Source organism: Amblyomma mixtum, chromosome 1 (genome assembly GCF_055824585.1).
Source record: "Amblyomma mixtum isolate Tamu chromosome 1, ASM5582458v1, whole genome shotgun sequence".
NCBI classification, from domain to species: domain Eukaryota; kingdom Metazoa; phylum Arthropoda; class Arachnida; order Ixodida; family Ixodidae; genus Amblyomma; species Amblyomma mixtum.
In genome coordinates, this window is record NC_143012.1 from 182,397,799 (window position 1) to 182,541,977 (window position 144,179).

General features: G+C 46.9%; 2 pseudogenes; one reads left to right on the forward strand and one right to left on the reverse strand.

Annotated features, from left to right (window-relative positions):
• The first annotated feature begins 24,750 nt into the window (after positions 1-24,750).
• On the forward strand, positions 24,751-74,349 carry LOC149370167 (uncharacterized; annotated as a pseudogene).
• On the reverse strand, positions 28,213-44,603 carry LOC149370168 (uncharacterized; annotated as a pseudogene).
• Positions 74,350-144,179: the final 69,830 nt, after the last annotated feature.

Sequence of the window (144,179 nt, forward strand, 5' to 3'; positions counted from 1 at the left end):
AACACAAAGAATACAGCAAAAAGCCAACTCAGCAAACAGCAAAAAAGTAAGAACGCAACACATAGAATACAACAGCAACAAGTAGAACTCGGCAAACGGCAAAAAAAAAGTAAGAACAGCAAAAAGTAGAACTCGGTAAACAGCAAAAAGCCAACTCGGCAACGGCAAAAAATAGAATTAGGCAAATTAAACATACTTAAACATGTATAACCCTTCGGTTGTTAGGGGTGGATTGGAACAAGACAGCGAACAGCGGGCAAATGCGGCCATTGCAGCCGCTGTGGGTGGTTCCGAGCTGTTGCAGTCACTGTTCCACGCAACTCTGCTTACGATGAAGTCTTTGCAACTAGGTGGTGCAACAACTCCATAAGCAAAGCACCGCGCATCACGCTTGTCACCTCGACGCACAAAGCATATTCTCTGCAAATCGGGACATTTGCGCTGGATGGTTTCGAGAATAGACGTGCGTGATGCGCGAGAACAGTATCTGGGTGCAAAAGTTATTAAGTTACGCAGCAGTGGAAAATTGCCAACGAATCTGACAAGCGTTGCGTCCACCACTTCTGCTGTTTCTCCAAGGTACATGTTTCGTACGTTTCGAAAGGCTCCACTTGTCAGATACGTGGTGAGTTCTCTGTCATCCGCTGGTATGCTGTGTAGAAACACAGTTTCCACTTCGGTATACGCCCCATCGTCAGTCGCAGGCTGCCTCATGAAGGCCATGACACCGCATCGGGTGCACTTTGTCGGTGCGTATAGATGAAACCGGTTGTCTACGTTGGCAACGATAACTTTACACACTGGTGTCATCAATGTCGTTGACGCCCGCCGGCAGTGACACGACGCCAGAACTGTTGTCGCGTATTCGACATGAGGGAGGTCCAACGATGGTGGTTGTCGAGCTAATGCCACGGGCGTTGGCGGCTCGTTGGAAGCCCTGTGCTCAATGTGTACACACTTGGATGTTATTTCTTTTGCACATCGCATTATTTCTGGAGACATGGAATGTTTACATTCTCCGAGCCATAGTTCTTCAAATGCGTCACTGCCGCTCTTGCTTGCAATTAGTTCGGAAAACACGCCCACCTTGACAGTTCTAAGCCCGAACTGGGGCAGAAGCAAATGCTTGCACGATGATGGTAGAGTTGCCAAGAAATTAGCAACGTGTCGTGTAAACGGCACCGACAACGTCAACTGTCGTGGACCATTTGAAAACAGCATGACCCTGTGGGCACTGTTCAGTCGCCATGCTTTAGCGTGCACCTGCGTGCTTTCGGAGGGCGCAAAACCAAAACAATCGTCAAGCGCATCGACGAACTCCATCGACATTTCGTCAACGTGTATGCTCAAATGCAGAATACCTGAGCAGCAGTGAAAATTTCGGTCAGCGGCCGACGTGCTAAATGCTGCACTTGATCTGAACTTGAGTACGACGGTGCCTTCCGGGCGCTCCTTATTCCAGCTTGCAAACAACCGTGCTGTAATCTCGGACCACTCAGGAATGTTGACTTCCAGCACGCTTAGCGTTATGGAGGTGCCGCTAAGTCGTCCGCACTCCACCATCGCAAAAACATCCCCTTCGTCGTCTCCGTCACCCACCACAATTGTGGGCGTTTCAGGGTCTGTGCGGTTCGCAACGTCATTAGTCAACACTGCAGTCGACCCAATGAACTGTATCGCCCACCACCCGCACCTCCACGCTTTTAGCACGGGCATTGCACCTGGCAGAAAAACTGGCGTTGGTGCCGCCGCTGTCGCCGCTGCTGCTGCTGTTGACGCAGACGTTGTCGGTCTTTGAGGAACTTGTTGTTGTCGTATTCCTCCCGCCGCCGTTGATGCTGCCGCTTCAATCCGTCGCACGGCATCTTCGATGGCATTTTGTACCGTTTGCCACGCATCAGAACAGTTGGTTGCTTCGATACGGTCCGTGATTGATTGGGCCCAATCAAGATCAAATTTCTTCAATAGAAATCAGAGCGTCTCCTGTACTATTTTCGGTGGTTCGGCGTATCTGGAATAATACGGCAACAGAGTGGGAGGTGGTGGCGTGCACGTAGAGCGGTCTTCCTCGTTGTCGGTGGCACCGGACGACGACATGGATATCTCGTTTGACATCGTCGCCGCGGCGGACTGGTGGTATCTTATATTTGCAGACGCAGCACATAATCATGAAGATTATCGTAGCCTTGCGTCGCGTTAAAATGTGCGTAACCATGAAGGTGAGTCGTAAACTGTTGAGCATGTTCAGTGACTGTTACTTCTTGGGAGCATGCGCATTTGCACTAGATGATGATGAGACCAAGGAAATCGCGCATCCAAGTAAAGAAGATAAGCGTCGTGCACACCTACAGCAACAGCCGTGGCGAGAAATAAAGATGATATACATACAGACACATCGTTCTTCGATTCATTCAAACACCACCACACTTTATTATGTACACTTTCGCTGCAAAAGCATAACGTCCAGTCTTTCCAACAAATCGCCCATGCTATCCACACCGATCTTGTCTCTGATTTTGCACCATCTCGTCTTCTTATCCTCTTTGGGGTCGTCGTTCAACACGGCCTGTATCACTGCGGCACCATTTATCACGTTCCGAGCAAGCACTTTGGCCAGACCGTCCACTCGTCGTGCGTCCATGTTTCCATCGTAGTGGTGTTCCACGAAAGCGTGCAATCCCGTCGTGCACGCTCGTTCGCCCACCGTGATGGGCCTCTCTTTGGTGAGCATCTTAAGGTAAGCCAGCGTTTCGAAAGTCACAGGCGTCACCGACTGAATCGGGGCGTTCAGGTCGATGCCGTCCGACAGCACGCACGCGGTGTCCGTCACGATGCGAAGCACGTCTCTTCGGGTCCACTCGTTGGTCGGACGTCTGTGCATAGAGGCTGCCCAGCCCATGCGATCGCTCACCAAGTCTCTGTACGAAGAGTAGCACCGTCGCGTCGCGACGTCTGTCACATAGGTTACGGTGACTGCCTCCAGCACGTGAGAGCTGTGGTGCGTGGACATGTAGGCGTACACCACCGCTCTAGTCCCGTCGCTTCGCTTGCCGCCGCCTATTCTCTCAGTCGCAAACACTTTGCCGATCGCGACCATCTCGCTCGGCGTGAATCTTCCCCCCAGGAGACTTCTCGTGGACGTCCACCACGCGGGCGTTGTCGTCGCTGCAGACGCTGCGGCCGTACCGTTGGTGGTGGACGGAGGACGCACGTCCACGCTATACCGTATCCGCCGATCGAATAGCATGCGACCCGGATCGTTCATGTCCAGAATGACGGTTGCGTGCGATTGATGGGGAGGACAAGTCATGGGCAAACAAATGGAACGCTCGAACGAAACCTTGAATTCCTCGTTGCATTCCATACCTTTCCCTTCCCAGAGCACGAAATCTATTCTCTGTTTGTTAGTGGGTGCCTTACTGCTGCTGCTTCGCTGATGTATGACCGATGCGTGTACTACAACCAGCGTGAAAAAGTCCAGAAACGTGTGGCCGACGTCCACCACCAATTCTCGATGAGAACAACACGTGCAGTTCGTATTACATCGGAGCAAGTCTCTGTGCGCGTTGGGAATGATGTAGGTAACGAACGTGTGCAAGTACGGCGCGGAAGTCTTGTAGAAATAGTACACGTTTCCACTGTTGGCGTAGTCCACCAGCACGATGGGACTGCACGAAGCCACGTGGTTGAACCACACGATGCGAGCCCGTCTGGAGTACGTAGTAACAATGTTCTTGTCGAACCGCTTGCGGTAGATGCTGTGGGGCGACACGCTGTTCAGCACCATGTTTACGTACTCTATGTCACAGTCGGGAATGGTGTAAAGGAAGTGCACGCATTTGAGTCGCTTCACCATGCCTGCGAAGGCGTCGTACCCGTAGCGCAGCAAATGGGCGACCACCTTGAATTCCCTCTTGGTCATCGAAACGGAATCCAAAGAAGCGACGTTGGGCCATACTCTGTCGAACAGATGCGTGCGCAACGCGCTCACCAATCGTTTGCGATTGCAGTGAAATGAGCGAGTACATATGCATACGGTAACGTAAGACTCTGCGGCAGTCGTTGTTACTGAAGAAGATGATGAATCTCGATGATTACAGTCTAGCGTTCGCTTGTCGGCTGTAGCCACGACGCACGAGTGCTGGTCCAACATCGTAACCACCGTGGCCGCGGCGGTATGCGTGGTTACCTCGTTCCCGTTCGCCGCCAGCAATCGCAGTTCAGGCGGCGGTCGCTGTTTGTCGTCGTCGTCGTCGCCACCACCCAATAGGACGTACGATAAAGTGACTGCTTCTAAGGCGTTGCATATTCTGCTCCACACGCTTTCTTGACGTTCTACCAATCTCTGCTGCTGCTGCTGCTGCTGCAATAACAATTGGTCTTTGCTACCTACATCATCATCGCCAATGATGTCTATTTCTTCGTCGTCCTCATCCTCATCTTCTTCTTTCGTCGTCGTAACGTTACTACTGCTGTTCTCGCCGTCGTCGTCCGATAAAAGAATGTCTAGAATGTCTCGTCTTCTCTTTCGTTTCCTACCACCACATTCGGTGATGAGATATTGTGATGGTTGTAGTAGTACTGGTGGTTGCTACTGCTGCTGCTGCTGCTGCTGCTGCTGACGGTGCTGAGTAGGAAACACGAACCATTCGTTAACGAGTACGTCCTGTAGTAGTTTGGAGTCGACCAATCTATCCGTGATCAGGACTCTGTCTTTGCCATTTACGATCACCTCGTACACCACTTTGCTCGTGCTGTCGAAATTGATGTCGGTAGCGGTCGTGGCTCCGGCGGCAGGCGGCACGTATTGATAGTTGTTGCGGTGCCCGTAAGCGCTGTTGGCGTAAGTGTAGTCAACGTATACGCCGACAATTTTCTCGTCGACGCCGCCCCACCACCACTTGGGAGTCATCATTCGAAGCATTCTTTTCAGTTGCAACTGTGTGTGGACGTTGTACGTAATGTACTTGTTGTCTCTGACGTGAACCGAACAGAATTCGTTACTGTACTCTCCGGTAATCAGGGTAGAGTCGCTGCCAATCACGCTGCCGCACGTCCGAAAGACGTGGTCGATCACGCGTTCCAAGTGAGCGTGTGAATACACGTACCAATTCTTAGCCTCGATCGGCAGCAGGTCGTCGTTGCCTCCACCGCACACGTAGGGATTGCGCGTAGAACGCTCGGGACGTACGATGATGGCATTTATCACTTCTGCTATGCGGTTTCCCATGTACTTGTTCAGCACGCGGTAATGGAAAGAGATGGCGGAGTCATTGTTCACTTTGGACTTGGGCGTTGCGACGACGTCGGTAGCAGCGGTGCCAGTTGACGACGACGTGGCAGACGATGCGGCGCAAGAAGTCACGAACTGTACGTGGTCCGAAATGTTCTTGCGAGATAGACGAGGGTACGCCACGCAAAGTCTGTCCACTATGTCTTTGGGGCAGGTGATGTAGTTGAAAGAAGTCTTATTCCTCCACGCGGTGAGCATGTAGACGACCGTAGACAGCAGATATCGACCGACTCAATTTACGGTTCCTTTAGAACCGACCACGCCGCAGTCGTCCGTGCTGAAGTACTCTGGACACGACGCGGCGGTCTGGTCCAACCACGGGTCGGCCATGACCACGACTGAACGCTGACTGCGTCGGTCTCGCAACGATACCCCCCACCTCTCGAGCAATCCGATAATGTAATCTAGATACATCTATTCTCCTCCTCCAAAACCGGTCCTCCCATATCAATGCGCAGCGCATCATCATCACCATATATACAGCGCTGTTGCGATCGATCATATACATGACGACACCGCCGTTGCCACCTTGCGATCACTACGCGGCTGGTAATGACGAACCCATGCCGCTCGTTCGCACCAAGTACTTCACGGCTAAACTCTCGTGCGGCACGGTTCTGAACGGCATGTACACGGATTGCAAACGCTGCCACCGCTCCGACGTGCGCAGAGCGATCGTGGATCTCATAGGCGACTCGTTTCGACAAAATTTCACGGGCGACCCGCAAAGCGCGCACAACGAAAACTGCATATTGGAAGAAGAAAGTCTCAAAATATCATCCATTCCACCTTCGAATAAGACGACCAACTACTGCGCGTGTCAGGAGTGCGTCAGTGAGCGTTTGAGACGCGGAAAAATAACGGTGTGTGCGTGTCCCGTGTGTCCAGCGGGTACGCTGGGGTGTTTGGCAAAGCGGTATGCCAAAGGTCAGAAAACGTGCTGCGAATCTCGCGCGCAGCACGGTCGCGTTACGAAAACCGAGAGACGACGCCGACGACGCGGAAGAGTCGTTGGAAAGTAGTAAGCGACTAACGACAAGCGCGTCGGAAGAGTCGCCGACAACGTTGCAAAATAAGCTAAATGCGCATCTTGCACAGTACGCCACGCACGACGATGCGGTGCGAAACGAATCCAACGTGCGTCCTTACGAGCATAAGAACGAACACATCGTCAAAGATTTACTCGCGTCTCCCTACTATTCCAGGTTGAGACGTAAGGAGAGTACATGGGACATGGTGCGGATTGCGAACCGCAAGCTCATGAACGGCACTTTGATAAAGTCGTCTCTGCGATACGATCCTATTTCCTACAAGTTACTCGTACGAGACGCCAATCCTTACGTCTGCTACGTTGCACCCGAGACTTTGGCGAAATAAAGGGAGCTACGTTACTCGTGTTTGTCACTATACATACGTTCTTCTAGTTCGGTCCATATTCACCTTACTTATATTATCCGAGACTCAAACTTTCTCCAAGTTTGGTCAACATTCACCTTACTTGAAACTTTCGCGATGTTCGTTGAATATTCACCTCACTTGAAACTTTCGCGGTGTTCGTCGAATATTATCCGAGACTCAAACTTTCTCCAAGTTTGGTCAACATTCACCTCACTTGAAACATTCGCGGTGTTCGTTCAACATTCACCTCACTTGAAACTTTCACCGAGCTTCGTCAATATTCACCTCACTTGAAACATTCGCGGTGTTCGTTCAACATTCACCTCACTTGAAACTTTCACCGAGCTCCGTCAATATGCACCTTACTTGAAACTTTCGCGGTGTTCGTCGAATATTATCCGAGACTCAAACTTTCACCGAGCTCGGTCAACATTCACCTCACTTGAAACTTTCGCGGTGTTCGTCGAATATTCACCTCACTTGAAACTTTCGCGGTGTTCGTCGAATATTATCCGAGACTCAAACTTTCACCGAGCTCGGTCAACATTCACCTCACTTGAAACTTTCACCGAGCTCCGTCAATATTCACCTCACTTGAAACATTCGCGGTGTTCGTTCAACATTCACCTCACTTGAAACTTTCACCGAGTTCGTTCAATATTCACCTTACTTGAAACTTTCGCGGTGTTCGTTCAATATTATCCGCAAGTTTGGTCAACATTCACCTTACTTGAAACTTTCGCGATGTTTGTTGACTCGTACGAGACGCCAATTCTTACGTCTGCTACGTTGCACCCGAGACTTTGGCGAAATAAAGGGAGCTACATTACTTGTGTTTGTCACTATACATACGTTCTCTTAGGTCGGTTCATACTGAAACATTGGAACTTGAAACTTTTTCCATTCACCTTACTTGAAACTTTCGCGGTGTTCGTCGAATATTATCCGAGACTCAAACTTTCTCCAAGTTTGGTCAACATTCACCTTACTTGTAACTTTCGCGGTGTTCGTTGAATATTCACCTCACCTGTAACTTTCACCGAGCTCCGTCAATATTCACCTCACTTGAAACTTTCGCGGTGTTCGTTCAATATTCACCTTACTTGAAACTTTCGCGGTGTTCGTTGAATATTATCCGAGACTCAAACTTTCTCCAAGTTTGGTCAACATTCACCTTACTTGTAACTTTCGCGGTGTTCGTTGAATATTCACCTCACCTGTAACTTTCACCGAGCTCCGTCAATATTCACCTCACTTGAAACTTTCGCGGTGTTCGTTCAATATTCACCTTACTTGAAATTTTCGCGGTGTTCGTTCAACATTCATCACTTTACAAACCACTACTTACGCTGATTGTCGTCCATCGTCGTCCCGTGCAGTGTCGTATGAAGAAACAAACCACAACAAACAAGGAAAATACTGCTCTAAACAATCTTTATTTCATCTCATCATCTGAACTGTCCTCTAGCGTCGAATCGCATCTTAGAAATTCTTCAAACTCTGCCATGGTCAAACTTCTTAAGTCTAACGTTTTTTCCAATTTATGATCATTTTTCGAACTATTGCGAGATTTCAGTGGTGCTCTCGGTGACTTTTGACGAGTTTGCGTGTCGTATTCGGTAACATACTTCAAATTTGGCTTCCTAGGGCAACTAGATGTTCTTATGACACAGTGCTGTTGTTGTTGTATCCTAGAACGCCTAGTAGATTTAGCAGCCTCTTTTCGCACGACCGATGCGCGGCAGAGATGATGAGACCCACTAGTTTCTCGAACCATCCGATTCTGCGAATCTATCTCACACACTGCAAAGTCTTCGTTTGAGAACTCCCGCAATACTAGAGCAGTTAAATCTCGCAGATTCATGTTAACTATTTCCAAAATGGTACTATCGTCGACAAAATCGTCCAGATGAAGTTCTTCTTCTTCGTCACTTTTGGGTAGGCTATCCTCCTAAAAGGAGAAGAGAAAAAAAAACGACACGAAATGTAGTGAAATATACTTTTTGCCAACTTTTTATTCATTGCATTATTCATTCATTCATTATCATTAATTACAATGACATCATGTATGGCTGCACCAGTTAGTAAAGTAGCACAATCATCTTCAACACTAGGAGAATCGTGAAGAATAGTGTCAATTACACTGAACTGGACGCGCTGCTCGTTGCGAAGTTCCTGGCTCCGCCGGCGTCGTCGTTCTTCTTCTTCTTGAGAAGACTCGTCGTCCTCGTGTAACGTTACGGTGTAAATGCTGCTGCTGCTGCTGCTGCTGCTGCTGCGGTTCACAATGCCGTCGCTTTCCGTAACATTGGTGGTGCTGCTGTTGCCTCGTTGCTCCACTAGTACAAGCTGCATTTGATCTTCTGCAATGGTGGTGGTGTCGGCGTCTACCTTCACCAGCTGCATTTGATCCTCTGGAATTTGCGTGGCGTCGTCGTCTTCCATGAGGGGCAGTAGTCGTCGCTCGTCCGTCGTCTCCAATGCGTCTGCCGGATATTCATCCGGCACCTCGACTTTTTCAGACAACTCCTCACCAAAATCACTCAATTCATCATCATCATCATCATCCGGTTCGTCACTGCTATCGAGAACTACTGTGGGGGTGGTGGAATAACGTGCGCGCTTGGAATTTTCTCTAACTGCCGACGTTGATTTTCGCTTCAACAACAACTGGTTTTCACCAACAGCAGCGCCGCCGGTCATCGACGATACTACGACGCTGTTTGGAAACGATACTCGCACCAAAGAAACGTCGTCGCTAGTGCACCTCTCCACTCGCGCCGAAATGTCTTCGGATCCCAGAATCGTTTCTCTGGCGCAAATCCAGTCCTCGCGATTTCTTTGCAAGAATTCTCGGTTCATGGGCGAAATGTCCCTGATGTTCTGCGAAGAATGGCTGTAGACCAGACAGGCGTGACTTTTAAACGCGACCATTAAATCTCCAAAGAGGAATTCCATCTCGTCAGACGACGACGTAACTGCATGCATGCTCAGGTCAACTATGGGCATCGCCAGAGCAGCGGCTCGACCGTTCCCTTCCAAATGCACGCTCAGCAAACGATTGAGCGAGTTAGATTTGATGCGGGGACTGGTTTGCACAAAAAACTTCACGGCTAGCGGATCGGTCAGAAACGAGTCGTTAGATGCCATGTCTTGGGAAGTAATGGGGATATACTTCAACAAGTTCACTGTCTCTCTGATCACGGGATGCGTGGGCTCACCGTTCAGCAGCATGCAAGCGTGGTCTTCTTCCACCAGCTTACGACGCACAGTCTCCATCCAGGCATCGGTCATGTCGCCCACCTTGCACGTAACAGAATCGATGGTGACTTTGCTGAAAGAATGCGTGAACGCGCGGTCCAGGAACGTGTGCATGTAACACTCTACACCAGTCTTCCTAAAGTGACTGCATGCAACAGACAAACTGTCCAGGCGACTGCGGCACAACTTTCCGACGCGACGCAAGAAATAGTAAGAGCCGTAGTCGTTCACGCACGGCTCGGGAACTGTGTACTTTACCGCAATAGAAATCGCAGCGCCAATGTACCGCTCCAGACAGCCGAGGTCGTCGTCGCTCCTGAGGATGCGATGCACGTTCACCAAACGCAGCTCCAAGTCGCTGCAACCCATCATCATAGCGACGTCTCTTCTTCTCCAATCACTCGCTCGATTGCGGGCAGTCCTTCCAAACTGTTTGTGTAGACAAACACCCTAGTCTTTACGTATTTTTCGCCAGTGATGGGATACGTTCCCACCTCAGAGACGAGATACTCCACCTGATTCTGCACGAGTTCGTCCTTTGCCAGAGCGATGACTTCCACGGAGAAGATTCTTTTCACGTCGCCGCCGCCGCCGCCGCAGCAGCAGGCACCGTCGTCAGACGCCACAGTGCTCAGTGGTGGTCGTCGTCCGAGCACATTGGTGTAGTCGTAACGCAGTGGCACGCAGGGACTAACGTCGGCGTACAAACTGCCCAACTTTGAAGCCAGAACGATCGCGAGTTCACCATCACTCGTGCAGTCACTGGCAATGTTCATGTTCAGGCGGTCGGTCCGCGTCACGCATTTGGGATTCTTGGTGAGACATGCCATGGATTTCAGCACTCCCTTCACGCACCGGCGACGAATGCAAGTCAGGGCGGCTACAAACTGAGCCACGCACGACACGTACAGTTCCTTAGCGCGACCCAGCTTGTCGTAAGAAGTCAGTCCCGAGAGCATTTCAGCATTCAGGTCTCTCAATAACATCAAAGTTTCGTCAGCGGGCGAGTGCTGGTGGCGAAAGTTCACGTGATTTGCCATAAAATCACTCACCTCACCAAACAGTTTCTCGAAGCTACAGTTGAACATACACATGGGCACGTCCACCGCCTCAAAGTAGTCGACCGTCAAACTGTGGCACATGTCCACTACAGCGTCCATGGTAACTGTAGAGTTGACGATTACCAGGGACTTGAGGCGCCGAAACTGCAGGTTGGCTTCAAACTTCAGCATGGTCACGTCTCGCACCTCGATGGACTTGACGTTCGCGCACCGACAGGCAGCCTTGAGCACAGTCATGAGATCCGTCGCGTCTGTCTCGTGGTTCACCTTTGTTGACCACTTGAATCTCTTCTGAGACGACACGCCTGCGCCCGTCAACGCATTCACAGTGACGTGAGCGCGGTTGGTCTGTTGGATTAGTTGGGAATCCTTCATGAACTTTCTCACCCGTAGCAATTCCTCGTGAATCCTGGGGCTATTAATGAATTTGGGATCGCCAATCAAGCGTTGAGCCACGTCATGCAAGTCCCCGAAAGGCGAACACTTTGGTTCCGTGGCATCGCACTCATCGTCGTCGTCGTCGTCCTCCTCCTCCAAGAGAGCCGTGGCGCGCCGAACTTGGATTTCTGCCTTGCAAAAAATGTCGTCCAGCTCGTACAGCTCACGCAGCGGCTCCACTAGCATATTTGTGCGCAGTACGTGCTTGCTCACCGCGTCGTGAAATGCATCATCATCCGATGCAGTGGTGCCGCGCTCTGTAATTTCTTTAAGGAGACGTCCGGATCTGTTCGAGTCAAACAGTGCCCTCTTGACGGTGTCACTGTACAGGCGATGGCCAAACGGACCATTCTCTTTGTATACTGTTCGCCTCTTGCTGCAAGTGGTTTGCTTTTCTTGCTATTTTCAGTTCTTCTTGAGATAGCAGAGCTGCTCTTTTTGATTCAGTATCATATGCGTTCATGAGCCTCTCCAATGCAGAACCTCTGTTGCGCTTTTCTTTGAGGTGACTCTGTCTCCCATTCACTGCTGCCACAGGCCCGTCTGAAGTGCTGCTCCGTGCCACTGATGGGCTCCCACTTTCATGCATCTCGTCGGTGCCGGGAGCAGTTCTCTCCGCCACCTCTTCTCCTGCGGACGCCACCACTTCTGCACCGGCTTCCACTTCAGTTACCAGTTCCAGCTAAACGAGCAACATTGGCATAAGCAAGCACAGTACACTTCCTTGTGCTGTTGTGTCACATTGCTTTTTACTGCAACTTCTTTCATGGCCTTATTCCATGAATAAAGTAAATGGCACTTGCAGAAACTTGTACCTTCACGAGTACATCATTCATTGCTGACTCTTTTGCACTCTTGCTATCTGTAGTTGTTCAATTAAAGAATATTTTGCAGACAGTTTTTTCTATTGACTCTAATGCCATACAGGGTATGGTGCCATACAGCAAGAGAGCCATGCCCGAAAGACAAGCATGCAATAATACCGATCTGTTTTTCATCATGCATGTGTATTTATGGCTGCCAAGGTAGCATTCTATGCTATATGACTCAAGCTTGTGCTTGCAGCTTCGGTATCATTATTATGGGAAACAGTACTCTTCAAGTTTTAATCCAAAGAAGAAAATCTACTGCATCTTTGCGAGATTAAAATGGTTTGTTTGATTTAAAAATCACATCACAATCTTCACTTCACCGAAGGTATTGTAACTGACACACCTGGAAACTTTCCTCCAAAAGGCTTCCGTCATTGCATGGGAGTGACCCCAGAAATCTGTGAAGCCGATAGAAGTAAGGCCACTGGATGGCCCCGGAACGAGTTGCTCACCTCACGCGCTTTCTGTAAATAAAGAGGAGAATAAACAGCAGTTGCCTCATAAATGTGGTAGCAACATTTCAAATTCAAGGTATGGATTGGTAATGTATGGAACTAAGTGGCTCTTTTGATGCACCATAAAAATGGACGTTTCGTACTTTTTACAGCGAGCAATGCAGAAACAACGGTGGAGCATTACTTTATTAAAATTGATATTCACTGAGTAAGATCAAGTTTTCAGACACTAATGTCGGCGCAAAAATTTTCTAACAGACTCTTTCTCTTGAAATCCGCATTTTATTGTGTTCAAACCAGGTGAAAAAAAATGTAGTTATTCAACAATCCTTGAACCAAGTCACGAGTGAAAGCGCGGTTATCCTTGGCTTTAGAAGTAACCACACTGATTGTTTACGAAAAGCTTGCTAGTCTGGCTTCTCGTTGTTCGGGGGTCTCGGCAGCCTGTCTGGCGCGAGCTGCCGAGGGCCCCGAGCGGAAAGACACATACTGCGCGTTTCTTGCACATTTTCTTACCACTTTTCTTTCATTAAATTAAGGAGCGGCGCAAATTAAAGTCGGCGCACCTGCCGAGCGAGCTAATGCCGCACGTGGTACGGCGCTGGGCACCGTGAAATGCGCTTCTGCTGACCTAGTGTTGCTTTGGCTACAAAACGCTTTAAGCAGCAAAGGTTTGCATTGATGAATTATTAACATGCAGTCACTTACCTGTACTGTTGGTTCAAATTCTCCAGCTTCTGCCGCACCTGTTTGACTGTCACGAGGTAGCTCATGCTGGCAATGAGCTCGTTAAAACGCCCCGTCATCTCGGAATATACTGACGCGTTATGCTTCTACGCGCGAAGCTGTGGGAGATAATCTTCCCAGAGATCAGTTAACAGATTCGTCATAGCTTCAGTCCACGTGAAGGGCCTGGCCACGACGGGGCCGCGCTGCGCCACTGCCGTGCTTGGTCCGGTCGCTTCCATGCTGCTAATGCGCTGTTCACACTTTCGCTGGCTAGTCTTAAACCACGTGATCACGTGATCACAAGACAACAGTTTTTAATAACGAAGTAAACCTCCGCGTTGTTTTGTTTTATTTTTATACGTGTGTTTAATGCGTCTCCAGTTTTATTCGGAGGATTTTTAGAACTGTTTGATTTGTCAATTTAAATGAAATGGCACATTCAAAAATCTCTAAGCACAAAGCAGCTGAACTCATTTTTAAGAAATTCTAAACCACGACACAAATTCAAAGGCAAAAATGATTACAATATCAGAAAAAATTGTGTTGTGTTGTGTTGGGTTTATTGGCGCATAAGCAGCTAAGGCTATCATGCGCCAAGAACAAGGTATGGAAAAAATATGCTTGAGCAGAGTTTGAAAACAAAGTGGATAAAAACGGTGGTGTAAAGGGCCTAAAAGTTATTTTTACTAACTAGCTGAAGAAAGACAAGAATTTTAAAAAAATGTCTGATAGCAGAAACTTTTGAAGGTGGGGTTACCTCCGCAGACATCCTTGGCTCGGCAAGGATTTCGAGGCTCCCAACAACTCAGATAAAGACCTCAGCCTCCTTCTCGTGATTGAGAAAGTGGCTGAGGTGTATAAATGTATGTAGCGAAGCACAGGGTGAGTAGATTAGAGTTGATGAAGAATACTGGCTTCCCTTAAAAAGCTAAAAACACAGGGTATACTGACAAGTGCATCTTTGCCTAATATGAATGATGGATGAAAAGGAATGTGTTCTTTGTAAAAGGTAGTAAAATGTTTTTTTCTTAGTGATTCGAGTTCTGTACATGACAATAATATGTGGTTTATTGTTAGATCATCTCCGCACTTTTCACAAACAGGTTTGTCTTCTTTTGTAAGTAGGAAGTTGTGTGTGAGATGTGTGTGTCCAATACGGAGGCGGCATAAAATAACTTCGATGAAACGTTTTTGGTGGGAGCATGACTTCCATTCTTCTATAAATGGTTTTACTAAGTGGGTGTGTTGTGTTGGGTTTATTGGCGCATAAGCAGCTAAGGCTATCATGCGCCAAGAACAAGGTATGGAAAAAATATGCTTGAGCAGAGTTTGAAAACAAAGTGGATAAAAACGGTGGTGTAAAGGGCCTAAAAGTTATTTTTACTAACTAGCTGAAGAAAGACAAGAATTTTAAAAAATGTCTGATAGCAGAAACTTTTGAAGGTTGGGTTACCTCCGCAGACATCCTTGGCTCGGCAAGGATTTCGAGGCTCCCAACAACTCAGATAAAGACCTCAGCCTCCTTCTCGTGATTGAGAAAGTGGCTGAGGTGTATAAATGTATGTAGCGAAGCACAGGGTGAGTAGATTAGAGTTGATGAAGAATACTGGCTTCCCTTAAAAAGCTAAAAACACAGGGTATACTGACAAGTGCTTCTTTGCCTAATATCAATGCTGGATGAAAAGGAATGTGTTCTTGGTAAAAGGTAGTAAAATGTTTTTTTCTTAGTGATTCGAGTTCTGTACATGAGAATAATATGTGGTTTACTGTTAGTTCATCTCCGCACTTTTCACAAACAGGTTTGTCTTTCTTTGTTAGCAGGAAGTTGTGTGTGAGATGTGTGTGTCCAATACGGAGACGGCATAAAATAACTTCGATGAAACGTTTTTGGTGGGAGCATGACTTCCATTCTTCTATAAATGGTTTTACTAACTGGAGCTTATTATTTCGTTCAATATTCCATTGCGACTGCCATTTATTTCTTAGCTTGCACTGTACCAACTTCATACAGTCATTGTAGGGGATATTCACTTTCTTTATTTCTTTGTTGCGAGCTTTCGCAGCACATTCATCCGCCTTCTCATTGCCAGTGATTCCAATGTGGCTGGGAACCCAGCAAAATTTTATGTCTTGTCCCTGTATTGTGGCGCTCGTTATGTTGTGTATGATATTACCAATTAGTGGTGTCACTGCATTTCTATGGTGAAGTGAGGTTAGTATGCTCAGAGAATCAGTGTAAATGATACTGTTCTGAATGTTCTCATTTATTATTTTTTCTACAGCCACCGAGACTGCGTAACCCTCGGCGGTGAAAATAGATGTACACTCAGGTAGCCGTACTATTTTTTCCCAATTATTCTGAACTACAGCACTTCCCACGTAGTGCGCCGATTTTGATCCATCGGTATAAAATGCTTCGTATTCTCTGTATTTTTCCTTGAGTGCTAAATATTCTTGTAATATCTGTTCATGTGGTGTATGTTTTTTCCGAAATTGTGTTAATGTGAAGTCGCACACAGATGGTAGGCAGTACCAAGGCGGGAGTGGATCAGGTTTGCGGGCAATATTAGGTAATATGTTCATTATGTCTAGTTCTTGGCATTTCTCTTCAAAGCGGAGAAGAAGTGGTCTGATTGCTAGAGGTTTGTTGGTAAATAGTGTTCGGGATGGGCACTTTGTAACGAGTGGGTAACAGATGTGTTTAGGCTGGGAACGGATCTTTAAGATGTATGAGCATGTGAGCATTGTTCGTCTGTCTGCAAGTGGTGGTTCATTGGTTTCCACGTAAAGGCTTTTTATGGGTGATGTCCTGTAAGCACCAGTTGAAAGACGCAAACCCATATTGTGCACAGGGTCCAGTCGCTTCAAGTACGACGGCCTTGCTGATCCATACACTATGTAGCCATAATCTAAAACGGAACGTACTACAGAGCGATAAATCTGTAGAAGGCATACCCGATCAGAACCCCAGTGTTTGCGTGAAAGGACTTTAAGTATGTTCAGTGATAGCAACGCTTTCTTCTTTAGTGCGTTTATGTGAGGCAGGAAAGTAAGCTTTTTATCGAAGGTGATGCCTAGAAATTTGTGTTCTTTTTTTAAAGGCAGTTTGGTTTGGTTTAGGTGTAATGTGGGATCTGTGTGCAAGCCTCGTTTGAGTGAAAAAAGTAAGGCTACTGTTTTCTGTGGTGAGAACTGGAAACCATTCTTGTCTGCCCATGTTGCCAGTTTGTTGATTGTAAGTTGTACTTGTCTTTCACATGTAGATATATTGGAAGATGTGCACGCTATCTGAAGATCGTCGACATAGACTGAATATGTTATGGACCTTGGTGTAATATTGTTAAGAGAATTCATTTTTACAATAAAAAGAGTTGTGCTTAAAATACACCCTTGAGGCACTCCATTTTCTTGAATAAAATCCCTTGAAAGGGTTGAGCCTAGACGGACATTAAATGAACGGTTAGCTAAAAAGTCTTTAATGGAGTTCAGCATTCTGCCACGGATGCCAAGTTCAGCTAAGTCCTGGAGGATCCCGAACCTCCAGGTAGTATCATATGCTTTTTCTAAATCAAAAAAGACGCTAAGACAGTGTTGCTTGTGTATAAAAGCTTCTCTGACAGTATTTTCAAGGCGGACTAGGTGGTCTGTAGTGCAGCATCCCTTTTTAAATCCACACTGATGGATATCAAGAAGTTCACCAGATTGAAGAACAAAGGTTAGTCTTATATTTAGGACACTTTCGAAGGATTTGGCACGGCAACTAGTCAGGGCTATGGGTCTATAACTGCTAGGAGAAGTTGGGGGTTTACTAGGCTTAAGAAGCGGTACAATAATAGCTTTCTTCCAGACTTCCGGTATTTTCCCAGACATGAATATTGTGTTAAAGAATCTTAAAAGTGCGTCCACGGCTGGCTCGGAAAGATGCGCAAGCATTTCATAGTGTATTTCGTCGGGTCCTGGAGCAGTTTTTTTGCCGGCAGATAGTACTTTATTGATTTCTTGGAGGGTAATTAGACAATTGTATTTTTCATTTGTGCCTCCACTTGTTGGGAGCCTCTGTTTTTCAGCTGTGTTTTTGTATTTTAAAAAAGACTGTGTATAGTGAGATGAACTTGAAACTGCAGCGAAATGTTCCCCTAGTATGTCTGCCTGTTCCTCTATGCTTGTTTGTGTGCCGGGTGTTGTTAAAAAAGGAATTGTGAAGGGTGAAAAGTTTCCATTTAATTTGCGAACCTGCTCCCACATTTTTTTAGATGTCATCTGACTGTTAATGGATGAAACATAACTCTGCCATGATGCTTTCTCGGCACTCCGACGGACGTACCGAGCTTTGGCTCTTGCCTTCTTAAAATTAACGAGATTTTCATGTGTCGGATACCGGCGAAATTTACCCCAAGCTCTGTTTTGTAGTTTTTTTGCTTCCTTGCACTCTTTTGTCCACCATATTTTATGATTTTGTTGCACCACTCCTGACGACTGTGGAATAGCTGTGAGTGCGGCAGTTATGATACAATTAGTGAACTTTTCATTTATCTGGTCGATCGAGAGATTATCTAAAAGTATATTTTCTAAATTTGCCTTTGCTCTAAAAAGTGACCAGTCGGCGAGGTGAAGCTTCCAGCGCCGTGGCCTTGTGGGGATTATTTCCGGTGGGGATGTTAAAGTGATTAGTATAGGGAGGTGATCGCTGCCATATGGGTTGTCAATGACATCCCATTTAAAATCATTAAAAACAGAAGGTGAGCTAAAAGACAAATCTAAAAAGGTCATTTTCCCCGAGGCAGGGGAGCAGTAGGTGGCTTTTCCTGCATTTAAAAGACATACATTGTTTGTGAGGATAAAATCTTCGATTATTTGACCCCTAGAGTCACAGTGCTCGCTTCCCCAAAAGGGGGAGTGAGCGTTAAAGTCCCCAATTACTAGATACGGTTCTGGAAGTTCATTGATAAGTTCTTGTAAATCGTGGACTGTTAATGTAGAATGTGGAGGAATATATACAGAACAGAGAGAAATTGTTTTATGGCTGACGACACTGACCGCAACGGCTTCAAGTTTTGTTCTGAGTTTTATTTCTCGAGCAGGAATGCCGCTTTGTACGATAATCGCGACGCCTCCGGAGAGTCTATTTGCCTGCTCACGATCTCGTCTAAAAGTTTTATAATGCTTCAGGATGTTCATATGTTGCGGACCTAGATTGGTTTCCTGGAGACATAAGGCTACGGGTGACATTGACCCTAAAATGTTTTTTATGTCATCGTAATTTCTCAATGTTCCTCTACAGTTCCACTGAACTAGAAAAGCCATGTTTATGTTTTGGGGTAGGAGCAACGAGAGGTTTACTTATGTTCTGGGGCCGTTATGGTAGCCCTGCCTTTTTTTCGCTCAAGAGAGCTGTTCCGCCGCTGTAGAGCAGGCGGGCTGGGAGTTTGGTCCATCACCTCGGAAGAGGTGCTGGACGACCGCGAAGAAGCCGCGGGTGTGTGGGTGTCAGGCCTCCGCCGACGGGGGGAAGTCCTGCGGGATGCTGACTTGTGGGCCGGCACTCCCTGGCTTGTAGTTGGCAGAGCAGCTTTCGCTGTCTCAGCCTGGGGCGTGGATGGCACTGCCACAGGCGCGGTGGAAGTGGCCGCGGCAGGTGCCGGAGCGCTGTGTGGTGCTACGCCCCCGCGCACCACATCAGCGAAGTTTGGTTTTGCTGTGAAGGAGAATGAATTGGTAAGCGCAAAACGCCTCCTCGCTTCTTTGAATGAAATGTTTTCTTTGGTCTTAATGGTGATGATTTCTTTCTCCTTTTTCCAGGACGGACACGCCCTGGAGTATGCAGCGTGATCTCCTTCACAATTCGCGCAGCGTAGGGCTGCGTCGCATTCCTCAGAAGGGTGGTCCTTCGAAGCGCATTTCGCGCAGGTTTTGCGGCCGTGGCAACTCTGTGAGCCGTGGCCAAACTTCTGACAGTTAAAACAGCGGCGGGGATTGGGTATGTAGTGTCTGACGGTGATTTTCAGGTATCCAACATCGATTGTTTCGGGCAAACTGCTGGTGTTAAACGTGAGGACCATGTGTTTGGTGCCTATTTCTTTGTTGTCTTTGGGAATTTGATTCTGTGCACGTCAATTACATTTTGATCAGAAAGTCCTTCAAGCATTTCGGTTTCTGTTAGATGGATGAAGTCAGCTTATGAGATAACGCCTTTAACTGTGTTAAGAGATCGGTGGGGAGTCACGGAGACAGAGATGTCCCCTATGGAAGCAATGTTTGAGAGTTTCGAGCATTGGATGCTCTCACGGAGTTCGAGGAGTAGGTCGCCGCTGGACATTTTGGATACCTTGTAGCCAGGCCCTAAGGTATCTGTTAAACATTTGGTTACAAGAAATGGGGATATTATTCGAGCTTGCTTTTGGTCACTGTTGCTATGTATCACATGAAACTTTGAGAATGTAGGTTTCTTTTTCGAAAAAAAGTCTGATGCTTCGTTCCGCACTCTTTTGAGAGAGCGATCTAGTTTTGAAAGGGGGGGAGCCATAAAAAAAATTTGGTTTTTCGGTCATGGTGGCAGCCACCCACCATGGAGTCCAACAAGGGGACGCGACAGGAACTTGAAGGCAAGTCCTGCCCACGCCAGCTCTACACCTTAACTATAACCTAATATGACTCAACTCAGGGTAGTTGGTCACACACGGTTAACCCTCGCCGCCAGGAAAAAGAGGGAAAAAACGAAGAAAAGAGGAAGAGACAGGAGAGTCGTAAGAAAGGAAATAGGAAAGTGAAAGATAAAGGGGAGGATAGGAAAAGGCGACTGCCGATTTCCCCCGGTCGGGTCAGGCCGGAGGTGCCGTCTACAGGAAGCTGGGGCCAAAGTGGTGTGTTGCCTCCGCCGAGGGGCCTTAAGGGTCCAAACGCTCGGCATCGGCTCAACCACCAGGATCCCCTTTTCCCCGGACACGGCGATGCCACGCACGGCTAAGCGCGGATGCTCGGGTCCGTGGTGACGCATTGTTCACGATCATCCCCCTGCGGGGATGTCCCTGCGGATGCTCGGGTTAATCCCGTGGTGTCGCCACTCACCAACGTCTGCATGCTGCAGACGCCTCCCTGCGGGGAAGAAACTATGAAAGAGCGCGCATTTTGCTTGAATATTTTTATTGCGTTATATTTTTTGTTTTTATGTGGGAACATTTTAAGCCACCTTGAAGTAACAGAAGCCACATTATACGGCCCCGCAAAATACGCGAGTGTCTGAAGTCGGCTTGGCGAAATCCATCTTGAAGCTACACGTTTTCCCTTCAAAGCTATCAAGCTTTTTCTGCGGCTTTGTAAGAATACCTTGAGGCTTCCGTTTTTCCCATCCACTTGTTTCTCATAGATATTGCCTTATGTACTGCCTGTGATCATGTGACTCATTCTCCAAAAAATTCCAATACCCTTTTCACATGTTTTAGCCCCGTCCCCTCTCTCTTTCAAGTCCAACATCTCCCCACCACTTCGCCCGGCCGCGCTCTATTCCAGGTAGCGGGCTAACTGTAAAATGGCATGACTCTAAATGGCCATGACTCTGTGAAGTGTACAGGGGCATGACTCTTGACTATCATACGACTGTTTTTGTGCGGTTTTCAAGTCGAAGTTTCGAATCCAATTACGGCATGCATGCGAAGCTACTGAGATAAACTGTTAGATTAAAAAAAAAAACAAAGGTGCCCTTAGTTTCCTGCACTCCGCGTATTTTTTTAACCCCATTAAAAAAAACTGATCGAAAATGTTGTTTTGACGTCCATGTGGAAGAGACGCTACAACCTGTGCATATTCAGTTGAATAAAAAATTAGCTCGCAATTTAGAGATACGAGTCACGATAATAAAACAAAATATTACATTAATCTGTTTTCAATATTTCAATAATTTGCTTATGTCGCACTGAATATATTCACTGGGGGGTGCGGCGCCGCGCATTCAACTAAAAATGAACCTTTTGGTACAAGGCAAGTTTAGTAAATTAAATTCCACTTTGTGCAAATAATGTGGTGTTGGCTCTTAAGCGTAAATTAAAAATCATCCTGTAAGGTATGTTGCTAGTGTATTCACGCAGACTGTGTCTGAAAAATTCAGTGTTATTTAATCATTTTGGTTTTTGTTCTCTGGTGGCCCTAATTAAACTTATGACATCATGCATCTCTTTGCAGGCTCGGCGCTTCGTGAGGCCATCGTGCAAGAGCTGGATGAGGAATTTGTTCGAATGCAGTGCAACAGTCTTCTTGCAAGAGGAGTGCAACGATTACTTCGGATATGACTGATCAGTTCACTGGAGGACAGCTCCGTTGAGCCCTTTATGGATGTCTTAGCCGTTCCACAGCAGCTTGCCGAGCTGCGTTGTCCAACCTGAATTATCGGCACGCGCCAAACTTGAAAATAAATTATTTAGCCACAGCCTCTGCCATGATGCACTGGGCCCCCTTTCATTACTCCCCAGGGTGGCTGGTGGTAGCGCAAGCTATTCTGTGTGCGCTAGAAGCATGATTCTTATATCTTAAAGTAATAAAAGGGTCTTTTTTCTGGAATTCTTAGGCACCCTCATTTATGAATATTTGCTAGGTAGAATGGTACATCCACAGTGCCGGTCATTAGGTTAATTGCATGTGCCAATTTTCGAAAGCAGGATATCAATGCTCGAAAGCTGAATACCATTATTAGAAAGCTGGATACCATTATTAGAAAGCTCGATACCATTATTCAAAAGTTGGGTTCCAGTATGAGACCTTTACTGGCCCGTGCTGCAGAACGAACGCCGGGCCTGCGTTGACCAATTCATCGGCCGAACGTTGGCCCTAAACTGGCATGAAAGTAGGGCCAATGTGTCAAAATGGTAGCGCTCGACCCAAATGCCAGCGTAGGACCGATGTGCGTGCCAAATATTGCCAACAACTGCCCGACGTTCCGCCAATGGTGTTGTGCTGCCTGGGACAGCATAGCTTCCTTCGACGCCCTCGTGGAACGCTCACCGCATTTTCTGCAAAACTCCGTTTATCGTAAGCTCACTCACACCGCAAGGTACCTAAACTTTCAGGCATCCGTCCCAACGGGCACAAGCGCTCAGTCGATGTGTCTGTTCAACCCCGCTTTTAGGATATGCTCAAGTCCTAAGCGCAGAGCAGCAGATGTGAAACAGGTCAGCGAATACCTGTTACGGAACGGTTATCAGCCCAAATACTACGATCACAGGAACGACGCGCCTCTGCTCCGACAATCCGAACTGTGGCATGCGCAAAGAAGCGGGTGCCGATTCCGTATGCCTACATGAGTGAGTGAGAACCTTGCTCACATCTGTTCAGATTATTACGTTCAAGTGGCCCACGTTCCTTCACGCAAACTTCGGCAACGACTCTTGCGAGTCAAGGACCCTCCTTACCTTGATATATATCCAGGTGTGATCTACAAGATCTCCTGTCGTGATTGTGACGCCTCTTATAGCGGAGAAACAGGGAAATTCAAGACAAGGCTCAAGCAGCCCCAAAATGATGTCGCCAGAGGGAAAACTATCTCAAACGCTTTAGCGCAACACCATCAGGAAACTGGCCATACCATCGACTGGGACGCAGCACGTGTGATTGCAAAGGAAAAATCATTACCAAAATGCGTTCTGATAGAATCATTGTACATTCAATCAACGCCACACACGATTAACCGGACCCGTGGCAATCTCCCAGAGATATACCTAGCATCCTTCGAACAATCGCCCATATATAGCGGCCTTTCCCGTCCTTCGCTTCATTGTGATCAAGGCACGTGTACGGGCGCCGAAACGTCAATTCCTTTTGTTTCCTGTGCATCAATGGCGAGTGTATGTTTCCTTTGAGAAATCAGTTTGTCTCAGACGCATGGACTTTTTGCCGGTGGCACTGCCACTGACCAACCATTGTCCGTAGATGAAAAGAGTTGTTCAACCTAGAGGGCTTTTTGTTGACCTTGAGCATGGATTCCTGGCAGCGTCACCTGACGGGATAGCTGGCGAGGACCGAATTGTGGAGGTGAAATGCCCGTTAACTGCAAAGGAAGATGAGCCCCTGGAAGCAGCGGGAAAGTTTTCAGAGAAAAAGAAAAGAGAAGGTGGTCCAGTGCTTAGACGATCGCACAGCTATTTTTACCAAGTGCAGGGCCAGCTTCATGTCGCCAGAAGGAATATCTGACTTCGTAGTGTATACAAGAAAAGGAATACACGCGCAAGAGGTACGCCGAGATAACAATTTCTGGGCGACGAAAATGGAGCCATTCCTGGTAAGTTTTTATAGAGACTGCCTTCTTCCAGAAATTGTAGACTCCCGCGTTGCTCGCTACATGGAAGTGCGCCGCCCAGACTGGAACATTATTGCTGTTGAGGCCAAGGAAAAGGCAAAAAAGAAAGCACTGCCAGAGTAACCAGCAGTCAGCCCAGAAGCTATACTTCGTCTCAAGAGATGTTTGCAGCCCTACGGAAGGCAGAGTCCTCTCGTCCAATCAGGATGAAGGAACACAAAATATAGTCCCTTGAATATTTGAGCAGTGTAGGACTATTAATCAAACAACAAGCACAGCAATTGGATACATAGTTTGGACTGGTAGATTTAGATTGTATAGAGTGCTTCAATCACTGGTGAAATTAACATAGCCAGTACTGACACAGCTCTGCGGAGGCTTGCTGCGAGGTAGTGATGCGTCGCCATTTTCCAACATGGCGCCGGTCGAGTCGGTTGTGTCGTTAGTGTGCCCTACACCGACAGTGCGCTGTTTTTCCAAGCAGGCCATCGCAGTTGGCTTCTTGAAGTGCTTCGCGTCGAGAACGGGGGCAGTTCAAGTACGAATGCGCTCATCAAGAGGACGGCAAAGCTCACTCAGGTGAGCGAGCGAACGCTTTACCAGTGGACAACGCAGACGTTGAAGGCGGGTCGAATGTTGTCCCCGAAGAAGCCGGCAGCGTTAGAGTGATGGGCAACGCGCCATATTATTCTGTGAAGCAGGGTAATGTGCGGCGGATGACTTGCCTCAAAAAAGGACATACAGACTTGGCTGCCCGGAAAACGTGTCGCGTGGAGTAGCGACATGGTGAAGGCCGAGCTCATAAAGCTTGTCAGCAGGGTAGCGGATCGGGCTAGTTGGTGCAGATCTGACATTTTTCAAGCGCTAAGACAACAAGGACGAAGGTTGTCAGCAACGTTAACTCGGGTGGGGACCGATTCGGTCATTCCAGCGACTATAGGGGGCGCGACGGCAGTTCAACATGGCGGACGAGGCGGTGATGAAGCGGTGTCGAAAGCAAGCGCGTCTCGCGCAGCATAGCCCGTCAGGCCCTCTCGTTTCGATGCAGACCATACTTTCTCTCGCTAAAGAGACGCAAAGGTGCGTAATCAAAGGTGAATCGACATTCAACGCCGGCCACATCGTATGCTGCGGCATCAAGAGCATTACAGACACCGAGGTCAATGTCGAATAGCTCTGCCTTCAGACAAGTGCGATGAAGGGCCCACCGCACTGTGTAAACGTCGCAGTATGTAAAGATACAGGCTCCGTAAAAGTGGGTATGTTGCACGAAACCGTATATTTGTAATTTTTGTAAACATTCAGCTCACGCGACCGCATGCCTGCAACAAATTCTTTCGTAAATTTTCACGCGCTCCTGTTCAAAGTAAACCATGCGCAAAAATGAAGCGGCTGTAACTTGCAGCTGTTTGAAAAACTCGCCGCCGCGATGGCTTAGTGGTGATAATGATCGGTTCCTGACCCGAAAGACGCGGGTGCATTTCCGGCCGCGGCGGTCGAACTCCGATGGAGGCGAAATGCCCGTGTACAGTACGATGTCAGAGTATGATAAAGAACCCCAAGTGGTCGAAATTAACGGCGTCACTCATAGCCGAAGTCGCTTTGGGACGATGCTTCAGGTTGATGTACCTGAAGTAGTGTTAAGTAAAACTTCAGCAGTGAATATTAGACAGTTTTAGCTGTGCGTCCGCTACGGCTTAGCGTACGCAAGCAGCTTGCGGGGGCGGTAATGCGCATGTGCAGAACGCAAGCGCTAGTTTGCGTCTTGCGTACGTACGCAAGCCAGCGGACTTTGCGTTGCGGTGCTTGCGTGGGTAACGCTGACAACATGGCGGCGCCCTGCCCGCCCGCTTCGAACCGAATACTGTGTCCCCGCTGGATTTTTCGACGCAGTAGCACGCTCTAAACGGTTGTATTCGCTTTCATTTTGCGCATTCTCACCTCTAAATCATGGTATAGGCGACAAGTAGTTATTGTTTTTCAGATAAATGGGCGATTTTCTGGGGGTTAAGCCTAACTAGGTGCGGTGTACACTGTCGTCATAGCAACGACACTGGGCGAAGTAATTCTCCAAATTTGTGCCAGTATGATCACTTATTTCAATTGAATTACTATTTAAAAACAGCGTATTTTAATGCATCAGTTACTGTCATTATTAATTCAGAAGAAGATTTTCGGTATAGAGCTGCTAGTAGCTGCGGAGCTTTGATTTGCTCTCGAGCAGTTTCAACGGTTGTGGCGCGACTAAAGGCACCATGTCGAGCAGGAATCGCGTGCGTTTTGCCGTTCATTTGGATCTTGAACTTCTCTCCTATGACCGGAGCGAAAACCCTTTCCAAGACCAAATGCAGTGGACGATTATTGCTTCGAAAATGCAAGGTATTGCAGGCAGATCGTTCACTGTTCGTGCTGTTCGTGAGAGAACGGAGCTTCTGCTGGGCCACTACGCGGCCAACGACAGAGCAAGTCTCAACAAGTGAGTTTGCTACCAGCGTTACACAGAGTATCATGAATATAGTTTACATGTCTTTGTGATCGATTTTCAGGTCGGGAACAGAGGAGCAGTATCAGGCGCGCGAGGTTTTGCTGCAGGAGGTTCTCGATCTTGCGAGGGAGCACGGGGTAAAACTCCGGACTCGCCGTAAGGCATGTCCTGCCCCTGCCGCAACACCTCGCAAGGCGAACTGCACCCCAGCAGTGATGCACAATGCTCCTGCGCAAGCCCGAGACGCATTTGCCGCGGCACACTTCGGCGGAAGCACCGGAGACTGAGTATACGCGATCACATCCAGTGTTCATTGACTATGGTTTTGCCTTTTAAACGAGTCTTTCATTTGATTCAGCAGCTTTTATGCCATAAACTTGTGTTCCCCTTGTCACAACGCTTCGCAGAAAACGCCGATGCACCCACCGCACATCAAGCGTGATTCTCAAAGAACCAGACCACGCGCAATTTCCTTCAGCCATAAACAGAATGCAAACTTACTTGACCGGAATTAATTAATGTACATTACAGTCATATGTAAACGCCTTAATAATAATATGTTCAAGTCGCGTATGCAACTGCCGATTTCTTAAGTTAGTTTTTCGTAGAGAACGGGCCCCTCAGCATACTTCTCCATGTCCTCTCATATCATCTGGGGAGGGCGAGTTTTGCTGCCCAAATCAGATTCTATCTTTGTCTGCCGAGATTTTCTATGATGCAGGTATGAGAATGCTAAATTTCAATCCTAAGAGAACGCTGACAATATGAATGAATGCATACAATAGGTATGCATGGTACATCTAAATTTTTTTCTGTTGTGCGTTTTTCTTGCTTTTCAGGCTTCTTTTTGTTTGGAAGTTTTTGCAAAGCACTTCGAAGGTTATGATATGACTGTTCACTTGCTCAGCAACCATGAATGTAATTTCTCACTCACAATGAAAAACTAAATTTCAGCCTACTTAAAGAGGTGAACAGTCCCAGCCCACCTAAGTAGGCGGGCTGAGACTAGCAGCGATAAGTGGAATAAGGTATATAACACTCTTATTGGATAGCAGCTGCAGCTGTACCTCATCTTTATCGTGTAATATGTTTTTTGCAGGTGACGATGGAAGCGAAAGCGCGTCCCAGGTGTTTAGCCAGATTCTGAATTGCGACCCGAATGACAGCGATACCGAGGACGTCGCAATTCAGAATCTGGATGATCAGGCTGGGACACTGCAGCTGTCTGGCTGCTCTACCAGCCCTGCCCAACTCAATACAGGCTGCCAGCCAGGGTAGGCTGATGCAACAGTTCCTGCACCCCGGCCAGCTCTACGGGGCGAGATAGCCAGTGATACATGCTGTCGAGTAACACAGATGACCATCTCTGAATGTGCGTTCAGTTTATTTGGCTCGTTTTATTTACATCCGGTAAAAGTGCTTATTGCAACTGCAGCAGTTTCGCAACATATCTGCCACATTGCATTTTTAATAGACTGCTTTTCTCCACAGGAAAAAAACGGCAGGAGCAATTCGCTGACTACGAATTTTTAGAGAAGAAATTAAGGCACGAGCAAATCATCAAAGAAAAGAAATTTCTTCTCGAATCCAGGCGGCTAGCTCTAGAAGAGCAAAAACTTCCTTGGGAGAAGGAAAGAACCCTTGCTGAGCTCAGCCTGAAGCAGCAAGAGATCAATCGTCTCAGTGAAGAGCGTGCCGAGGCAATGAGGATGGATGCCAGGAACAAAGAGCTCAAGAAGAGAGAAAGGCCGAAGAGCGTCGCACAGCTGCAGCTTAGCAGCAAGCAATGTATAGTGTTATTGAAAAAGTGCTGAGCAAAATAAATAAAATAGAATGAGTGTATTTAAAAGAAACTGAGATAAAACATTTATTTGCATAAAAGCAAAACCAAAATGAGCATTCTTTATGTGCAGAGGTTCAGTGGCATATAATCCTCTTTTAGTAGGTGCGATGATGATTGAGATAGTTGCGCAGAGAAGGGGGGCTCACTGTAAAATAATGAGAAACCTGGCTGCCATATAAGCATGTATGACAGTTGGACAAGATTGTTGCTGCCTTGTACATCTCAGCAACTTGTTGCCGAAGGAGTTTCTGTTTTTTTTTTAAGTCTAAAAATGCAAACTCAGCGACAGCTTTACCAAATCCCCACTCAACAGCTTGCCGTACACGGCTCATTCCACTGTTGAATGCTAGCTGCTGAGGGGTCAAAAAGTTGCCGCCGTATGGGTTCATCAGAAGCGGTTGCAACGGGTCGACTGGGTCGCCATAGATGACATAGCTGTGGCCCCCTACCAGCCTCTCCAATTTGCTGTAGATTTTGCTGTCCCGAAGGATTCCTGCACAAATCATTGCAACAGTAAAATATGATGAATCACAGTACATAAAAGAAGTGCACTGAACCAGAGAAAGGGGCAAATCCATTCAGTAATTTCTTTTATATTCCATATACTATGGTTCAGGAGAGCTGTTGCTCGTCACCATAATAAATTCCTCACTATGGGTATCACGTCACGAAAATTGCGCTGGGTTTAATGGCATATGATTAGCTACGGCTCTCATGAATAATACACAGTGTTATAATTGTCTGATCGAGGTAGTAAAGGGCTAAATGTTTTCGAATTTATAATATCTCCTTCGAGGAACTCAAGGACATATTTATTTATTATTACCCTCAGGGTATAAACATTACAGAGGGGAGTGGGTTTTAATCAATAAACAAACAAAAGATATGCACAGCAACAAAAACATACAAGTAATACTGTGACAGTTAAGTTTGGTTAAAAATGATCTAAACAAAGTCCCATAACACTTAATATAACACAATGAAATTCGCGATACCGTTTGAGTGTACACAGTGGTGAAATTAAATAATATATGAACACACAGGAAAGAGGTAGGTTTTATACAATGTTAAGAAGAACTCGCATGGTCTATATTGCGCACGGCAGACTGAAACAACCAAAATTTTTCAATTGTTGCAACGGAAGAGGGAAGGCGGTTCCAGTCTTTAGATGTGCGGGGTATGAATGAATCGGAGAAACATTTAGTGTTGCATGAATTTATGCCAACCTTGTGAGCGTGGTGAATGCGTGATGATACATATGAAGGCGGAATGAGCAATTTATCGTGTAAGTCATCATGGTAAAATATCGTATGAAAGAGGCATAACCGTGCATGCTTTCGACGAAATGTGAGGGGTAGCAGATTGAGATTAGATTTCATTGAGGATACACTAGCGGTGCGGTGATAATTAGAGAGGATGAAACGAGCTGCATTATTTTGAATCATTTCTAGCTGGTTAATGAGATCAGTAGTGCCCGGGTCCCAAACTGAAGATGCGTATTCAAGTTGCGAACGAACTAACGTTTTGTAAAAGAGAAGCTTGGTACTAGAAGGGGCCGAGCGAAAGTTCCGTTTTAAGTAGCCTAGCATGCGGTTAGCTTTGTTGACAATGAATTCGACATGACTGTTCCAGCTAAGGTTAGAAGCGATATGAATGCCAAGGTACTTGTATGACGCTACTGATTCGAGAGCTACATTGTTAAGGTGATACGTAGGTGAGTTGCTAGATGACCTTGATACGCGCAGGAATTTGCACTTGTTAACATTTAGCGTCATTTGCCATGCTTTGCACCAAGAGGAGATGTTGTCAATGTCAGTTTGAATTGCGCGTACGTCATCGTCGGTTATTATTTCACGGAAAAGGACGCAGTCATCTGCAAATAAGTGAATTGATGATGTAACAGAATCAGGCAGGTCATTAATGAATATTAAGAAGAGTAAGGGCCTAAGCACGGTACCTTGAGGAACGCCAGAAAGAACGGGGTGTAAATGTGAGTTAGTTCCATTAGTTGCTACAAACTGCTTACGGTCTGTTAAAAAGCACTCTAGCCATTTTAGTACGTCAGTATCGAGCCCTATCATGCGCAGTTTTAGTAGCAAAAGCCGGTGACAAACTTTATCAAAAGCCTTGGCGAGGGTGGTTTACCTTGTTGAAGCGGAGGGCTGGCCATGCCCTTGAAGAACCAATCATGTTAAGAGCACAGCATGATTGGAAGCTACGAAATGTGGGCTGGGCCTTTAGGGCTTTAAAACCGGGCCCCGGAGCCGGAAGCGAGGTTCTGGGCTAAGGTGAGATGCTATGCATCTTCGGCTACGCCGAGTAGGGGCCTCCCCTAGTATTAGCCAGTTCCGCCTTTTTGTTGTTGTTTGTCTTTTTGCCGTTGTATCTAACTTGTACATCCTGTAAATATCTGTATATAAATCTTCAGTTATTGCCTTTTTCATCCCTGCATCTCGAATCACCGAGAGACCGTCTCAGACGGGGCACCCCTGGTGCAGAAATCAAGCTTCAGTCTTCGAGTTGAAACCAACCGTCTCTGGCGGGGCACCTCTGGTACAAAGAAGAAGAAGAACCTGTGAAACTTTACTGGCGCAGTCGGCAGGATCCTGCGGCCATCGGAAGACGGCGCAGGAAGAAGATTGAAGGCAGGGAGTAGGCGACGATCAGGCAACAGCAGCGTTCGAGAAAGGACCTGCGGAGAGACGGCGGCAAGGACGCAAGGACCACGGCAGTAGGCCAGCGACGCGAGACTACGTCCGGTGAAAGAAAGCAGAGCGTGGAGAACTCGACGGTCACCGGCGGGTCGCAGCAAGTGACAACAACGTGCACAGGACCAGCGGCGTGCGACAGCTCATCGCAGCGTCCGGGGAAAGTGGCGGTGGACTCCGACGCCAAGGAGCTGGCAATGCGGATCGACGCATCGAAACCGTGAGTTTCCTTGGTCGCATTGTTCACGTCCCTGTGTTCGAGCCGCTAGGACAGCTGAGGGGTACGGAAGGCGGTATGGAAAGCTATCCAAGCCGGCCCTCACTTGATGTGAAGTACCGAGTAGAATTGGCGAAGGCGCGCATGGCGTACTTTCAGGCTGAACTTGCGAAAGTGAATGGAGGAAAGGCACCGCTGTGCGAGGAGAAACCTCAGGATGTTAAGTGCGTCTTGGAGGAATTAGAAGCAAAGCGCCCTCAGCTAGCGCTGGAGCTCGCTGAGCTCAAGGAGTCTAGGAAAGCTAGTGAACTAGCCAGTGAGAACTGCTCTGAGTCCCGAGAGGTGAGGCCGCCTGTGCTGGAAGACAAAGGATTATGCTTGTCATGCACAGGTCAGGGAAGCAGCAGTGAGGACGCTGAAAGCAATCAGCCGGTATGCGGGAACGCATCTTTCTTGGGAAACGCCGCAAAAGGTTCAGGAATTGAAAACAGGATTCCTGAAGGACGCGGAAATATCACAGCTTTTCCGCCACCGCGGGCGGCTAGCAAAGAACAGGAGCAGCCCAATTCTCATGATCAAGGGCCAGTCGAGACCAAGGTGTCCGATAACAAACAGGACAGCGGTGGAATTCCTGCAGGCTCTATGACTAAGATTGTGACCTCGGACACAGAGCTAGTAACCGGTGAAAATCTGGCGTTGCTGCAAACACACACTGTGTCGGCCATAGGGCAGGAAGTGCCTCGTAGTGCCAGTGATGGTAGGAGCGTTCCATCCGAGCCAGAGAACGGAGGTGGGCCTGTTGCACCTACCGGGCGGAGCTCCGTGCAGTTGTTGAACGCACTCGGTGTGTGTCCGGCCAGGTCATTTGAGGACCCGGAAATGAGTGGCGACTTGCCGCAAGACAAGCTCGGGTCAAGTGACTGCGAGGGAGCTCATGGAGCCTCGGAGTTAGACGATGCCACGAAGCCGGAAAAATGCCTATCAAGCAGGGAACGGCAACGTCAAGGTTTGCCCGTGCAGGAACGGGACAAATGGCTCCAAGCGAGGCAGAGCAGCTGGAGGCAGGTGCGTGGCCCTCACGTTGAAAGTAAGCGCGTGGAGCAGTACGTTCCGTACTGCAGTACGCCAAATCCCGTGTGGAAGAAGCGGCCGCACTGATATGATTACACTGGACAGGGGCTATGCTCCTTACGCAGTACGCGTCTCGTATTGGTGCGCCGAAGAGAGCGTGCCCTCAAGGGCGTCGCGTGATCAGGGATTTGGAACCATCGAGTACCACAACGTTTTCGATCCTGGAGGGCAGTGGCGACTTGCCGCAAGGCAAGCTCGGGTCAAGTGACTGCGAGGGAGCTCATGGAGCCTCTGAGTTAGACGATGCCACGAAGGCGGCAAATGCCTATCAAGCAGGGAACGACAACGTCAAGGTTTGCCCGTGCAGGAACGGGACAAATGGCTCCAAGCGAGGCAGAGTAGCTGGGGGCCGGTGCGTAGCCTTCACGTTGAAAGTCAGCGCGTGGAGCAGTACGTTCCGTACTGCAGTACGCCAAATCACATGTGGCAGAAGCGGCCGCACTGATATGATTACACTGGACAGGGGCTATGCTCCTTACGCAGCACGCGGTTCGTACCGGCGCGCCAGAGAGCGGGCCCTCAGGTGCGTCGTGTTGTCAGGGGTTTGGACCCATCAAGGATCGGGACGTTTTTGATCCTGGAGGGCACCAGCTTTTGAGCTCTCGCCCCGCTGTGGCACCGGCCTAATGAGCGAAGTAGCCATTGGGCGTTGATGGTATCGATTGAGACGCGTGGTGGCTCGGAACGCACACAGGGACGCTCGATGCGACCAAGGACGCTCACGTGGCCGCTAACGGACCCCATGTCAGTGCTACTGAACGCTCCAGTTGCAAGTGTCTGTGTGTGTGTGCGTGCGCTCGTTCGCGAGCAGGACGAGGGTGTGTTCTTGGAGTTGGCGAACTGGGTGCAACGCACCAACTTGGACGCTGTGTTACGGCGCACGGCAGGCATGCCACTGTGTGTATTTTAGTGTGCAATTTGCCTATGTTTTCTTGGTGCCTTAAGCATTTTCCTTAATGTTGTTTTGTTGCCCATGTGCATTATTTTGCTTTTGGTTTTGTTTGTGCCAGTGCTAGTGTATCCGCGGCATGTCACCCACAGGGTGGTTTTGTGACCCATACCGATCCCTTTGTTGTAATTCTAAAAGTGGCATTTGAGCCCTTTGTAGAATCTTGGGAAGGGCGTGTAAGGGATCGTTAGTGTACGCGGGGCCATCGGAACGCGGCTGGGAGCGCTCAAAGCGAAGCGTCTCCTTCCTTGGAACGCGGCCGCTCGCGAACGCGCCGGGTACTACGGGTGTCCCCCGCCCCGCGGTACCGTTTCGCGCACGTGCTGGCGCGAAAGTGTATTTGTCTTTGTTTTTCACTTTTATTGTGCAATGGAAAGGGCGTTTTGGCCTACGGAAGCTGGAGGGCTGGCCATGCTCTCGGAAAACCAATCATGTGAGGAGTGTAACATGATTGGTTGCTACGAAATGTGGGCCGGGCCTTTAGGTCTTTAAAACCGGACCCCGGAGCCGGAAGCGGGGTTCTGCGCTAAGGTGAGATGCTATGCATCTTCGGCAACGCCGAGTAGGGGCCTCCCCTAGTGTTAGCCAGTTCCACCTTTTTGTTGTTTGTCCTTTTGCCGTTTAATTTGTCTTGAGTGTCTAAACTTCTATACGCTGTAAATATCTGTATATAAAATTTCAGTTATTCCCCTTTTTTATCCCTGCATGTCAACACATTTTGAGACCGTCTCTGACGGGGCACCCCTGGTGCGAAGAAATAAGCTTCAGTCTTGCGAGTTAAACCACCCGTCTCTGGCGGGGCGATAAAGGAAGATAAAGAACCTGTGATCTTTACTGTCATCGTCGGTTATTATTTCACGGAAAAGGACGCAGTCATCTGCAAATAAGTGAATTGATGATGTAACAGAATCAGGCAGGTCATTAATGAATATTAAGAAGAGTAAGGGTTTAAGCACGGTACCTTGAGGAACGCCAGAAAGAACGGGGTGTAAATGTGAGTTAGTTCCATTAGTTGCTACAAACTGCTTACGGTCTGTTAAAAAGCACTCTAGCCATTTTAGTACGTCAGTATCGAGCCCTATCATGCGCAGTTTTAGTAGCAAAAGCCGGTGACAAACTTTATCAAAAGCCTTGGCGAAATCTAAAAATATGCAATCTGCTGTGGAACGTTGATCAAGGATTGCATGCAATTTATGAGTAAAGAGAACAAGTTGCGTTTCACATGAATATGACTTATGCGCATAAATTTGTATGAGCAAGGCACCCAGAACTAAATATGTAGCAGCATTGTCCTATGAAATACATATGCAGCTTTGCATTCTTTCTGGTTAATGAGGGATATCTAATTGCGTATTCTCATAAAAGCAAGCAAGGGTAAAAAGGAATGTGTGCTAATGAAAACTGCTATGCCTAGTGCCATGACGTGAACCAGAAAGAATGCAAAGCTGCATATGTATTTCATAGGACAATGCTGCTACATATTTAGTTCTGGGTGCCTTGCTCATACAAATTTATGCGCATTAATGAAACTAATGATGACGAAACATGTGCTGGATAATTGGCTGTTTAGCGGATCCTATGAAGATTTGATAAACTTATGCCCATCACACGGGCACTTTGACAGCCTTCAAATCAACAGAATAATGACTTAACGACGAAAGGAGTGCTGCTAGAAGGGCAGCCCGAATGGCCAGAGTGAATGATATGTCATGTCAACAAAAAAAGTTAGGAATTCTATCATAGAGGCTTCAAATGGCCTTTAAAACAAGTGCAGAACTCTGTCAAGGCTTCAAACTGTTTGAGCAGCGGCAGCGCGCATTCTGAGATGTGAGAAGCCACATACAGTGGAATAAAATCACAACAATATAATTCCTGAAAAACTACTTGGCTTTAAGATGCAGAACTTATTTCGCAGAAAGAAGGTACGCCAGCCACTAAATGGTGCAGCAAGAGTAATGTTGCCAGTCAAATACATCAAGCACGTGCTTGGTCAGAATTGCCACATGACTATTAGAGTTAGTCCAAAAACACGAAACATAGTTTAGGAACAATTCATATTACTGCAGTAAAGACGCATTTCGTTTTAACCTGCTCGGGCTAGACTTGTAAACCTGTTGTTTTAGACTTGTAACTTGTTTGCATGCCTCTGTAGCCGCTTGATGGTGGTGCCGCAGTAGCTTGATGCGAGATAATGGAACCTCTGATGGCCATAGAGTATGCCATGTACTTGCACTGCAGCTTATGAGTTCAATTACAATTATGAACATAAGGTCCTCAACTGAAAAACAATTTTAATGTGCCCAAGTGACGCAGGTATAAATTAGCTACTGGAGTGAAAGTCTTTGGTGATACAGAACAGCTATCAGTGGCTCTAGGTCTCTCTGCTAGCCATATTTGCCACGTCAGATGTGTGCATAGTTGCCCCAACTTTAGTTATGGAGGACAAGTGTTCAAACCAAGGCAAATGGCCAATACCTCATCTTCTCACTTTAATAAGTCTTTTTCGGTCCCTAACAACTAGCGTCTCTGAAACATCATGATATACTCTTCACCCATTTGTTAATCTCTGTGGAACCATTAGACACTGTTCCTCAATATGATGCCAGACATGAGGCCTTTCATGCATGCACAATCACTGCATTTCACTAGCTTGCTGTTTTATTGTGGATGAGAACATATCTGATGCAGGAATAAGTACTGTGCAACTGGAAGATCGGTCTACAAATGCAAGAAAATGTTGTTATGTTGTTATGTTGAATTTATTGGCGCATAAGCAGCTAAGGCTATCATGCGCCAAGAACAAGGTATGGAAAAATTGGCTTGGTCAGAGTTTGAAAACAAAGTGGATAAAAACGGTGGTGTAAAGGGCCTAAAAGTTATTTTTACTAACTAGCTGATGAAAGACAAGAATTTTAAAAATGTCTGAGAGCAGAAACTTTTAAAGGTTGGGTCGCCTCTGCAGACATCCTTGGCTCGGCAAGGATTTCGAGGCTCCCAACAGCTCAGATAAAGACCTCAGCCTCCCTCTCATGATTGAGAAAGTGGCTGAGGTGTATAACTGTATGTAGTGAAGCACAGGGTGAGTAAATTAGAGTTTGTGAAGAATACTGGCTTCCCTTAAAAAGCTAAAAACACAGGGTATACTGACAAGTGCATCTTCGCCTAAAATCAATGCTGGATGAAAAGGAATGTGTTCTTTGTAAAAGGTAGTAAAATGTTTTTTCCTTAGTGATTCAAGTTCTGTACATGAGAATAATATGTGGTTTATTGTTAGATCATCTCCGCACTTTTCACAAAGAGGTTGGTCTTCTTTTGTAAGTAGGAAGTTGTGTGTGAGATGTGTGTGTCCAATACGGAGGCGGCATAAAATAACTTCGATGAAACGTTCTTGGTGGGAGCATGATTTCCATTCTTCTATAAATGGTTTTACTAAGTGGAGCTTATTATTACCTTCAATATTCCATTCAGACTGCCATTTATCTCTGAGCTTAAACTGTACTAACTTCATGCCATCTTTGTAGGGAATGTTCGCTTTCTTTATTTCTTTGTTGCGAGCTTTTCCAGCACATTCATCTGCTTTCTCATTGCCAGCGATTCCAATGTGGCTGGGAACCCAGCAAAATTTTATGTCTTGTCCCTGTATTGTGGCGCTCGTTATGTTATGTATGATATCCCCGATTAGTGGCATCACTGCATTGCTATGGTGAAGTGAGGTTAGTATGCTCAGAGAATCAGTGTAAATGATACTGTTCTGAATGTTCTCATTTATTATTTTTTCTACAGCCAGTAAGACTGCGTAACACTCGGCGGTGAAAATGGATGCACACTCAGGTAGCCGCACTATTTTTTTCCAATTATTCTGAACTACAGCACTTCCCACGTAGTGCGCCGATTTTGATCCATCGGTATAAAATGCTTCGTATTCTCTGTATTTTTCCTTGAGTGCTAAATATTCTTGTAATATCTGTTCATGTGGTGTATGTTTTTTCCGAAATTGTGTTAATGTGAAGTCGCACACAGATGGTAGGCAGTACCAAGGCGGGAGTGGATCAGGTTTGCGGGCAATATTAGGTAATATGTTCATTATGTCTAGTTCTTGGCATTTCTCTTCAAAGCGGAGAAGAAGTGGTCTGATTGCTAGAGGTTTGTTGGTAAATATTGTTCGAGATGGACACTTTGTAACGAGTGGGTAACAGATGTGTTTAGGCTGGGAACGGATCTTTAAAATGTATGAGAATGTGAGCGTTGTTCTTCTGTCTGCAAGTGGTGGTTCATTGGTTTCTACGTACAGGCTTTTTATTGGTGATGTCCTGTAAGCACCAGTTGAAAGACGCAAACCCATATTGTGCACAGGGTCCAGTCGCTTCAAGTACGACGGCCTTGCTGATCCATACACTATGCAGCCATAATCTAAAACGGAACGTACTACAGAGCGATAAATCTGTAGAAGGCATACCCGATCAGAACCCCAGTGTTTGCGTGAAAGGACTTTAAGTATGTTCAGTGATAGCGACGCTTTCTTCTTTAGTGCGTTTATGTGAGGCAGGAAAGTAAGCTTTTTATCGAAGGTGATGCCTAGAAATTTGTGTTCCTTTTTTAAAGGCAGTGTGGTTTGGTTTAGGTGTAATGTGGGATCTGTGTGCAAGCCTCGTTTGAGTGAAAAAAGTAAGGCTACTGTTTTCTGTGGTGAGAACTGGAAACCATTCTTGTCTGCCCATGTTGCCAGTTTGTTGATTGTAAGTTGTACTTGTCTTTCACATGTAGATATATTGGAAGATGTGCACGCTATCTGAAGATCGTCGACATAGACTGAATATGTTATGGACCTTGGTATAATTTTGTTAAGAGAATTCATTTTTACAATAAAAAGAGTTGTGCTTAAAATACACCCTTGAGGCAGTCCATTTTCCTGAATAAAATCCCTTGAAAGGGTTGAGCCTAGACGAACATTAAATGAACGGTTAGTCAAAAAGTCTTTAATTGAGTTCAGCATTCTGCCACGGATGCCAAGCTCAGCTAAGTCCTGGAGGATCCCGAACCTCCAGGTAGTATCATATGCTTTTTCTAAATCAAAAAAGACGCTAAGACAGTGTTGCTTGTGTATAAAAGCTTCTCTGACAGTATTTTCAAGGCGGACTAGGTGGTCTGTAGTGCAGCATCCCTTTTTAAATCCACACTGATGGATATCAAGAAGTTCACCAGATTGAAGAACAAAGGTTAGTCTGATATTTAGGACACTTTCGAAGGATTTGGCAAGGCAACTAGTCAGGGCTATGGGTCTATAACTGCTAGGAGAAGTTGGGGGTTTACTAGGCTTAAGAAGCGGTACAATAATAGCTTTCTTCCAGGCTTCCGGTATTTTCCCAGACATGAATATTGTGTTAAAGAATCTTAAAAGTGCGTCCACGGCTGGCTCGGAAAGATTCGCAAGCATTTCATAGTGTATTTCGTCGGGTCCTGGAGCAGTTTTTTTGCCGGCAGATAGTACTTTATTGATTTCTTGGAGGGTAATTAGACAATTGTATTTTTCATTTGTGCCTCCACTTGTGCCTCTGTTTTTCAGCTGTGTTTTTGTATTTTAAAAAAGACTGTGTATAGTGAGATGAACTTGAAACTGCAGCGAAATGTTCCCCTAGTATGTCTGCCTGTTCCTCTATGCTTGTTTGTGTGCCGGGTGTTGTTAAAAAAGGAATTGTGAAGGGTGAAAAGTTTCCATTTAATTTGCGAACCTGCTCCCACATTTTTTTAGATGTCATCTGACTGTTAATGGATGAAACATAACTCTGCCATGATGCTTTCTCGGCACCCCGACGGACGTACCGAGCTTTGGCTCTTGCCTTCTTAAAATTAACGAGATTTTCATGTGTAGGATACCGGCGAAATTTACCCCAAGCTCTGTTTTGTAGTTTTTTTGCATCCTTGCACTCTTTTGTCCACCATATTTTATGATTTCGTTGCACCACTCCTGACGACTGTGGAATAGCTGTGAGTGCGGCAGTTATGATACAATTAGTGAACTTTTCATTTATCTGGTCGATGGAGAGATTATCTAAAAGGATATTTTCTAAATTTGCCTTTGCTCTAAAAAGTGACCAGTCGGCGAGGTGAAGCTTCCAGCGCCGTGGCCTTGTCGGGATTATTTCCGGTGGGGATGTTAAAGTGATTAGTATAGGGAGGTGGTCACTGCCATATGGGTTGTCAATGACATCCCATTTAAAATCATTAAAAACAGAAGGTGAGCTAAAAGACAAATCTAAAAAGGTCATTTTCCCCGAGGCAGGGGAGCAGTAGGTGGCTTTTCCTGTATTTAAAAGACATACATTGTTTGTGAGGATAAAATCTTCGATTATTTGACCCCTAGAGTCACAGTGCTCGCTTCCCCAAAAAGGGGAGTGAGCGTTAAAGTCCCCAACTACTAGATACGGTTCTGGAAGTTCATTGATAAGTTCTTGTAAATCGTGGACTGTTAATGTAGAATGTGGAGGAATATATACAGAACAGAGAGAAATTGTTTTATGGCTGACGACACTGACCGCAACGGCTTCAAGGTTTGTTTTGAGTTTTATTTCTCGAGCAGGAACGCCGCTTTGTACGATAATCGCGACGCCTCCAGAGAGTCTATTTGCCTGCTCACGATCGCGTCTAAAAGTTTTATAATGCTTCAGGATGTTCATATGTGGTGGACCTAGATTGGTTTCCTGGAGACATAAGGCTACGGGTGACATTGACCCTAAAATGTTTTTTATGTCGTCGTAATTTCTCAATATTCCTCTACAGTTCCACTGAACTAGAAAAGCCATGTTTATATTTTGGGGTAGGAGCAACGAGAGGATTACTTATGTTCTGGGGCCGTTATGGTAGCCCTGCCTTTTTTCCGCTCAAGAGAGCTGTTCCGCCGCTGTAGAGCAGGCGGGCTGGGAGTTTGGTCCATCACCTCGGAAGAGGTGCTGGACGACCGCGAAGAAGCCGCGGGTGTGTGGTTGTCAGGCCTCCCCCGACGGGGGGAAGTCCTGCGGGATGCTGACCTGTGGGCCGGCACTCCCTGGCTTGTAGTTGGCAGAGCAGCTTTCGCTGTCTCGGCCTGGGGCGTGGATGGCACTGCCACAGGCGCGGTGGAAGTGGCCGCGGCAGGTGCCGGAGCGCTGTGTGGTGCTACGCCCCCGCGCACCACATCAGCGAAGTTTGGTTTTGCTGAGAAGGAGAATGTATTTGTAACTGCAAAACGCCTTCTGGCTTCTTTAAATGAAATGTTTTCTTTTGTCTTTATGGTAATGATTTCTTTCTCTTTTTTCCAGGACGGACACGCCCTGGAGTACGCAGCATGGTCTCCTTCGCAATTTGCGCAGCGTAGTGCTGCGTCACATTCCTCAGACTGGTGGTCCTTTGATGCGCATTTCGCGCAGGTTTTGCGGCCGCGGCAGCTCTGCGAGCCATGGCCAAACTTCTGGCAATTGAAACAGCGACGGGGATTGGGTATGTAATGCCTTACGGTGATTTTCAGGTATCCAACATCGATCGTTTCGGGCAAACTGCTGGTGTTAAACGTGAGGACCATGTGTTTGGTGTCTATTTCTTTGTTGTCTTTGCGGATTTTGATTCTGTGCACTTCAATTACATTTTGATCGGAAAGTCCTTCAAGCATTTCGGTTTCTGTTAGATGGATGAAGTCAGCCTCTGAGATTACGCCTTTGACTGTGTTGAGGGATCGGTGGGGAGTTACGGAGACAGAGATGTCCCCTATGGAATCGATGTTTGAGAGTTTTGAGCATTGGATGCTCTCACGGAGTTCGAGGAGTAGGTCGCCACTGGACATTTTGGATACCTTGTAGCCAGGCCCTAAGGTATCTGTTAGACATTTGGTAACAAGAAATGGGGATATGATTCGGGCTTGCTTTTGTTCACAGTTACTGTGTATAACATGAAACTTAGTGAATGTCGGTTTCTTTTTCGAAAAAAAGTCTGCTGCTTCGTTCCGCACTCTTTTCAGAGAGCGATCAGGTTTTGAAAGGGGGGGAGCCATAAAAAATTGATGTTTTTCGGTCATGGTGCCAGCCACCCACCATGGAGTCCAACAAGGGGACGCGACAGGAACTTGAAAGTAAGTCCTGCCCACGCCAGCTGTACACCTTAACTATAACCTAATATGACTCAACTCAGGGTAGTTGGTCACACACGGTTAACCCTCGCCGCCAGGAAAAAGAGGAAAAAACAAAGAAGGGAGGAGGATACAGGAAAGTTGTAAGAAAGGAGATAGGAAAGTGAAAGATGAGAGGAGAACAGGAAAAGGCGACTGCCGATTTCCCCCAGTCGGGTCAGGCCGGAGGTGCCGTCTACAGGAAGCTGGGGCCAAAGTGGTGTGTTGCCTCCGCCGAGGGGCCTTAAGGGTCCATACGCTCGGCATCGGCTCAACCACCAGGATCCCCTTTTCCCCGGACACGGCGATGCCACGCACGGCTAAGCGCGGATGCTCGGGTCCGTGGTGATGCATTGTTCACCATCATCCCCCTGCGGGGATGTCCCTGCGGATGCTCGGGTTAACCCCGTGGTGTCGCCACTCACAAATGCAAGAAAATGACTTAATTTTCAGCATGACAGATTTGAGGACAAAGTAGGCTGTAAAGTGCTAATACCTGAAAGGAGCATGTATGGGTGTGTCAGAGATAACAGTGAAGAAAGTGCAAATCTAGCATTTCTAGTTTGTGAAAAAAACATGGAAACAGCAGGTGCAGTGCTTGTGTGTCATTTGTTTATGACAAAAATAAAGTCTCGAATTACTGGCTACATAACAGGTTTTCTCGGTTATCTCCAATGTATTTTTGCTCTCGGTTACCTTCTCATGAACTCTGGGGGCTAAAATGTTAACGAATAAAATGTTACGTCAAGTTATCAATGCATATGAAAAGCTACATTGATGACAAATTAAGATGTACACTGGTGCCTTTCTTTCATATGTTATGCATGCAGCTACATATTCGAAGATACTACAACTAACTGCTGTGATGCACGTCACCAAGCAAAAAAGCCCCCCCATTAACCACTAATGTTGATCCTAAAGCTGACCAAGGTAACCTGCTCCTTTGATGTTGTTGACAAAGGAACCAACCTGCATCATGCCGTCTCCCAGGGTACGTCCCGTCCAACTGGCACACAATGCCATTGGGGCACATCAGTGATTGATATTTCACGCAATGTACCCTCTTATGGCCAGAAAAATATGCTCGCTGATTACTCTTTGGTCGGCATATAGACCGAGCTGTTCCATAAATGAAGGCCCAGCAGTTCGGCAAGGGAGCTCCTCTGCTTTTCACAGCCTGGAAGAGGAAGACCGTGTAAGGAAGCAGTGCAACAGCGCTGTTCAGTGAAGGGAAAACTATATCTGCAGTCAAGTCATAATTATGTGGATTCCACTACTACTTCTAAAACCATGGCATCCATTTATTAAATTACTAGATGTGAAGTCAATTTCACCACACAGTTATAGCAGGCGGTGTTAGTAATTCTCACAAAGTGTGTGGAAATATCAAACACAAGTAGAAGAGAGAAAACAGAATGAGGCATCTATTTACCAACATAGACAAAGTACGAAACCACCGATAAATGGGCCAGAGGTCGAGCTTCTGTTCACTTTGGGTAACCTTGGCATTCTTCAGTACACTATGGGCCTTCTTCCACAACTCTACCATCCACTGCTATAAGCTGTAGCTAGCTATACTCCCTTGGCAGGCCCATCTATGGGCACACGTGCACAGCATGCTCATACCGCATGTATGCATTAGTGTTGGTTGAATGTTTAGGGGTATCCCCCAAGGTGATAGGAACCCCTCAAGGTGATAGCTCAGTAGGCAGAGTGACTGCTCTGGTGAAGCGGTGGTCCAGGGTTCGAATCCTGGTCCAGGACGCATTTTCTTTGTCTACGAAGCTCCTGTGGAAGCTGTACAGCTTTTCTTTGTAGCCATATGGCTGCGCTTGGGTGTATGCTAATGAGTAATCAATCCCCTATTGTGTATGCATTACCGTTGTTTGATGCATGTTTTTTAAGAAGACTGACTACCCGGCTAATTGCTGCATCTATTTGAAACAGAACACAGGTACAGAACACGAGAGATAAAGAGTGCTTTGTCGCTGTCTACCTGTTCTGTATAGCTTTCCTGACGTCTATTTCAAAATGTATGATTTCCTCACATTCAGTTTTCTCTCTGCTAGCATTACCAATGAAAGCACTCATGTATGTTTTGTTTACGTTGTCCTTAAGATGTTGAATAGAAGAAAGCTCTTTAGCTAACTTGTTTGCTTTGCACGAGAATAATTTGCAATCGGTTGCATGGGTTAGAGGGGTGTGCATCAAAACTTCCTGTGCTCATGCAGGCAGTCATTTCAGTAGTATCTTGTCTGACCCACAAAAGAGTCCGCATGCATTAGATTATCGTTGCATAACTTTCAGCATGAAGTGTAGATTAAAAGTTGTTTAAAATGATTGACCTACTCTAATATCACGCCAACTTCTGTCCCAGCCGAAAGCAAAACCAGTTTGAACTTAATTAGTACTGGGCAAATGCTGCGTTTGTGCTTGAATGATTTTTTTCTCTGGTTAGACCTTGAATGAAGCTTTATGGTATCTCTGGGTTATGGTATCCCCGGAAATGACCATGGATTAGTGCTTGCCACAGAGGTAACAAGAATAATTTCATGTGCTGTCTGTTAACCTGCTCGGCTAATTTCACTGCCTCCTTTAAGCACTTTCCCTATTAAAATGAAAAAATCAACGCAGCAAGAAAATTAAGCCACAATTGAGTTCAGCGTGTAACGCGCAGACTGCTTCAAACGCTTTTTTTTATTTCGTAAAGGTTCGCGAAAAATGCACGTTCACTTCACGCGTAGTGCAGCACAAACAAAGAACATAAACAACGGCGACTTACGTCTGCGAATTCCTGGAGGCAGGTAGTCGTCAGCCACAGGTGGTTGTTGCAGTCGGTGAGCAAATGCCCAAAAGTCTTTGCAACATGATTTATTACTTGTGATGCCACGCTGGACATCACTGATGGATAAAGGCCGAATATGCGCTGCAGGTCGCACCACCTTTTCGGATATGCCAGCCGTCGCGGCCTGGCACGGTCAATCGCTGTGCACTCAGAATCCTTTCTGGCATGCACAATGCCCTCACTAACTCATCTATGTCACCCTTTTCAAATCGAAACTGCTGCTTGAACAGCGTGCTATCGATGCTGTCGATATTTAGGAGCCCGTACCGCGAACGATACTTGCACAGCTCGTGCTCCCTCCGGCGCCTCATGTCGTACTCGATGTCCGCAAATGAGTGATCACCTCTCAGAAGCCACCGGTCTTTCCTAGTCAACATGAGGTCATCAATTTCGTCCCACGTCAACATCGACGCGACATGATGGTTATACAGGATGCTAGAAGGCATACTGATTGCCAATTCAGTCGGACTAGGATGACTCTGCCAAACTTGCTCACTGCGTAGCGGCGGGCGACGGAACGGGCGGAACTTCCAGCTCGGCTCGGCTACGGCCACGCCCTGGCTCGGCTCCGATCGACTGACCTAAACAAAATCATTTTCATTTATTTCTACTACACGCTAGCGCATTTTTTGAACTTGTACGGTAGATCCACACGGTCGCTGTTACCCGCTGTTAGCGTACGGCCAACTAAAACTATACGTCGGAGCGGAGAGCGTAACGCACGCAGCGGCGTAGCGCTTTGCGTACGCAGACACTTGAGGACGCACAGCTAAAACTGTCTATTAGCCAGTGGTGCAGAATTTCCATCCATAAATTTACACTGTCACTACATCTGATGTCTCCACTGTATTTCGTTTTTAGGGAACATGCACTTGCAAGGCAGGGCTCTCCAGACCTTGATTTATGTTGCCACCTTGATTTACGTGAACCGGTGAGTATATTGTTTTGGTCTAGGTTTGGTTTGGTTTTGTGGGGTTTAACGTCCCAAAGCGACTAAGGCTATGAGAGACGCCGTAGAAATTCTAGCCGCCGCGGCCGGGATCGAACCCGCGTCTTTTGGGTCAGCAGCCGAGCACCATAGCCACTGAGCCACCGCGGCGGCAGTTTTTTTTTTTTTTGGTTTACCATTTGGGTCTACCATTTGAAGGGCTCCGGAAATTTCGACCACCTGGGGTTCTTTAACGTGCACTGACATCGCACAGTACACGGGCCTCTAGAATTTCTCCTCCAAAGAAATTCTAGCCGCCGCGGCCGGGACCGAACCCGCGTCTTTTGGGTCAGCAGCCGAGCACCGTAGCCACTGAGCCACCGCGGCGGCAGTTTTTTTTTTTCTTGGTCTACCATTTGGGAGTTCCATGCCTCCCACACATTGCCTACATTGTGTACCGAGCGACCACAAGTAAAAAAATAGCAAAACAAGCTCAGTGACTAGATTACCTTTTCAAAAAGGTAATTTCCTACCTGAGAGCTTTCTTAAAGCTTATCAGTCGCAAGTACATCTTAAGTGCTTCAGCTGTTTTAATTTGGTTGCCTGTTAGTAACAAGGGCTTGTCCTCATAAAAAACAGTACCAAGAGTCTGAAAAAACCGAGTTTTGGTTATACTTTTATTTTCCATGTTGAGGGCAATAAAAGACAGCCTGGACCTTCTTTCTTGCACCGATCTTCAGCAGCAGTGGCGCCGTGTTGCATCATGCAACTTATTGGAGCCACGACCAGTCAATGCATTTTGTCATGTTCAGCGACCAACAAAGAAAACATTCTCTGAAGACGTGCAAAAGGAGATCGTAAAGAAATTGATAGGAGCTGTACCAGAATCTCCACTTGCGAAGCACAAGACACGTATCAGAAAACAACAGACTCTACAAGCACAAAACATTACAGATGTTCCTTGTACACTTGACAGTTTATTTTCAGATGACCTTTCAAACTCTCCTCTGTGAGGCTATGCATTGTTTCAGTTTTTCGAAAACATGAGCAGTGGAATGAGAATTAGAATTAAGAGGTTCTCTCTTGACATGCTAACCCCAAAAGAAAGAATTTTACAAGAATGAGGTGTGCCTGACAGCAGACAGGGCAAAAAATAAGTGAATGGACAGTGAATCAGCAGTGCACATTCTGGCATAGTGAAAGAAAAAAAAGAATAACTTGTAGCATCTGTAGAGAACTGTACACTTTTAAAGGAACAGCGAGTGGCACATGGGCAACAAAAGTTTAAAGAATCTTTCAAAACCGCACTTTTGCCGGCAACCAAGCAACAGCATACGGCAAAGAAAATGAACCGCTTGCTATCCGCGAATATGAATGCACGCAAAATTCTAAGGTTAGCAGGCTGGGCCTCATAGTTGTTTCTGAGGTACCGTGGTTAGGCTACAGTCCGGATGGGGTTGCAATTCAGGATGAAAAAAAAATCCCCGTTGAAGTTAAGTGTCCAGTGTTAGGCAAAAAGCACAGCATTGCTGAGCTGGTAAAGGAAAAAAAACTGATATACATTGTCAAAGATGGAGAAAACTTTACTTTGAAATGTAAGCAGTCTTATCACTCCCAGGTTTAGCTGGGTCTTTCGGTTTTAAACCGTGACATGTGCCACTTTGTCGTACATTCAAAGGTAGAAAGCTCAGTAATCCGTGTGGCAAAAGATGTTCGGCATATGCGGTAACTGCTAGGCAAGTTGCAGTACGTGTATTTTAGGAAAATACTTCCGAAACTTGCTGACATGACCAAAAGGTAAAATTGTGGACAGAACTAGCCGAGGCCATGCCGCTTGTAAAATGACACATATTTATTAAACAGACGGCAAGTGGCATTTTCTCAACTATGGCAGTCTTCTTGTGAATTATGTGATATTTTGTGTACATAAATACTAGCAAAAAATCCAATAGCAGGTTTTGATTATCAGTTCACTACAATTCTGAAAGGCTGAAATGAACCCAGAGCCCTCCAATGTGGCACACCATGGCTTCACAATGTGTTTTAGCACTGAATAAAGTGGCCTCTTACAACCAAAAATTATCTTCGGCCGATATTGGTGAACACAGGTTTGTCATGCCACATGCTACAGTAAAGAGTTATTCTACATGCGGTAGCATTTCCCATAAGATTGTGCCATTCAACATTCTGAATATTTTGACTCTCTGAATGGCCCTTTCGACATGCACTCTAGCCCTTGCAATGTCAGCTGTCTTCAGAGCTTCAGTTTCAGAGAAATGGCTCTCCTTTCCAAGGAATAGGGGCCTAATATTGCCCACACCACAAGATGCACACAGATCGTTAATGAAAAAAAAAACCTATAAACCATGATGTCATCAGTGAAAGACTGAAACTTGCTCAGAACGCCAGAGTGTATTGTAATGGCTTTGTCAGATGCTCGTCCACCAAATGCCTTACTAATAAAAGTGATTGTGCCTCCTAGACTGACACATACAAGAAATTTTACAGTATAAGTCGATTTATACTGGGAGTAGGTCAACAATTGACACGTCACACAACTTGGCCGTTCAACTGCAATTTCTGTACAGTGACCCCTTTTTACTCTGCTGTACCTCTCAAAGTGCACAGGCATATTTTTTAACACCTCATGCCAACACCTTATTTAACAGGCATATTTTTTAACAAGTTTTGTACCACCTGAAAAATGATGAAGGTCGCAGCATAGAAAGCGATACCTCAGAATTCTTTGTTACGTTCTTAGAATTAGGAGCACAGGATTGCAAAGGCTGAGGTGACGATTGAGTTACGCCGTAGACTCACATTCTCGTGCACCACTCTTCCGCAAAGCGTGAAAGAAGGCTAAAGCATCTACACCAGGAAAGTCTAACTACTGGAATGCAGCCGCTGACGCCCTCAAGATATCGAAACGGTTTGAAGTGAGGCAGAACACCAGAATAAGGCCTGCATATAAAAAGCGGGACCTAGAGTATTGGTTTGAGTATTGGAAGAGGCCACGCTGTGCAGAAGAAAAAGTAAGAGAAGGAAGCCCCCTAAAGAATGTAGACGATATGGATGCAGGACAATTGCGCACGGAGCTTCGAGCTATGGGAATATCAACGAAAATCAAATCAATGGAAAAATTTCGCCACCTGTTAATTAAAGAAAGAGAAAAGCAATGACTGCAGCCGCAGGAGGAGATAACAGTTATGTTGTGAGAGAAGTGCCTTTTAGTTTTACTGTTTTCTCATCTGCATATGGTGCTGTGTTGTACCTATAGTTTAGAAAGTGGTTTGGTTTGGTTTATTGGGTTTTAACGTCCCGAAGCTACTAAGGCTATGAGGGACGCCGTAGTGAAGGGCTCCGGAAATTTCGACCACCTGGGGTTCTTTAACGTGCACTGACATCGCACAGTACACGGGCCTCTTGCATTTCGCCTTCATCGAAATTCAGTCGCCGCGGCCGGGATCGAACCCGCATCTTTCGGGACAGCAGCCGAGCACCGTAACCACTGAGCCACCGCGGCGGGGAGTTTCGAAAGTGCACCACTGCTTGAAGATGAAGAGCGTGTTCCTAATCCCCCATTTAACCTGCCCCTAATGAAGTGTTTGGTGTGTACTAAAAGTAGTGTAATTGTATTATGTGAGTGTGTCCTTGCCATATCCACCCTTAACAATTTTTTGGGGGGAATATAAATGTGTTGTGTGTGTTTTGCATGTATTGCGGTCGTCACCTTTAAAATGATCTTGTGGCTTGTCTTTGCGTAAGCAAATTCTTTTATAATAATCAAACCACGGGAAACCCATTTATAACGAAATCAGTGCAGCTAGAAAAAAAATATTGTGGAAAGCTTCGAAGAGGAACATGCATATCAGCCTTTAAGTTCTGCGGCGCGGAAGGAAAAAATATTCTGCCAAAGTTAACAAATCTGTTCATGCGTGTAGGGCGTAGATCTCACACTAGCATCGAGTGCACAATGCGCACAAACAGGCTCGAGAAAAGTGACGACACGTGGCTGCCTCGTTACAATGCGATCGTGACTGCCTTCTGCCCAGCATCAACGAATCCTCACCACCGGGCAATGTTCTAAGTAGTTTCGTGGAACCTTTCAACGCCGATGCCTTCCTCGTCACTGAAGCGTGTGGTGCCGCTGAATTTGGACAATGCCCACTGCCAGTCACCCAACATTGGACCGTCGACGAACATCATCTCGTGCTACAAAAGGGGCGGCACAGCAGTCTTCCTCTGAGGCGTGATTCCGGCGCTACCATGACACCGCCGCTGACGTTATGGCTCTTCATGCAGGTTGGTGGAATGCCTCCTTACGGCACCGATGTTTTGTACGTTTTGCCGGTTCCGCCCCAAGTGATTTTTGCACAAGTGTGTTCACGGTCTTCTTTTATCGAGAATGCAAAGTACTGTCGAAGGCGACGCTATTTGTTAAAGCGTAGAGCTGTGTTTTTCATGCTGCTGCTGTTATTGTGCGGAGACGAACTGAATCCAGGGCCTGATAACGACTCTGCTCTTCAACAGCTTCTAGTTGGCCAGGCTGATATTAAGCAGAAATTGTTATCTATTGAGGAATACCAGGCTGAGAACAAGGCTGCCATGCAGGCTCTTAACACGGGGTTTACAAAACTAGAGAAGCAGATAGGCCATCTTGATGAAATGAAGAGCACTGTTGCGAAATGCCAGGAGAATAATCAATTGCAACATGCCGAGCTGCAGAGCCTGAGGGCCAAACTAGATCAGCTAGAGAACAGGAGTCGGCGTTGCAACTTGCTTTTCTTTGGAATTAAAGATACAGATCAGCAAGAATCAAATGCAACAAGTGAAAATCATGTGAAAGAAGTCTGCAGGGAACATATGGGAATTGAATATTTAAAATTTGGAAAAGCCCACCGAATTGGAAAATTTAGCCCAAGTAAAAAGCGACCCATCATTGTAAAGTTTGCGACACATAAGGAAAAGTTAGCAGTCTTTGCAAAAGCAAAAACACTCAAGGGTACTTCTGTCAGTATATCTGATGATTACCGCGATAATGTACGAAAGAAACGAAAAATTCTCTGGGAATACGCGAAAGCACATTGTGATGAATCAGATCGTCCGGTCATCAGATATGATACTTTATGCCTGAAGGATGGAAAGTATGTATACGATGAAAATCAAGAGTGTGTGAAGCGGGTCACGTGACCTAAAGCTGATAACTGTCGCTTGTCTTTTTTGGTAGTTAATTGCCGAAGCATTAAAAGTAAAAAAGATGAATTACTGGGTCTCGTTGAACTGATGAAGCCGTCCGTCGTTCTTGGATGTGAGTCATGGCTACATGGTGATATTGCTGATAGTGAAGTGTTTCCAAGTAATTACTGCAGCTATAGGAAAGATCGCGGCACGCATGGTGGGGGTGTTTTCATCCTGGTAGACGAAACAGTTAATTCCCAGAAACTTGATATTGACGTTGGAACCAGTGAGGCTGTTTGGGTCAAAATACGTTTAGGAAATGGTAAATCTATCGCTGTGTGTTCATTTTACCGACCACCGGGAAGTGCATCCGACACCTTAAGCGACTTTTCAAAAGCTGCCGAATCAGTTAAGCATGACTACATGGCCATCAGAGGTGACTTAATCTACCTGAAATTGATTGGTCCCATTTGGCCACGGTATCAAGTAACGGTAATAAGGAGACTAAAGCAATGCTTAATATTTGCGCCTCTTTCGCTTTGACGCAAATCGTGACTCAACCAACTCGTGGGAACAACGTTCTAGATCTTTTCTTGACCAACATTCCTGAGGCTGTGCACCCTCCTGGAATCTTGCCCGGGATCAGTGATCACAGTTCAGTCCTGTGCGAAATGAAGCTGGATTACGTCAGAGTTTTTGACGGCGGGCGGCGTCGCATATATAGCTATGGTAAAGCACGTGTCAGTGATATCTGCGCTGCTCTCGAATCCTACTTTCATGTGTTTGAAACAATGTCTGAAGCGATGTCAGTTCTCGAGTTGTGGAAAATTTTCAAAGAAAAAATTTTAGAGTTACGTGAAATGTACGTTCCTAGTTGGATCTTGACGTCACGACGAAGAAAAAGCAAGCCTTGGTTTAACAAAACTGTGTGCACGTTCATATACAAAAGACAGGCTGCTTCCAGGGCGTATAGAAGGAATCCTTATATACAGAACAATGAAAAATTAAAATATACAACAAACGCAGCGAAGGTAGCCGTCCTAAAGAATTTTGGCAGTTCATGAAAAGAAACGGCAAGGATCAAGTATGGTTTTCGTAAGGGCCTTTCTTGTGTTGACTGAACTAATTCATGATCTGACAAGTGCACTTGATGAAGGGTTGTCTGTAGATTGCGTCTTCTTGGATTTCAAGAAGGCATTTGATGTTGTTCCTCATTCTTTTTTGCTTGAAAAATTGTCTTCGTATAACATTGATGAGAGAATGAGAGAACATTGATGAGAGAACATTGATGAGAGAACATTGATCAGAGAACATTGATGAGAGAACAAAAAGCGCGTTCGTGATGTTCGCGATGTCAGATTTTGGCGTGAGCATATATCTCTATCTTTCGATCACGCTTATCGTTGGCAACGGACCACGTCCTGATAAAATGGACCGAGGAAGAGAAATGGCACGTATACCCTATACGTGCCATGGCAAATACGGCCGTCGGGTTGCGTCTGCTGACGGAGCCCGGTGCCATCAGTCCTGTGCGGGGCGCTATTGAAATATTTTAATGGACAGAAGGAGAACCAGCTGCTCCCACAGAGGTCCTCGATAGAGGTAAGTGATGACGAATTTCCTCATGTCAGCGGCTTTTGAATCGCCGAAGAGTGCCTCAGCTGACGGTGCAGCCAAGTGCTGGGCTTGAAATGCGGTTGTAACTTTTAGGCAGTTGTGTGGTAGTGCCTCCATCATATACAGATTATAACTGCAGCAGTCATCTCAAGTTGCAAATGAATATCGATATGGGTTCACAGTGAACAAAAGGCATGATAATAGCATCTCTTGCACAGATCAGTTCTGCACTCCAAAGAAAGCTAACATGGCCAACCTCACGTTTTGTTCAGAAGATACTTGTATGAAACCGCGCGTGGCATGCGTCTCTGGACCTCAATGCTTCTTCAGCAGGAGAAATGCTTCACAATGCTTCCTACAAATCTCAACGCGTCAATGCACTGTTTGTTTGCATTATTAGTGACGCTTGGATGTTATTCCAACTGTTCTGCAGCTATCCTCCATTGCATGGTCACAGACTGTGGACCGTCGAGCCAGGGCACCTCATTGCTCAACTGCAGCAGTCACCAGCCACAAGAGGACAACAGCTTGGAAGATCAGAACCAAAATGAGCTCACCTGCGAGGACCATGACGTGGGTAACATCACTTCAGACTGCATGGAGGAGCCGGTAAGTAGATTTCATTCAGTGTGTACAAACATTTGCCTCTGTGTATCACTCTGCAATAGCAATACAAAAGAGATAAAGCTGTTGGGCTGAGGAATCGTGAAAAGCCTAACAGAACTATTAATAAGTAATCTTTTATTCATTGAAACTCTGCCACCAGGATAACATGCTGTGTTTCGCTAGCTGTATTCTTAATCACGCCCATATTTTCATACACTGCTCCGAAACCAAGAGCCCAAGTATGTCAATAACTTTCAGCAGGAGCTGGCCTTTCCAACGACTGACCACAAGGTGGACAAAGGCTGCCAGGCGGAGGTCGTCCACCTGGACGGCGAGTGCCAAAAAGGAAGCGGCAGACCACCGAGCCCACTCAGAGCGAAGTGCTGCTCTCCTTGGATGCCAAGCAGATGGTTCAGGAGACGACACAGAACAAACAAACGTGCAAGAAAAGGCACATTTTGGACCTTAATCACCTCGCATTGGAATTATTATAGACAGCCCACCTCCTGAAGAATGTTCCATAGAGGAGGCACGCACAGCATTTGTCCCGGTTCACGCAGGACATTGCGGAAAACCAGGACGGACCGGAATGAAAGGCAACAGTTCTGTAGTTAAACTGCCTGTACCGAGTTTCGGCTTGAGTCTCAGAATACTTGACAGGGTCATGCCCAGGAATTTTAAATAATTGGTTTTACAAGATGCCCTCTTATGACAGTATATCACTCATAATAAGCTCATCTGTGCAATGGTTTTTGCATGGGTATATGATTTAAAGTGTTTGTTATTCTACTTTCTTTGAGCACTGTATATATCAGTGCGTTGTATTCTTTCTTCAGGAAGCCTCATTCAGCTGTTTGTGTCCAGGGCCGCAGAGGTTTATGGTGCTGCTTCATGACCTTCAATGTTCACCGACTGCTCCATCTTGCCACAAGTGTGGAGAATTTGGGACCACTATGGGCCAACTCAGCATTCCCATTTGATTCGGGAAATAGTAAATTGACAAAATTGGTGAAAGCTGCAAAGGGGGCCCCCTATGCAGATCCTAGAGAGGGTGCTTGTGAAGCAAGAGCTTGAGCATGCACTTCATGCAGTGTCTTTGCCGGGAAACATGATGGCTTTTTGTGCTAGATTACTAGGCCATGGAGATACCGAAAAAACTGTTCGTGTTGGAGATGTTCGTGTCTTTGATGCTGTAGCCAAGCTACAGCTCACAACAGAGGAGGAACAAGCTGTGAATAATTTTTAAGCTGGGAGGAAAAAAGACAACAATGAATTGTTAAGGATAAGCTTCCAGGGTATAATTATCCACAACCTGCAATACAAAAAAGCCACAAAAAGTGACAGTTCACCAATACTGACCTATGATGGCGGCTTTTTCCTTGTCAAAAACATTTTGCAGGCAATTTAGCCCAATTCTGACGGTACCGGCAGAGTGATTCTGCTCTGCCAGAAACTAGTTCTTGATGAAGGTATTGATAGCCTTCCGGGCCATATTGGAATATGTTTTAGATAACCAGCGGCTACTTTTGTTGTTGTTGAGTCATCTGATACTTCAGTGCATTGCCTCTTCGTTGATTTTGCAGATGAAAAGAAGTGTGATGTGTGCACCTTGGGCAACATAGTAGAGCGTGACTAAGTACCGCATTCAAAGATTTGATGCTTGTGTTCATGTGGTCATCTTCCTCCAAATTACATCCTATACAGGATAGTCTCCTCATAGTGCCATTCGAATTAGGGTTGCAATTAGCCATATCTTATCCCAAAAAACTCCAGATTCCATCCCTTCCTCTAACTCCCGGCCACCATCGGCTTGATTTTGCACCGTCGCGCTAGCAGACTGGCTCGCGCGGGCGCCGCAACCACCTTCACGTCTTACCAGCAGCTGATTTCGTTCACTCATGCCACGGCTGAGAGCACCACAATCGTGGCGCGCGAATGCGCTAGTCACGTGAATTTTATCTATTTCGCGCGCGTTCTTTGGAGCGCGGGAAAAATATACACATGAGGCTTTCTTTATCGCAAATGAATTGAAAGGGTATTTCTGAAGGTGCTCTAAACTTTGCTATTCACATCGGCTGTCTAAAGTGAATATTTACGCATTTAGAAAAATTATCTTTATTGCTAATTAATTAATTGCAAAACAAAAAAATTGCCCATGGCGCGCAAGCCGGTTGGTAGCTGTATGTATGTGGTTTCTCTGGCCTATCTCAAATATCTTATTTTTTAACCCTTGGCTAAAGTTAGCGTGGACACCCTGTATATTGCCATGCAATAGGATGCCTCCGGCGACCCAATCCCGTAGTTGTCTCGGTGGGCCTGATGAGAGGCCTGTCTTGGTGCTGACACCAACACGTAAGTGCTTGGCCGCTTCACTTGTTGTGTTCATGATGTCAGAGAACTGCTCCTCAGCATCCGGTGGCCGCGAAAAATATTCTGCAACTCAGTGACCTGGTCGTGTAAAGAATGGAAGCCGATGTGTACACTTTGCAGAACGTTCGTAACTGGGCCCAGTCGTGCACTGTACTTCGCTACAATGTGCAAGCAAACGAGGAAAGATGAGCTTGTTGCGCATTAGAGGATGTGAGCTCGTTGCCTAGTTGGAGCGCTCGAGCTTGATTCCATTAGAGTTTTTATACCCCTGTCATACGCCCAGTTCAATGGCAATTGACTCGAGGACCTTCGAGATTTTCGATCGCTATCGAACTCGAGGGCTGCTATGCTTCTCCTACACGGCACACTTCAATAGCCGTTGAAATGGTTCTCGTGTTTTACGACAGGGATGCGTGGCGCCACAGTGGCTACTTTCGATTTCGCGCTAATAAGAAAAATGTTTTTACAAACCCAGGTATACATTGGACCTCTTTTTGGAGTCACAGAAAGCTTGTAGCTAATATTAAAGGCTAGTTACGTTTTAGTGTAAGATATTTTCTTTAGTACAATTATTTGTTGAAGTTTTGCAATGCTCTGGAAACACTGACACCGGTGCCGTTTCCGTGGTCTGCTTGCTTCCTACCGCTTCGTGCATAGGACGCGTTTTTTCGTGTTCTCGCTTACGGCGGTTCCAATCTCTGGAATCCTGCGTGCTGGTGCCTTTTCACCGACATGAGTGACGAAGCTGGACACACTCGGGATGCAAAGACGAAGGTTATGGTGCTTCTGGCTGCCATCGCTCAGCTTGACGCTGGCGGCGAGGCGCCGAAAGCCGAGGCTGATCGGATCCCTTACAAAAATGAATTTTGAGCTACAGTTGAGGTCTTGTTGAGCTCAAGTTGAATCAACAGAAAGCCAACATGGACTCGGAGTATGTTGAGTTCACTCAACTGTAGCTCAAAAGAATTTCCATGCACTCTTCCCAATAAAATTTCTGTTGGGGATTTTGTGTTGATTTTCAATTGTGGTGTTATGGAGCACACAAATAGATAGTAACAGTGACAGTAGTCTGGGAGGCTTTTTCAAACTTGAAACACACATATATATTTTGAATAACTGCACATGTGGCATGAGGGCAACTGTTTTAAACTTTTGGAAATGCCTTCTTAACTGTTGGACTTGGAGAGGCATCTCAGGTACTTTCCTCTACCTTCAAAGATGGCCAATATATTTGTGGTTACTGTTGCGCTAATTCCTTTGCTCTACTGTTTATTGGCAGCAGTGAAGTACTTGTACACAATAGCTTGCGGCAGCAACGATAGCTTTTTCACACTCCTCACCAGAGAAGGGCGCCTCATAATGAGAGTTCCTGCTGCTACTTCTGGCATTTTATTTGCTTGTCCTTGCACCGCTTGCTTAATTAGCTCAAATAGATTATTTTTCTTTAGTTCTCTTCATAGCTCTCTGTCCAGAGAATCCAGTACAGAAATGAAAGTTACTTGTAAAAGAAAGGGTAATTTGTGACAGCAAGGTGCTAACTGGGACTGGTTAGTTCTAAACACTGATTGATTTAGCATGCTTCCAGTGGGAAAATATTTGCCCTTTGTAGTTTCCTGGTGGTAGTGTTAAATACTTCTGTAAATTGTTACTGAAAAAGTATAAATTTTTTACGATAATGTCATTAAAATATTGCCGTTATATTGCCATCACCATCAAAGCAATATCTTGGCTATGACATGGCTGTCTACAAAAATCAATTCATGGAAACAGCATGACAGTCGTAAAGCACAGCTATTGGTACACAACTGACGTCTTGCCAATCGAGATTTTGGAACGTTTTGCTTCATTGTGTTTGTATTCCTGATATTTAGGGCCAGAAATGTATCACACAAACACAACAGGCACCCATTAAAAATGTGAACATTATGAAAATATTCACTTCTAGGTGCATTTTATTTTCTGCAACTCGGTGATTTCATTCAGACAGAATTTTCGTACAATGTTCGCACTCACCGACACTGATATGAAAACAGGACAATTGGCAAAAAGATCCCTGAGGCTAATGAATACTTAAAACAGCAGCAGCTGTACAACAGATGTGTAGGAAGACAAATGGCACTCTGAATAATTAAACTAAGTTATCTGAAATAGAGGGTCAAACATTACTGAGGTTCAATAATCAGCGCAGCCAACTGAACTCTCATCCATCCAACTGGTGCTCCAGTGCAAATGGTTCAGACCAACAAACCAAGCGTACAAAACTATTACAAAACTATACATACAAAACTATACAAGCATGTCAAGGATATTAATATTTACAGTTGCTGCAATGACACAAATGCTGCACTAAATTAAACTCTCTCAGCATTCGGCTTCATAGGTTTGGTGCAAAAAACGGTGACATATGCAACACAGTCTCAATAATCAGATGGTAATGAAAGATAACGGTTTTTGTGGAGTCATACAGTAAGCAGGGAAATGACCTCCAACTTACACAGACTCGAGGACCAGGTTTTCATGCAGTACACACAAGCTAACAGACTCGCCATTGGCTAGACAAATGCACTTTTTCAGGCAGGATGCACTTACAATAACGTTTTGACTGGCCCACCGTGCCTCCACAAAGTCTAAAAACTTGTCAAGAACATGTGCGCTGGATAGCCTTTTTTGTTACGCTCAAAACATTAATGTGCACATTCACTTCACTACTGCTCTCCAAGAACACAACTCGCACAATGCGCCCAAAAACACCATTTGCACACACATAAGTTTTTTCTCCTCGATTTGTTCAGCCATGCAGTGCAAAATTTAAATGATCAAATCATCATTTTTTGGAACTCTATCCCTTCGTCTTTCTGCACGCCTTTGCCCAAAAGCAACACTGATCCATTTTGTACAAAATGATTTCGAAGAGCATATTCTTTCAGCAAGCATTTCAATGCTGATCCAAGAGTGCTCTGCATATTGTGAACAGAATTTGTTGCCCATAGCTTTGTCAGTGCCTGCAGGGCACAAAATTTTTGTGCAATCTGGAAATGTGCATACCGTGTACCTTGAACAAATTTAACTAGGGTGCCATTCATCGCTTCAAAAAGAAAAAGCGAGTATCCCCATAATGGGCCCCAGTTCTTCACACTGTCAACTAGATGGAGGAGAAGATGAATATTATCTGTCATGTATTGAACACCATACAAATGTTCATATTCGATGACAAATTCAGTCATTTCCTTCTGCACAGTGACAAGATGTTCAATACAAACAGATGGGCCAAGGAGATAATGCATTATCGCAACAAACCGCATCCAATGTTTGTAGTGCCGTTCCGGAATTTTATCTTTAAGTATTAATGGATAGTAAAAGAGCATCCAATTTCTCCATTCGGATGCCTTCCATACTTTCCTGTCATGCAAGGACCGAGGCAACCTTGAAAGTTCCCATGTTGCAGTGAGCCCCATTAGTTGCCTGTCCACATCACCAAGGCACTGGCGCAATAGAAAGCCCCGGCAGCGCTCCGACCTAAGCCACATGTACAGTGTTGCACGAACAAAGCCGGAGCAGACTGCATGCATGTAGTCAATGACGAAGCCCGAGGCAAATGTGAAGAATGCCAACAAACTAAGTACGCTGGTCCCTTTGATGCCGCAACTTGGGCGTTCTTTTGCTTTCGCCTTTCGTGCATGTTTTTGAAATGAATCCTGTGTCCTCAACTTTAATGCCGAAGAAGGTGAAGGGTAGACCCGACAGAATCTATTCCCTTTAGGCACGACCTTGCCTGGTTCCTCACACCAGGCACAGCCATGGAGTCCATTAAACTGAGTCATTTTCATTAGCTCACACCTGGCAACACTGTCTACAGCACACGGGCCAGGGAACACCTTTGTTGTATGCATTTTTCTCTCATTATCTTTCCATGTTATTCCTCTGGATGACAAGTCATTCATAATTTTGACAAATGACAGCATAAAACAGTTAACAGCAGGCTTCCTAGCGCTGAGCCACAACCCTGACAAAATCAATCTTTGAATGCGTTGCTTGAAGGGAAGTTCATTAACCATTACCAGGAGTGGCCACATACAAACCTTAGAGCTTTCACAAAGAGGTACACCATCTGTATTGAAAGTCAGTGCAATGTCTTCTTTTTTTAAGGGCAACCTGTGGTACTCCATGCTCTCGGTTATATCAGTTGCATCATATGATAATGATGCGCGGCTTCTTGGAACCGCTCCAGACTCTAGCAGCTCACGTAGCTGGGCTTTCAAGTCCAGAATAAGAAAATAGAATGAAGACTTTCTCAGGCTATCAATCGAGTGTTCATAGCTGCATTTTTTACATGAGACATTTGTGCCATCAGTAAGCTCTCCAATATATTCAGTACACTCACTGCAGTAGAAATGTTTGGCATACTGTTTTTCTACTGCACAGAACTGCTGAAAAAATGTATACTTTGAGGCTGGGTATGACACTCCACTCGGCAGATGTGCACCAATAAGTTGAACAAGGCTTTCGGTGACTTCCTTTGAACATCCATGGCGCAAACTGTGTGCCATAACCATTAAGAGAGTTTCTGCTCGTGTAAGCTTGGCTCCTGGTAAGAGGGCATCATCCTTGAAAGAGAAAGACAGCATGCAATTATTAGGATGTAATAACATGACAGTCACATCACAAGCTTTAAATGCATAGTGTGAAATCTCAAACAGCACAAAAAGAATGAGAGGCGGCCTTGTCAATCTGACTGCAGATCTTCATACATTTCAACAAATACTGAGCTGGAAGAAAAACAGTTCAAATATCTTTTGGTAAAAACAAGCTTAGGGAATGTCATATGTTTGTCTATACAATCATGGTTTGCTGGCTAACACTCATTGCAGATGATCCTTTACCATTGATGAGGTCTGTTCAGTAGGTACTGAAGCTCTTAAGAGTTTGGCAACTTAGATTAATGATGTTCCACTTCCCATGAAAGTATACCTCTAGCTAGCTCATACACCTAACCCAATGTTCCTTCCACCTTTGAAAACATCATGCTCATCTTTTCTGTCCTAAGATCTGGATACAACTTTTTTTTAACTGTGAGTCACGTGTAGGTATATATCAGAGAAGTGACAGTCGTTAAAAGCATTCAAAGCATAGGCAAGACGTTTTTGTCATACAGTGGTGCTAAGAAGAGTGGGAAATTAGCTGCTTATTCACTTCAGATAGCGTAAGAAAAGACAATCTTGTGCAACGGCGCAACCTGAAGCCACGACCTCCGTGTCACGTGCAGTGCTCAGCCAACTGAGCTACCGTAGCTGCAGCATCCAAAACTTGATTGTGTTGTCTAGTGCAGTCCCTGATAGAAATGATGGATGTGGTGCGTCCTGTACGAGCACTACATAGAACATGATCAAATGGGGAGTGCGGCAGCTGTGTGACAGGCCTTTAGTGCTAACTAAGGCATCAAGACAGCCAGAACCTAGACCTTCGCTACGCTATTGAGTAGACAGAGGTTGGATAATGAGGAGCTCATACAAAATATAAACCTCAAAAACCAAGGAAAGCACAGGCTCTCTATGTTATGCTACATGAACACATTCGAAAGTACACACTGAGATAGGGACAGAAACAGCTCTACATCATTGCACGAAACATGTGGTCGTGGGTTCAGATCCCACTGGCGCCATGTGGTTGCCTTTTTTTTCCATCTTCTGTAAAATTATCTTGTATATACAATAATACAACTGAGTGCCTACTCTTATCAACACAGCTAAAAAAAAATAATTCCCCTGTGCTTACCTCAATTGTTTTCGGTAATAGGTTGCTTTTTAAAGCATGCAATGTTGTTAACAGTCAATGTTGTTAACAGCCATGCAAAGTACCAGTTCGTATTTTTATAGCTTAAAACGCTCAGGCGTTTAAAGTTCCATGAAGGGCCAAGCACCATAAAAATGGTACAACCCAGATGCTTCCAACGAGGTAGAATTAGCATCAGCAAAAACGAAATTTAAAAAGTGGCACGTGAAGGCGAGTCCAGATTTGCGCCTTCTGCGCTGTGCAAGACGACTTCGCGTTGCTGCTGGTTTTGAGATAAGTGCCAGCGGCTAGTGACAGCTCGCTTACTCGGGCGCACGGAGCATACGTTATATTTTTCAAATTTCGCGGGATTTAATTTATGGAAAAAGGGCTACGCTACCCCGTCGGAAGCACCCGAGTCGGACCATTAAATCACGGCACTTCAAAACTTTCTAATCCACATCTAAAATTTCTAGTCATATGTAGTTCGTTGAATAATGTCTTTTAATTATTAATGTAGGCGGAATGTAAACATACTAGCTGTTTCTAGCCGCTGACAACATTAACTTGATTTCAGTTCGGGAGAACGCACTGGCTTTCTCGTATCCCGTACTCTAGTAACGGACACAAGGGGATGGGACAACTGAGGATTGCAATGCTTTACAAAAAAACCCTGGCCGAAGTGTGATGAATGGGCAGGCACATTGTCATAACCGAGCTAAACGGCATAAGTGCACTCGCCGAAGTGCGCACTCAGGTCGGAGTGCGTTCACAGAACGCTTCGAGGGCCGAGTGCGTAGCCTCACCAACAGCCAAAGAACTCACAAGTTTATTTTACTTGCTATAACATTGTTTTTAAACGAATTTTTCGTTTCAGCTACAACCGAACCAGCACAAGAAAGAACCAGCACAGTACAACCAGCACAACTCCATTGCGCGCTGCCATCTTGTTTGTTTTTAAAATTCTGGAAAGTCTTGGTGGCTGGTGTTGTCTTTTCTCTATTTCTATTTTTCTACATAGTTGAAAACTGTTTAAGCACGTTTATTTCGCTGCCACGCAAAAAACAAATCAATTAAAAAAATTCCTTTTCTTATCCATCGCCCTCTTCAAAATTTCCGCTCATTATTTGTCGCAAATTTTTTTAAATACGAGTGCACTTTGCTTTTCCTGTTCAACATCGCGTAGATTAAAAACACCAAATGTGTCACTCCAGATTCCGAAGCACGCTCCCCTTAGTGCACTTGCGCGCTTGACTGGATTACGCTTGCAGAGAGAATTTTCGCGGGTGCATCGGATTCGCTAGGTAAGGCACGAGGCTACTGCAATGCTGCATATGCAGAGAAAGCACATACTCGACACAAGTATCATGCACTGTCTGTACTGTTATGGGCGATTGTTATCCAGTACGAAAGCAGCTGCCATAAACTTAATTTAAAAAGAAAAAAAAATCTTACCAGTTCGTTTGTCTGGTTGTCACGAGAGGGCTGGTCGCCTTGAGAACAGTAGGAAGCAGAATCAGAATCAGATTCGAAGTCAACACTTTCATCTGACGAGTTTCGGTTTGGTTTTATGGGGTTTAACGTCCCAAAGCGACTCAGGCCTTGAGAGACGCCGTAGTGGAGGGCTCCGGAAATTTCGACCACCTGGGGTTCTTTAACGTGCACTGACATCGCACAGCACACGGGCCTCTAGAATTTCTCCTCCAAAGAAATTCTAGCCGCCGCGGCCGGTATCGAACCCGCGTCTTTTGGGTCAGCAGCCGAGCACCATAACCGCTGAGCCACCGCGGCGGCATTCATCTGACGAGTCCTCAGTCACATTCTGCTGTTGCTCACATAGATGCGGGGGGCTGTGCTCGTCGCCAAGGAGTTCGTCGCGATCCTCGTTTCCAGCATCGGCGTGACGAGTAGACGGAATTACATTCTCCACATCTCGCTCCCTGGTGCTTTCACAGGAGCTATCACCGCTCGAATCAGTGTCGGCTGGGGATCCCGGAGGCTCAGGAAGTGAACCTTGCAGTCTAAACCGGTGTTTGGAACGCCGGGGAACTTCGACTGACGAGTCCCATAGATACTGGTTTGGTTTTTGGTTTTTCGGGGTTTAACGTCCCAAAGCGACTAAGGCTATGAGAGACGCCGTAGAAATTTCGACCGCCTGGGGTTCTTTAACGTGCACTGACATCGCACAGTACACGGGCCTCTAGAATTTCTCCTCCAAAGAAATTCTAGCCGCCGCGGCCGGGATCGAACCCGCGTCTTTTGGGTCAGCAGCCGAGCACCATAGCCACTGAGCCACCGCGGCGGCAGTCCCATAGATACTGGCCGAATTTTGTTTTACGCGGCATCCTGACCATTCATGCGATCATTCGGTCTCGTCGACCTTAAGCAGGCTGCCACTTAATGCACACGTAATGCAGACGGCACACAGGTCACTTCATGCACGCGGGAGATAACTCGGTAAATCTGCACTGCAGGAATGCAAGGACTGCGTGGGCTACATGTAGAATCGACAAACGTATTCACCGTGGCGAGTCGCGGAGGTCGCGGTTTAAATAGATTTACTTCGTGCCCTTCCCCGCTTCGTAGTGGTTCAGGAACCGTGACATCATATCACCCTCCACCAGCTCTCTTCCCACGTGCAGAGTGGCAGGACAAGGGGACGTAATTGTTACAGCTTGCGGAGCTCTGTACATTTCCGCTCTTTAAAGTACTTCCTAGAACTCCAGCTCAGGGAGGACGGGAGAAATACAGCTGACTATTTTCGAAAATCACTCTATTCGAGCTTCTCTGCAAGGTACGTTTTCCAACGGAAGCTCGTTCCTGCGAGACACTCGCAATGTTCGCGGAAACGAAAGCAGGCATAAGGTACACGCGTTCAAGATCGCATAGTTAAGGGGAGACTCGCTAATCGCATTGATGTGCGCAAAACTTCTTGGAAACTACGTGCGGCAAATACGAGCCAGGTGTTGTGCGGGCCGGTCCATACACATGCAGTGCATTGTACCCTCTACTCGCGCTCTAGCTCTCCATTTCCAACTCTTCCCACGTGCAGAGTGGCAGGACAGGGGGACGTAATTGTTAGAGCTTGCGGACCTCTGTACATTTACGCTCTTTAAAGTACTTCCTAAAACTCCAGCTCAGGGAGGACGGGAGAAATACAGCTGACTATTTTCGAAAATCTCTATTCGAGAAGGTTCGTTTTCCAACGAAAGCTCGTTCTCAGACCACACTCATTCCTGACTAACGCCCGCTGACTTCCGAGATTGCATGCACCTGCACGGAGCGTGGCCGCGGGCAATTGAGATTGAACAACCGTATATACTCTTGTAAGGGCCGCATGTTTACAAGGGACTCAGCCCCAACTTCGCGCCCGGTAATCCTAAAAAAAAAGTCAGCCAAAAAGTCAGCTACCAACTAGGTATTCATCTTTACACTGAATAATTGTATTCTCTAGCAGCTCCCTTGATTTTCGGGCCTCTTTTTTGATCCGCTGTGAATCCCTTTGCGTGAAGTAAGCCATCGTCGGTGTGCCTCAGGCAACCATTTTTCGAACAAGAAATGGCATGAAAACATGACCGCTCAAGTGATGCTGCCTGGGTGTTTTCACCATTTAAAAAGCAGTAGGCACATCCTTTGCAGCACACTCCCAAAATATATAAAGACCTTTTGTGTCATCTCATGCAAACATTCTTGTATAGCCAATGTAAATGCACAGCCAAGGTCAGAAATTCACATTTAGCTTGTCGATGCGTGCTGCCGACAGCGAGACTTATTAAGAATAAGAGCTCGCGTAGCCTATATAAACTCCCTGTTACCGACTGCGTGCGAGGATTCAACAGCGTATGGTCAGCTGAGGCTGGTTATCCCAAACTCAGTGCTTCCGGGACTATTCGTCCGGCGTTAATCAGTCATCCGCGAAACCCGGAGCTAAAAAAAAGATATTTCGAGAGTAATCCTGCTGAAGTAGCACTGCAGGCGTGCTTCAGGCAATTAAATTGCCTCCATATAGAGCCAATGTTCCCTGAAAAAAAAAAAAATGCTAGAAGCTTTTCTTTGTGTTTTTGCTGAATGAAGAACAACAATCCATTTAAACCTGGCGATAATCATCGTGCCTGCTTTGCAGTTTCTGTTCAACATAAGCAAGCTTCACGTTTTAGCCAGCATCAGGTTGAAAAATGAAGCATATGGTTGGTCCCCACCCAGGTTCTGAAAATTCAATTTTCGGGTTGAGGAAATTCTTGGCAAGTACGAAATTGAATGTTGTGCAGGAAAAGTGAAAATTTCACATCAGGGAAAAAAACTGATATTTAAAAATATGCTATACCCTGCCCCGTGCTCCGCATCGAAGCTAGAGCGAAGGCACGTGCTTTGGACCGAGGCACAGAATCATAAAATGACTAACCTTGTTACCAGTTCACCATCAGGCTATGAGGTACTTCGCATTCAATTGAACATATAATTGATTTCTGCAAGGCAGCGATGCGCTCGGAAAAGCAGCCGTATGCGAAGGCCACCTCACACAGACTGCCGCGGATTGCACGCGTGGAGCTCCGCTCCAAAGCGTCTGCCAAGCCGTCAAAAACGCCGTATCTTAAGAGGACCTTAACAAATTATGATCACGTATCGTTTGCCAGTAAATGACTGTATTGATCGAGAACTCGTTAGCAACCTGTTTTACTCCGGGCGTTTGGTTTTGTTGGCTTATGGGGTTTAACGTCCCAAAGCGACTCAGGCTATGAGAGACGCCGTTGAGAAGGGCTCCAGAAAATTCGACCACCTGGGGTTCCTTAACGTGCATTGACATCGCACAGCACACGGACACACGTCTCCATCCAAATTCAACCGCTACGACCGGGATCGAACCCGCGCCTTTCGGGTCAGCAGTCGAGCGCTATAACAACTAGGTACCGTGGCGGACTCCAGGCGTTTAACTTGCTCCGATCGTCGGGAGCATGCCGTATCATATGCCTTCAATGCAACGGCCGGCTTTCACATACTGCTTCTGTCACCTCTGGTGTTCCGCAGGGATCGGTACTGGGGCCTCTACTGTTTTTAATTTATGTCATTGATATCGTGGAAAATGTTACCTGTCAGGTGCGGCTGTATGCAGATGACTGTGTCCTATATCATTGAATTAAAGCCTAATGTGACACAAATAATCTGCAGCAGACTTTGGACCGCATTCAGCGGTGGTGCGAGAAATGGGACATGGTTCTGAATGCTGAAATGTTACTATATTTCTTTTACTGCGCAGGCGTACTCCTGTTTTGTTTTACTATGTTTTAAACAACCAGCTTTTATCTGAAATAACAGATTTTAAATATCTCGGGGTTTATTTTCCGGCTGACCTGACATAGAGAAAGCAAACTGAATATATATCGGCAAAGGCATCAAGAATGCTAAATTTTTATGCTCCTCGGAAGGTTAAACAACTTTTATACTTCACTAACATATGACGAATTATGGATCATGCCTGCGCAGTCTGGGACCCTCGCGTCGGAACCTACTGTGATATGCTGGAACGCGTTCAGAATCGTGCGGCGCGGTTTGTCACCAACAAATATTGTTTTAATTATCGAAGTAACAGTATCAAGCAGGAGCTGAACTGAGACTGAACGCCGTTTACGAATCAAGTCAGAATTCTTTTACCGCATTTATTTCAATAATACTGCTATCAACCCCGAAACTTATTTGCTGCCGCCTCATTTTGAATCCAGAAGGGGCGACCACGATTAGAAAATACGTGAGATAAAATGCCGTACTAGTGTGTTCAAGCTGTCCTCCTTTGCGCACGCCATGAATGGAATAAGCTGCCTCATTGTATTGTGAATTCCAGTCCGAATGCCAGTCCGAGGAAAAGTTCCGAGCACTGTTGTCGGAATTTTGATGTGCACGCATGCTCAGCTACTGTTTTTCTGCTTTTCCGCTCCTTGTCCTTTCCCAAGCATTTGAGTGATGTGAATGCGCTGTTGGCGCTCTTTTTCATCACTTGCCATCGATTCTTTCCCATCCTGTAGAAAAGGTTGGCACCTGTAGCACGATTGATTGTCTATGTATGTATTTCCCCCTGCAATTATGCCTTCATGGCGCTGCAGAAATGTAAATAAATAAATGAATTATGAATTTGAAGAATTCGACAGGGCTGCGCTAATTTGTCAGCAAAATGCGTGCCGCCATAAATTTAACGAAAAAAAAATGGCGGTCGTGCGTAAGAGCTCCACCTCGTCAGAGTCACGAAAAAAAAAGGCGGCCCCTACACGAGTACATACGGTATGCATTATACGCTTGTGGCATTCGTAGTATTTAATCATTGTAATAACGCTTCCGTGAGCTCTCTCAGCAGTCCAGAGTCTTTCCAAGAAGAACACGACAGTACCAGAGTACTGTGCGGAACCGACTTGTATTGGGAAAAGGCATGGAGGGGAAGTGTTCCTTCGTCCTTAGCGAGAAGTGAGAAGACATATGGGAGGGCAAGAAAGGGCAGGCCGGCAAGCCCGGCAACCATATCCATATACTAGTCATATGCAGTTATTGCATCGCTGATGTGTGCATCGTACTATTGTGGCCTCATAATTGTCCCGTGGAATATTGCCATGTGCCGACTGCTACTTAAGTGCGACCCCCGATTTTGCGAGCAGCATTCGTCGCTCGGCTCTTGCCTTGTACTGAACAGCAGCAGTCTCGTCCTCGTTCGACCTCGTGTTAGAAATGACGCATGTTCTGGTCAAGTGGTGTGCGGAGTCGAAATGTGATATTTATCCCAAACGCTGTATAGCAGATCCGGCCATTGGGCTGAGACTTAACTGAACGCTGAACGCTCATTGTAAAATGCTTCCCTCTGTTAAGCCGCTCGCTTATTCGCGCTCGAATTGGGCACCGAGATAGCATACGAAAGTCTTGCTTTTTTTAATACCAAGTTTAGACGATGTGCTTTCCATATTTCATCAGAATTAATTATAAATCCGCGCCGTCTACAGCACGGCGGCTCTTTACCCTCCTCGCAGCGCGCCCGTCGTCCTCCGCTCTAAGAGCGTGTTCGTCCTATTTTCCCGTTTTCGATTGTTTACTGGATGTTTCTGTTGGACTGATCTGTGCACCTTCTTTCAATTATTTGTAACGGCGACTTGGGTTTTCTTACAATGTTTGCACTTCTTACTTTGCACCAGAGGGAAATGAATTTGTGCGCAGTTGAACTACTGCTTGCCACAGTCCTAGAAGGAATGCATCCAAGTCTACAGAGAGAATTGTGATGCTGCATCTAGTTTGTTTCATTCCCGCTACATTTGCTCAAAGCATAAATTAATTTCTTGCATTTTCCCTCGAATGCCAAATACAGCACTTATCCGGCAATTCCTGAACGTGGTAAAGTTTTCGCGGTATCAGTGTAAGTTCGACGCGGGAAAACCCAAGTCGCCGCTACGAATAATTTAAATAAGGTGCACAGATCAGTCCAACAGAAACATCCAGTAAACAATCGAAAACGGGAAAATGCGACGCACACACTCTTAGAGCGGAGAACGAGGGGTGGCGCTGCGATGAGGGTTATATGCAACACCAACGAGGAAAGAGCACGGCGACCCCCTTAACAAGCAGCTTTCGCATAGTGCGCGTTTAGCGTTGCGACACTCTGTATGATAAAAGCATGACAGTGACCACAACAAAGCGCTGCGGAACGATTTCGCATTATTTGTTCCGCAGAACACTGCTGGAGCGCTCTAGGCTAGCATGTTCAGTTCTGTAGTACACGTAGGTTTTGTTATGGTGACCTTTCCGTGTGTCATGTAACATTGCAGTGCCTTGCATTGTTTTTGAGAGGCAAACCAAACTATCTGGAAAAAAAAGGGCTCGAATTGTATCTGCTGCTGGATTTGACCCTGGCAGCAGCTCGTCTTCTGGGACAAGAGCTTTGAACGTGCGTATAGGTGTCACCTCAGTACACGTGGTCATTGGCGTTCGTACAAACAGTCCACTTTCATTCATTCTGGTTTTGTTGACAGCAGCTAATGCGCATTATTATTAAACCTTGGATATTCATTTTTATTTCTCGCTAATGGCCTCCTTTGTCTGTGGGATCAAAATAATGTGTACGTTATACTGCCAGTCCGTGATACCACTGGTGACCTCCATGTACACCTGGCATCATCATCAGTTTGTGGAGTGATACTGACAAAGATGTTCTGTTTTTTTCTTCCTTTTTCTTAGCCAGGGCACATTGCTTCAGGTTTAGTGCTGCACTCGCCAGAATTGTGCACAGATGCAGTAGGGGTCTCTTAATATTGCATCCCATGAACTTTTTCACTGCAGATGTACTTGTGTTTAGTGTGCAGTGTTGCACAATTTCTGTTGCATGATTACTGAATGCTAGCTTTCCACGTCATCAAAAAGTACTATCTCTTTTCTGTGAATTTTTACTGTGTGGCTTACTTTTTATGCTTGCAAGGGCATTTGGTGCAGTACCCAGTCTCGACCAAATGCCCAGAAAACTTAGTTTGACTTCAGTGAAGAAACTACTTAAAGGGTGCCCAATTCACTTGGTATGGCTGTTCAGTACACATAGTTAGCATACACTGCTGCAATGGTGCTGGTACCCTAAAGCCTGCTTCAGCCTGCTTCAAAGCCTGAACTGTACTTGTTGATTGGCCAAGAATGCAGGTGGGGATGCCTCTCAAGTTATACAGATATTCATTTGGCTATTGTGACACTGCTTGTTTTAAGGAGCACCATGATCCAAAAAGCCTATTTTTCCAAGATTGCAGTGGCCATCCTTACAGGTTCTTTGCTGTTTGTGTCAACAATGTGCAGTGTGCTGTTGTTAGACAACTGCATTAAACAAACAAGTACTCGCCTCTCGGGCAGAACCATAGAGGTTAGCAGAATGGGTTGAACTTGATTTGAGGAGTTGAAGCACCAAATTTTAGTTGTGTGCTCTTTCTTTTGTATGATGTGCAGTTCATCAGAAAAATTGTGGGAATAAGTGGTAAATAATTGGTAATTGTTTTTTCTTTCGCACTGTTTTGGTTTGAACTGCCAAATGACGGCTGTGACGTTTCAGACTATTTGAGTTTGTGTGAGCATGCAATCTGCAGTGTGCCCACTGCTTTGTATATTTTAATTCACACCACCATTTATGCAGGCCTGCTGAAGAGTTGGAGTCTCAAAGAAATGAAAAGCAGCAATTGTATCTCAGTTCATGACTCGCATGACCTGAACTTGTCTGACGTCATTGCGGTCATTTGTCGATTGAAACTGAAATGGCATGGGAAAAATACTCAATTATAAATTATTTAGCTTCCATAGGGGAATGTAACATCTTGAATTATAATTTTCTTCAGCACTATTCTTCAGCATGCAAATATTTGGTACCTACTCTTTTAAGAGACTGTAAGAGAGCAGGTCAGGTTACAAAGGCGAGTTAATGACGTCCTAGTCTGAGTTAAGAGAGAATGGGCATGGGCAGGGCATGCGATGCTGAGGCAAGATAGCTGGGTAATGGATTGTATTCCAAGAGAAGGCAAGCATAGCAGTGGGGCGTTGTGGGGCTGGGTGGGCTGTTGAGGCTAGGAAGTTTACGGGATGAAAGGAGTATAGACACCTAATTTTGGTGGCATGTTTTCTTCTCTGCAATGATGCAGAATACAATACTACGCGTGAATAACCATATGGTATTCATGTATGACTGCTAAATAACCTATCATCATATTTTTCTGTTGTGCTGTTTCGATTTCAACTGAGGGACGATGGCTGTGACGTCCAAGAGTGGTTTTATCTCAGCTGAAACATTGAAAAACTGCGATGTAATCGCTGCTTCCTGGTTTACAACCCTTTCACGAGAGCTACAACTCTCAGCTTATCAGATCATTGCGAGAAGGTTAGGCAGAAAAGCAATTCAGAGATGAGGCCCGCCTGTATGAAGGGAGCCACAGAGATCCTTTTCATTCTTTTTACCTCTTCAGGCTGGTTGAAATTGCTTTGAAAATTATTGTAGTGCTAACTTGTTAGTGTTAGTTCCTCTTAGCTTTCTGGCTTATGGAGGTGTAACATCTCAAGGCAACTCAGGCTGTGAGGGATGCCGTGGTAAAGTGCTCCGGAATTTTCGACCATTTGGGGTTCTTTAGCATGCACTGACATCTGATTGTTGGAACATTGTTCGCTAGATGTTGATTTCTCCATTCAGCTATGGCGTTAGCAAATTCGATACATGGCTGGATCACTGCCTCCCACAGCTTTGACCTCAGCATGCCGTTTCTGAGTCTTAGACCTTTGATTTTCACTGCGTAGGGATTCTGCTTAACCTACTGTAATCTTCATATCAACATAGACAATCGGGCTACATGGCGAACCTTTCCTTGTTGGGTTGTGTTGGGTTTATTGGCGCATAAGCAGCTAAGTCTATCATGCGCCAAGAACAAGGTATGGAAAAAATATGCTTGAGCAGAGTTTGAAAACAAAGTGGATAAAAACGGTGGTGTAAAGGGCCTAAAGTTATTTTTACTAACTAGCTGATGAAAGACAAGAATTTTAAAAATGTCTGATAGCAGAAACTTTTAAAGGTTGGGTTACCTCCGCAGACATCCTTGGCTCAGCAAGGATTTCGAGGCTTCCAACAACTCAGAAAAAGACCTCAGCCTCCTTCTCATGATTGAGAAAATGGCTGAGGTGTATAATTGCATGTAGCGAAGCACAGGGTGAGTAGATTAGAGTTGATGAAGAATACTGGCTTCCCTTAAAAAGCTAAAAACACAGGGTATACTGACAAGTGCATCTTCGCCTAAAATCAATGCTGAATGAAAAGGAATGTGTTGTTTGTAAAAGGTAGTAAAATGTTTTTTTCTTAGTGATTCAAGTTCTGTACATGAGAATAATATGTGGTTTACTGTTAGTTCATCTCCGCACTTTCCACAAACAGGTTTGTCTTCTTTTGTAAGAAGGAAGTTGTGTGTGAGATGTGTGTGTCCAATGCGGAGACGGCATAAAATGACTTCGATGAAACGTTCTTGGTGGGAGCATGACTTCCATTCTTCTATAACTGTTTTTACTAAGTGGAGCTTATTACCTTCAATATTCCACTCAGACTGCCATTTATCTCTCAGCTTATACTGCACTAACTTCATGCCATCTTTGTAGGGAATGTTAACTTTCTTTATTTGTTTGTTCCGAGCTTTCGCAGCACATTCATGTGCTTTCTCATTGCCAGTGATTCCAATGTGGCTGGGACCCCAGCAAAATTTTATGTCTTGTCCCTGTATTGTGGCGCTTGTTATGTTGTGTATGATATTACCAATTAGTGGTGTCACTGCATTGCTATGGTGAAGTGAGGTTGGTGTGCTCAGAGAATCAGTGTAAATGATGCTGTTCTGAATGTTCTCATTTATTATTTACCTGTTATGAATTGCACGGCACAGCTGTTGTATGCGGTTTAAACCTGCACGTTTTATGTGCAGCATGCGGGAACAGTGGTACTGTGTGCAGTGGCTCTGTTTGGGCGCACTGATCCCCTGTAACGTTATGTTTCCAGGTGTTTTCTTTCCTTTGCTACTACTATGCTTGCAAAAACTAATCGTCGTGCACATAGCCATACCAAATGAGGCATGTCGCAAACTGCAGGTGTAGGTGGTTCTCTAATGTGACCAAAGCGCATGTCAGGGTTCCTCTCATTCACATCAGTACAAGCAACGTGTGCACAGCTAACAAGCTGCTCTGTGAGTCATTAAGTGCCTTGTCTCTTTACAATATACAGCAGGAGCAGCTTGGTTTGCTCGTGTGATAGCTATGACTACTGGTGAGCACGCATCATATGTTTATGAAATGTCAGAGTTGAAGGGGTTTATTGCATGCTATATTAAAGGCATAATAAAATAATCACAACTGTCCTGCGAGCATTTAGCTGAACTGTAGACTGCCTCGATGAATCATGTTGCAAATCTAATTGGTGAAACATTGTTTTAACAGAAATGCGGCTCTTCAAGGAGGTCAGAGATGGAGTTCCAAGTCCATTTGTATACTTTGACAATTTTTTATTTGAAAGGAACCTCGTTACAATGAAGAGTGATCTTGAAGGAGTATAGACACCTAACCATTGAGTGTATGTTTTCTGCTTTGTAATGATGCATGAGGCATTATTATACATGGATTACCATATGGTTTTCTCCGACGACCACTAAATTTATAATCATTTCTTTCTTGTGCTGTTTTCGTCCCAACAGCCAAAGAATGGCTGACATCAAAGTGTGCTTGTAGGTCACGTCATGTAATTGTTGCTTCGTCGTTTGCATTCACAACAGTGCTTAAGGCAGCCTGCCTCAATAGCTGGAATGACAACGAATGTAGAAGCAGCGATTATACTGAAAATTTTTTTGATGCCTCACGTGGGCTGTGGGCACACTTTATCGTCATAGTCATCGATCTGTTGATGAAACTGAAACATGACAAAAATTTTTGATTATAAAATATGTAGCATTTGCAGCAAATACCACGTGGTGATTCATGGTTAGTAGTGTCTTCTGCATCATTGCAAAGAAGAAATCATGCCACCGAAATCGGGCGTCTGTTCTCTTTTAAGAAGAGTTGTGTGTCATGTGCACAGCCACGATAACTATTGGCTAGGGCGTTTCACAGCCAGGCGACCAGGGTTCGATCCAGGCGGCAGCTGCAGCATTTCAGTGGAGAAGAAATGAGAGGCACTCGAGCTGCTGCTTGATGCAGTTGTGCTTTTCTAATCGTTCCCTTTCGTTTATTTCAGCAAGAGCCATGCTGCAATCACATAAAGGAAGTGGAGGAACTGCGGGGCGAAAATTCCGCTTTAAAGCTTCAGATTGACAGCTTGAAAAGGGAACTAGAAGAGGCAGAGAAGGCAGCTGGTGAGCTTTTCTTACTTGAACAGTTGTACTTTCAGCAAGCTTCTTTCATTTGCTGCTGCTTTTTTTTTGGAGGTTACCACAATACTTGCTCAAAAAAAGGAGAGAACCAGCTTAGGCTATTACATAATATATTGCTTACTTTTTAGCTGTCAAAAATTGTCTTGCGGCTCAAAGACTTAAATTTCTGTATAAAATTCTATTTTCTGACTTGCTTAAAGGGATACAGACCAAATATTTTTTGCACTGTATTTCCGCTTCGAAAAGATGTACAAAGCATAAGTAAACATAGGCCAACACATTTGGCATAACTGTGCCCCAGTAAATAATAGTTGAACTTATTTTTCTCTGTAGTTTCCTTCAGCAGTTGAATGGTTCTGATGTTACAAGTAGGTTTGTCAAAGAAAACATACACTCGCCAATGATGCGCAGACAATAAAAGGAATTGACGTTTCGGCGCCCATACGGGTGCCTTGATCACAAAGAAGCGAAGGACGGGCAGGTGAGCTATATATGGGCGATTTTTCGAAGGGTGCGCAGGTATATCTCTGGGAGATTGCCACGGGTCCGGTTAATCGTGTTTGGCGTGATCGAATGTACAATGATGCTATGAGAAGGCGCTTTGGTAATGATTTTTCCTATGCAATTACACATGCTGCGTCCCAGTCGATGGTATGGCCAGTTTCCTGATGATGTTGCGCTAAAGCGTTTGAGTTAGATTTTACTTTAGAGACGTCATTTTGGTGCTGTTTGAGCCTTGTCTTGAATTTTCCTGTTTCTCCGATATAGGAAGCGTCACAATCACGACAAGGGATCTTGTAGACCACACCTGGATAGATATCGAGGTCAAGAGGGTCTCTGACTCGCAAGAGTCGTTGCCGAAGTTTGCGCGAAGGAACGTGGGCTACATGAACATCATAATCTGAAAACATGCGAGCAAGGTTCTCACTCGCGCCATGGGCATACGGAATCGGCACCCGCTTCTTTGAACATGCCACAGTTCGGATACTCGGAGCAGAGGCGCATCATTCCTGTGATCGTAGTATTTGGGCTGGATAATCGTTCCGTACCAGGTATTGCCTGACCTGCTTCACTTCTGCTGCTCTGCACTTAGGACTTGGGCATATCTTGAATGTGCGGCTGAACAGAGACGCAGCGACTGAGCTCTTGTTGTGTTGAGGTGCGACTGAGTGCACCTCAACACGTTCCAGCAAAGCATTCAGTTCACCTAGAGGAGGAGGTGGATGGCCACATCGCTTTCCTCGACGTCCTCATGGAACGCTCACCGCATTCTCTGCAAACCACCGTCTATCGTAAGCCCACTCACACCGGAAGGTACCTAAACTTTCAGTCATCTCATCCCATCGGGCACAAGCACTCAGTCGCTGCATCTCTGTTCAGCCGCGCTTTTAGGATATGCTCAAGTCCTAAGCTCAGAGCAGCAAAAGTGAAACAGGTCGAGCACGACCTGATACGGAACGGTTATCCAGCCTAAACGGTTATCCAGCACGGTTATCCAGCCTAAACGGTTATCCAGCAAAGAAGCGGGTGTCGATTCCGTATGCCCACGGCGTGTGTGAGAACCTTGCTCGCAACTTTTCAGATTATGACGTTCATGGCAACGCCTCTTGTGAGTCAAGGACCATCTTGACCTTGATATCTTTCCAGTGTGGTCTACAAGATCCTCTGTCGTAATTGTGACGCTTCCTGTATCGGAGAAACAGGAAAATTCAAGACAAGGCTCAAGCAGCACCAAAATGACGTGGGTAAAGGAAAATCTAACTCAAACGCTTTAGCGCAACATCATCAGGAAACTGGCCATACCATCGACTGGGACACAGAACGTGTAATTGCATAAGAAAAATAATTACGAAAGCGCCTTCTCATAGCATCATTGTACATTCAATTCACGCCAAACACGATTAACCGGACCCATGGCAATCTCCCCGAGATAAACCTGCGCACCCTTCAAAAAATATAGCTCACCTGCCCGTCCTTCGCTTCTTTGTGATCAAGGCACCCGTATGGGCTCCGAAACGTCAATTCCTTTTATTTTCTGTGCATCATTGGCGAGTGCAGGTTTTCTTTGACAAATCAGTATGAGTTTTCCTCGCCAGACGGTATTCCGTCGAACCGTAGACTTCGTTACAAGTAGATATCACATTACATGAGCTATACAAGCGCTGCAGTATAATATCTGTTTGATTACTTGCTGTCATTTTGTCTTGTGGAGCTGGCAAGGGTAAGTGACAAGGCAGCATTTATGTTGCAAATCTGCAGTTCTTGTGTACCTCATGTGATCTTATACCTGCTTTGATGTTGCTGCCACCGTTTGGTTACTGTAGCTGCATGGAAGCAAAAATTCAGTTATAAATTGTTTTCTGAGCATAGAGGAATTGAACATTGCGACCAATGTTACTACGTCTTGTAGTCATTTCAAAGGAAAAAAAATGCACTGAAAAATTTGCCCTCTTTTAGAATCGTTGCGTAAGCCGTGGCTCACGTATATGCAGGATGGCCCTTGGGTTTATAGGAATGAGTGGTTGCAGTGAAACAGCAGCAGATGGGAGCATTCAGTACTCTATGGTTTTATTTTGTTTAGTAGTGCAGAACCTAATTTTTGGTTGCGTGTTGTATTCTTTGTAATGACTCGTTAGGCATTACACTATACACGAATCACCTCATGCTGTTTGCCACCAACCACTAAGTAATTTATAATATAATTTTTTTTCTTGCCTGATTTGGTTTTGGTTTCAATAGTCAAGCAATGGCTATGACATCAAAGTCTAGGTCACTTGAGTTATGAAAAACTGTGATTCACTATAATGCTGAAGTTGGCCTCTATCATGAATAGGAGTTCACATCAATTAAGAAGCAGCGATTATTAGTTTTTCATCCCTCACGTGACCTAGACCTAACTTCGTCATCATAGCCAATGCTTGGACGTTGAAATTTTCATTGTTCAGATTTCAAAGTGTGCATGCTTTGTTGCATATGAATTTGATTGTTTTCTACTATCATGTTCCTGATCAGGATTGATGGTATGTTTATAAATAAACAAAACGAGAAAAGAGGATAGGGTACAGTACTATTTAGTATAAAGCTAGGTAAGAGTACATAACAGTTGCTACATTTTCTGCATAAATTGGGCAATTTAGCTTTTGTAGCAATGCAGCAATGATTCACAACAGCAATCCGGTTAATGTCCCATTACTATAGTGTGGTTCTCTGCATATCCCCATTTGAACTTATGACAGCAGTGACACTGCACCTGCATTTTTTCTTGGACATAACGCTTGGGCCAAGAGCCGTCTGGATGACGCTGAAAGAAATGATCAGCCTGTCTTAGTTCATGTTTCAGGTGCTGCGAACAGACTGATTCGATTTTCACTGTAAGCTATATGCAGTATATTTCAAGTCAGTGATAATTAAATTAGTGTTCAGTTCGTGACCAGCTGAGAAATTTGGCATCTCTACTTGTACCATAAAATGCCAACCGCAGTGAGAATTCACTTCGGGTATGTGTCGGATACGTGTTCTGGGTATGTGTCATAGTAGCGACAAAGTTCGAAGCATGCAAGGTGACTATTATGTTTGTTGCAAGTGTTTAAAAAGCTGTGTGGCAGATGACTTGGGCACTTGGTGGCATGTCACAAAGTTAGGCAGCTTACTGGATATGACCTAGGTCAGTCATGCCTAATTGGTGTGGACAGATTTTGGACATTGGGGAGAGAATGGCTAGAGGCTGAAATGCGGCTTGACAGGGTCCTAACTTTGGTTCAGTGGTAAGTAAACAGCTGGAAACTGCAAGCGCAATTACTGGGCCGAAATGCTGTGTAGCAGTCACCGGCACAAATGCGCATGCTGGAGAGAAAAATATGTGTGCGTTTCCGAAGTAGGGCAAACAAGCATTATGTGACATGGCGATCTGGATTTTTTCGCGTGGTGTTCTGATAGTGTCCTCGTATGATTTGGCCTGAATTTCTTGTGGCTGTTCTGGCCTTAAAATGTTTCTGGCAAAGCTGCTGTCGAAGTGCTATTTCTGTCAGAAAGACGAAAACAAACGCCGCAAAACAAAAGGCAGTCCCTGTTTGTGGGTGTTGCTCTACAGTGCTGTAGATGCATGCAGTCTGCAATTTTGTCGCTCAATGCTTCAACACGTACCCCCTCGCGTACCCCCTGTGGTTTCTGTTGGCAACTGTGCGTGGCCGCAACACCACAACTCTCTTTTCAGTCCTTACTAGATGTACTCCTTTACAATGTGAAAAACTTAGTGGCAGTTGACTTCTGACGGCTTTTGACCCCTTTCGCTCTGTTTATAGTCCTTAATAGCATCAACTTTTGGTGGGTGGGGTTCCTTTCATTTATTGTATTATTGATGCCAAAGTTAGGAATTTATTTGTACTTTCCATAGTCCGAGGCTGACAGTGAACCTAAATGTTCATTATTTTTCTTTTCTCTGTGCTTATAGCACCAGCCAAGATGGTGAAACGGCTGCAGAAAATGATCGAAAAAAAAAGCGATGACAGTGTCATACCATCTGCTAAGGTATGCACATATTTGAGTTTGCTGCATGCATATGTGCTTTCTTAAATCTTTTCTGCTACTGAGTTGCATTGAGGCCTTCAGATATGGACTGTGTGTTCGAGCATGAAGGGCTGCCGTAAGGATAATTTAGTTAAGCAGGGAATAAAATTGGACTCTGTCAGCTTTTGTTTGCTCATAGAATTTACATGAGATGTAGCAGAGCAGATTAAGAACTCGTGCATGTGGACAACTTTTAAACTGCCACATTTTGCGCCATGGGTCTTATCTCATGGTCGCTGAAAAAACCCACATCAAAAGAAAGTAACAAGACTGAACACAAAGAACGGCCAAAGCATTACTTTCGGACATCGAACGCATCTGTTTTTCAAGGTTTATGGAATGTGTTAAATCTCTTCAATTTGTTTTTCTGAGAATAGTTGTTTGCTTTTGGGAAGAAACCATGCAATCTTCTATATTCAAGCTGAAAGGCATGCAGAAGACCATTCTTGCACATCTGTGCTGGGCCTGTTGTTCAAAGCCATTGTTTCACTGAATGTTGCATATGTGTGGGAGATGTATGATAGAGTGAGCAGGAGGATTTGAGAGCACAGAAGCACATTGCAGTCTTCTGAATCTGATGTATGTTTGTAAACATTACTTCTGTGGCTGTAAGCAATAAGAAGAGAATAGAAAAGGCGTAATACATTCTATGGCCGCTACGTTAAGCACCACATTCAGTTAAGTTCAGTTCTATTCCTTATAAGCCCCCTTTTCAGGGGGTGTTACATTAGTGAGCCACATGATCAGATGTCACTAGATCAGCCTCGTCCGCAGATGACGCAGGCCAAAAACAAGCTCGCAGGTTTCTCCTCTCAAATTCTGGTGGCAGTCTACTGAAGATGCACATCCGTCTCTGAGCACATTCTCTCCCTTCAGTAATATCTGTTATTGCTATTTTCATGATTTTTTTACTCGGGTATGGGGCTTAGTTGTGTGAGCAGGTCTGTTTTGATAGCCAGGTGCCATCGCCTGCTCATGGCCTTTGTGCTGGTGGAGTTTTGGGTGCGCTGCCTACCTTGCTTCTGGGAGGGAAGTGCGAAGAGAGCAAGAAGGCTAAAATTTTCTAGAATATCTTTAATGTGCTCCGTTGTCATCTCTTGCTGTCCGGCATGTGCATGCAAGTTGCTGTCACCTGCACGCTAGACACAGCGGGTGACGGGGTGATCTGTTGTGTGCATTGGACTTTAGCAACAGTAAGCACTAGAAGCATGCGATGTGCTTGTATTTTAGCTTCAGGCAGGGCAGCATACAACACAGCCTTGGTATCTGAGTTACTTCCACGCTATGGACACACAACGGGGTTTATAAGAGGTGCAGAGATGGAATCTGCGTAACATACACAAGGGTATGCACTGCAGCGGTAGAATTTCTTTGGAGGAGAAATTCTAGGGGCCCATGTACTGTGCGATGTCAGTGCACGTTAAAGAACCCCAGGTGGTCGAAATTTCCGGAGCCCTCCACTACGGCGTCTCTCATAGTCTTAGTCGCTTTGGGGCGTTAAAGCCCATAAACCAAACCAACCATCAATCTACTGTGTGTGTGTTCATCCCAGTCTACTGTGTGTATGCGCGCACGTGTGTGTGTGTGTGCGCGCACACATACGTTTGTACATTCATATGTCATTTGCTTTTTGTGTTGGGGCAGGATTGCTGCTTTTTTGGATTCAGCATGTTATTTATTTTTTTGTTGCTATGCTGTGCCTGACTTAGCTAACACCTAGGGGGCACAGGTGTTAGTAGTCCCATTTTGATTTTGAGTCCTGCATTGTTAAGAAGGTCGTCTCAGTGCCTGCTTGAAAATAATGTCTAGTAGTTGCCTTTCTCAGTTATGGAAAATCATTACTTTCCACTAATTCTTGATTTCTTGTTTGCAGGTTGACATTGGGGGGGGGGGGGAGGTCATTGTTGAAGAGGCTGTTATTGGGCGGCTCGAAAGGACATGCAACAGCGGCCTGCGTCTAACGGCGGTGCTAGGTAAGTGTGCTTGCTTTCATCTGCATGTGCTGCTTTGACTTGTTTTGCTTTCACCTTATCACCGCAACTAAATTGATCTAGAGCGTGTAAATGAGCAAATGAGCATAGTGTGCGAATGGAGTGCAGCTGCTTCACCACTACCACATTAAACTGTTTTGATACAGTCTTTTCACAGTCAGGATAGAGAGCTGCACTGTACTTCAGTTTCAAAAGGGGGGGGGGGGCAGATGAGGGGGGGGGGGAAGAAAAGAGCAGTGTGAAGAAAATCTAAATTGGTTTAAATAACACTGAATATGAAATGAGAGGACATCCACCCGTCTTCCAGCATCTAAAGCAATCTGTGGTGTCTCTTATTTCTAATTAATGTTTTTGACAGAGTGTCAAATTAGTGGTGGCAAAGTATCTTTTAGAGTGATATGTATTTTGTGCGCATCGCAATCATTTGTCAGCTGCCTAAAATGGAGAGCCCTATATTTCTGATATGTATTTGTGAAAATAAAATTTATTTACCATAGGGTAAGTTTTCAGTGCAGGCTGCATTTTATTGTCACTCTTGGTAAATTAATCTCTCATTTTATGATGCATTTGTTGCACATGTAAAAGTTTGTTATTGCGGACACTGAATGCTTTATTTTCTGTCTTCATTTTTTTTCCAACAGGCTACGTCAGCACGAGCTTCCCGGCTGTTGGTCTGAATTATGTGAAAAACAGCCTGTCATCGATGCTCGCACGTGAAATAGATTAAAAATAGACTATTCAATTTTCCACTGCGCATCTTCTGGTCATGATTCACAAGCAGCGACGGCGTTAATGGCTCCTGTCTGCCATTTGTGTACATGCACATTGCAACTCTCTTAATCACTACTTCCTTGATTTGTGCCTATGTTATGTCATGCATGCTCATTAGCATACAGTCGTAATCTACCACATGATGTGCAAGACCAACTGATATAGGTAAGCCCTGCTTTAACCAAACCATACGAACGTTCCTGCATGGCCTAGGGATAGGGGTAGCCTGTCTGACTCGGGATCCAATTGGTGCCGGTCATGTAGTCTCGGGACGTCGCACAATCCACCGACCTGGCCATGTCACCTGTTAACTACCACCTACCAGAGGCATGCTCGTGATTTTTCACTCGCAGTTAACGCCGACGCTGGATTTTCTGGAGAACTGGGCCGTTAGCGCTGTCACATAAAAAACTACTCGAGGACAGCATAGCAAGTGTTTGGGTTTTTCGCATTGCTTTGTAAGCTTTCAATTTTGTGGTGCAGAAGTTTCATTGCAGAATGGCATTGTGCATCAACCGGTTTTCAGCATTTCAGCAAGGTAACTCAGCATCAGTGTTGAGCTCTGTCAGCACAGACACGGTGGTGACTTCTACAGGGAACCTTCATGTGCCCAACATAAATTCAACATGGCATGTTGAATTCTCCCCAGTAATTCCAACACGAATTCAACATGGAAACATATTGAATTGGCATTGAGAATGCTCAACTCTGGCACGGTGGCCACTTTTCCATTGAGTTTCAACTCGGCCGCAATGATTCAACAACACGAGGCCATCCTGGTCCCAACACAAATTCAACATGGCATGTTGAGTCTGCTCAACTCTGGCACGGTGGCCACTTTTCCATTGAGTTTCAACTCGGCCGCAATGATTCAACAACACGAGGCCATCCTGGTCCCAACACAAATTCAACATGGCATGTTGAGTCTGCTCATGAGAACTTGAACACTGTCTCAAGAAGCATTTTTGTAAGGGATTGAAGAAGAGCTGGTATATGTCAGTTCACTGAACGCGTCCATATTCGCATGCGGCAGGGCCGTGAACCGCAAAAGGTGGTGTTTTTACCGGAACACAAAGTGGTTTCAGGAGATGCTGCAGCAGCTCGACGAAAGGTACTTCAAGTGCGCGTTTCGTATGTAACCTGCTACAAACTGTGCGACCGCTGCTCGAGCGGCCATACACCAACATAAGAGAAGCTACCCCTGTCGACAAGCGAGTCGCCATCGGATTGCACCGGCTGTGCTCTTCAAGCGAAGAAAGCAGCATCGCAGAGTTGTTGGTCGTCTGACGGTCGACAGTGAACCAGGCCTACCGCGAGCTATGCGAGGCCGTTGTCGAGCTGATGAAAGGTGACTGGGTGAAGATGCCGACGCAGGACACGGTGTCTGAACCCAACAGGGAGTTCAACGCAGCGTGCCAATTTCCGCAAGTGGACGGAGCGTTGGACGGCTGCCACTTTCCCGTGACACCTCCCAAGGAAAACGCAGCGGACTAAAGAAATTACAAAGAATGGTAGGCAACAGTGCGAACACAGGGACCAGTCGGTTCATCATATCGGAGACTTATGCGCTAGTAAAAAGCACAAAGGGACCAAATAAAAAACAAAACAGACACAAGCGCAAAACACACACTGCACTTGTGTTTGTGTCGTTTGTCATTTGACCCCTTGTGTAGTGGGCGTCTCCAATAGTATGGTAAGCCCTGGACGTAGTTGTGAAATAGTAACCTTCTGTTAAGGTTCATTACAGCAGCCTACCAGCGTGAGTGTCAATTTAACTTTGCGAGCGAAACACGCGTTTTCACCGCTAGTGTCAGGCAGTCTGTTGTCCCCTTATAGCATGCAGGTGATTCTCCGGAGAGCAAGCAGAGGCATATTGTATGCATTGTAATGTTGTGCTTAAATCACTATCGTCATGTACTAGCTGCTTGCATTTTGTCAGTCATGCCAGCCGCATATTTTATTTGTAGGTACAGCATCATCCGGCTTCCCCTGGAGGACCATCGCCATAGGTTCGTGTATATAAGAGTGGGATCGCCAGGCCGCTGCCATCATTCGTATGTTTGCAGTGGCTCCAAGCTGGGAAAAGCCGTGAATGGCCCTCTGTTTCGTCCGACACGTGCCATCATGGGTGGCACAACAGTGCCTCTAGTCATTTTGTGTGATCAGCCATTCCCACTCTCCGCCAACCTGATGAAGCCAGTCAGGCATTGCGCAAACCTGACCGATGATGCCAGGCTTTTCAACAACCGCCTGTCCAAGGCCACGAGAGTAGTTCAAAATGCCTTCGGTAGGCTGGAGGCCCGGTTCCGCTTTATCTCGAAGCGCATGGAATGTTTGATAGGAAATTCCCCCCTGGCTGTTTGTGCGTGCTCCATATTGAACAATGCGTCCGGGGAGTCCGGAGATGCTGTCCTGCAGCAGTGCCTGACAGTGCTGGAAAACAACAATGATGGAAAGAATTTTTCTACGCTAACTCAAGAGGCAGTGCCCTACTCTTTGAAGCTAGGTCATGGTGTCTTAGAAAGCGCAGCTGCAAAAAAAACGAAGATTACACATGTGCTGGATGTGGTAGATCTGTAGAAACAATTGAGCACCTCATACTCAAATATGATGGTATCCGTCCGGATGTCGACGCAGGCACAGTCACTCTTCCTGAGGTCCTAGGGTTTTAATGGTCATGTTAGTAAATCTGCGATGGAAGTTAGCAAAATGCGATTGGAAGATTGGTGGCTGAAAAGCAGAGAGGTGACAAAATGCTAGAAGAGTAGGAAACCGTAGTGAAAGAAATTGGCGAATTTTAATGATAATTTACAACTAAGTTGAACAAAAATAAAGAAAAAAAAGGCTGAGCATGGTGGCAGTTAAACATCCGGTTTCAAAGGGGCACTCCTTTCCATCCCCCAATCAATCAATCAATCAATTAATCCATGAACGAATCCATCCATTCATCAATCAATCCGTCACTCAATCCAACAATACATCAATCCGTCAATCAATCAATAAATCCATACACTAATCCATCCATCAAATCCTAGCAGTATCATACGTAAGTGCAGCGCCAGCGATTGTTTCATCTTGGCACGTGACAGCTAAGTGCAGGGAAAGACAAGAGTCTAGGATTTATTGATCATGTATTTTTAGTGCTGCCATCTTTTTAGCTGAACAGTGCAAAAGGAAGTGCACCTATCTACGCGACAAGTTTCTCAAAGCTACGTAAGTAAAGCCTTAATGGCACCTACCATTTCTGGGTAATCTATTCAGTGACAGTTCACAAAAAAATGACGCATACACACAATGCAATTATGTCCCTACCTATACAGCATGCACCACGCTCATAGCAATGCGGTTGTAATTTTTAGGCAGTTGTGTGCTCGTGTCTACATCATACACACAATATCAGTGGAGCAGTCATCACAAGCTGCAAATGAATTTCAATATAGGTGCACAGTGAACAAAAATCATGTTAATAGCACCTCTTGAACAAGTCAGTTCTATACTCCAAAGAAAGCTAACACGGCCACTCTCACGTTTTGTTCAGGAGAGACTTGTATGAAAGCAGCGTGCGGAATGCGTCTCTGGACCTGAATGCTTCCTCAACAGGAGAAATGCTTCACAATGCTGAAGGTAATGTATTGCTTCCTTCCTACAAATCTCAATGTGTTAATGCACTGTTTGTCTGCGTTGTTAGTGAGCCTTGCATATTATTCCCAATGTTCTGCAGCTATCCTCCATGGCATGGTCACAGACTGTGAACCGTCAAGCCAGGGCACCTCATTACTCAACTTCAGCAGTGACCATCCACAAGAGTACAGTTGGAAGATCTGAGCCAAAATGAGGTCACCTGCGATGACCATGATGTGGGGAACCTCACTTCAGACTGCATGGAAGAGCCGGTAAGTAGATTTTATTCAGCATGTACAAACATTTGCCTCAGTATGTATAAAGCTCTGCAATATAGTTCAATAATGGCTGCGTTTGGGCGAGTTGGTTAGACATGTTAAACCTGGAAAGCGCATAAAAACAACGGACAACAGTGTGTCTGTCTCTTTCTGTTGTCCGTTGTTTTTATGCGCTTTCCAGGTTTAACATGCAATATAGTAATACGAAACAAATAGAACTGCATAAAAAAAAGCGTAACGGAACCACTAATAAGCAATCTTTTATTCTGTGCAACTCTGCCATCAGCATAACATACTGCGTTTCGCTAGCTGTATTCTGAATCATGCCTATACGAGTATATTCATAATCTGATCAGAAACCAAAAGCCCAAGAGTTTTGAGTTTCCACTTCATGTGGCGACGTGAGGAAACACTTGATGATGAAACCGGGTTTTTTGATTGACTGATGGTCCGGACTCGCAAACATTCACATTACTCGACGGCCGGAGAAGAAGGTTAAGTTTAAGGTGAAGGTTAACGTTAAGAAGGTTTATTTACACATAAACAAACAACAAGAAACGAGCAAGGAGAAAATTATTTACAGCATGACTGAACCGTTGATTAGACGAAGTCAGCCCCGGCTTAACCAAGGGCGCTTAGATTTAAGCCCTCGGTCTCCGCCCTTGGCGGGGAGAGCAACCAACTATAAATCAGGCGGCACTTATCACCAATCAATGGTCAGGGAAAGGAAAATGATGTTTCCGTCAGCTAATCAAAGACCGGGGAAAGGATATCGGCTAACCATATAATTGGAAAACGAGGGCTTCCGAACACACATACAAGCAGCACTGAATTCACTGCATTCCAAACCTCTTCTTTCCTCTACGTTTCCTTTTCCGCACACCTGCATACGGGACACATTTATGCATTGGAAACAATCACTTAAGGGTTTTTATAAAAAAAAAGAAAGCTGTCTTGGAGGGGTCAAGCGCTCAGTGGCAACTGAAGCATAACCAGGCGCGTCTTCTGGGTACCCAAAGCTCAAACGACCCATTCGCGCCGCAGCGCGTACCGATCAGTGACCGTACACCTGCGTCCTCAGAGTAAGCTCTGCATATGAGCAGAGCGAATTTCTCACACGCAGGGAAACGAGAAGGAACAAAAAAAAAACGTCCACTGGCCACAGAAATGACGACTGCAGGCATTCAAACACTGAACGCTGCACAAAGCTACGCGCTGGAAAAATATCTGCGGTAGGAAGGCCAGACGGAGACGGAAGCACTCTGGTGGCAGTGCCGCTGGCAACAACATATCAGCCACCGAGCCTCCGTCGTGCGTCCGCGGTTCCACGAATTTGGTAAAGGCGCGTTCACACTAGGCCGACGAGACCCCGATGCCGACGCGACGGCGACGATCGGCGGTCGCGTCGGCCAACCTGGTCGTTCCCCGACTAGCCAGTCACACTGCACCGACGAGGACGACGACGCCCCCAACGTTCAAGCGTCGTCCTAGTGTGACAACGTCGCCGACCAAAGATCCGACGAGACCCGTCGGCCGACGTGTCTTGGGCAGATCGGTGGCCGAGCGAAAACATTCGCCGACCAAAAGCGAGTACCGAGCTCACAGCGCGAAGTGCAATCATTATGTAGACAAATAATGCACGCGCAGCAACATTCATCACGCCATATGACTACTTGGCCGACGCGCAGCACCGATCGTCGCTTGCGAACTGCCGCCCCACTGCAAGTAGGGACACACGGAGCGGTGACATCGCTGCGCCGCTGTACCCAAGCTCCGCCCACATTCGGTGTCGCACTTCGCCGCCGTGCAGCAGTGCCTGTGCGCTGCTTGGGATGGTGTACAAATGTCACAAGAAAAGACAAGATCGCCTTGTCGTCAGAAATACTGCTCGAGCAGCGATAAAGCATGCCTGCTTATGTTTCGAGCTTTCGGCAACGGCACCGCTCGCGGGAGCTCTGGGCGGCGAGCTCTGCTGCTGCCTGACTGCCGTGGTCGTCGCTAGGCCTATAGCCTCTTTCGCATCGGAGTCGCAGCGGCCGGCGCTTCGGAAGTCGCCTGAGCTATAATAAAAATGCTTACTCTACACATCGCTTTACTGTCAACAGCATCATCTCACAATAAAATAATAGTATGGTAAATTTCCGCGACGTCTTCAGCAGCGAAGCGAGCGGGCGCAAGGCGAGCCGGACCCCAACGTCAGGCCAGCGGCAGCTGCGAGGCGGTTGTGGGAAGAAGTTTGCTCGTATCACAGTCGTTACCTTTGCCCACAGCTCAGTATTGGTCAGCGATCCTCAGAAATGAAACATTTTTTCACATTTCTTATCACAGGGTTTAATATTTACGTCAAGAACACTCTTCATCTCGTTTTTATGACGCCGGCAGACGGGATCCAGGCTGGCCGGCCGGCCGGCATGCTCGGTGTAAACATGTACTTCTCGTTCGCACAAGAAAATACGAAACAGCCGTGAACCAGAAAGGATGCTTCCTAGATTAGAGCAACGATAATGTGCCTGTGCAAAAGTGGATCTTTCGGCAACGACACCGCCTGCGGCAACGCCGGGCGACGAACTGTGTGCTGGTCCCAGGCTGCCCTAGTCGTCCCTAGGCCTAGGTGGTTTCGTATCGACTCCGCAGCTGACGGCGCTTCGGAAGTCGCCTTTGCTGTAATAAAAGGCCTACTATTCACATCGCTTTACTGCCTACTCGTCCCATAATAAAAGGTATGTTCGATTTCCACGACGCCTTCAGCAACGGGGCTAGCAGACGGGCCACGCGTACGGAGCAGCAGCGTCGAGCTGTCGGGACAGGACAACGTCGGCGCGAGGTCGGCGCTGTTGTCGGCAGAGTGTGACACGCGGGTCGGCCGACGCGACGGCGATGCGCTCGTCGGGCGACGATCGGCGCTCGGTCGGCGTCTGCGCAGTGTGACAGGCGCGCCGACGGCATGAAAATCGCTGCCGCCGACCATCGCCAGACCGAAATCGGCCGGTCGTCGGCCTATTGTGAACGCGCCTTAACCGTTCGACCGGGAACAGCTACACATCACAGTTGCTACCACGCGCCGTAAACCTGTGCTGGAGACTGAATGGCGCATCAGAAAGTTCAGCGAACAGACACAAAGCCAGTTTTAGCTGTGCGTCCGCAAGGGCTTAGCGTACGCAAGGAGCTTGCGGGGACCGTAGTGCGCATGCGCAGAACGCAAGCGCGAGCCCTGAGTCTTGCGTACGTACGCAATCCAGCGGACTTTGCGTTGCATTGCTTGCGTGGCTTGCGTGGTTAACGTTGGCAACATGGCGGCGCCCTGCACGCCCGCTTCGGACCAAATACTGCATCGCCGCTGCATTTTTCGACGTGATAGCTCACTCTAAACGGTTGTATTCTCTTTTATTTTGTGCATTCTCACCCCTCCGCAACGATATATGTGACAAATAGTCATCTTTTTTCAGATAAATCTAAGAATTTCTTGATGTTAAGCCTAACTATCTACGGCGTACACTGTCGTCATAGCATCGACCTCAGGTAAAGTACTTTTCCAACTTTGCGCTAGGATTTATATTTTCATTTGATTCAACTGATTTACATTAAAAAATAAACAAAGCCTTCGAATGCAACCACCACTGCCATTGATAAAAAAGGAAAAAGTTTCTTCAGCACACAGTTGAAGAGCTTTGACTTGCTGTCGCTAGATGGCGCCACTGTAACCTACGCTTCACGGACGCTACGCTAGCCACTCCCAACTAAAACTGTCGTTGCCAGGACGGGTGGCACTGCGTGTAACGTGCGCCCGTAGCATACGCACAGCTTTTGCGGACGCACAGCTAAAACTGTCTAATAACTTTCAGCACGACCGCTTGGAGCCGGAACCTGGCCCTTCCAACGCTTCCTCGAACAGGCGGGCTTGACGTCCCGTCTGTTCTCCGCCAGGTAGTTACGCGGAGTGACCTGAACGCTCCGCGTGTGCTACCTCGGACGATGGACAGCTCGACGCCCCCACTCCAGCTGTTTTGTGCTATGTGTCGTGCGCGTGTGATTGAACAGTGATCTTCCAGATCTCCACGCGCGTGCGACCAGTATATATGTTTATATTTACCTGTAGATATGTAAAAAGATTCATTGAAAGTGTACCCCTCCCCCTGTCCTTTCTACTATCCACTCACCCCTTTCCTTTCACTTCTACATACTGCCTGCTATCCTATATTTCGATGCCCCAGCTCAGGTGCTTCCAGTCGCGATAGCCGATTCCAGGGCAGCAAACATTCTTTTACATTCCATATCAAATGTTCAATAAATAGCCACTTCATCATCAACCTTCCAACGACTCACCACAAGGTGGAAAGAGACAGCCAGGCAGAGGTATTCCACCTCGACGTCGAGTCCCGAAAAGGAAGCGGCAGACCACCGAGCCCACCCAGGGCGAAGTGCTGCTCGCCTTGCATGCCAAGCAGATAGTTCAGGAGACGACACAGAACAAAAAAGCGTGCACGAAAAGGCACATTTCGGACCTTAATCACCTCGAATTGCTATTGTTACAGACAGCCCACCTCCTGAAGAAAGTTGCAGAGAGGAGGCACCCACAGCTTTTGTCCCGGTTCATGCAGGACATTGCCGAACACCAGGACGGACCGGAATGAAAGGCAACAGTCTGTAGTTAAACTGCCTGTACCAGATTTCGGCGAGGTTTCAACGGGCCCTTTCAGAGGCGCTCGGATGGCCCAGCTTCCGGCCAACCGGCCACATTTTGTGCCCTGGTCTAGCTGCAGAGCTCGCATCGCATGTACATGCGCATATCAGTCTGTTGTGTGAAAGTTGCCAGTAGGTTTTTCATCTTTTGCGAGTGTCATGCTTGATGACATTTCATTTGCTTCATTTTGTTGCCTCTGTGCCTCTGTTTCTTTTCAGGCTTGTAGTAAAGGTTGCTGTGAGGCTGTATGGACGTTTTGGAGCCCACAGTGTGGTCGTGTGCATGTCCCTTCCGAGGTTGTTGCCTGTGTATATGCCACTATATTTGTTCTCTGGACTTTGTCGAGTATCACCTTGGCCAGCACCATTGTTTATGTGCCATAATTATGTGATTGTATGCTTCAAGTCTCCACCTAGCTATCCTTTCAACGGCTGGGAAACCAGAGCATGCAGTGGCACTCTCGGCAGAACCTGCCTGCTAGACAGCGCGGTCCCCAGGTGGCGGATAGGGGGCTTCCTGTAGTGCAGGGCAACTCTGCGCCCGGCCGCCGCCACGGACGGACGCACTCGCTGGAGCTCCCGAAGCAAGCCAGAAGCAAGCCCTCCAATATATCATCTCTTAACACCTCTTTACTTTACCCAGACCCTTCATATCGTTCAAGCACGTATTTACCAATACCTAGCTCCCTTCTACTAAAGGTATATCTTATTCTCTTTAAGCGCATCCAGTGTCCAATTTCTGTGTTCAAATGTCTAGTTATCCGCGCCCAGCTCTCATTTTATCAAGTGTATATCCTATCAAGTGTTTACTTTACCCTCTTTACGCGTACACAGTAAACGCTCCTGGAAACACCTACCACCACAGCGAAACAGGCCCCCAAGAACACCACCAATTATGCAACTGCAGTCAGTTCACCCAGGACCAAATCCCGCAGTTCAAACCCCCGCACGCAAAACGTCAGCAGGCGCGACGCTCCAAACACAAAACAAGCCAGACAGTCGACATCCACAGAGTCCACCGACGACTCTTCAGACGACGCAACCAGACAAACAAAACAATCACACCAAACACCCCCCAAGCCCATCACCTCAGAGGACGAAACCGATGAGGAACTTGAAAACCCCCAAAAAAACTCGTCCCGCCACAGTTCCAACCTCGGACGACTCAGGAAACGAGGACCACCAAACACAACCGAAACCCCCAACTTCCAGGGCACCAACAACCGTGCTGGGCGAGACAGCCAACACCGCAAACACCACTCCACCCGGCCACGACAGCATCATCAAAGTCATCACCGAAAATGAAACCATCTTCATGAGGGCACTCATTTCGAGACAAAAGCAGGGCATAAAGCAGCCACCTAATAACAAACTGCTGCAAACTTTCCAGAATGTTAAAACCGCCCTCCTCCACCTCGCAATGAAAAACTTAGAGCTCCAGGGAGCCCTCAACCAAGCATCAAACATCCAGCCATCCACCTCAAAACCTGAGGAGCTGGGACCGAAACCGCCGGCCCCCGCAGTGACGCACAACCCGACACCCCGAACCAACGCTATTAGAGCGCAAGCAAAATCAGCTTCCGGGAAAAAACACCAGTGCGATCACGTCCTTCCTTCAGAGGGCATACGATCCTGTGGAACTCGGCCTCACTGATGTGAAGATGAGGGTATCAGCGGACAAAGTCATCATCACCTCCACCAGTAACTAGGGCATCCAAAAACTCAAAACCGCCATTGAAGTCAACCCGAACGCTCAGGAGTTAACCACTCACATGCCCACACCACGCAAACCAACCTTCGAAATCCCAGGACTCCCTTCGGAATTGGACACTGAGGCAATCCCCACAGAAATCCTCAAACACAACCCAACGCTGAACGTCCAACCCGATGAACTGGCCATCACAGCCGACTACAAAACTTCAAAGGCACCAGAGTCATCATCCTCACAACCTCCATCTCCGCTTACAGACAACTGAGAACCAAACCCTCCATATCCATTGGCTGGCACAATTACCCCCTCTACTTACGGATCAACAGCCCCATTTGCCATCAGTGCGCTTCATACGGCCACGTGGCCAACACTGCCGCAGTCAACACCACCGGTGCACCAGATGCGCTGCGACCCACCATCACGAAGAATGCCGCAACGACATCCCAACATGCAATCCTTGCAAGGTAGCCAACCTAGCAGAAGTAAATGACCACATGGGAAGCCAAATGTGCACAATCCTACACGAGCGGAGAACACGGGAGGAGGCTAACTGGAACTAGGAATCAAACACCGCCTCAGGGAAACCCGCCACCGCACAAAGCACTGAGGTCCCTCATTACCTCGCACCATGACACCACCACACAACACAACCCACAAAAACAAAGCACCCCCAAAACACACTAACCCCGCTAACCACACATCTAATCCCACTAACTCCGCTACACAGCTCACGAACACTGTAACCCAATCACCTCCAACATCCATTAACACCACTAACCCCACATTGCAACTCAAACCAACCAACCCAAACGTCCATTAACTCCACTAACCCCCCTACTAACCCCACAAACCCCACATCTCAGCCCAGAAAAAACACAAACAAATCAGCCCCAAAACCAACTAACCCACTAAAACTCATACAAGCAAACCTAGCCCACTCGACAAGAGCAAACTTCTTAACGTCTTTGAGAAACAACACTTTCACGACATATCAATCATTCAAGAACCATATCACTACAACAACAAAATTACTGCATTCTCACTCAAAGACAGAATAATAGAAGCAGACCACGCGCCAAAAACAGCCATCATTATACCCAACAGAAACATACAAATATTCCCCATCAAAATTACACCCACTATAATAGCGGCAGGAATAACCTGGCAAGTCGAAAAAATCCTGTTGTTAAACTGCTACGCCCCGCCTAAGGATAACATGAACACAACTCTCATACCATTAGAAGAAGTAATTAGGAACGCCGACGAAAAAATATTAATTGCAGGGGATTTTAATGCCAAGAATCCCACGTGGGGTGGCACAATAGTCGACGAACGAGGCAATTCACTTATTGAATTCCTAAACGCAGCCGACCTCACAGTATTAAACGATGCAACCTCACCACCAACCTTCCAAACAACCAACAGCAGAAGTTGGATCGACATCACAGCAGCCACACCCACATTACTACCACACATACATTCATGGGAAGTCCTAGACTACAAAAATAACAGCGACCACAACTACATATCAACAGAAATCTCCGTTGGCAGACACACAAAACACAAAAGACTCGCACAAAACGGAGTACACAAGCTCATAACAATGGCTACAAGCAACCGCCACCACACCCATAGAAACCATCACTCGCCTCGAACACGTCATAAATCACTCCTATACCAAAATTTCCCGCCTCATGAAAAATACTCAAGAGCAACAAAAAACGACCACCAACCAAACCCATGGTGGGTACGGAATTGGAAATCGAAAGGAAGAAGGTCAGAGCTCACAGGCGACGATATCAGCAAGCACATTCTACACTACGGGACCACTTCAAAACGGCATACTTAACCACTCTTAAAAAATTTTACCAATATATCACCGCCACCCGCAACAAATCCTGGAAAAATTTTTGCGGCCGAATTCCAAACAATAACCCATTCACTCTTCCTTATAAAATTGCAGCTAATAAAATTCAAAACCAATCACAATCCCATCCATAGCTAAACCAGATTGCACATTCACTGCAAGAATCGAAAAATCAATCCAAACAATACTCCACTCACTACGAATCCATGGACTTTGTGTCATCAAGGCAAGCAAAAGTGAGCAATCTGAAGAGAACAAAGTTGTATACGAGGTCTGTTATAAAAGTACCTTTGGCCGGAGAAAAAAAACTGTCATAACTGGAGCATTGGAAACCTAATCACCTTCAAAGTAATCCCCTTGGGACTCCAGACACTTCTCCCAGCGGTGCTGCCATTGCTGGAAGTATTCCGAAAAGGCCCCTTTCGGAATGGAGTTTACCTCAGCTGTCGTTGCAGCCATAAGGTCCTCTCTTTTCTGAAATCGCGCTCCTTTCAATGGCCTCTTGATTTTGGGAAACAGCCAGAAGCCGCAGGGGGCCATATCAGGAGAGTAAGGGGTCTGTTGAACTACAGGAGTCTTGTTTTTTGCGAAAAAAAGTCTGAATCAAGTGCGAGGAATGTGCAGGAGCATTGTCGTGATGGATGTGCCAATTTCCCGTTGACCTCAACAGGTCTCTTGCGCCGCACAGCACCACGTAGGCGACGGGGGACATCCCTGTAAAACTCTTTGCTCATTGTTTGACCCTGTGGGGTGCGTACTCGTGGTGTGCCACATGAAGGGAGTCAAATAAAGCAGTCAGCATCACTTTGACATTGCTGCGCACTTGGCGGGCCTTTGGTCTTGGTGACGTGGAATGCTTCCACTGTGACGACTGGGATTGGGCTTCCGGGTCGTACCCGTACACCCAAGACTGGTCACCAGTGGTTATGGTGTTGATGAATTCGGGGTCATTGTTTGTGGAATCCAGCATGTCCTGTGAGACTTCAACACGAAGCTGCTTTTGCTCCACCATGAGCAGCTTCGGCACGAATTTTGCCGGAACTCTCTCCATGGCCAAATCATCGGTGATTATGGAATATGCAAAAAAATTGCTGATGTCCACCTCTTTCGCAATTTCTCGGACAGTCACACGACGGTCCCGCATAAGCACAGCGTTCACTTCGGCAATGACCTGGTCATTTCGGCATGTTGATGGCCGACCGGAGCGTGGCTCTCTCTTGCCACCACTGTACCAATGTACCACTACCTAATCTGTGTGCTGCTCCTAGCATCGTCACCGAAATCCGTCTGAATATTCTGAATGGATTCCACCTGGCTGTCGCCTAATTTCTGGCAAAATTTGAAGCAGTAGCGCTGCTCCTGTCGCTCCGCCATTTTCCTTGCAATAAAAAAATCGACGAGAGCACTGCGCAATGCCTCACTCAAACGCTCCGTCCCAGCGACTGACGCTATCGACAAGCGGGAAAAAATTCGTGCATGCGCACGAAGGTTTATGGTCTGTTGATGCAAGCGCTCTTGTTTCATATTCATCAGGTGTTCGCAAAAAAAATTATGTCGGATACTTTTCTCACAGACCTCGTATAACTGGAAATAGCACCTTGTCGCGGTCACGAAGTGGTAAATGTATCGGAAAGGCACTGCATGCATACATCGGCCCTCTAACCTGGAATGCTGAAGTGATTGCGATTGAAATATACTTTATATGGCGCGTGTCATGTGTCTTTTTCTTTGTGCCTCGTTTACTGTGCGGCCAGACATATCCACCATGAAGTGCACTTTGGTTGTTTACGCATTTCAACTGTTTCGCATCATGTGAGATGTTGCTGTAGTGTCCATAACATTCGTGCATTTGCAGGGGCGATATGTTACAGCAGGACAGGCAAAACGTGCCCTGTGCGCAGCAGATGGCTGCCATATCTCCCGAGGTTGCGGGTGAAGGCCCTAGCAAAAGCGTTCTCATTAGCCCCGAGAATGAAATTGAGGCACCAGTTCGATTTCACGCTGCCACGTCGTCACCAACGGGAGGTGTGAAAGATACTGCAGTGCGACGAATGCAGGGCGAAGGGTCATTCCAATGGCCAGTGTCGCCAGTTAGTGGCATGAAGGTATGATGCTAACCATACTAAGAGAATGAAGACCTCATGCTTTAGCGAGCGCTTTTAAAGGGATACTGAACCAAACTTTCTGAGCTGCTGTTATACATGTAAGCAAGAGCTTGACTGCTGAAATTGATGAAGGAGGCGGATAGCACGTTTGTGTTTCGAGATTTATTGCCGTATCGTTCCACCTGGCGGCCGCCTGTGGAAGCTACGAAGAGACGTCATAACACCCGCGCGCCCACTGTTCCCGCAGGAGCACGGTTCCCACCGCTACTCGCCGGTTTTGCAAGTACTGCGCCCTCAGCGTCGGTGGTTGGGAGCCTTATCGCTTGGTTTACCCAAACTGCAGTGCGACATCGCGCTTCGAGTGACGCGACCGGTTGCCTGTCGGACGATGGTGTCATGACGTCACGCTGATTAACTCGCGCCCGCCGGGAGGGCTTGGCGCTCGCTCAGAAAACGTCGAAAATATAATCATCAACTGAAAAATATGTCAAGTGGCGCCTAGATATCGGTGTAATTACATGCCGTGAATCTATTTTCAGCGTTTTTGTTCAACATTAAGATATTGCTTCAGTATCCCTTTAATATACAAAAATGGCGGCAACCCCGCAGAGCATAAAAAAATGGCAAAGAAGCATCGAAGTGGCAACAAAAGAGGCCTCTAGTGCCCTCAGTTTTTCTAATTAAAAAACTCGTCTGCGAAGACTTCGCAGAATTCTCAGTTTGCAAAGTACGCTCCAAGGTCATTCGTGACTCCACTGTCTAGACCTTCACATGGGCACCAAAAATTTCAAGGCAGAAGAACAATTCATGTCAGTTAAGACTATCCTGGCATAGCGTACCGACGAAACGAGTGTTGTGTGTTACTATTGCAGTCACCGCCAACACAGGTTTGGAAGTATCCTCCAAGACGTTAGCGCATTAGACAGAGGCAGCCACCTTCTAGTGACAACCGCCAGACGCCGTCTGACCGCGTTGGTGTCGGTTAACGAATTTTTCGATGATACCTTGGTATGGCACATTACTGCGCCGTTGAAGCCGACAGCGACGTTGTTGAACTGTTGAGGAGTTATGATGAACTCTAGGTTCTCTGCAGCACATGAACACGGAGATACGGAGAAGAAATGGAAAGAATTCCCAGTTGTAACATCATGGAAAGTAATAAATTTTAGTGCTGACGCCGAGGTGGGCAAACCGTTTGTGCCATGCGGTTATTACAAAGGGTCGTCTTTTGAAAAACTATGCATTGGTTGCAAGAGAATGGTTGGGCTTGGCTGGATATCGTCAGGAGCCCGGGAGTTTCCCCTCCGGGCTACGCATGAACGCGCCGATTACCCGCGATACCACTCGGGGCCAAGGATACGGTAGTGTTAAATTGGAAGACAGTGTAGGGCGGAGCACTTTTCCAGACGTACTATCATCCCCCCACCACAGGCAGAACAGTAGTGCGGGAAACGGGAATCGTTTACAAGTTAGTGTGTGTAGATTTCGACGAAGGATGATCATAAAAGAGTATGACAGCTATGAGCGTTCGTCGCTAATAGAATCAGGTAAACCTTGGAACCTAGTCATCCAAAACACAGGCAGCTGGCTTTCGTAAAGGGTACTAGGCAATAGGACCATATTGGCGCAGTCATGGGACGACAAATAAATGCGCAGAACACATCCACCCCTACATGTAGCCTTCATAGATTACAGCAAAGCGTTTGATTCAGTCGAAACCACAGCAGTCATACAGCAATTTCGGATCTAGGGTGTGAAAGTGTGATACGTAAGAATATCGAAAGATATCTATAGCGCATGCACAGCCACCATTGGCTTCCATAAAGGAACAAAAACCCATTAAGGAAGGACGTCAGGCAGGAGGACATCTCCCAGATGGTTTTCACAACGTCTTTACAGAAGACAGGGAAGAATCGCCAGTCCACTTGGAAAACGAAGTTTGAAAACGAGATATCAAGTATGTCTAGTACACCCACATCATCAGTAAGTGTAATGATCGGTACCATAGATTCCAGTATACTGGTACATTTCAGATCGACAGTTAATCCTGCCATCTTATGATCAGATATACCTTTAAGAACGTGTATTTCGGGACTGTGACGAATGATGACATTATTAACAATGAAAAGATCTAGAATAAACGTGATAGCACTTCGTATTCGTGTTGGTTCAGTAACTAATCGCAATAGGTCCTTAAATATACATCAGCATAAGGAATCACGGAACTTAATGCTCCAGTTTATGGAAGGAACGTTAAAGTAGCCACCAATAATTATATTCCTGCTTGGCTATAAAAACGTTGCTTTTTACAGCCAAGTAGATGCAAATGCCGGGAGAATTTGAATGTCATTACCGCAGAATTCATAACGTTATCATTATTGTTAGCGGCTCTTTACTAATAAAATAACAATAGAAAGGAAAGATGTTAGCTGCAGCATCTGCCATCGGAACCTGAAGCGCCCTGAGCTGCGACTAGCGTGATTAAATGGACATGGACTGAAAGAAAGGTTTGGTTTGGTTTATGGGGTTTAACGTCCCAAAGCGACTGAGGCTATGAGAGACGCTGGGGAGGGATAGAAATAAAGGCAAGATACAGGGCGGCTACATACACTGTGCACAAATACAAAACATGCCAAAATTTATGTGGTGTGCGGTGCCCCCGCATGGCTGCCAAGAGTTCTCTATGCGAGTCAAAAGGACAACAATAAAAGCAGTTGCCTGAAACGGCTGTCGCGACTGGCGCCGCTGCGATACTGCGACTGGACCGAAGTATTTCGTGCGCGTCGCATCATGTGAAACGGCTATAAGAGTGCAACGCGCCAGCGTCTTGCAACGCTGCCAGGGAGTCAACAGAACGGCATCGCCCGGTCGGCTCTACGCCTTGCTCGTCGGTAAATTATTTTGAGGAAAGGAAATGTATCTGCCTCTCATATCTCGGCGGACACCTACCTAAACCTCGCCGTAACGGGAAGGGAGGAAGATGGTAGTTAACGAAGACACCATATTCAGTTGCCGCGCCTTTGTTCATTCCAAACCATCGAGCTGGCATGGCGGAGTGGTTAGCATGCTCGTTTCGCACTCCGGAGGCCGGGGTTCGATTCCCGAACTCGACCAATTTCCTACTCGCTTTTATTTATTTATCTGGCCTGACTACAAAGGTTAATTAGGCTAACTGGGTAATTAAGCAATTAACTAAACTAAGTCCCACTTACTTGGAGCATCACTATAAGATCCCTTTAATTGGTTTGCATGGTTGCTAGCCAAAGTCCAATTGGCCCCAAAGTCCAATTGGCCCCGTTTGAAATTCGCGCACTGTGACGTCACGACCGTTTCGACCAATTGAAAAGCGTGACATTTCTGTCAACTCCTGCTTACAACGAGAGAGAGAGAGAGGGAAAAGCAGGGATGTTAACCAGAAAGGATTCCGGTTGGCTACCCTGCACAGGGGAAGGGAATCAAGGGGCATTAAAGGCTTCCGCCTGAAAATTACGCAGCATTCTATGCGGCAGCGAACGTGCCTCTGGCTCGTGAGCTGGCGCTGCGTGTTTTGAGATGCTTGCATCGCTCGTTCTGCCTTGCGCCATGGCGCTGTGGTCAGTATGGCGGCGCTGCGCAGATTATTTGCAGAGCTGTCAGAGTGGTCATGCTGTATATATAGTTGAGCATAATTCTCGTGAAGCGCACTGTTGTAATATTTGCTCGCATTAATTAGCTGATTGATTTCTGGTGACGCAGGTGATCGAGAACTGTCCTAGCAATATCGCTACTGAGGCGAAGGTGGGAAGACTTTACGACAAATTTGCACCCGTACTTCGCTACCATTGTCACCAGCGACTATGTAGCCACGCTCAGTGTGCCGGAAGAGAAGTACCTGCCCATGATTACTCACAGCTACGGTGATTGGGCTGATGATGTTGCCATTAGAGTAGGCAGCGACGTCCTGAGCCGCTGCACGGGATACCCGGCGGATAGAGTTCGTCGACGCCTCTATAAGGCGTGGCTCGCCGCGTTTGATGCGCAACAGTGGCCTGGGACATTCGATCGTCTATTGCTGGATTGCGTGGCAGCCACGCCCTCCCCCTCAGACGCTTTCTCCCTTTCTATTTCATTCCTAGAATAATGATGTCAGCAAATCGCTCAACCAGCGAAATTTGGTACCACTTCGAAAAATTGACGGACTGCAAGGCGAAATGCAGATACTGTCAAGCTGTGCTCTCAATGTCATGTGGCTCGATCGGAAATTTTAGACGGTATTTGACGAAGAAGCACCCCACAGTACCCCTCGGCCGAGTGGAACCCAAGCGCTCCCGATCTCCATCCCGATCATCGTCGACTACCCTGCTGCTCCTGCCTCGGCGCCGTTGCCAAGCCCTTCAAGGGGCCTGAGCCAATAACCGGACAATTCTGATATACCAGAAAATGGTTTGCTGTCGCCAGCTTCGTCTTCGACGGCTTCGTCATCCCCGTTCTCCACGCCTGGGCCTATATGAAGCCCGTTATAGCAGTCATCATTGACGCGATACGTTGATGCACTTAGACCAGTGTCAGCGCAGAAAAAAAGGATGATTGATGTTCAATTGCTCAAGATGATTTTCAAAGAGTACCACCCGTTTTTATTGGTTGAGGATAAAGAGTTTCAAGAACTCACTGTTTTGAACCCAAATTATAGCTTACCGAGCCGTAGAACACTCACAAATAGTTTGTTGCCCGCTGTTCATAGCGAACTCCTAGAAAAAGTTAAATCAGCTGTTTGATGCCCCAGCTGTTTGCTTGACGTGTGATGGATGGACTAATATTAACAATGTTAGCTTTTACGCCCTTACTGCTCATCACATTGATCAGGCAACTTGCTTGCGATCGTGCCTTATTGAATGCTCAGAATTTTCCGGCAGACACACGAGTCGCAATATAACAGCCTGGGTAAATGAAGTTTTAGAAAGATTTGCTATCCGAAATAAAATTTGTGCAGTTATCACTGACAATGCAGCTAATATGAAAGCAGCTCTGACAGAACTAAATCTTCGGCACTTGGGTTGTTTTGGACATACTTTGAATTTGGTCGTCACAGATGCCATTTCGGCATCTATTGGGGCAAAACTCGATAAAGCGAAGTCCATTGTCCAGTACTTCAAGCAAAGCAGCACGGCTCTCGCGAAACTTCACGAGAGGCAAATTTCGCTTAATAAAGAAGAACTTCAATTAAAGCAAGATGTTCCCACTCGATGGAATTCCACTTTTGATATGTTAGAGAGATTACTGAAAAAAAAGAGCCACTTGTTTCAACTATGGCGTTACTTGCATGAAAAGATCAATTAGAAGAACTAGAATGGACAGAACTGGCCCATGCTGTTAAGGTCTTGTCAGTGTTTAGTCATGTAACGGCAGAAATTTCTGCCGAAGCAAATGTGTCATTGTCTAAAATGGCCGTTTTGTCCAGGATAATGACGAGAAAAGTAAATCAGTATCTACAGACTAATACAGACGCTTCCGAGATGATTGTAAAGCTTGCAAAGGAACTCATCGACTGTCTCACACGGCGATTTGGTAACAGAGAATCAAACGAGTTAATTGCTCAGTCAGTACTTTTGGACCCACGTTTTAAGTCCCAAGGCTTTGGGGATGATGCGAAGTTAAAGGCGACTAAGAAGCGCTTGTTTTGAGGGCAAAAGCGACTATACAAAGCACGGAGGCCGAACCAAGCAATGAGCCCGCGACGCTTGTTCAGACCTCCTCAGTATGGGATGAGTATGACGCTAGTTTGAGTTCCTTGCAAGGGAACCAAGACCCTACAGCGCAGGCTGTCGTTGAGGTTGATAAGTACCTGAGCGAGCCGTACTTGAACCGTAGCAATGACCCACTTATGTGGTGGGAAAGTAGAAAATTCACCTACCCGAACTTGTATGCACTCGCTTTAAAAAGGCTTTGTATTCCCGCGACGAGTGTACCCAGTGAGAGAATATTCTCTAAAGCTGGCCAAATTTGCACTGAAAGCAGAAGTCGTCTCACTTCTGATAAAGTCAGCAGAACATTGTTTATAAACCACAACCTACATCTGATGTACAACTCTTTTTTTTTGGATGTTAAGTACTTTGTTGAAGTGTATTTTTATATTCTACTGCGACACTGATTGTGTATTGTATTGTGACACTAATTTTGTATGGCTTTACAGCTCACTCAAAGTCAGCAAAACATTGTTTATAAACCATAACCTATATTTGATGTATAACTTTGTTTGCGGATGTTAAGAACCTTGTTGAAGTGTATTTTTGTAACACTAAATGTGTATTATATTGTGACACTAATTTTGTATGGCTTTACAGCTCACTCAAAGTCAGCAAAACATTGTTTTTAAACCATAACCTACATTTGAGGTAAAACTTTGTTTGTGGATGTTAAGAACCTTGCTGAAGTGTACTTTTGTATTGTACTGCGACACTAATTGTGTATTGTATTGTGACACTAATTTTGTATGGCTTTACAGCTCACTCAAAGTCAGCAAAACATTGTTTATAAACCATAACCTACATTTGATGTAAAACTTTGTTTGTGGATGTTAAGAACCTTGTTGAAGTGTATTTTTGTAACACTAAATGTGTACTGTATTGTGACACTAATTTTGTATGGCTTTACAGCTCACTCAAAGGCAGCAAAACATTGTTTATAAACCATAACCTACATTTGATATAAAACTTTGTGGATGTTAAGAACCTTGTTGAAGTGTATTTTTGTACTGTACTGTGACACAAATTGTGTATTATATTGACACTAATTTTGCATGCGTATGTGAATAAATGAATTACGTTGAAAGAAGAATTGCATTTTTGTTCTTATATATATTCTCCAATATCGTTTTTGAACCAAATAACGGCTGCATAATTGTCACAAAGTGCGTGCATGCCTTTTCTTTCTATTTTCTTTTGCGGGCGAGGTGGCCACGGCGCCGGTGGTTCGCAGGCACTTCGCAATGCGGCGGCAGCGATTTTGGACCCCTCGTGGGGGCAGTAGACCGCTCGCTACACTGGAGGGTCAAGCCTACTCCGCCCCCTCCCCAGGATTATCCCTCGCGTCCCTTCTCAATCTCTTCGTGTTTCTTCCCCCCCCCCGTTCTCAACATCTGCAAATCGTTGGCGCACTGCGCCTAAAGGATTCGTTTGCTGGTTTTTGTTTGTTGTTTTGCCGCGGGAACGCGGCGGTGGGAAAACCGCGAGCGAGTTATACCTGTGCTACACGGGTACTTTCGAATGACATCTGAGTCGAATGGCTGTCGAGACTTGGAATGGCATTCGAACTCGACGGTCTCCCGCGGTGCTACACGACACTTTCAAAACGCATTCGAAATTCTCAGCTCGTTTTCAGTGTACGACGACGACGACGGTCACACTAGTGCGGCAACGGTACTATCACGGTGAACAGCAACATGTGATTGTAGTGAACTATCTAGTTCACTTTAATATTATTGTAATGGGACAAGTTTTTGGCCACACGACACCGACGAATCCGATCGGCGGACGGTCAGCCTTCATGCCCTCGGGAGTTCGGCGGCTAAGCGAAAACACGCTGATGAGGTGACGGTGCGAATACATGCGCGCTTATACATTATCCGTATTGAAAATAAGCGAAACGAACGGCTATATTTCACATGTGCACACTTGGACACTCAGTAGCGATAACCAGTTGCCAAATTAATTTCAGTCGACGACGACTCCGTTTCCTTCCGCGACGACTAGGCCTAGCGAGTCCGCAGGGTTCGATCGGTGATTGCGGTGGTTGTGAAGAACGAATTCACAAGTTTTAGCGAATGCAAATGGTCAACGAGTGTAGTTTTGACAACAGTGACATGAAATGAACTATAGCTTACATCGCAGGACGCGCATACGATGAACGGGAAGCAGCGGTGTGACTCGAGCTGCCGAGCAGTGCTTTACGGCCAGCAGCAGTCGTCCCCGTCGCTAGCTTGTGGGTAACAAGTTAGGCCGTTTCAGTTGAAGCAAATGGTCATCAAATATACTTCTGGATAAATTAGTTTAAAATAAAGCACTGGTCATGTCGGAGGAAGCCGGGAAAATTAGCGAGAAGCGCCGGTCCTACGCGATGGCAACAACCCGGCTGTCAGGCGTTTCTCAGGCGAGCGATCGTGTCGGCGCTTCTCACAGATAAGACAGTTTTAGCTGTGCGTCCGCAAAGGCTTAGCGTACGCAAGGAGCTTGCGGGGACCGTAGTGCGCATGCGCGATCCGTGCGTCTTGCGTACGTACGCAAGCCAGCGGACTTTGCGTTGCGTTGCTTGCGTGGTTAACGTTGGCAACATGGCGGCGTTGGCAACATGGCGGGCAAGATTGGGAAAGAGTAAGAGTAAACTGCAGAGAGCATCTATGGCTCCAGGGCATAGTGGGGAGTCTAAGAACAATAATAGGATTTGTATACCTTAAAACAGGGAGTGAGTCGAGTGAGGAGAACAAAGGGCATTTCGAATGTATGTCTAAAGACATCAGGGACTTAGGCTTGCATCAGGAAATAATTATCTTGGGAGATATGAACGCTCACTTGGAATACTTTGACGGAGCTACAGATACAACGGGGAAGATGTTGGGAGAATTCTGCGATGCCCATGATCTAGTAATGGTTAATACGGAAATAAAATGCGACGGGAAAGTAGCATGGGTAAGAAAGAATTCGCACTCAACTATTGACTATTGCCTAATGTCACACAAACTGTATGACAGGTTAGGGTACATGAAAATTGATGAAGAAGGTAAGAAAAGCCTGGGAAGCGACCACAGAAGAATAAAAATTACATTTGGTAGCGCAATACCAGCGGTAGGAACTCAAGGGAGGGAAAGCAAACATAACCTCACTGATGCACAACTGCAGGAAGTGTCTGGACACATTGAAGACATAGTGTCCAGGCAGCCGGATAGGGAGTGGACATATTGTCACGGCTTGACGTACAGGCCGGCGGCGAGAACGGGTGAAGACAGGGAGCACAGAAAAACAGGGCGGTCCACCAGCAGCAACGTCGTCGTCGGCGCGCGGCAAACCACTCCTCGTCTTTATCTTCCACTCGCGACACTACCTCCCCCTATAAAGAAGCATCGTCCCGATGCTAACACGAAAACAAAGGCACAGGGCGGAAAGCCGCACACGCGCACAAAAACTCCTGCTGGCCAGTGTAGAAGGAGGTGGGAAAATCAGTTCGGGGTAGACGATCATCGCGCGTAATACGGCTTAAGCCGCACTACGTGCACAATGTCAGGGCGGGGTGAACGACGTGATGACGGTCGTGTTCCTTCCGGCAGCACCTCGTAGTTAAGTTCTCCGATGCGGCGAAGAACTGTATACAGGCCAAAGTACCGCTTTATGAGTTTGTCGGAGAGACCTCGACGGCGTACTGGCGTCCACACCCAGACCTTGTCTCCAGGGTAAAAATGTACGTCGCGTCGACGGAGATCGTACCGACGAGCGTCGGCATGCTGTTGGTGTTGGATGCGGAGTCTCGCGAGTTGCCGAGCTTCTTCCGCGCGCTCGCATACTATTCGGGCACCATCGTCTACGTCGACAGGCGGCTCGTGCGGTAGCATAGCGTCAAGCATCGTGGTGACCTGTCTGCCGTGGACCAGCTGGAAAGGCGTCATACCGGTCGTCTCCTGGACAGCGGTATTATAAGCGAATGTAACGTAGGGCAGTACCGAGTTCCAACTGCGATGGGCGACATCCACGTACATGGCGATCATGTCGGCCATGGTCTTGTTCAGCCGCTCCGTCAGCCCATTCGTTTGCGGATGGTACGCAGTAGTTCGGCGGTGGCTGGTGCAGCTGAGACGGAGGATCTCCTGTGTGAGCTTGGCCAGAAACGCGGCACCCCGGTCAGTGATCAAAACGGCAGGGGCACCGTGACGGAGCACAATGCACTCGATAAAAAATTTGGCTGCCTCAACAGCTGTCGCAGACGGAAGTGCTCGGGACTCCGCGTATCGCGTTAGGTAGTCCGTCGCTATAATAATGTACCTGTTGCCCGACTGCGACGTCGGAAATGGACCAAGAAAATCCATTCCGACGGTGTGGAACGGAACAAGCGGTGGTTCGAGTGGTTGGAGAAGACCAGCTGGTCGTATGGGTGGTGTTTTGCGCCTTTGACACTCTCGACAAGTTCTGACGTAGTGACGCACGTACTTAGGAAGTGTCGGCCAGTAGTACCGTTCTCGAATCCGTGAAAGCGTCCGGCTGTAGCCAAGGTGACCAGCTGTAGGATCGTCGTGGCAAGCTTGGGCGACCTCGGAGCGCAGGTCCTCCGGCACAACAAGGAGCCACGACCTCGGGCTGCTGTCGAAGTTCTGCTTGTACAATACGCCGTGCATTATCTTGAACGTCGGCAGCATGCGCTGGAAAACGCGAGGCACCGCAGCTTCGTGGCCTTCCAAGTGCGCCATCAGCTGACCAATCTGAGGATCACTGCGTTGCCGAGCAGCCATATCTGCCGTGTCCAATGCCCCAAGAAAGCCGTCCTCTTCGTCATTTTCGCCTCCCGGTGCCGGCTCCACAGGGGCTCGAGACAAGCAGTCAGCATCATGATGTTTGCGGCCGGACTTGTAGGTGATGGTGACGTCGTACTCCTGTAGCCGAAGGCTCCACCGAGCAAGGCGGCCTGCGGGATCCTTAATATTGGCGAGCCAGCACAGCGAATGGTGGTCGGTGACGACACGAAAAGTTCGACCGTACAGATAGGGCCGGAATTTGGTGATGGCCCAGATGACAGCGAGGCACTCTTTTTCAGTTGTCGAGTAATTTCCCTCCGCCTGCGAAAGAGCTCGGCTGGCATACGCAATAACCCTCTCAGCGCCATCCTGGAATTGCACAAGCACTGCTCCTAGTCCTTTGTTGCTGGCGTCCGTGTGGAGCTCAGTGTCGGCGTCTTGATCAAAATGGCCTAGTATGGGGGATGTTGCAAGGGCGTCTTTTAATTGGCGGAATGCTGATTGTTGCTCCTCGTTCCACTCAAAGGCAACGCTATCCTTCGTAAGGCGGTAAAGTGGCGCCGCGATCTGGGCAAAGTTTCGAACGAAACGCCTGAAGTATGCGCAAAGACCGAGAAAGCTTCTGACGGTCTTCTTGTCCGACGGTGGAGGGAAGGATGCAACGGCAGCCGTTTTCTCGGGATCTGGCTTCACACCCACTTGGCTGACGATATGGCCAAGGAACTTCAGTTCACTGTATGCGAAGCGGCACTTCGAAGGCTTGAGCGTAAGTCCGGCGTTCAGAAGAGCTTGAAGAACTGCTTCAAGACGCACCAGATGGTCTCTGAAAGTGCTTGAGAAGATGACGACGTCATCCAGATACACGAGACATGTCTGCCACTTCAGGCCGGCTAGCACAGTATCCATGACTCGTTGAAATGTCGCGGGCGCTGTACACAGGCCAAACGGCATCACCTTAAACTCGTACAGGCCATCCGGGGTTATAAATGCGGTCTTCTCGCGGTCGCGCTCATCCACTTCAATTTGCCAGTATCCACTCTTCAAGTCGATGGACGAAAAATAGCGGGCATGACGAAGACGGTCGAGGGTGTCGTCGATGCGTGGGAGTGGATACACGTCCTTCTTGGTCACCTTATTGAGTCGCCGGTAGTCAACGCAAAATCGAAGGGTCCCGTCTTTTTTCTTGACCAGCACTACAGGTGCGGACCACGGACTGTTGGATGGCTGGATGACGTCGTCGCGTATCATTTCGCGCACTTGCTCCTGGATGGTTTCCCTTTCCTTCAAGGAAACGCGGTACGGCGGTTGGCGAATCGGGTGCATTGCGGTGTCGACAATAATTCGATGCTTGGCGACTGGCGTCTGTCGAACTCGAGATGTCGTCGCAAAACAGTCGTTGTACCGATGCAAAAGGGAGAGCAGTTCGCGTGTTTGGGAAGGCTCAAGTTTGGGATCGATATCCAGGGGCAACGTTGTAGGGTCTCGTGACCCGGGCGGGGCCGCCTCCTTAGGCAGCGCAACTGCTTCACGAACGTGGCTAAGCTCTTCCATTTGGGCTATTACTGACCCTTTCGTCAAGTGCTGCGGCTCGTTCCTGAAGTTGGTCACGAAGATGTTGGCTCGCCCTCGTTGAACATTTGCGACCCCTCGCGCAACACCAATGCCGCGCGTAAGTAACATCTGGACATTGCCTTCCAGAACGCCTTCTCCACATGCTGTTGTATCGGCTCGGACCGGCAGGAACACTGTCGACAACGGCGGCAAGTGGACATGGTCGGCATCAATTTTCATCGCAAAGCCTGTGGCCCGGGGCGGTACTGGCGATGAAGAACGTGCGCGGAGGGTCAACCTGTTCTACCCTATGTCGATTACGGCGCCATATTCACGGAGAAAGTCCATGCCCAGAATAACATCTTTAGAGCAATTCTCCAATATCACGAAAGTGGCGGGGCACGTCTCACCGTGGATCTCGACGCGGGCAGTGCACTTGCCAACAGGGTTTACGATGTGGCCGCCCGCGGTACGTATGGGCGGTCCGTCCCACTGGGTGGTAACCTTGCGAAGACGCCGAGAGAAACTGCCACTGAAGACCGAGTAATCAGCGCCGGTGTCCACAAGCGCCGTTACGTCGCGCCCGTCGATCAGAATGTTCACATTGCTAGAGGTTACAAAACGGTTTGCGTTTCCAAGGATACCATCGGTCGAGCTGGGACACACTAACGTAGACGGAGGCTCTTTGCTTCGTGCGACTCCGGCAACGCCACCTCCAGGCGTCGCCGTACTCAGTTTTCCCGAAGTGGCGAAAGGCTCTCACGGCGAGACCCGCGAGAAGGGGATGGTGGGCGGCGAGGTGGCGGCGACCGAGAGGTGCGAGGAGCAGCTGTAACCGGTGAGGGAGAACGTCGAAGGTAGTCTTGTATGTCGCGGGGCTGCTCACCGTAGCGGGGGCACGGATCGGCCCGGTGAAAGCCCCTTAGGCCGAGTTCGCGGTATGGACAGGAGCGATACATGTGATCAGGCTCACCGCAGTGAAAACACAGTGGACGCCGGTCCGCAGTCCTCCAGATGTCGGTCTTCCTGCGTCTCGGCGGTCCCAGGCGTGCATCAGACGAGTGCAGGAACTCACGGCGTCGAAGGCCGGAATCGGGAGCGCTCTGGTCCTGGCGATGGGCGGGAGGAGGACGACGAACTGCGGCGGCGTAGCTCAGAGCTGGTGGGTCGGCTGCAGCTACAATTGGGACGTCTTCTGGCGCCAGTGCGTGTCGCAGTTCTTCGCGAACGGCCGACGCGATGGAGACAGAGGCGGGCTGCTCAGGAGTAGGGAAGAGCTTTTTCAGCTCCTCGCGGATGACGTCGCGAATTATTTCTCGAACATCGGCGAGACCAACTCCGCCCAGGTCAGACGAGGCAAGACTTGAGACGACAGGATGGGCTCTCAGTCTCTGAAAGTGACTGGTTCTTGTCGCCAATGCCTGCTCGATGTTGGTAGCTTCGGCGACGAATCCGGCCACTGTGGTCGGAGGATTGCGGATGAGGCCTCCAAAGATGTCATTCCGGACACCCCTCATCAACGCCCGTACCTTTTTCTCCTCAGTAGCCCGCGGGTCGGCGCGGGCACTCAGACGCAGCACGTCTTCGACGAAGCTCCTGACGCTTTCGGTAGGTCCCTGGATGCGAGCGTGGAGCAGATCTTCAGCTTGCTGTCGCCGATGCTGGTTCGCGAACGTGCGTACCAGTTCGCTCTTGCACGTCTCCCATGATGTTAATGAAGCCTCATGGTTCTCAAACCAATACTTTGCCGTGGCTTCCAGGGAGAAGTACAGGTTTTGCAGGCATTGGTCTGGAGTCCACCCGTTATGTCGCGCTACTCTTTCATAGTTTTGGACCCAGTCTTCAACATCGTCAAGGCCATCGCCACGGAACGGCACGACAGATCTTGGAGTGAGAGGCACGTAGACGATCCTCGATGCAATCGCGGGGTCGGTTTGTTGTGACTGGGACGCCATGGTGACGTTGGCTGTCCTAGATGTCCGCGATCCCTCGGGCAAGAGTCCGAATTCCGGCGCTTGGCCTTGCTGGCGTCGGCTAGCGCGAGTCTCAGTTTCCGCCGAGGGCTCCTCCAAGAAAACTCGACGGCCAGGACTTAGGACGGGGCTCGAACTACGTGGCGGGGTGCGCTGCATGAGATGCGTTACCCAGCACCTCCACCAAATGTCACGGCTTGACGTACAGGCCGGCGGCGAGAACGGGTGAAGACAGGGAGCACAGAAAAACAGGGCGGTCCACCAGCAGCAACGTCGTCGTCGGCGCGCGGCACAACACTCCTCGTCTTTATCTTCCACTCGCGACAATATGATGCCCTCGTGGGGGTTTTTCAAGGGGAGTTAGAGAAGGCCCAAAGAAAAAAGGGACGAAGAAAGGGAAGACACGCCAAAAAGCTGGTGGGACGGGGAGGTGAAGGCAGCCATAGCGAGACGACAGGAGGCATCCAGGGAACACAGGAGGAGGAGGAGGAGGATATAGAAGAGGAAAGGCAGGGAGGTTAACCGAAATAATAATCGGTTTGCTACCCTACACGGGGGGAAGGGGGTGAGGGGATAAAAAAAAGAAAGAGAAAGGAGAGTAGCAGAAAATTGAAGTCACTATAAAACGTCACTGTTCGTTAAAGTCACAGCCTATCGTGCAGGCCAGAAGTTCTCAAGAAGCGGAGCAGTGCCTTGCAGGCCTTCTCCGCCGACGACCGCCGCGGCCAGGGGCCGAGAATCTTCATTTCCGTGAAAGGGCGTGTATCTAGGCGCTCCAGCGCACGGCTGAGAGACTGCCTTTCGGTGGTGTAGGCAGGGCAGTCACAAAGAATGTGGGTTATGGTCTCGTCTTGCCCGCAGATGGAACATGCAGGACTATCAGCCATACCGATTAAGAATGAGTAGTGATTGGTGAACGCTACACCAAGCCAGAGGCGACACAGCAAAGTTTCTTCTCGTCGTGGTAGGCCTGATGGTAGCCGGAGCTTCAGGTCTGGGTCCAAGGATTGTAAACGGGAATTGCAAAATTGGCCGGAATTCCACGCGGCAAGCGTGATGTCCCGCGCAAGTGCGCGAAGCCTGCTCCAGGGAACACAGAGTTGCAAAGAAAAGGGGGGCCCCACCAGACGAAGTGGATGCAAAATGGAATGAATACCTAGAGAGCAAAAGGGAGGCAGCGACATTGGTCCAAGCCAAAATAGGAAAGGCAGGAGTCCAGTGGATGATGGAGGTAAATAAGAAAGATAGGAATGCTGCAAAGAGGTTTTAAGGCGGAAGCCTTTAATGTCTCATCGTTGTAAGCAGCAGTTGTCGACAGAAAATGTCACGCTTTTCAATTGGTGGAAACGGTCGTGACGTCACAGTGCGTGAATTTCAAACGGGGCCAATTGTACTTTGGCTAGTAACCATGCAACCAATTGAAGGTATCGTATAGTGATGCTCCAAGTAAGTGGGACTGAGCTTAGTTAATTGCTTAATTACCCAATTAGCCTAATTAGCTTGACTAGTCAGGCCATATAAATAAATAAAACCGATTAAGAAATTGGTCGAGCTCAGGAATCGAACCCCGGTCTTCGGCGTGAGAGACGAGTATGCTATCCACTCCGCCATGCCAGCTCGATGGTTTGGAATGAACAAAGGCGCGTCTAGTGAATACGGTGTCTTCACTCACTCTCATTCTCCTCCATTCCCTTCCGGCGAGGTTTAGGTGTCCACCGACAAATGAGAGACAGATACATTTCCTTTCCTCAAAAACCAATTTACCGACGAGCGAGGCGTAGAACCGAATGGGTGATGGCGTTCTATGGACTCCTTGGCAGCGTTGCAAGACGCTGTCGCGTTCCACTCTTAGGGGCGAAGCTTAACATCTTAACCGCACATCAGTGACCACACTTTAGGTCAAAAAAGTGCCCCCCCCCCCCCCTGAATTTTGTGACACAGTTACTGCGTAATTTCCTTTCCGCAAATACAATTTTCATTTTCTTCATTACGGCTCCTCTTTATCTTTCTTTCACTCCCACTTCCTCCCTTCCTCTACGGTGCGGTTCAGTTGTCCACCGAGATGATAGAGAATTACTGCGCCATTTCCTTTCCTCAAAAAGCGTTGCGTTCAAAGGGCAAGGCATCGCGCCGAACGGGTGGTGGCGTTCCGTGGACTCCCTGGCAGCGCTACAACGCGCTGTCGCGTTCCACTCCTAAAGGCGAAGCTTAAGCGTCATTAATTAGCAGTTAAATAGTATTCAGGCATTAATCAGTAATTAACCATTAATTAGTGATTTGTCATCACTTAGTAATTAGTACTCAATTACATGTGACGCCACCAGTGCCACAGAAACAGCGAAGGTGGTGCGGAAAACGCTTCCGCCTCTACCCACTTTAGACAGTCAAAGTGCCCCCTGAATTTTTGGGAGCACATAAGGCTACAAGGGAAGAGAACAGAGGGCATCCAACACACTCTGACCACACAGGATGGAAAAAGGGTAGAGGGAGAGGAAGCACAGGAATTCATCAGACAAACAATTGAAGCAGCATTTGCAGAGCCTGTGGCGGATGGTCTAGGGGAGAGCAGGGACAGCAATGGGGCAGAGGAGGAAGAGCCTAGGGAGAAAACAGCAGGGGACTGGGACAGAATAGAAGGCAAGGTTCCCATCGGAACAGCGACAGGACCAGACGGCATACCTATGAGATTAATTACCATACTAGGCAAAAAAAGCGAACTGAAATTACGACAGATCATTGAAAAAGTGGTAGATGGAGGAGACGTTCCAAAAGACTGGAAAGTGAGCAGGATGAGACTAATATACAAAGGCAAGGGAAGCAGGGACAACATTAAATCCTACCGACCAATTACGGTCACATCAGTTATTTACAGGCTAGCAATGCAGATGGTGAAAATGAGAATGGAAGAATGGGCAGAGCGTGAGGAGATCTTGGTAGAGTTGCAGAACGGTTTCCGAAGGGACAGACGGTTGGAGGACAATCTATTTGTCATAACGCAGTGTATAGAGATAGCTGAGGCAAGTCGGAGGCCTCTATGGATGGCATTTTTAGACATTAAGGGGGCATATGACAATGTGAATCAGGAAAAACTTTGGGACCAATTGAAGGGATATGGCGCTGATAGAAATCTGGTTGAATATCTACAACGTATATATTCAGACAATGAGGTCGTGGTAACCTGGGAGGGAGAAACTACAAAACCAGCTAAAATTAAGAGAGGGTTAAGGCAGGGCTGCCCACTGTCACCTCTACTTTTCATGGTATATGTGAGCCAAATGGAAAAGAGGTTGGAAGAGTGTAGGGTAGGAGCTTGACGTGAGTTATATGCAGGATGGTCAGAGGGTAAACCAAGTGTTGGCTGGACTAATGTATGCGGATGACATTGTTCTACTAGCAGACAAGCGAGATAAGCTGCAGGAACTAGTTAAAATCTGTGGTGAGGAGGGCAACAAGCTAGGACTCCAGTTCAGTAGAGAGAAGTCAGGGATAATGGTCTATAATGATGAGAAGGGGGACCCACTAGAAATACAAGACACTATGATAGACCATCTAGGTGTATGGCTAAGTGAAGGAAAAAAATATCTGGAAGAGCATGAGAGGATTCTGAAGGACAAAGGAAAAAGGAATTCAGACATTATGAAGCATAGAGCACTATGGAACTATAATAGGTATGAGGTGGTTAGAGGGGTATGGAAGGGAATCATGGTACCGGGCCTCACATTTGGAAATGCAGTCCTGTGCATGAAATCAGAAGTACAGTCAGGGCTAGAGGTCAGACAAAGAAGTGTAGGAAGGCTAGCCTTGGGAGCCCATGGGAACACTCCGAATGAGGGGGTCCAGGGAGATATGGGTTGGGCGTCCTTCGAGGTTCGGGAGGCCATCAGCAAACTGAAATATGATCAGAGACTAACTCAAATGGAGGAAACAAGGTGGGCAAAAAAGGTGTACAAGTATCTGTACATGAAAAGTATTAACACAAAATGGACTAATAGAACCTGAAAGCTAAGAACGAAGTATTTACGGGTGAGGGATGGGACGCAACAAAAGACTAACGTGAAAGTGGAGGTAAAGGAGTCGGAAAGAAAGATGTGGAAAGAAAGAATGCAGGAAAAATCGGCGCTAGGCATATATAGGACACGAAAACAGGACATCAAAAAAGAGCGATTATTCGATAATTCGCGGGGCACTTCCCTGCTTTTTGAGGCAAGGACAGGGACTCTGAGAACAAAAACGTATAGGTCCAAATTTGAAGAAGTGGATATTTTGTGCTCTGCATGTAAAACGGAAACGGAGACCATAGAACACTTGGTTCTGAGGTGCGCAGAACTCCGCCCAGCCCTCCCAGAGGGGACAGCAACGACCATAGAGATAGCGCTGGGATTTACTGGGGAGGACGGGCGAGTGGATGGGAAAAGCGTGACATTGACGAAGGGGAGGTTGGAGGATTGGTGGCGGAAATCAAGGGAGGCGTGAATTTCGAGGGTAAAAGGATAGACAGATTAGATATTGTAAGAGCGAAAGGGAAAAGAAAATTAAATTAACAATGGGGGAAGTATAGGCTAGGTGACGAAAGCTACCGCCCGGTACAAAGGGTAAAGCCATTATCATCCATCCATCCATCCATCCCGCTTCGGACCAAATACTGCATCGCCGCTGCATTTTTCGACACGATAGCTCGCTCTAAACGGTTTTATTCACTCTTATTTTGTGCATTCTCACCCCTTCGTAACAATATATGCGACAATTTTGGATTGGATTGTAAAACGTTTATTGCCAACAGTCTGAAGGGCATATAGGCCCCCCGCCTAAACGACGGCCAGAAGGTCTTGGCTCCTGGCGGCGTCTTCGGCCAGTTGGACGATTTTTTTTTGAGTCTCCGGATCGGAGCTGAGTAGGAGAGCCTCCCATTGTTCAAGTGACTTTATTTTTTGTCCCTCCAGGGGGGCAAAAGGGCATTTCCAGAGAATATGGTTGAGATCCGCTTTGGCCTTACATTGCTTACACTCGTTTGAATATTGTCCCGGATAATAACGACTACACATAACCGGGTTCGGAAACGTATAAGTTTGGAGACGGCGCCAAGAGGTGGCCTGACTCTTTGTCAATGATTTATCAGCAGCGGGCAAATAGTCATCGTTTTTCAGATAAATACAAGAATTTCTTGCTGTTAAGCCTAACTATCTGCGGCGTACAGTGTCGTCATAGCAACGACCCCCGGTTGAGTACTTCTCCAACTTTGCGCTAGAATTTATATTTTCATTTGATTCAATTGATTTACATTAAAAAAAAACAAAGCCTTCGAATGCAACCACCACTACCATTAATAAAAGAGGAAAAAGTTTCCTCAGCACACAATTCAGGAGCTTTGACTTGCTGTCGCTAGATGGCGCCACTGTAACCTACGCTTCCCGGGCGCTACGCTAGCCACTACCAACTAAAACTGTCGTTGCCAGGACGGGTGGCACTGCGCGTAAGGTGCGCCCGTAGCGTACGCACAGCTTTTGCGGACGCACAGCTAAAACTGTATTTTCGCACTGCGTAAACAATCACGGGTACAACCTGTACAGAAGAGAAGGGATTATTTAATAGAACTAAAGCGCATATTTCGTTTTATGCCTTGCAAACGAGCACAAGCTGTTCATACGCAGCTATGTAAACAGCAGTATGAGTTAAAGTTATGAGTGCAGTCGTCCTCATCGGCGCACTTCTGGGGAAATTTCATGCACACGCGGTAATTGTTCATTGGTGTACTATAATCTGCAAGCACTCACTAAGACAGAACACGAGCTATTTGCTAAACAAACAGCAGAAAAAAGTTAGCAGCGGATAGAAATGAACGGCCACAGAGCCGAAAGCCGTCGCGCGGCTGTTGGGCTGTGGGCGGGGCGAAGCGACTGCTGTTGGTCGGTTCAGACTGTGTTCGCGTTTCGAAGGCATTCCAAAATTTGGAATGTCTTCGCCGAGCTCCGTCGACTCGAATGTCATCCGAACCGAATGCCATCGAAAAACTTCGTGTAGCAGCGTTAGTTCGGCAGTCGAGTCGAATGACATTCGATTGGAAGGCATTCGAAACAGCCATGTAGGGCCTGATCCTCACAGCCGGTATCCTCTCCGGCGCGGCGGCGACGGAGCCGGGAACCGCGGCCGCAACGGATTTGTGTTCTTATCGAAAGAGGCGCCGGACACCGGCAAACCAGTTTGGGCGGGCGCTCGCTACTCCCACGTGACTACGTCAGTGCCTTTTTTTTTTCTTCCGCGCGAAAAAAAAAACGCTGCTCGGCGGTGCCCGAAGGACATGCCGAAATAGCGGTGAAAGTCGTCTGTTGACTGCTCACGCTTTGGTTCGCTTGGCTCTTATCGCAGAAAAAAAACGATGCGATCTTGCAAGCGGTGGAAAAACTTTGAAGTTAGTTTATTAACTCTACACAACTCCCCTGTTTGTGCAACGAAACACCATGCGTACAGCACCAAAACAAATATATATGAGTATAACAAGCTACTTTTAAAGTCGCTGCAGAAATGAGTGGTGCAGTCACAGTATTCAGGCCAATGTGCACGAAATTGAACATATGTAGGGTGGTAATGAACTCTGTTATTAGTCTTTATACAACCATTCGAGAATTAAACTAGCAAAACAATTTAAACGGCTAATAAAAACAATGAGACCTCTAGAGCTAGCAACGGGAGAACATAATTTTGTTTTTATGCTCTTTTCTTTTTCTCCGCAGTTGCCTCTCCCGCCCCTTTCTCCTTTCTTCACCTGGATGGTTCCCCTTTGCATCAGCATCAGTTAGCCACTTCGCTTTAAACCTGGCGACAGTCTTATCGTCCCCCACTTCGTTACCCTCCTGAACTCCCTCTTTTCGTCATGGCCCATGGGCCGTGTTTTCTTTTTCAAGGTTTTTTCTACCTTTTGGCTCGCCTTTGAACTGTTGAGCCACATGTTCCTCATCGTTTCAACCTCCCAGGCTTTTCCTGATTTGGGGTGTCTTGGGTTTGCGAGCTTCTTGTAGCATGCAAGCGGAGTGCTGCAGTCGGCACTGTTTATGAACAGGCTTTTCCTTCTGGGCTAAATGTGAACGAGTGTGTTGACCCGGCGTGCCGTTTTCTGTATTTCTCTGTGCGTGAAGAGAATCTCAGTTAGCCACCTCCCGTGATGTGTCATTCACTCTACGTTTTCCGTGCCGTTTTCCCAAAATAATATCGCACCAGATATTCCAGCTTCAAACTATCGCGCGGTGTGCTTCGTTCCCTTCATGTGACAATGACAAGCCACCGAGACAACGGTTCTCCGTTTGTGCTGCTGGGCGGGCTTCTGTTTTTTTCTCCTTCGGAAGAGGAGACAACAAAATGCAAGGCGTACTCGACGGCCGAGAAGTGTGTGGATGCGCAGCATGTGCAGGCATCGGAACTTCGGCCATTCCGGGCTGCTCATCCCGTTGCTGCGTCAGTCGGACCGGCAATATTTCTTCGAGTAAGTGAAGTTTCGGCGTTTGTAGTGAGTAAAGTAATATATGTTTGACTGTATTTCAGTTACATGAGGATGCTTCAGGGAACTTTCGAGAAAATTTTGGCATTGGTCAGACCCATAATCGAGCGGCAAGACACCAACTGGAGACAGGCAATATCTGCAAGAACCCGTTTGGAAATCACACTTCGGTATAGTTATCTTTCATTGCAGTCGCGCTTTGTTCAGTTAACACTGCTGTGGCTACAGCGTGTATTGTGCTTACATATTTTGTCTGTTTTGCAGATTTCTCGCCAGCGGTGACTGTCAGCGCAGCCTGTCATTTGCATACATGATGGGGAGGTCCACCGTCTGCACTGTAATATCAGAGACCTCGCAAGAAATCTGGGACGCACTAAAACACCAATATGTCAGGTGTCCCTCAACACCTGAAGAATAGCTCGATGTAGGTCGAGGGTTCTTGCAGCGGTGGAACGTTCGAAACTGCATTAGTAAGTCATATTTTAAAATATTGATCTTCGTACCGTGCACGCTCGCTTCAAGCTGTTCTAATTCATGAAGTATATGGTAGTGTTCATTTGTCATAACTTAAGAACTTGCTAGTTACAGATTCAAAACTGTTTAGTTGATATGTGGTTCTGCTATTATATATGTTGCAGTGCTATGGGAAAATGTCATGGGAAATTTCGGGGTGTTGGGGTGTGCATGTAAGCATGTGTGTACATAATAAGATATGACAAATATAATGTGACGTGATCTCGGCTATACAGTTGTTTTCAAGCAACCGAGAAGAAAAGACTGCGTATTGGTTTTTAGATACGGTGGGCAAAGAATAATTTATCTTCATTATTCTTTGCAGGTAGCATCGACGGGAAGCACGTTACCGTGGAGGCTCCTAGTAACTCCGGGTCAGAAAACTTCAATTACAAGGGGACCTTTAGTAAGATTCTTCTAGCAATGTGCGATTCTGCATATAGATTTTTGTATGTTGATGTTGGCCGGTGTGGAGGAGAGAGCGACGGTGGCGTATTTGGGAGGTCGCAGCTATCCCGAGCTCTTGAATCTGGGCTCTTGGGTGTTCCCGAGCCTGCCGTACTTCCAGGGGGTAATATTACACCGTACATGATTCTTGGAGACGAGGCGTTCCCTTTGAAGCCGTATCTAATGCGGCCTTATCCAAAACGGTCTTTGGAAACAGACGCAGAAAGAGTTTTTAACTACCGGCTTTCACGAGGAAGACGCGTCATTGAAAATGCTTTCGGCATTCTTACAAGCCAATGGCGCATCTTGCGGAGGAAATTTAAAGCTAGCGATGAAAATGTTAACAGATATGTCCTTGCGAGAATTGCGTTGCATAATTTTCTCATCGGCCGCAATGAGGATCAGCAGTACTACTGCCCTTCAACTCTAGTTGACGCGGAAACTTGGAACGGGGACGTAGTTGAAGGAGACTGGCGCAATGAAGGTAGCGATGTGCCAGTGTTTGGTGAGGCCACAAATCTGGGTTCCAACAGATCCTTCCATGAAGCTGAACGTATCCGCCAAACTTAATTGAAATATAACTGCGCTTAAAACACACGGACTGAAAGATAGAGACACACACACATAGCGCTGGACTTACAACTGAATCTTTATTCGGGAAACACTGCTCTTTATGCACACCAGCAGCTGATAAAAATGGAAGATGGTAACACCCGGATGATAAAAAATCGACAAACTGTCTCGTCACATGTCCAGTCCTACCTTCCCTTTTGCAAAAATGCCCTTTCCTTTGATACTAGTGAAAGGGACGTGCTACTCACGCATGCATCCCCACTGTCCGCTATGCTCATGGCTTCAATTATTTCACGCGCCGTTTGGTCACGGTTCCTGCTTACTATCTTCGTCTCGTTATAGGAAGGTACACATTTACACTCTTGACAATGAACCAGCAAATTCCCATCGCCTTTCCGTTCCATGTTCTTCCGATGTTCCTGGAGCCGCTCGTTCAAACATCGCCCCGTTCGGCCTACATATGCTTTGCCACATGTAAGCGGCAACCTGTATACCACTCCTTCTGCGCATGCGACCATGAGGACTTGGTGTTTCTTTTTACACCCCTTAGTTTTTCTTTCTGGGTACGTTACTATTTTGCATAAGTTTTCCAATTTGTCCGGGGCTGAAAAAACGACCCTAGTTTTTACCTTCGAACCAATTCTTTTAAGATTATGGGACACCCCATGAATGTACGGAATCACCACCGTTTTCTCCTTTTGTTTTTCTCCCTCCTTGCTAGGCACCGTACCCTTTTTGCCAAATTTCTTGAGCGTGCTTTTTGCCACCGACACTAAAACCTGATCCTAATAACCTGCTTCCCTTAGCCTCACCACCTGCTGCTCAAAACTTTCTTTGACTAATTCCGGGCAAGATTTCTTCAACGCATTTTGAAAACAACCTCACGATTGCCCTCTTCACTAATTTTGAATGTGCAGAGCTGAACGGAAGCAAACCTTTGTGTGTCTCTATCTTTCAGTCCGTGTCTTTTAAGCGCAGTTATATTTCAATATGGCAAACCAACTCGCCCAACAAACCACTCTGCCAAACTTAATTCTGGGAGCAGGGCGGGTAGACTGGCAACTGGACTATATACCCAGAAATGCTCCCAAGTGAAACCGAAGTGAAACCGCTCTAGACATGAATAACCAGAAATATGGCTGTTTTGAATGATTTGCGTAACCGCCAGCTAATATCACATCACACAGCTTTCTATAGGTTGATTGTGCCCTTTATCCAGGCATTAAAAATACGTCAGATAAGTTAATTCTGAATGGGGCTATCTGGAAAGTCATCGCCTGGTGTGACGCCTGGCGGATGCATGTCTGATAACTTCCAAAAGATAGTTTCCGTGAAAGTATCTCGGAAGGAAGTCCGCCTTATTATTGGTTTGAAAATGAGAATCTCAGAGGTTTCAAACTACCGCCATTGAATGGACCGAACACATTGATCATGCAAAAAGTGCATCAAAAATCTTCATTCCCCATGTTTGGCTTGCCTCGGTAGTCTGTCAGCAAACGGTGTGATCAAATGGGAGAAAATTAGTCATTATCTACATTCTGCGCTAGAATTGCAAAATGCGTTAGTAGTTATTTTGACGTGGCGCTGTCTTCTGGTATCATACTGTTGTATTAAAGTGTTCCGTCCTGCTACGACCACTTCAATGGATGCTGGGGCCCCTCAGGTTGTCTTGAGAAGCTTTTTGTAATTACTCCTTGCAACCTACAGTAACCTTGTTTGTGGAAATAAAGAAAACAGAATCACATCAAATCCATCCGTGACGTTATTTGCCATAGGTCTCATCGTTCGTTTGATGCTCTGCATTGTTATATGAATCTTTTCTTGAACTTATTATTTCTGACCTGATGCCTCGCATAATGTACTGAAAATTTTGCATGTCCTTCTTTGTTTGTTGTACTGCCTTTGTCGAGTCCGTTCTTGTGCAAGCTCTTTCCCTGTGCTTAGCCATATTCATATAGACGCAATGTCATAGAGAGCAGCTGTAGTCTAAACGACTCACTAGTGTGACAAACGGTTAAGGCTCTCCTGGCAGAAATAGACCTCTTCCATGAAACGTCGGCCAAACGTTGAAGGCCACACCACTTGCTTTGGCCTATTGCCACATTAATGTTAAATGAAGGTAGCACAGGCACTGAAGGATATTAGCGTATACACCCGTTATGAAAGATGAGACGGTGTCAGTATTTTCCATTTTATTCAGCCTTGCTGCACTTCAATCAGAGCGTCGTGACATTTCTTCACAAGGATGTCTTGCTTATGGATAGGCATTGTTTTTGCCGTTTCCGACATGAAATAAAAAAAAGATCGAAGCGGTGGGGCCTTTCTCTGTGGGCCATTGTATGCGCTGCATTCATGAAGGCACCAGGGTCATAACGCGGTCCAGGGTCATAATAATAATTCAGGGTCATAACGCGGTCCCATCGCTGATGCCGTAGCCATGTCGTCGGAGGTTGGTAGCTTCCTGAAAACACTGCACGAACTACTTCGGAACTCGGTTTTAAAAGGTGGCGTGGTCACGTGATAGCAGCAGTGACGTCTTGCCACGTGGTCCATGCCTTTCTTTGCATTCGTTCATTTCCTTTCCCCCCCTGCCGTGTTTTTTCAATGTTTTGTAATTTTTTCACACCGTGGCGCACTTAATGACGCTTTTCTCCGAGTGTGCGGCCGCTTCTAAGATAGAGTGTTCTTTCGTGCCGTGATGAGTTTTTCAATCACTTCGCTTAAACCTTTCTTCTTTCCCTCGTTTGTTTGCCCAGCTTTTCCCGGCTCTCCCGCTTCTCGTCCGACCTTGCCTTCAGTCTGGGCTGTGTCGCGCACATTTCTATTCATGTACCTTGCGTTCACTTCTCTCCAGGTTTTTCCTGCCTTTTATTCTCCAACCTTGTTCTCTCCCTTTTATGTCGCCGACACGCGTCCCCTTTTGTGCTCCCATGTCTGGTTCTCTACCTCGCATACCCCCGTGTAAAGGATAGTAAGCCTCTGCCGATCCCAAGAAGCCATTAATGACGATTGCTAGCACCCGTCGCCATGTTGACCTAAGTAGGAGGGCAGGCAGTTGCAGACAGGCTTTCGGGGATCATTACGAGCGTCCGTCTTTCTTTCTCCTGTGTCCCGCCCGCGACCTACTGGCCCCGCCGCTGCAGTCACCGAGCCCCCTAAAAGATAGCTCTAAAAGATAGCGCATGCAATTCAAATACATAAGAGTGGTGCTACTTGAGCGTCCCAGAAAAAAAAATGATTTATCGTATATCCCACGCCTAGTGCAAACACAATGCTCATTCGGAGCCCCGTTTTGGCTCGAACACCTCGTATATTGACATATGAAATAAAACTGTCATGCGCTCTCTGCTCTTCGACAGCGGGCGCTTTTCAGGGCGCAAGGCGCGTGCATCTCCCGACGGAGACTAAAAAAATGAGCAGGCTTTTTGTTTTTTCTCCCTGCGCGCTCGCCAGCGCCATCTCTTGGTCGCAGCAAGCAAGCGGTGGGTCACGTGAAGCGAGCTCGCGCTGTGACTGGCTCGCTCTCCATTGGGGCGGGCTCCGTCGCCGCCGCTCGACGGAAACGTAGAGCAGGACCCGGCGGCACCACCGGCCGCCCGATTTGGGGGGGGGGAAACGGTCCTAAACCAGCCCCCTCCGTCGGCTGCCGGCGCTACGGAGGCGACGGAGCAAGGGAAAAACCGGCTGTGAGAATGTGGCCTAGCAGGGGTATTAGTTGGCTTGGAGATTTCGGTACGGCTACAAGTCGGATCATTGAGGCGATCACTGACCTCGCCTCACACGTGTCTGCATAACGCCGCTAACTATTGTTGTCAGCCTCCAAAATAATGTTTTGCTTTATCTGACCGGCGCAGGGCTTTACTGGCAAAAAAAATGAGTTTCGTTAGCGCGAGCTTCACTAAGCACTGCATGCTTAGTGAATTACAGCAAAAACTGGTCGAAATGATATTACGCATGCAACATACCAAACGTGTTTAGCAACAGAAAAAAGCTTACTTCACCCTGCCCAGAGCAGTTATCGATTCCTGCCGTTTCTCGTTCTCATCCATTTCATACCCAACAACTCCGGATAAAAGCATTTTTGAATGGGAAAGAGTGTATGAACGCATGAACGCAGGTGGGTGTCTGACGCGTAAAGCGCGGCGACTGCGGACCCCAAGACGCGTGGCCCAAGTTCGCCCGTATCCGCAACCCCCTCCCCCCTCCCCATCAGCCCCGCGCGCCTCCGCAGCCCGACGCTCCCTGCAAACGGACCTTTTCCACCCCGCAGCTAAGCCACCGTTTCTCCCCACTCTCTTTACTCTTGTCTTTGTCCTGTAGCTCTTTCTTGTCCGAACCTTTTGTATAGCACTGCTTTGTTCTTGTAACGTTGTTGTATAGTTCACGCCCTCTATTTTGCTCTTCCTGTCAATAGTTGTTTTTGTTCTCATTTTGTGTCTGTAATTCGCGTCGCACTTGTGTACGCACGCTACTTCGTTGAGCTTTGTTTTTTAACTTTCCTGTTGTTCTTTGCCCAAGTATAAAGATGTTTGATAAGTAACTTGCCTACACCTCGTACCTCCGGTCGACAGCTAATCAGGCGTGGCCCCTATCGCCGGTCAGCAGTCGAACCTGATCTTTTGCACGTGGGGTGGAGAAGTTTGTCGCTCCTCCTCCTCCAAACTTACGGAGAGTGCAGTGGTGGGCAGGTTGGCGCGATTAATTATAATTTGGGCGCCAACCCAACATAAAGTCGCCCACGATATCATGACAATAATGCAGGTCACACTTTGACCGTGTTATAGGTATTTTCACTAATTCCTTCGAAGTGTTCCATCAACACACGATGCAAGATCGGTGAGAGTCGTGAGACATCGTTCGAACAGCAGCGGTCAACAAACGGCGCCATTCTTTGCGAGAAGAGACGGCTCGGAAGGGAACGTTTCGGTACCCCTTACAAAAATGCTTCTTGAGACAGTGTTGAAGTTCTCATGAGCAGACTCAACACGCCATGTTGAATTTTTGTTGTGACCAGGATTGGCTAGTGTTGGTGAATTGTTGAGGCAGAGTTGAAACTCATTGGAAAAGTGGCCACTGTGCTAGAGTTGAGCATTCTCAATGAAATTTCTGCTTTGCGTTCATGTTGAATTCGTGTTGGAATTACGGGAGTGAATCAACACGCCATTCTGAATCTTGGCTGGGGTAAAACAGCAAAAAATCCTGGGAATGCATTTGTATTGCGCCAGGTGGACCGACTACCAATGCAATTTTCGGCGGTATATTCATATTGCTGCGATTTCTCGTTAACGTGAAGCCATCACCCCCTGTGACGTAGCGCTCCACACATACGCACAAACACTTATGTATATAAATATATATATACATACCACCGTGATACATACACATCCATACATATACATACACATCCATCAGATAAAGAGCATGAGACAGTACTGCACACGAGGCTATAGGAAGAACTGACAGCTGGAGTTCATCTTGATCTTTAGTGCAACCTCGGCTTCGCCCTTATATAGTCCTACTCAGGGGTGTCCGGACCTGCGCAGGTTATGGCCTGCCGATCAGCAAAGTTATGTCAGTTATTACTCTTAATATTTATTTATTTTATGTGTAGTAGAAGTAATGAAGTTCATATGCAACGGTCTATTATTTGACGACCTTGATTTATTCGTAAACAACTTAATTAAAGCATTAATTAAGCGCCCTTTTTATGAGAGCACATACGAATCCTCCAAAGTAGGTATGCCTGAATGAGCATAGTGCACTTTTTTCTATGCAAGAAAATGACTTTGAGCGGTTTATGAGAGTTTTAACGGGTGCTGCATGCGTTCTTAATGTGTGTAATGTGATCAGGTTCTGTTTACACGATGGATGTCGAAATGATTTCATTTAGTTAGGCTTAGAAACGGCTGCCTTGAGATGATTCAACTTAAATCCAACAGAAATTGCTCAACAGTAAATCTCTTGACTGCGCTCAACAAAAATTCCGTGTAGCAGGTGTTGAGTAGGCTCAACATACATTGAGTTCATGTTGGTTTCCAGTTGATTCAACAGGAGCTCAACAAGGCGTCAACTGAAGCTCAAAAGTCATTTTTGTAAGGGACGGCTCACTGAGCGATAGAGAGCCGGCTCTCCAGAAGAACCACCCCCGAAGGTGAGGGGTTGGTTGCGACTCTTTCCAAGAAGGGTGTGAGAGCAGCTGCTTTCTCGCACCGCTAATAGATGGCGCGGAATCGCACTCAGCAGAAGACCCGGCTCCGACGGAACGGTTCAGGGCGGGCACGGCTCAGTGTGAACGAGACGGAGAGCCGGCTTCCTCGCTCCAAAAGAAGCACGGCTCACTCAAAAGAACCGGCTCATTGTTGGAGATTCAAGTGAGCCGGTGAGCCGCTCAAATGAGCCGGTTCATTTCAGTGAGCTGAGCCGCTCACTTCAGTGAAGTGAGCCGTTTTGCCCATCTCTAGTGCATACAACTGCCTGCCAAAGGGGAAAATGTCATTAGCTGAAGGCCCAGCGGCCGTGAGTGTGGTCCCACACAGCGCCATCCTTGGGGACGGCGCGGAGGCAGTATTTCCGCTCAAAGCCCTTCTCGCCCTGGAGCTCCCCTCTTGCTCTAAGCGGCCCTCTCTCAAAGCCCCTAACAGATCACGTATAAGTCTCGTTAAATTTCCTACGTTGCCCGGATGTTCTCGTTTCAGTGCCCGGATGAGTGGAATTCAGCGCCCGGATGTTGGCTCTCGGCGTGACGTCACCACACTGCCGACAACGGGAGCTAAAAGCATTTCATGCTTAATAAATTCAAACAGCGGAGCGCGTACGCACCGCGCTGTTCGCGTTTCTTCCTGTCGCGACAGTGCACTCTCAGATGTAGGTTCAGCGAAATAGTGGACAGTGATTTTTTTTTTCGCAGCGCAAACTTGGACAAAGAACTGCTGATGGATCGGGTCGACTCCGTGAAGCAGATTGTTGACGAAAAAGCCGGCACCGTAACGGCGAAATGTGAATTGCAAGTAAATCACAAGATCATTTAAAGGGGCCCAGAAACACAATCTTAGTTGACTGTTTTCCCTGCTGTTCGCATACAGTGAGTTGTAATGGTGCTATTAGGATCGGTAATACCGCATATATTCCGTTTTTTAATATTTTAATGTCCTCCCAAAAACAAATTCATGGCTCTGAAGGTGTCGCCACACAGCGGCGGGTTTTAGCAGTAGATATGACATCACCTGGCGCGAGCTTGATTGGACAAATAGTAAATATATTGAACTAAAACATCTTCGACGGAGGTCCGTCTGGTTGGGTTTTTGTTAGTTGAGAGAAAAACTGACGCCAACCAATAATCTAATTTTGCCCAACGTTTCGGGACCAACTTGGTCCCTTCTTCAGGGGTGACTAAAGTGTGCCAGCAGCAGCGGGGTGTTGAGCGAAGGCAACACCCCGCTGCTGCTGGCACACTTTAGTCACCCCTGAAGAAGGTTGGGCAGAACTAGAATATTGGTTGGCGTTGTGTGAATAGAGACACATTTGTCACCTGTGTGCGTTTTATATTAGATCGACAAAAACAACTTGTTTGTCTTTGCTGAAAGTCCTGCAAGTACACTGTACCTGCAAGGCAAGTAAAATAAAAATACACCACCAGGGGCTCTGGCATGGCAACGACGCTGCCAGTCTCAGCAAGAACGAGTTAAAGAGAGCAGGCAACCATGGAGTGCAAACTTCCGCGACTTGCTCTGGCAGGCTGTTTTGATTGGTTGCGCCATGTGCCGTCATTGGGAGAAGCGAAATAGGTTGGGAAGCCCCGCCAAAATCGAGATTAGGGCAGCGTTTTGTTTGCTTCTAATTTGAAATTCCTTCATTGAATAACTCCCGTTCCTGCGCATCGATTCCTGTAATTCTTTTTAAGTCAGCATCTGTGTGACATAAGGAATCCACCTAAAGTATAGCCGGTATCCCCCCAAGCAGTGTTTCGCAGTCATTTTAAGACGGTTCACCAGTGGCAGTGTCCATAGGAACTTTCAGAAGCTATACCGTGTCTAAACATGGCTCCATTTTCATGAGATTTGTGGCAGCGTTTTCTTCTTTAGCGAACAGAGAAAATGTTACGGACAGATTTTATTGTGTAAGTTTCATTTTTTTACCAATTAGACGCAAAGTTCCAGAAAAATGGCGCTTTTAGATATGTCGAACTTTCAAGTCATCTCGGGAAAAAACTAATCGAATTTCGTTCGCAACATGTCCTCCCTTTTTCTTTCTTGATTGTTAAGCCGCAATTTTTATCCATATCGAACCTATAGTCTTTGTATTTTACAGGCTCTGAAAGTTGTTTTTGATTGTAAAACATTTTATTCGCCGGAAAGAGCTTGGCAAGAGGTCGCGTTAAGTGGTCGAGAGTACATAGCCCTCGATGACTTTGTCAGCCCACTCCACCGCCAAAACTTGCGTTCTGGGGTCAGAGCTAGCCAGCACGGTCTCCCACCGCTCGAGAGAAGGAGCTGTAACTAGATCACCCGGAGGTGGCTCTATCTTGCAGTCCCACAGGATGTGATCGTAGGTAGCACCTTGGCCACAGTGTTTGCAGTTTGGGTTGTAAAGATCTGGAGAAATGTGCGCGAGGAGTGATGGGGTGCGTATCGATCTCGTCTGTAGACGACGCCACGTAACCTCTTGTTCTTTAGTAAGTCTTGTCTGGAGGGGGAAAATTCTCCTCTCTAATTTAAAATGATTGGTGAGATCATGATATGTGATCATTGAGTCCTTCGTGAAATTCAGGGAGCCAGACTCATCCACTGCCCGGTCGACGAAACCTCGGGCTTTATTGTGGGCTGCCGCGTTCCCCGGATTCCCCGAATGGGCTGGGACCCACATCAACTCGGAATAATTTGGTGAGAATTTGGTTGCGTTAAGGATTCTAAGGGAGGTGTTTGTAATTCGCCCTTTAGCGAAATTATAAATACCCATTTTGGAATCGCTGAGGATGATGCTCCCTTGGGTATGTGCTAGGGCGAGGGCTAGCACACGTTCTGCTAGCTCTTTGATTAGGTCTTCAGTTGTACCCTCATATTTATGTATGAGTCTGTACAGTTGACTTTGTTGCACGGGACGTGTTTGTTTTGGGTCGAGCAGGTGTCTTAGAAGATGCCATGTCTTCTTATTTCCGAGCTGTCCATTGACGCTTTCACATATTTGGTTCCATTGTTGTGTTTGGAGAGTAAGTGTATGTTCCTCGATTCGCCTCTCGATTTCAGCGATCTTTTTGCGTAGTCTCTTGTTGTGTTTTTGCTTCTTCCAGCGTTTTTGGAGGCCTTTTTGTGCCTGCCACAGGTGTAACAGCTTTGAGTCTGCAATCTGCTCCTCCTTCTCAACTGGCACCACAACGCTAGTGGAGCTGACATCCTCATTCAGGGAGATAACCCAGTCGCTAAGGTTAGAGATCTCCTTTGGAGCTGTTTTGTCGCGAAGTTGCCTGAACTTGTCCCAATCCGTGGTTCGTATTTCTTTTGCTTTGTTTTTAAGTTTTGTCGTGGGGAAGGTGATGCTAAGGATGAAGTGATCACTACCAAGGTTTTGCCCGGTGTTGACCCACTTTGCGTCCTTGACGTTTTTAGAGAGGGATAAGTCTGGAGATGTGTCTACACATACACTGTTACCCATGCGTGTGTGGTCGCTCGGGTTGTTTAGCGTTGTGAGCCCTAGTGACTGTATGATTTGCCAGAGCATGTTCCCTTTCGGAGTTGCTTTGGTATATCCCCATGCTGGGTGTTGAGCGTTGAAGTCTCCCACAATTATTAGTTGAGCCCCAGCAGCCAGCTTTACTGTGTTTATCAACAAGTGTGGGAGTCCATTGCCTTTGTTTCTGGGCGGGTTGTATACATTAAGGATGATGAGATTTGTCTCTCCTTTTTGCCTTGGTACTATTTCAAGTAGGGTGTAATCTTCTTCCGAATCATTTATAAAATGTTGAATTGCGGTGATATTTCTATGCACCAGAGTGGCTGTGAAGGAGCCGGCTGCGTTACTAGTATCATAATGAGGTGGCAGATATGCTTTATAGCCTGGCAGTGTAGCCCTGCCGCTAGCTTCTTGCAATGCAATCACGTCTGGGGTTGGAACAGACGGTGCTTGTTGGATGTGGAGCTGCAAGTGGGCCCGCTTGCGGCGGAAGCCTCTGCAGTTCCATTGCCAAATTTCAAATTTTTGGCGTGGTGCCATGTTGGGTTATAGATGGTTGTGGCGTCGTGGACAGATCCAAGATGGGGGGTAGGCGGGCCTCGATAGTTGTAAGCCTATCCATTATTTGCTGCATGCAGGTGGCTATTTGGGATACCTGTCCCTCTAGTGTTGCAAAGCGAATATCTATCTCTGCAAATTTGGTAGTAACGAGGCCTTGGAAGGTTGCTTGTTCTGTTGATATAGCGCTAGTTCTCTCTGACAGAGTATTGATATCTGCCCTGAGTTTGGTAGGCGCTTTGGACGGCTGCGGGGTGTCGGCTTCCGAAGCCTCAGCCTTTCTTTTGGATTCCTCGCCTTCTTTTGTAGCATTCATTCATTTTGTAGCATTTTGCAGTGGCATTCTGTACCTGATGCGCTTGTAACAGGCGTTTAATGTCAGCCAACTCTTTTTTAAGGCTGGCAATTTCTCTGTCTCGGGATTGTAGTTGGATCTGAAACTCCTTCTCTCGAGCGTCAATAGATTGGGAGGCCTCTGCTGGCCAGCTCACCTTTTTGTTGGAGCGGCTATCGCTGCGTCCGCGGCTCGAGCTTCGCTTGTCGTTTCCTGCAGGGTTCCCCAGGGGCGGGAAGGAGCTGGAGTTGTTCCGGCTGTGGCTGCCTCCTTTTCCGGTAGCACCGTGTTCTTTCTTCCTGGGCCTAGACTGGTGTCCGTGTAGTGATGAGTCGTTGTCCCCTTGCTTGGGTGCCTGGTTGCCATGGGGCGTTCCTTGTTTGTTCTTGTTGATCAGCCGGAATTTGCAGTTCCGGCTGCCTGTGTTGTGGCCCCCGTTGCAGACGATGCATACGGGTTGGCAGGTTGGCTGTTCTCCCTCAGGTGGAGGCGAGTGATTTTCTCCGCAGCGGCGGCAAAGGTTCGTTGTAGGTTTGTAGCAGACATCGGCCCGGTGTCCTACCCTCCTGCAGTTGTAGCATACTTCATGTTGCTCCCTGAAGGGGTGGACCCGAAAGACGCCGCACTGATAGACTACTTGGCTGGGTAGTTTCTTTCCAAAAAAGGTGATTTGTATTGTTCTGGATTTTCCGATCCTTCGGGCATCCACAACTTCTATTCCTTCGTTTCTATTTCCGAAGCCTTGGCGAACCGCTTCGGGCGAGTCTCCCGCGTAGGCGTTGTAAATGACCCCTTTTACCGAGTCTTCGGGCGCCGCCACGTACGACGTTACGTTGTAGGTTTGACCTTGGAGGTTCAGTTTTTCGATCTTGGCGTATGCAGTCGCCCGCTGACGATCGGGCGTGCATAGCGTGAAGGTGTTGTTGGCCGTATTGACTCCGATAATGTCTTCATTCTTTACCGTATCATACGGCAGCCTGGCCACTTCGCAGGCGCAGAAGAGTAGTAGTCCGGGCGCAAAGTCCCTCAGATTCCAACCTTGTGGTCGGCAAACGATTTTGTAGTCATCGGTCGGTAAGCGCGGGAGAAGGGCTTTCTTGTTGAGTGCAAGTAGCTTTTTCCCGTTCTTTCGCGATGGAAAATTGGAATTAGACTTGCCTTGGCCGTGCCCCTGCGCAGGCTCGTCGTCGGTTGATGCGGGCCCTTTATTCTTCAGGCCTCATTGTCGGTCGCGGTACCGAAGAATGGTTTCCCATTTTCCGTCCTCGAGCTCCGACGCTGATATTTTCTCGCCTTCCACGGCGTACTCCATCTGTGCGGGTCCCTGGGCGCTCAGTTCCCGGCGGAGAGGTGGCGAGCTAGGCCGAGCTCGATGGCTAGGCCGGCAGTCAGCCGGCAATATGCCTAGGTGTCCGTAGATTGGCAAAATCCGGCTTCAGCAGGCACTGGACAATGGCCCGGATGTCGTCCAAAATATTCGAGCCCGAAGGCTGACTCTTTCTGCCGAAAAGTGGCTTCGAGGCGGGAGCCCATGCGAGACACGTCAGCACAGCTCCGTCCTCTTCCTCCCTCTGAAAGTTGTGATTGATTGTAAAACATTTTATTCGCCGGGAAGAGCTTGGCAAGAGGTCGCGTTAAGTGGTCGAGAGTACATAGCCCTCGACGACTTTGTCAGCCCACTCCACCGCCAAAACTTGCGTTCTGGGGTCAGAGCTAGCCAGCACGGTCTCCCACCGCTCGAGAGAAGGAGCTGTAACTAGATCACCCGGAGGTGGCTCTATTTTGCAGTCCCACAGGATGTGATCGTAGGTAGCACGTTGGCCACAGTGTTTGCAGTTTGGGTTGTAAAGATCTGGATAAATGCGCGCGAGGAGTGATGGGGTGCGTATCGATCTCGTCTGTAGACGACGCCACGTAACCTCTTGTTCTTTACTAAGTCTTTTGTCTGGAGGGGGGAAAATTCTCCTCTCTAGTTTAAAATGATTGGTGAGATCATGATATGTGATCATGGAGTCCTTCGTGAAATTCAGGGAGCCAGACTCATCCACTGCCCGGTCGACGAAACCTCGGACTTTATTGTGGGCTGCCTCGTTCCCCGGATTCCCCGAATGGGCTGGGACCCATATCAATTCGGAATAATTTGGTGAGAATTTGGTTGCGTTAAGGATTCTAAGGGAGGTGTTTGTAATTCGCCCTTTAGCGAAATTATTGATACCCATTTTGGAATCGCTGAAGATGATGCTTCCTTGGGTATGCGCTAGGGCGAGGGCTATAGTCGCCTCTTCTGCCGTTTCAGAGGATTTCGTTTTGATTGTCGCCGAGACGATGTGGTCACCATTCTCGTTCACAACCACAATTGCAAAGGCATTGGTATTTTTGTATTCTGCTGCATCTACATAAAGTGTTCCAGCGCACTGTCTGTATTTGTTATGTAAGGCTTTGGCTCTTGCTTGTCTTCTACCCTCATGGTGTAAGGGGTGCATGTTTTTGGGGAGTGGTTTGATTAGTAGGGCCGTCCTATAGTCGCGGGGTAAGTCTACTTTAGCATCGTTATTCGTAGGTTGAAAGTTAATTCCGAGCCTGGTAAGAATACTCCTGCCAGTTCTGGAATTGGCTAATCGCGCTGTTTGAGCCATTAAATGGGCTTCTTTCAGTTCATTGTAGGTGTTATGTATTCCTAACCTCATAAGCCTTTCAGTTGAGGCATTTAGTGGGAGTCCTAACGCAACCTTATAGGCCTTCCGTATCATACTATCCAATTTGTCCTTTTCTGCTTTCGAAAATTTGAGATAAGGGGTGGCATAGAGTATCCTGCTTAGCGCAAAGGCCTGCACTAGTCGGCATAAATCTCTTTCCCTCACCCCTTGCCTGCGGTTAGCTATGCGGCGGATTAATCGCGCCGTCGCTTCTACCGTGCGTTTTAGCTTAGTGAGTGTGTCAGTATTCTTTCCATTTGTTTGTAAATACAACCCCAGTATTCTCATGGTCTGTACCTCTTTGACAGATCGTCCATTAACATAGACGTTTATTTGCGGGGGGGTTGTCGTGGTACGCCTACCTCTTTGTTTACGACGGATCACTAAAAGTTCAGATTTTTGCTCAGAACAAGTGAGGCCGGATTCCCATGCGCATGCCTCAATGATGTCCACTGCTGCTTGGAGTGTATGTATTTTCTGCGGTGATTTGAATTTCGCGCTAAAATTTTACTAGTGCGACGTGGCTCCACCTGGGGTGGTATTCTGCCGGTGTCGCCTTTTGCGACATGTCGCATATGGGCGGGGCCTAAAAAAGTGCTTGCAGATGTTCGAAGAAACGGAAAAAGCCTCCGGCACTTTCGTCTGCGGTGCATTCATTCACTCCGAGAAGCGACAATTTACCACTGCTGATTCACTAGCAGCAGTAGTTTCGTATCTTTTATAGCAAGAATATTTGCCATCACATGACGTCTAATGTTCAAAAAAACATTTGCAAATTTAATATAAGCTCGCTTTACTTCATTTAAGTCTATAAAACATCGCGAAAAAGCTCCAAATCTATTTTTCTTTCGTTCCGGATGGTTGTGCTAGGTTTCGGCTGCGTTTCGGGCAGTTGCAGACGGTAGCAGTGTAGCTGGAGGTCCCATTAGGCTTGCGCGCTCCAGAATCGAGAGCGTATCTAAAAAACTAGGCTGAATTGCAGCTTAAACTTTATCGTCGAAGCAAGGTAAGTCATAGCGAAAAGTAACAACACCAGTAGTTGCCGGTAAACATGCCGACCGGAATCGCAAGGACTGCTGAATTGGCTGAACCGGGCGGCTCTCGCTTGAAAGGACGTCGCCATGTTTTCACGCCAAGGGCGCAAAAGCTGCAACTGCCGATTGCGTTCGTACGCTAACGGTAGCCCGTCGCCCGCGCGAATCGCTTCAGCGCATTCCGTTGTTCGACTAAGCGTAGTAAATTGGGGCGACGTCACGATGACGTAGCAGGAAGGCGGATCCGTGTCGTGACGCCGCCGTCACCGCGGCTCGAGCCAATCAGCGAAGAGCGAATGCGACATGTCGCAAAAGGCGACACTGGGAGAATACCACCCCTGGTGACAAATTATTTTGTCGCTACTACACTCTACCGCCAACTTCTTGCTTGTCTGTGGTCGTGCGCACACTTTTTTCTTAGAACCTGGACGAACTTGTTTTCTTTTTTCCTTTATTTTCTTCCTTGGGCTGTATATCGAAAGGATTTCTGCTTTTCTTTTTTTCTCGAGCTTGTGGTGCGAAAAGGAAGCAGGATGCAAGGCCACACCGAAAAGCGCCTCACCCCCCCCCCCCACCCCTCCCGCAGCACACACAGTAAGGCATTGTTCGCACCAAAGCACACGTAAGTCGAGTTATCAGGGAGCTTTAGAATAGGGGGCCCCCAAGAAGTTTGGGGCGTCGAAGTGCGCATGCGCAGAACGCAAGCCCCGCCATGCGTCTTGGGTTAACATTAGCGGCGAACGCTATTTCGCCAAAATAGCGTGCGCCCCAACGCTGCTCTACTTTCAGGCAACATGGCGGCACCCGTCGAAGCGGGGCCTCTCACTACACCACCGATTCGTTGTTGTCGCTGCGCTGTGGCCCACGTTCACGCAAACTAAATGCGCACGAAGCTACCGCTTTGTCTGAACTTGCCTCAACCACAAAATTTGAGCAATAAAACACCCCAGATTTTCAGATTGCTTCTGTGTTTAGTGCTGCTAGGCTTAGCGAGTATGCGTCGTCTGACGTCAGATAGCGCGCGAGGTTCAAACAGGCGTGCGCCCCAACGCCCCTCTACGTACAGGCAACATGGCGGCGCCCGTCGAAGCGGGGCCTCCAGCTTCACCACCGATTCGTTGTCGCCGCTACTCTGTATTACGTTCACGACAAACGAAAGGCGCACGAAGCTATCGCTTTGTCTGATGATGCCCTGACCACAAAATTTTAGCCATGAAATGCGCCATATTTTCAGATTGCTTCTGTGGTTACAAAGATGCTGGGCTTAGCAAGTACGCATTTTTTGGTCGCCGTAGAGATGACTTGGTGGGACTTTCGAACGGAATTTCCCGCATCAGTAAAAATACGCACTTATAATTTTCACTCTTAAATCTTGTGTCTGCAATAATAAAAGTTTCTGACGAAGAAATGAACGCATATTTTAAAATCTTTTTTAGGGCTATCTTTTTGGTTTGCCATAGTGGCGCTGCAATCGATAAACGCAAGCCTGGCTCCGCTGCGTAGGGGAGGCCCCTATTCTAAAACGCATGGGTGCACTCGTATGTAGCGCTGGGGCCCGCTATTTCCTTGGGGACCCCAAGCCTTGGGGCCCCCTATTCTAAAGCTCTCTATCGGGTCAAAAACCGGTTACTGGGTTCAAGTAAACGCGCCGAGTCGAGACAATGGATCGGGGGTTGACTCAACTCCACCTTTGCCCCGATGTGCTTGTAAACGCTGCCGGGCCGAAAAAACGGAGGGGAGAGGATAAATGCAAACTTGTTTTTCACTCGCGCCGTCGCACCTCCGAAGCAGCGGTGGTGTGCCTCAATCTTGGATGCTACCACTGCTCGCTCGCAATGCGGTGCTCGACGCTTGGTGTCGTTGCTTATGAACCGGTCTCGACTAGCTAAAATCGAGTTCATGTAAATACGCATTGGTCGAGTTGGGTTGACTTCCCTCAGCCCGAACCCCGACTCAACCTGGCGTTATTGGTTCATGTAAATAGAGCTAAGCAAGAACTCGCTTGTGCAATGCCAAAGTTTGCGTTCAGTCACCATGCATAGCTACACGACGCTCTCCGTGCTTTTGCAAACCACACTTCTCGTCGTTCTAAGTTTCATCCAACTTTGATTTGCTTGGTGCCTTGTTGGTGCTCGTAAGCGGAAGATGGGTGCTTGGTGCTGGGAAGGCTCGTACGAGACGAGGCAAAGTAAGCTACAGGCTGTCACTACAACCGAGGACATGCTTCTGTAGCTATGTAAGAAAGGCTACGCGGGAATGGGAAGAAAAGCAGTCATAAGGCCTTGTGCTAAGAGCTCCTTTCTTTCCTTTTATTTAGAGACTGACTACATAGGCGTTCAACACAATGGAACCTTTTCGGGGTAATGTCCTGCGGATGCACCAAGCCTCTCTTCCGCCATTTAAACCGACCACACCTGTCTGCTCAGGCGAAACCAGTAACCCCACCCTACTATTGTAGAAGAATTTTCGCAGAAAAGACTCAAGGAAGCTTAGGCAACCCAAACCGGAAACGCTAAATTGGTGGGTTACTGGGAAATGGTCCATTGTATGACCCCCACATGCTTCTGTGCTCAATGGCTTGAGATGGGTTAATTTTTTTGCGCTTCGGTCCCCGGAACCTTGGCCGCATACCTACAGAAATTTCTGGGCTCTACTTTTTGTACGCGGAAGAACGAATACTTCCGTGTCGCGGTGTAGTTTACATACCTGGAGGGGCCATAGAACTTCCCTCCTTTTTGGGGTACTCAGGTGTTGCCATCTATCGACAGAAAAAGTTCAAATCTGAGTTGCATTGTAGCTGGTGAGCCCTCTTAAGACGTGGAATTCGAGGTTAATACCATTTTTTTGGCGCGGCCATCTTCGCAAAATAATTTCGTTGGGTGACTGAGCAGTTCGGTGCATGCTGGTTTATTGGCCAAATAATAAGGATTTCGTTACGAGTTTCGCTGAATAATAATGGAAATAATTTTTATTTTCTGAAGAGAAAAACGCAAACACGCACGAAATGCGCCAACGAGCTGCTTGCTATACGGCTGAGAAAAAATGCTCCAGTTTCGTCAATCACTACAACGGAGATAAGCGGTTGGCATATTTATTTTCATGCCGATTACAGCGCTCGCGCATCCCCAAAACAATTTGCAGAGCCATCGCTTATATCCAAACGCCTATTCATGTGCAAGCAAACATTTTGATTTTTTAAAGAAATTTTTTACAAGGAAAGCAACTTCGAAAATTCAGCCAGGCGCTACAAGTCGGAACATTGAGGCGATCACTGACCTCGCCTCACACGTGTCTGCATAATGCCGCTAGCTGCTGGTGTCAGTCTCCAAAATAATGTTTTGCTTTATCTGACCGGCGCAGGGCTTTACTTGCAAAAAAAAAAAAGAATGAGCTTCGTTAGCGCGAGCTTCACTAAACACTGCATGCTTAGTGAATTACAGCAAAAACTGGTCGAAATAATGTCACGCAAGCAACATACCAAATGTGTTTAGCAACAGAAAAAAGCTTACTGCAGCCTGCCCACAGCAGTCATCGATTCCTGCCGTTTCTCGTTCTCATCCATTTCATACCCAACAACTCCGGATAAAAGCATTTTTGAATGGGAAAGAGTGTATGAACGAATTTTTTTTTCATATAATGGAAGATTTCACTCACAGCGAGCGGCAACACCTCTTTTCTGCGCCCGCGAGCAGGACGGCGCGTGCTCACAATGAAAGAGAGTGCCAGCGGTGCGAGCAGCTGCGGCTCCGATCGACCGTGGGCGCTTTTCCGAGGTTTTTAAACCACTTTTTTGATTTATCGCAAACAAAAAGCATCTAAAAAGCAGACTGCGTAACTCAGTCAAAAAATATGGCCAAGAAAAAACGGTGCTGTTTCTAGCGCGCGCCGTGAGCTGCGGCAGCAAGCGATTCCCACCGTCACCTTCCCCGAACTATTACCTGATAACCTAAGGGCAGACTCAGTATTCTAAATACGCCGTGCAAATGCAGCATTCATTCATCTTTGCGGCAACATTTATTCACCGGACCTGCGTTGAAAAACCTGTTTATAGTCGCCATTACTAAATACGATACTCTGCAAAAAGTTATGAGCTGGAACTATAAAAAGGACAGTTCAAAAATCGAAAATCCAGTTTACTCGAAACTGGATGAACGTTACCATCTGAAGTAAGCAATCAGATGCCTAAACATGTTTCCCTCGATTAAAAATTGTTTGCCATTCAGGTTATATGCCAACAGGGATAAATACGCAAAGCAGAGCTTTATTTTAGCGTTTCCACAGTGTACACGAAAAGGCGCAGATCCGCAAGTCCAGCCTGTTTTCGGTAAAGAAACCTCAATGTAACTTTTAGCAAAAAAAAAAAAAAGGCGTGAGCTACGCACGCTAGACACCCCACAGCAGGATCCGCTTCAAACTTGGCCGGCTGTCAATCTAGTTCGCTGCTGCGACGGCGTCGGGAATAGACCTCTCCCGGCCTACGTCATCAGCGCATGTGTTTCTGGTCATATGGGCAAAACATGCACCGTACCATGACCGTACCGAGCAGTCTCTCACAGGGAGAAGAAAGGCTGCAGGGCGTCTCGAATCGGAAACAGAGGCGGCGGGGGAGCACTGGACACCGGTAAAACCGGTTCAGAACCGAAAGTGGACGATTTTGCCCATCGAGCGTCGTCTTCCCCGCAGTACACGGTTGCTTGGACACCACGTGATGGCGCTCTACCAATGGAGGAGTTGACAGTTGACAGCCGTGCTGTGCGGACGTGCGTTTTTGGTGCTCTTCGGATCACGCGCGGAGACCGGGACTGGACAGACTGCGAGAGCGTCTGCGTAAAATAGATGAGTACTTTCCTTTAATAGTTTTAAAAGTGCGTTTAGTTTTTTAGGCTGTTAGGGGAAGTGCAGGTTAAGGAATAGAATTTAGGTCAGTGACCTAATTTCGGCCGGGACTATTTGGCCGACAGTTGTCTCAGTGTTTTTTTTTTTGTGTGCGTTAACTTTTAGAGAGATAGCTATTTTTTTCCAAGTGATTGATCGGCATTTGCGGTAGCCAGACTTTTATTTGATTTTGCACGTGTTTTCAAGTGTTTTCGTCTTGAGCGTGTAGATATCTGGGCATTTGGTGCAAGCAATAATCGAGTGTTGCTACGATGGTTAAGTTACTGAAGGTTAGATGTATGGAGTGTGAGGAATCGGTGAATTTAAAAGAAACGCGGTTCGATTCAGTGGAGGAGGCCGAAGGCGCAGATTTTATGTGCAAATTCTGCGTATTAGGTGCACGCCTGGACAGGGCTGAACAGGCGAACAGCGAACTAGTGCTAAGGATGGATGCTCTAGAAACAGAGTTACAGATAGAGAGGGCAGAGAAGCGTAAGCTTCAAGTACAGCTATCTCAGATCGAGTCAAAAACGGCTGACACCGCCATTGGAAGCCACAATGGCGGGCATTCCAGCGCCAGCCACGTGGATGGGGCTTGCACTGGCATGGACAGCGAGGGGCCAGTAGGTCAGACATGTTCAGGCAGGAACAGCTATGCACAGGTGGCAGCTGGGAATTCGAGAGGCGGTACTGAGAAGGGGTCCGGGCTACTTCCAGGAAATGAGGGCACAGTCGCTGATAAGAGGCAGCGAGATCCGGAAGTTAGGAGGGAGTGGCAGAGTACCCTAGTGCTTATCGCTGGTGACTCAAACATGGGGCGCTGCAAAAGAGCTATTCTGGACCGGGTGAAGGGTGATAGGCGGGTAGCAGTCGGGGTGTTTCCAGGAAAGACAATGGACGATGTCCTGACAGCGACTAAAAGTGAACTTTCCGAGAAGGCTGCAAGGCGTAACTTGGTAGTGGTAGCGGCGGGGCTAAATGATGTCCTGAATGGTAACGCCGCACAAGTAGGGAAAACATTAGCTGAGGGAGTTGACGGTATAAGGGCGATAGCACAGCAAGCGCAGATCGTGGTGTGTACAGTGCCTGAGGTACAGGGAAGGAATGCAGAGGTTGCTAAAGACGTTGTGAATCTTAATCGCGAGATAAGGCAGTTAGGCCTCGAGAAAGGCTTTGAGGTGGTAGAAATAAACAAGGAAGTGCACAGGGCAGGTTCGGGCAGAGACTTTGGACGAGATGGCATCCATTTCAGTGGAAGGGTAGGAGAAGAGATAGGCAGGCGCCTGGGAGGCCGAGCGGTAGCTTTTTTAGGGGGTCCACGGTGGCTCAGGGCGTAGGTGTAGGTAGAAGCGATGTAAATGTAACAATGGCGGCTGATCCCAACAAAATGGCCACTAGGAGGCCCAGAAAGAAAACTACGAAAAAGAAATTTAACGCCAGGATCAGTTACATAAACATGCAAGGGGGTAGAAAGAGAGCGAAATGGCTAGAAATAGAACAGCAGTTAAAGGACGAAGCAGTAGGTGTGTACGCTCTATGCGAGACACATCTGAGGGATCTAGAAGATCCACCTTTCATCAATGGCTATGTCTGGGAATGGTGCAACAGAACAACAACGGAGAAGAAGGGAGGAGGAGTAGGTATGCTGATACATCAAGGAACAAATTGGCAAAGAATAAAATCAACTTGCAAAGAACATGTCTGGGTATCAGGTACAATTGCTGGCAAAAGGACATGGCTAGGGGTAGTTTATTTAGGGACCGGGGACAAATGCAGGCAAGAAAACAAGGATCTAGTTAAGTGCCTCAATGACGATATAAAGCAGATTGGAGACGGTGTCGATATTATTTTGCTTGGAGACATGAACGGCCACATCGAGGATCTGGATGGATACACAGATTGTAACGGGAAGTTAATGCTAGACTTGTGTGAGCGGCACAACTTAGTTATTGTCAATAGAGAAACTAAATGTGAGGGACAAATCACGTGGGAATCCCGTAACAGGCAAACAACCATTGACTACTGTCTAATGTCGCAGGGCATCTATAGCAAGCTCGCAATAATGGAAATAGACGAAGAGGGGAAGGACAGCCTAGGAAGTGATCATAAACGTATTAGTCTACAGTTGGGAGCCCTAGTCTAAAGAGAAATGCAACGAAGTCCAAAAGACAACGCAAAATTAAATGATGAACAAATAGCGCTAATATCAGCCGATATAGAAGAAATAATTGAGAAACGCCACATGGAAAATTGGGATTATAATCAGTTGGAACTGCTCATCGCTACAAAAATGAAACAAGTGAAAGGAGTTAACCGCTGGAGAGGAAAGAGGAAGCCACGAAGCTGGTGGAATATGGAAATTAAGGAGGCCATCGAACAACGACGGGTGGCTTCAAGGGAACACAGAGAAGCAAAGAGGGCGCAGTTATCTGTAGAGGAAATAGGAAAAAAATGGGAATCTTATCGACAAAAGAAACAGCAAGTTCAGGTCCTAGTCCAGGCTAAAATAAAGCAGTCCTCTGATAAATGGCTGGCTGAAGTTCGCGAGGCAAATAAAGGGGGCCAAGAAAATTCTGGAACCATATAAGCTGGTTGGGAAAAACAAATCAAAGAAAGCAGGAACAGATTATAGATGCTGAGGGAAAATGTTTGGAGGGAGACGATGCTGTGGACTACATTACGTCATTTATAGCTGCGTCTTTTAGCGACGCCAATGGGGTAATCTCCCCAAGTGAGGCGGCAACACAGGACAGCACAAAAGAGAACAGCTTAGAACTGACTAGTCTTAAAGGGTCAGTCTACTGAATTTTATCGACCATATTTTCTTTGCGGCAACCGATAGCTCTTTACTCAAATTACCGTTTAGCCAGCTGTGGTGACAAGAAGTGCGGTAGAACATTTTAAAATAGAATTTATTGATGTGGGAACACATCTGTATGAGATGGTAGTCTCATCTGGCAACCATCTGGATTTCCGCCGCGCGGCGACAAACATGGCGGCGCCCGCCGAAGCCAGACCTCTCGCTTCGGACTGAATTCTCGTTGTTGCTGCCTTTTTTAGTGCGTTCACTGGCCATAAATGGGGCGCCTGTCTTTCGCTTCGTCTCATCTCGCCCATAAGAAAACATATAAGAGATAAATTTGCTCTATTTTAATAATTAGAGTGACGATTCTGCCGCTCCTAGGCTTAAGTGTAGAGTCGGTTTGTTTACAGCAATGGTTCCCGTCCTGACGACCAGATGGCGCCACTATAGGCTGAGTTTATTTTTGCGTCTCTGCTAGCATACGCTGAACTAAAAGTGGGAATGTGCCTGCGTTTTGCGTACGTGTAACTATAAATATTCATGTGATTTACAGAAAAAGCGAGCGGTACGCCTTCTACAGTTTACTAGAACGAAACGTGCATTTCTCTGACATTTGGGCATACGTAGTACGTAGTATATTCACTTATGCTTCTACAAAAAAAGACTACCACTTTCTTGAACAAAATGAACGTTTGGGGTCGCCACCATGCATTTTTACGCGACTTTTAACGCCGAAATAAAATATAAATTCCCGCCTAAACCGGTCGCAGATCCCTCGTTATTGATGTTATAGGGTGCCAACTACCAGAATATGCAATTATTTATATGCTCATCTCGGTGAGTAGACTGACCCTTTAACTGGGAAAAGGCGGAAGCGAATATTCCTAAAACCACATCCGCAGGGATAGACGAAATTCCAATTAAGCTGATTAATGAACTTGGCCCAAGAAGCAAGGACGCGCTGATAAAAGCATTGGAGGCAGTCATAACAAATCAGCAAATTCCGCACAGCTGGAGACAGAGTAAAATGAATTTGATTTATAAAGGGAAAGGAGATAAGATGAACATAAAATCCTTCCGTCCGATTACGATAACATCTGTTATGTACAGGCTGGCAATGCAGGCGGTGAAATTAAAAATGCAGTCATGGGTAGAAGGGAATAGGATACTCGGAGAACTTCAGAATGGGTTCAGAAGGGGTAGGCGGTTAGATGATAGCCTGTTCGTGCTTACCCAATGCATAGAAATAGCTAAGGCGGAAAATAGACCTCTGTTTATAGCCTTTCTAGACATAAGCGGTGCATACGATAACGTGAACAGGGAACTCCTGTGGAGCATATTGAAAGATTTAGGTATTGGTGATGAGGTAATTGATTTTCTACAGGAAATCTACCGAGATAATGAAGTTGAAATTACATGGGAAGGGAAAAAAAGTACCACAACTGTAGGGGTGCACAAAGGATTAAGGCAAGGTTGCCCTCTATCACCGCTGCTGTTCATGCTTTACGTGATAAATATGGAAAGAAGGCTAGAAGAAAGTAATCTGGGTTATAATCTATAGTACAGATTAGGCGGAAATGTAGTTGAGCAGCGACTCCCGGGTTTAATGTATGCGGACGATATTGTACTGTTAGCAGATAGCCAGGAAGATTTACAAACTTTGGTTAATTGCTGTGGAGACGAAGGAGACGCTCTAGGATTGTTTTAGTGCAACTAAATCAGGTGTGATGATTTTTAACGATACAACTGATCAGGTGCTTACAATACAAGGCCACGAAATACCCAAAGTGGCCGAATACAAATACCTCGGGATATGGCTAAACAAAGGGCAGATATACACGGAAAAGCATGAACAGGCTCTTAGGGCAAAAGGACGAAGAGACGCCGGGATAATGAAACATAGGGCATTATGGGGGTACAACAAATTTGAAGTACTAAGAGGTATTTGGAAAGGAATAATGGTGCCGGGACTTACTTTCGGCAATGCGGTTCTGTGCTTAAAGGTGCACTGAAGAGGAATCTGAACTTGTCTTTTTGCCGCGGGAACTCGATCTACACGTTCCGAGCTTTCTTAGAAACTGCGATTTACTGCCCTGTGTGGCCGATTTCCCCAATTAAATCAGATTAACGTCCGGCTCCCGCCTTTTTTTTTTGAATTCTGCCTCGTACGGTGGGCGGAGTCGACCAACGCGTGGAGTGCCTTTCACCCAGTCCCGTGGCGGCTTGCCGCTCTGCCATCGGCGGAGTAATACGTAGTAGTCCGTAGTAGCAAATAGTCCGCGCGTATTTTTATTTCTTCGGGCTTATTTTGCGGCTATATTATCTGCGAATGAAACTATTTATTCATGGAAACCTAAAAAACAAAATAAAGCGAAAGCAAAGCCTCCACGGGACTGGGTGAAAGGCGCTCCACGCGTTGGTCGACTCCTCCCACCGTACGAGGCAGAATTAAAAAAAAAAAGGCGGGAGCCGGACGTTAATTCGTTGTAATTGGGGAAATCGGCCACACAGGGCAATAAGTCACTGTTTCTAAGAATGCTAGGAACGTGTGGATCGAGTTCCCGCGGCAAAAAGACATGTTCAGAATCCTCTTCAGTGCACCTTTAAGGGCAGAAGTTCAGTCGAGATTAGACGTAAATCAGAGAGCTGTTGGAAGATTAGCACTAGGTGCCCACGGCAAAACCACAAACGAGGCAGTACAAGGGGATATGGGCTGGGCATCGTTTGAGGCACGGGAAGCTAAGAGTAAAATACTATATGAAGAACGCCTGAGGAAATTGGACGATAACAGATGGGCAGCTAAGGTATTTAAATATTTATACAGAAAGAACGTTGACTCACAGTGGCGGAAAAGAACTAGAAAACTAACCAGTAAGTATGCCGGTCATGAGGACGGAGAAAGAAAGAGCATTAAACGACAGGTTAAAAACGCGGAAGTTAAAAATTGGATGAATTCAATGGAAAAGAAACATAGTGTAGAACTATATCGATTCTGGAAAAGGCAGATCAGGAAAGAATTTTTCTATGATAACTCAAGAGGCAGTGCCCTACTTTTTGAAGCTAGATCAGGGTGTCTTAGAACGCGCAGCTACAAAAAGAAATTTAACGAAGAAGATGACACATGTGCAGTGTGTGGTAGATCTGTGGAAACAATTGAACACCTCATAATCAAATGTGATGGCATCCATCCGGATGTCGATGCAGGCACAGTCACTCTTTCTGAGGCCCTAGGGTTTAAAGATAACAATGGTCATGTAAATAAATCTGCAGTGGAAGTCAGCAAAAAGCGATTGGAGGATTGGTGGTTGAAAAGCAGAGATGTGGCATAAGGTTAGAATAGTAGGAAACCGTAGGCAAAGTTGATGGAGAATCTTAATGAGAATTGCCAACACAGTAAACAAAAAAAATAATAAATAAAGAAAAGCTGAGCATGGTGGCAATTGCCACCACCCCGTTTCAAAGGGGGCGCTCCTATCCATCCATCCATCCATCCGCGAGCGGTGTTTTGAAAACAGATGCGCAACTCTGCTACCTTCGGTAGCATATACAGTAACTCTAGTGCAATGAGGGTAAACTTTAGGTGCTCTTCCCGGTATCTCTTGTACGAACAAGCGTCGCCGCTTCGGCGGCCGCAGTTTTGCGCCACGCGTCTCAATCATTTCTGCCATCTCCACGTGGCAGCGATTGTGAACCAGCTTGGGCATGATGTGATCACTTTATAAAAGTTGCGTCATCCTTTAATGTCATATCGCACGCCGGCGGCCCGAGTTCGACTGCCCCCCAAGACCCCAATCTTATTTTTAATGAATTTTCTGCAGCTGCTATTGTCCCATGACGGACGCAGTCACAGGGTACAAACTTCCGACGACACATATTGCGGACACTTCCGGCGTCAACATAGCCTTCTAATGCTTTCGCATTATTAATAATTCTAACGTTTACGGCACAATAAATGGGTTGCTTCACTCACGTGAGGAGAAGGCATGGTCAGGGAAGCAGGTGTACTCCACGTGGTTCCACAGGAGGCGCTGGCTGCTAAACCCGGCTGTCACCTCGCGGCTATGGCAGCGGACGCACGTGTTTCCCCGACGGAGTCCACTACAGAAGTGACCCACGAGACGGACGAGCGTGAACGCCGGAATGTGCACAGAGCATCGCAGCA